This window comes from Phaseolus vulgaris, chromosome 6 (assembly GCF_000499845.2).
Source record: "Phaseolus vulgaris cultivar G19833 chromosome 6, P. vulgaris v2.0, whole genome shotgun sequence".
NCBI classification, from domain to species: Eukaryota; Viridiplantae; Streptophyta; class Magnoliopsida; order Fabales; family Fabaceae; genus Phaseolus; species Phaseolus vulgaris.
Window position 1 is genome coordinate 26,588,839 of NC_023754.2, and position 144,179 is coordinate 26,733,017.

Genomic DNA, 144,179 nt, shown 5'->3' on the forward strand with positions numbered 1-144,179 from the left:
GAATATATCCTTCTTTCCAAATGATAAAGACCCCAACATACTTACATAAATACATGGTTGCCACGTACACCCCAATAATTTTTTTTCATTTTTTTTAAATTATTCTTATGCATGGATGCTCATCATCATCATCATCCTCTACGTAAGTCAGAATCTCCTCAATTCCCACAATATTCATTGCAGTTAAAACCTGTTTTATTTTCTCCTGTTCATACCACTCCAAAAAAACATTAAAAAAACATTGAAAACTCTCAGACATGCTCAAACGTAAGAAGGAAGCAAACACACATACCTACAAGAAATTAAGATTTGATCTTTAAAACATTATCGCCACCTTATTTTATTATAACTTTTTAAAGTAGTTGTTTCCAACATATTAATCTCATCAATATACATCAATTTCAAAATATATCTGATATTCTTTTTTTATCAGCAAATATATCTGATATATGACTTTAAATTTGTTATGATTAATAAACTTAACATTCATCGTATAGAATAATTTATCATTGGAAGAACATACAAAAAAAATACTTGATATCAGTATATATTAGCAAAACAATGCACCCAAATTCAAGAAGAGTATATTGAAGCACTCTCTCTAGATATTACTGCAGTACCATGTAGATTTGAAAACCCTAAGTTCAAAAAAAAAGTTAGGTTATGAGATTATAATACAATTAAACCAGCGTTTGCGATAAGGCTGTGTTTGGCTAGGTGTCTGCAAATGGGTAGAATGTGAGGTGTATGAAGTTAGTCTTCTTCTAGAGCCATAGAGCACCAGCATCTCTGAGCATTTTCTTGAGTGAGCCATTGAGGTGAAGGGTCATGACAGTGTTGGCTGAGCCCACAAAGTTGCCACCAACGAAGACTGCAGGGACAGAAGGGTTGCACCCGAGTCTCATGAGAGCCCATTCCATTTCCTTCCCTCTTATGTCTTCATCAAGTTCATAGATTGCTGGCCCCACACCCTGCTCGTAGAACAGCCTCTTGATTGCATGGCTCATCCCACATGAACTCTTGCTGAAGATCACCACTGCTTTCTGTGATGCCAACTTCGTTATGCGTTCCATTATGTACTTGATTGTGAAGTATATACTATGAGAAAATGGAGGGAATTTGAAGAAGAAAGTAGGAGTTAGGGAGTGGTTTGGTTTGATTTTGTACATGTGAGAAGTGAGGGTGATATATAGTGATGAAAGGGCCATGCATTGAAAAGAGGTAGGGGTGAAAATGTTGAAGGTTCTTGCATGAGTTGATGCTGAAAATATCCTTGATTTGAGAGGGACTTGTGTGGTGTGTTAGTTGCTAATGTAGATGGCTAGCTACTTGTGTGACAAAGAATCTACTATGCCATCAAGATAAGCCAAACACTGTCGGAAATGGGACCACCATGGTTCATGTGGATCAAAACATTGTTCATTCATTACGTGGGTTTCGTGGTGCGTCAAGAATGTCAACTTTAATCCGGAGAAATTCTAAGAGATAATGATATGTTAATTACATTTGAAATGGAAATAGTTTTTGTTGAGACACGTGAACTCATAAAACGATTTTGTGAAATTACATTAGTTCTAAATTGATGCAATTTTAGTGTGCAATTGTCGAAGATCTTACGTTCTAAAATACTCTCACAGTAATTAAAAAAAAAGACTAAGGCATTAAAAGTAATAAACTTACTAACTAGATTCGGTTTTGAAGAAATTTTAGTGATTTGTGATCTCCAACGCACTCCTTCACACCGAGAGTGATAGTTCGTGCGTGATACAACATATTATGTGTAGTTCGATAATGATCTGATAAGCCCAACAAATACTTGTTATGATAGACTCAAAATGACTCTAATACCATATTATGAAGTGGACTTTAAGCATAACTCAAACCCATAAAATCGGCTCATGAAATATTATACTCACTTATATACAATGAAATGTATCTTATTAAACTTTATAATATTATTTTGAATTTAATATAACGTAAAAGTTATTAGGTGACATCATTTTGTTATGTCTTTAAAGTGAAGCAATATATATTGGAATACGTGAAGAATGTTTTTAATGGTAGGAGAATAGATAGCACGTGGGATGAGCATGGAGGTTGACACATGGCGGATACGGATGTAGTTGAGGTATATGCATACGTATATAGGTGATTGGAAGTATATGTGGAGATTCTGATATACCAAAACAAAATAAGAAACTCAGAAGAATTACCATACACACCTCACTTTGTTTTTGGTGTTACGTGTGTTGCAAATGTTTAAACCACAAAATACCATCTAGTGAAGTGAAAAATTTATTCACATAAAGTAAATATTTTTTTATCCACAAGAATGAATAAGTTAAATGTAACATTTATGAGATATTTCAACATGAATAAAAAAAATATTAAAGACATATTTAAAAAACAAATATTTTCAATTACAGATAAAAAAAATATAACATCTCTAATATATAGTCTAACTATTCTATTATTGTTATTCTCTTAAGATAAAAAGTATATTTATATCGGTCAAAACAATGAATCGTTGTATATTACATCTTTAACTATAAGAAAAATTAATAAAAAAAATAATTAGTCATTTTATTGATTAAATTTAATATTATTTTATAAATTAAAAAAATTATTCGTATTTAAAATAATTTTTACTATTAATATAAATTTATAAATTGTTATCATATCTACTAACATTTAACTAATAATTACTTTAGATTCTAAATTAGTCTTTAATTATAAATTAGTAATTAATTTAGAATCTCAAATACTTAATATTTATAAATTAGTATTTAACTTAGTTAGTATAGTAACTAATTATTTATTGTCTTTGAAATTAATTATTATTTAATAATTTTTTTTAGTGTTATTAGGTTTAATAAAATTTAAAGTTTAGAAAAATATTTAAGATGAGTATCTTCAAAAATCAACAATGGTAATTTTTTTTTTAGAATGAATAAAGGAGTAAGACTTTTGAAATTAAGGAGCAACTATGAGAATGGATTATTTGGATCAAGACAATTTTATATTTATTAATTTGATACGGGCATCTAATATTACATTTAAATTAACCTACGAGATTGACTAAACTGGAGTAATGATGTTTGAGAAGAAACTAAAAGGAAGAAAAAATAAAATAGGGAATGTTTAACATATAGTAAAACTTTGCATTAACTCGTTAATATAAAAAATGAATGCACCATACATATTCTCTATTCAATGAAAAACTCTCAAATTTATTATATAAGAATATATTTATATCTATAGAAATAAATGTCGTAAGTAATAGAGACGTGGAAGAGAGTACGAAGAGGAAACTTGAAGTTGTAGAAGGGAAATATTTGGAAAAAGTGGATCTTAAAATATTCTTTTAGAATTACTGCTTCATAATTTATTGTGTAGCTCTTTTGCATTAAAAAGTTGCAAGTTCGAAGGCTACACTTGTTTGACAGACTTGGTATAAATGTCACAGTTAATATCTGAAATGAGAAGTAAATGTATGAGATTTTTTTCAAAATTTGTCTGATAATGTGAAAATCTATTTTTACATGTACGCTCATGAAATACTAGATTTTTGTTGTAATGTATCTTGTTGAGTCATTGACACAAAATAAAATAGATGGTTGCTCAAAAAGAACTTTGAAATCTTGAAGAAGATAAGTTAGTCATTGAATTTCACATGTAATAGTGATCATTGCTTTGTATTCAACTTCATAGGAATTTTTTGATATTGTTTATTGTTTCTTTGATTTTCAGGATATGAAGGTATTTCCAATATACACACTAAAATCAGTTACTAATTGTCTCTATAGGTGTCCCAATCACTATCACAAAAGATACATTGCCAGATATTTTAATTGTCTCTATAGGTGTCTCAATCACTATCACTTCTTGCTATTTCAAGACAAATAAAATATCTTAAATTTTCAAGATCTTTAATCTGAAATGTTTGATTCAAGGCTTGTTTGATTCGTTCAATCTTCTCTTTATCATTTCTTGACAATATTATATCATCCACATACATCAATAATATTGTAAAAGATCCTTCAGAAGAATTAATAAACAAGAAATGATCAATCACTCATAGATTGAGTATATCCCACAGAAAGCAAAAATGATAACAGTTTGACAAACCACTCTCTGCTGACTTACTTAAGGCCATATAAAGCTTTTTTTAATTTACAAACCTGTATTGGTTGAATAAAAGTCAATCCAGGAGAAGCAACCATGTATACATATATTCTTTCAACTCTCCATGTAAAGAGGAATTGTTTATGTTTAATTCTTTCAATTCCTAATTACAGATAGAAGTTAGAGAAAGAAGCAACTTTATGGTAGTCATTTTTGCTACGGGAGAGAGAAAGTATCAAGGTAGTCAATGCCTTCTGTTTATGTGTATTCCTTTACTACTAGCATTGCGTTATACCTTTCAACTGTCTCATTAACCCTATATTTTATTTTGAATTTCTATATCAATTTAAAAATTACTTTATAATTTTTTTATTAATAATAGAAATTACTTTAAATACCAATATTTTGTTAGTTTATAAAATAGTATATAACTTAGTAAATATAATAATTAATTATTTTTATTTTTAAATTAATTGATATTTAATTATTTTTTTTAATGAATTCATGCAGTAAATGGAATGTTATTTAGAAAATAAATAAAAAAAACCATAGTGAAAAAAAAATTATTTAATAAAGTTAAAATTAATTTTGAAGAATAACACTTGATGAAATGTAAACAAATATTAATTTGTTAAGCAAATGTGAACAAATATTTGTTTGTGAGAGTTGTGAACAAATCGGTATTTTTAATTTGTCTTGGTCTTTCTTGGCATGACTAGAGTTGTTCTGGGCAGGTGAGGAATCATCTCTTCCCAGATCAATGAGAATATGTGTTCTTTCAAATTTTCATTTTCATTTCAATGTTGTTGTTTTATAGACGATTCAGGTCTTAAATAAAATCTGGAATCACTAGAAAAAACATCAATAATAGTATAATCGTTATAATCTGACGATCCTATTTTGAAGTCAGTTGTGGGTTTTTGTTAGGATTATTACATTATGAATATAATCGATATTGAGGAGATATTGAGGAGGTCTCCTAAAAGTCGATTCTTACTAATTATTGGATCTTTCAATAGCATCAATCACCAAATTTTCTAGGAACCGATTTACTTAATTTATTCATCGTCCATTTAAAATGGAGACATAATGAATATGGAATAATGATCATAATTCGTCAGATAAATCATATAAAGAACGATCTCAATCATATCACATCACTTGACCCAGTCACCCAATACTCAACACGATACAAAAGTCATGGATGATTTTACAAAATTATTATTTTAATTTTTATTCTTCTTGAGGTACAGTGACCAAAAGGTTAATTTAATTTAATATTATATATTCAAGTTACAAGTTACATATTTATAAATTTTCTTTATATCCACTAATTAATATTTATCTTAGGTGGTCCTGTGTGGTTCAAAGGATAAAAGATTTGTCCCCTTACCAAACTTACAGAAATATTACATAAGACATGTTCTTTATTATAATAACAATTTTTTTCCAGTTTATATGAATTCCTTATCGACAAAAGTAAAGTGAGAGTCTTGTTCTGTTCCAACCACCTTCATGGGCTGCTTAACAATCAGCCCAATGCTGTCATGTTCTTGCGGATCTCTTTCTCAAATAAAATCTTAAATCTTTCATCAAAGTATAAAACTACTCTTTACTAGTCATACTTTGAGATTCAATTTTTAACTTTAATATAAAACTCACAATTAAATATATTATTTTACGTAAAAGAAGGAGTTGAATCGTGAGACCATACTTCACGATATAGGAAGAAGTGATATTTTGACATTTTCAATAAAAAAAATCCCTTAACTACTAATATTAATATTTAATTATATATTATTTAACTCCAAATAAAATACTAACTTATTTATGGTATAATTTTTCAGGGTGTTAACTATTATTTTTTACATAAAAAAATTATTAAGTAAGGTCATCAGCATATAAGTGGGTTTTGTAAAAATAAATTAAACTTAATCTTATTTTTAATATTATTTATAAATTATTTTATTTCCTGCTTTTAAATATTGTTCAGAGATGCCTTCAACTTTCTCTTCTTCATATTGGCCTCTCATTCAGGGATTTTAAAAAGAAGGTAAGAAAAGTGATTTAAAATGAGAAACATCTTTGATTAGTTTCTCTATTTTTTTTTTCTTTTTTAGAAAAAAAAATCAGAACTAACATTTTAGGTGATAAATCAATTAAGCAATAGCATAAAAACGTCTATTAAAAAGTGGGTGGTCTGATAAGTGTTGACCTTGTTGACCTGCTCAACAAACACTTGTTAGAATAAGTTCGAAATAACTTTTATATCATATTAATAAATGAATTTAGGTTTAACTTAATCTCATAAAACTGACTTATAAGATCAGATTTGCATCCACGTATTATATACTATGAAATTTCTTAATTTCTAGTCAATGTGGAATCTCTAACACAATCTAAAACATATAGTCGATGGGATCTCTAACACATTCTAAAACATATTTTAAAACTAAAAAAGAGACGTGTTTAGAGTGTTTCATAGATTATCCAATAAATTTAGAGTGAAAAATATAGCATTTAGAAGAAAAAAACATATTTATTTATTTCTTATATAAAAAAATTGAAAAAGATGGTCAATCTTGTATAACACTGATGTTTGTGTAAATAAGAAAAAAAAAACAACTTATTTAAATAAAAAGTTAAAGTATTGTATTCTTCATGGAATTTCTGTTTAAAATTGTTCGAAAGCAGTACAAAATCCGAAAAAATATGTTGAGAAATAAAATAACAATGACAAAGAAATATGATAATTAAAGATTAAGAAATTACGCAAATATTCAGGTACGTGGTATGTGAATCGCTTATGTGCATGTGTTAAATGCTTACTATATACAAAGGTCAGCATTGGTTAATTATATAAAATAATTATTAGACAAACACTCTTTATATAAACACTTGAATATATAGTAAAAACCATCTTTGATATGATTTATAAAATATTTATAAAAAAATAACAATTTTAAGTAGTGACTGTGCAAATAATATTTATGAATAGTACATTTCTTTCATTTTCTATTTTGTATAAAAATTCAATTATTCCTTAAATGATCCTATTTATTTATTATTAAATATCCATATTTATTTATTATGTCTATCATGTCTCTCATTAGATAAGTTACACATTGGTTATTATGAACAAAACTTGATTATTTTCTAAGAGTAATTAAGAGAAAATTGGATCTAAATGGATATAGAATAATTAATCATGTAGTGTATAGTCCATGAAAAAATTATAAATAAATGAATGTTTTCAAGGTAAAAAGTAAAAGTAACGAATGTTTAGGGTTTAAGTATCAGAATATTTTTACATCTTTACCAATAATTCAAGAGAATGAAATAAAAAAAATAAAAAAATTGGAAAACCTGAAAAGATATTTATAAGATAAGTATATACTAATGAAATTGTAATTAAAAAATAATAAAATGAAAATATTTAGCTTTCCTCAATGAGAAGAAGACAAATTTTAATGCTTATGGGAATCATAGGCAAAAGAAGGATATCTTCATAAAATCTCACGAATATGTTTCTTTATAACAGTAGGGAATAACTATTAGTAATAAATGCAAAAAAACCTTGATCCATCATATTTATAGAATCGGTTTTTTATATATTAAGCATTAATATTATGTTCTTTTGACAATTATGTTATTATTTATTTAATGCCTTATATGGTACAGGGTCAATGGTAAAAGATTGATTTGAAAAGATAACGAATAGAAAATTAGTGATGTTGTTTAATGGACACACAATATTTAAAAAGAAAATTTATTGATATAAGTAATTTATTTGATTCAATTAATTAAGATTTATAGATTATTTTTTTATAAGCAATATTATTCTGGTGTATACTTTAAAATATAAAGATTTTTTAAAGAAGAACAATTGAGAAAAAAAAATAAAAATCATTAACATAAAAATATTATTTATTAATTGACCATAAATATTAAAAAATACAGGAAAGAATTATTTGAAAAACTAATGGACTAATCTTTTGTTTACAAATAATCCTCACAGATCTTCCTCTCTCTTCACATAATTTTTTGATTCACAATTTTCTACATAAATTAACTTAGATAATGTAACCAAATACCCAAAATCATTAGAAATGAAGTTAAACATTTTCTCTTAAACACTAAATCCCTGAACCAAACAGAAATTAAGAGATATTATGGTGTTTTGGAATTGATTGTGGTTGTGGATACTGCATGTGAAATTCTGTGTCTGGAATCTTAAAAGGCAATAGAAAAGGGAGAATTATTAAGGAGATAAGTTATTTATGGGTGTCATTTTCTTTGTTGAGAAGAAGAATAACATATTTAAAGGAGTGGCCATTTGTGTGTTTTTGTACAGTTATGTACTTCACTCAATTTAGACACATTACCCTAATTTGTGATGCCAGGATCCGCCATCCCATTTCTCTTTTTCTATTATTTCAACCTAACATTCTTCACCCACTCCTCCCTCAAATATATAACTTTAATCACCTGAATCACTTTCAAATTATTTAAACTAAAAACTAAAAGAAAATTATGAAATAAAAATTAATTTTAGAGACAAAAATAATTAGTTGTTATAGCGACTAAAATAGAGACCATTTTAAAGAGTACTTTTTTTTATTTCTAAATTAGTTTATGTTATTGTTAAGTGGTTTCTAAATTGATATCTAGTTAGCTACCAAGATTTTTGCTACCAAATTTAGAATTTAAATAATTGATAGTTGAAATCTTGATAACTAATTACATATCAATTTAGAAACTATCTAACAATAATCTAATAATAATAGAAATTAATTTAAAAATTAATTTTTTTAGTTTATAAAATAGTCTCTAATTTGGTTACTATAGCAACTAATTATTTGTTGTATCTAAAATTGGTTTCTATTTCGTGATTTTTTTTATCTGTAGTGATTTTTATGTTCAAATTTTTGCTTTCACTATTTAATTTATAGAATCCTTCCATTGAAACTAATACAATCATTATAAAAAATAATATTTACATTAAATTAATATTAAAAATAGCTAAATTAAATCTTACTATTCCTTATGAAGTCTTTCAATACAAAAACTACTCATTCTTATATTATGGTTTAACTAAGTAAGTGCTACTAGTATGCAATTTATATCTTTTGTTACGAAGTTTTTGTTTAGTTTTTTTTATCTTATAAGTGGAAAAATTATTGTCGCATATTAGTGATTAATAATGTGGTTAATATTGGAAAAGATTAAAAACAGTTGCCATTCACTTGAGACTTTCTAAAGGTTGTCTTAAACAAACACTAAATAATACCTCTTATGAATAAAATATTTGTCAGACAATCTCATTATTAAAAAAATTATGTGACAAATGATAAGTATGCTCACATGTAAAAAAAAAAAGTATATATGAACTTAGTTACACTAAATGATTACATATTTGCTGTAGTAAATTAAATACAATACTTGTATCTAAGAAGTCCCCTCTGGTTTATGAAAACAAGTTTTTTTTGGGGTCAGTTGTTGATGAGAATTTTCTTTTTTTCAGAAACATCTTAATTTAAAACATAAACAAACTCACTCAGTTTCTATAATTATTAATTATTATGTGATAGAAGTTTAACTATTGATGTTTTGTTAGAACTTGTTGTAGTCATAGGTCATTATAATCATATTTCCCTTTCTAGAATTGGATGCCAATCTGAATAGCAAGAAAGAGGTCCCAATGGGATAAATTCAACTTACCTTTCAAGCCAGCAGATGCTTCCAACATAGATAAGGAAAACCCCAACAAAGCAGATTACAAAAAGTTTTAATGGCAAAGATGATAATGTAAGAAACATTTACATTCTAACTACATTCAAATCAATTTTTTCAAAACTAATTTCTCTTATCTAACACTGTTCCTTATTCCCCAGTTGTTACATGATTTATGATGAGAGGGATGTGCATGCACAATTTTTTTTCTTCTTTCTGCCGTACCAAGCACAAGGATACTCCTTTTTTTTTTTCCGTATGCATGCATAGATATGGATTCGCTAGAATGAAAAGCAAAATGGATCAGTCACTTTCAAACAAATGATCAAAGAAAATTTAGAAACCGACCAAATATCTAATGGAACATTCTCTTCCTTTCTCCTCAGCCACTCTCTGTCTTTCTCTTTTCTTTACTGTGATTTTGCATAGAGCAATGTCTATCCACCAAAGCAACCGTACCATGTCCTCAAACCCCTATATAAGCAAACCCCATTTGGCTCCTAGATCATGCACACAACATACCAAAACCTCTTCTCCACATTTGCTACAGCACTTTCTGCATTCAAAACTTTTGGCATTGTTTCCATCCTTGGTTAACCTTTGAGACTACATTTGTGGACTTCACCTAGCAGCATAATGGATAGGGTGGTACAGATGGCATCAGAGAGGCCAGTGGTGATCTTCAGCAGGAGTTCCTGCTGCATGTGCCACACCATCAAAACCCTCTTCAATGACTTTGGAGTGAATCCAAATGTTCATGAACTTGATGAGATACCTAGAGGGAGGGACATTGAGCAAGCTCTTTCAAGGCTAGGGTGTAACCCCTCTGTGCCTGCTGTGTTCATTGGTGGTGAGCTTGTTGGTGGAGCCAGTGAAGTGATGAGCCTTCACCTAAACCGGACCTTAATCCCAAGGCTTATGAACGCAGGAGCTCTTTGGGTTTGAGAAATGAATTAACTATACTTGAGACCTTTCTCATCAGGCACTAAAAACCTGATTTGGTTACATGTATAATTATGGTGAGGTTATAGGATGCATGTATATTAGTATAGAGTTTATATATGTGCTGCTAATTTCTAATAAATAATAAGGCTAATTAACTTGACTGATAAAGGTGTCATTTAATTAGCCCTTTTTGTATTGAATGTAGCCTTGCATTTTAGCTAATTATAATAAAATGGACTTGCAGATCATATGAATTTCAATACCTTGTTCAATAATCATGCTATACTGAATAGTGTGGTTTATCAGCATTTTCACAAAACTAATTTCAAATAAGGCAAAGATTAAAAGTTAAAAAATAGAAGGGGAAGGCACATAAATGTGTTTTGACATGTTTCTACAATAATGATTGGATTTACAATTAAATAACAGAAGAAAGGGGAGAACACAAATGAAAAAAAAATATCTGTTCCCTATCTATGTTGGTGTGAACATTAAGCAAAATCCCTCTTTTTCATATCAAAAAAAGAAATCAAAAGAAATTCTCTTTAGCTTGGTCACCAACTGTAGCACATTTGGGAAGTGGCACATTGTAAGACTAGAATCATAGTCCATGTCACAAGTCATTAAGGCTACAAACGGTGTCTTGTTCTTTCACACAGTTGGTGAGGGACAAACAGAATGGAATAAATCTATTAGTACAAGAAGTGAGTGCGACATATCAGTAACATGGTTCCTCTGTCACATCAAATAGTTATATGCCGAAGTTAGGAGAAAGACAAGATAGAGAAAAACTAATTGAGCATATCATGAAGTTAAAGAGCCTCTTAAGTGTTTTGGATTAAGGAAAAGTGGATATATTCTGGAGATAAAATGTACTCTGGATATGGCCATTATAGCTTTGGACCCCCTCCAACACTATCTGTTTCCTGGAATTTTATTACATTATAAAACGATATCAAAGAATATGTAATCCACTATTATTCTCCGTGTGAGACAGATGAAAATGAAAAGCACTAGTTAGTGATAAAATTGGCATGCGAAAGTCATAATCATACTTTTAAAATGAATAGTTATATCACTTTTGTACAAATTTTACCTAATATTATTTTAAAACACATTCATCTCAAAAAGTCAAGGTTGACAAGTATTTTATATTCCAGCAGCTGAGCATAATATAGCCTGTGCAAGTGTCACAATTTGGTGTCATATAGGATCAACAATTCATACTCACTAGTTAGCAAATGACACATTAGCATTCCAATATTGATAATGTCAGAAAAATTCAAGTCTGAACTCAAGAATCACACATTAAGTGAAGACAGGCAAGATCAACTATAAGTAAAAAAATATACTTACAATTTAATGTTTATTATAGTTCGTGTCAGGTCTTTTAACTCTCCCCAGTATATTTGCTCAAGAAGTTTTAACTTTCTTCAATATATTCACTGGAGGAAAGTAACCTTTCTTAGTGAAAAGAGGATGTTAGTTGTATCCAGGAATCTTGATTTTACTTTCCTCCACACCAATTCTAAACCTCTTGGCATCATCCTATTTTCCACCAGCAGCATGTCAGCTACAGAAATCATCCTTTTTGTTGAAGAGTTAACGAGCAGATTCAACATCTCCACATTTTGAATGCTCAGTGCTATTACTAATTTTCCATTCAAGAAAGTAGTTTTCTGTTTCTAATATTAGAAATATGTTTTTATTAACAAATTCTTTAGCAGATATTGGGCTTCCATAATCAATGTAAGCATCAATCATGGTATTTCGCGGAGACAAGTTTCTTTAAGGGATTTGTGAAACAAAGAATATGGCTGATTCACATTTCCTACTATCTCAAACCCAGCAACTATAAAATCCAAGACCTTCATAAGAATCCAATTTCAAACAAGAAAAAAAGCCCATGAGCACCTGCAAAGTTACAAAAATTACACGGAAATCCAAAAATACACCACATTCTTATTCAGCTATTTCATCAAACATTTTCTGTGCATACTTCCTATTCAAAGGTTTAAGAAATAATTTTGAAGATTTGCTTGCAAGCGAATAACTTTGATGATGACCGATCACGCATCATAAAGAATGGATAAATGTAAGTGCATATGACTCCTTTTGATTTCATAAATTGATAGCAGAACCTATGTAGCACAGATACGGATACTGACACGATACAGATACAGATACGGAGATACGTATAATTTCTAAAATATAATTACAAAAATTACACGGAAATCCAAAAATACACCACATTCTTATTCAGCTATTTCATCAAACATTTTTTGTGCATACTTCCTATTCAAAGGTTTAAGAAATAATTTTGAAGATTTGCTTGCAAGCGAATAACTTTGATGAATGAACGATCACGCATCATAAAAAATGGATAAATGTAAGTGCATATGACTCCTTTTGATTTCATAAATTGATAGCAGAACCTATGTAGCACAGATACGGATACTGACACGATACAGATACGGACACGGAGATACGTATCATTTCTAAAATATAGTTACAAAAATTACACGGAAATCCAAAACTACACCACATTCTTATTCAGCTATTTCATCAAACATTTTCTGTGCATACTTCCTATTCAAAGGTTTAAGAAATAATTTTGAAGATTTGCTTGCAAGCGAATAACTTTGATGAATGACCGATCACGCATCATAAAGAATGGATAAATGTAAGTGCATATGACTCCTTTTGATTTCATAAATTGATAGCAGAACCTATGTAGCACAGATACGGATACTGACACGATACAGATACGGACACGGAGATACGTATCATTTCTAAAATATAGTTACAAAAATTACACGGAAATCCAAAAATACACCACATTCTTATTCAGCTATTTCATCAAACATTTTCTGTGCATACTTCCTATTCAAAGGTTTATGAAATAATTTTGAAGATTTGCTTGCAAGCGAATAACTTTGATGAATGACCGATCACGCATCATAAAGAATGGATAAATGTAAGTGCATATGACTCCTTTTGATTTCATAAATTGATAGCAGAACCTATGTAGCACAGATACGGATACTGACACGATACAGATACGGAGATACGTATAATTTCTAAAATATAGGACACGGGATACAGATCTATATATTATATAATTTTGAATTATATAAATTAAAATAAATATTTATGTGCAAAATATGTTTTAGATTCTTTAGGGAGCAGAAAGATATTTTTCATGACTGATTCAAAAGAATTTGTTCCTTATTTTTATAATCATAATAAAAATTTATATAATAAATTTGAGTTTTTAGAAAATTATTGTATTTATACATTTTAAAATTGTGTTAGAACTGTGTTAGAATTTTCAAAAATTCAACAAATATTTTTTAAATTGAACACTTCACGATTGTCGTACAAGTGTCGTATGAGTGTCGACACCGATACATGTGTCCGACACGGATACATCCATTTAAGAGAAGTGTCCGAGCCTAATGTGATAATTGATAATATTTTTACACACTTAAGATTCAATGTAAACATTTATATTAGTATAAAGTAAAATATAAATAACTACAATAAAAAATATAGTCCAACACAGGTGAAAGCAAAAGAAGTCATTTATTCTTTATAATAACAGCAAACTCTTCTCTCACACAAGTCACGAGGAACACACCTATGCATGCATTAAATCATCAATGAACCACACTGGACCCCACCCTCTTTTATTTATTTTTTATTTACTCAACATTTTCTTCTAATAACTTAAAATATAAATATCCCAAACATTTTATTTTCAATACAGCAAATAATTTATCTCTAATCACTACTCCATCCCACTTGAATTGAATATCTAATTTTGTTTGTACTGATCATCACCCCCATCCCAAACATTTTCTTCTAATTACTCCAAAATTAAGTATCTAATTATGGACTGATTAAAAATATTATTTTAATCTCATAAACATAAAGTTATATTTTTTAAATCAATCTTAGTCATATTTGAAAATGTTTTTTAACTTAAACCCTAAACCCTAAACCCTAAACCCTAAACCCTAAACCCTAAACCCACGTCAATTAAAGATTAAAATATTTCATTGTATATAAATGAGTGTAAATCGGTTTTATGAGGTTGAATTAGACTTAAAGTTCACTTCGTAATATGGTATCATAGCCATTTAAACTCTACTCTAACGAGTGTTTGTTGAGCCTATCGTGCCACCCGCTATCAAACTGTTATCGGACCACCCATAATATGTTATCCCATGTGGTCGAGAGCTGTGATACAAATTTTTTTTATAAAAATCATATGAGAAACCATTTTATAAACATTATTTTAACTAATATCCTCAAATATTGCTGATATTTTTTTGAAATAATATTGATAAATAATAAATATTTAAATTTATTTATATCTTAATCTATCAAACATCCATATTTATTTAACTAAGATGGAAGTAAAATTCACAATATGCATATTTTAACGGCACTGCGTACATTGAATGACAGCACAGAAAAAGACAACAAACAGCTATCATTGCCAAGTGCTGATGCTAACGTGCGCTGTCTCTCTCTCTCTCTTGTTTGTCTGTAATGAATATGTTAATCAGTTAATGTACACCCTCTCTTTCACCGCTGCCACCTCATCCCCATTGCTCAGCTTGATGTTGTTGTTGTCGGGATTTTCTTCATAGCACTAACACTAAATACGATGTGGTTTCGACTTTCTTTGCTTTTACACTAACTTCTTGGGAATCAAACATCCTGTCGGTGAGCTTTCCAGTCATGTCACTGAGGATTGTTGTTTTATTGCTTTCTTTGATTTACCATTGTGAGTGTTCTTTGATTTACCATTGTGAGTGTGGACTTTGAATTTTCCATGCTGGTTACGAGTTTTCTAATTGATGGGCAAGTGAAAAGGAGCGATCTTGATTTGCATTCTGTTTAGGGGAAGTCTTTGTTTGACTTTGAGGATAATGTGGTCACCATTTTTGGAGTTTTAGTGCTGTTTTCAACTTGTTTCTTGCTTCACTGATATTTCAGCACTGCTTTGAGCTTTGAAGAACAAAATGTTCGGCTTCTCTCGTAGGCATATGAAACTTGGCAGGTGAATTTTCTTTTACCTTTTCTTTTTTCTAATTTGGAATTTCTTTTCATGCACCCAGAGGTAGTGAGGTAGCACTAGTTCTTTAAGGGTAAGGGTGTGTTTGGGGAAACAAATTAATTATGTGCTGCTTCTTGAAGAAGTATTTATAATGTAAGTGTTTATCTACAGGTTGTTTTCTATAATCACAGAGAGAATAAAGTTAAACCATTTTCATATTTGTTTTCAGAAGTTATATTCAAGAGTTTATTGAAACGTATATACAAGTGTTTGTCCTAGAATGAGTCCAAAGAAATTGAAATAACTCTTTGAAATGCTCCCTTATTGATGTTGTTATTGTTGTGTTGTCTCAGTAGATTGAAGGTCCAGCTTTCTGACACTCCCCAGGGAACTAGAAGCCCCATCAGGCATCACCAGAAGCGAAATGTAAACTCCAATGTGATTTTTTCAGCTTCATTCCCTGTGTGGGGTTGAATTTGTAATAATGAGGGTTTTCCACTGATAAAGCTTCTTACAGGGTGATGGAGTTGCAAGGACAAGTGGTCATTCTGAGGAAATTGACAGACAGTTTTTGTCAGCTACGGCTGAGATGCATACTTGTACATCAGGAAGCTCAGAGAACTGGATGGTGTTATCAATTGCAGGGGAAAAGCCCACTCCTAGATCTTATGTATGTAATTTTGTTATGATTTGTGTGTAGTTTTGGCTAAGACTTGACTATTATTCTTTGTGAATAGCATGCTGCAGCTGTTGTTGAGAATAAGATGGTAGTGGTTGGTGGTGAATCAGGGAGTGGATTGTTGGACGATGTGCAGGTGAGGGTACATTTGTTGTTTTGGAATTGGAAGACTTATGATGGGGACTAGGGACATTGTTCCTATTATATAAGCATCAATATTAACATTAGATAATTATTTGGTTCTTGGCTCATCACACAAACTGAGATCTGGATACAATTCATTTTTATTCCAGGTGCTAAATTTTGACAGATTTTTGTGGACCAAGGCATCCTCTAAGCTTTACTTATCACCTAGCAGTCTTCCACTAAAGATTCCTGCTTGCAAGGGGCATTGTTTGGTACTTTAATCCATGGTTTTAGCAACATATTCTCAGCATGTTTACGTGTTGATGTCTATTCTATTTAAGTGACCTTGGTAATGCTCTCATGATAGGCTTGGAATAACATGTAAGTTAAAATGAGAAGTCCATGAACCTGAATTTATACAAAAAAATGGTCACCCTTGCATGTCAGGCACTGTCTTCATCAGTACATTGTGGCCATTATAAACGAGCTGCTTGATGATTGAATAAATCAATTTTCATTTGGAAATGTTAATTAATAACTTTCACATATTTAATAACACTTTGTTTATAATTTATATTTGATAATGATTTATTCCGGTCTCAATTTTTCTTGTGTTTGATGATACTTTGACCAGGTTTCTTGGGGGAAAAAAACACTTCTCATTGGAGGGAAAACGGACCCAGCAAGTGACAAAATTTCTGGTTCACTTTCTTCTTCGCATATGTAATAGCTTTGTCCTTGTTCATGCGGCAAAACTGTTCTAATTGCCATTCTGGTTTTTTTAGTATGGGTGTTTGATACAGAGACAGAGTGCTGGTCCCTCATGGAAGCAAAGGGAGACATACCGGTAGGAATTTTCATACGATTAAACTTCAATATTAGGAATTGCAATATTAGGGCATATGCTACTGGATTGCATTTTTCATCCCAATCATATTACTTAGTAAATCATAAATCATGGTAATCATTATCATATGTATTATTATCTCTAGGTTCAATGAATAATTTACATATAAATAAAATAATTAAGAAATTGTATCTTTGTATAAGTTACATTCATTTAAGTATATTTTGAATCTGTGGTGTAGTTGAATTACAGTTTTCAACATACATACCTACCTCTATTTTATCCCTCATTTAACCGAAGTAAGTCTTTATCAAATTGTCTGGAAGATATGAGCTGAAATAATTTCACACTAACAATCTAAGAAGTAGGAACTGATTCTAAATGAGAATATGACATATTGCCTTATCTAATATCATAATTTAGTTTCTTCTATTCAAATCTCTTTAGGCAGTACTGACCAATTTTTTGTTCTTGGCAGGTTGCTCGCAGTGGTCACACAGTTGTTATGGCTAACTCTGTTTTAATATTGTTTGGAGGAGAAGATGCCAAACGGAAGAAACTAAATGATCTACATATGTTTGATCTCAAGTCCTTGACATGGCTTCCACTTCACTACACGTAATTGTGTTTATGCTTTGTTATGATTGATTTTTGTTTTTTGCTAAGTTTAAAAGCGAAAGTTTTGAATTCCATGTGACTATCTGCTGGTAAGGACTTGATGTGAATGTTTAATGGCTTTTGATAAGTAATGCTGTTATCTTTTTCACCCCCAAACTACCTCCTAAAACATTATATCACTTACAGGGGAGCAGCACCTTGTCCAAGATTCAACCATGTGGCAGCTCTTTATGATGGTAAAATTCTATTTATATTTGGAGGAGCATCAAAATCCAGGACCTTGAATGACTTGTATTCACTTGACTTTGAAACAGTGAGCTCTCTCTATATTCTCTGAAACTTTTTTATTCCTCCAAGATGAAGACTAAATGCTCATTCATTTTGTGGTCAATGGAAATATACGTTCTTTCAGATGGCATGGTCAAGAATAAAAATACGTGGTTTCCATCCATCACCAAGAGCTGGTTGCTGTGGTGTATTATGTGACACTAAATGGTATATTACAGGGGGTGGAAGCAAGAAAAAACGTATGCTTTTTAATGGAGGAAGCATTTATTCGTAATACTAGAGTATACTATTTATTTATATCTTTTGAACTTAACCTTTTACACCGCAACTTCAAAACAAAAAAAAATTTGCATGAATTTTACTGATTTAGTTCTTGGTTACCTTATTGCATTTGTGTTATTCCTATTATTTTTCTTTCCAATCATCATTCCATCTGTTAACCATTACAATGCTTTTGATTGTATAGTTTTGTGATCACTCTTGCATTTTTTGTGTTTTGAACTTTCATTTAATCAAAGTTCCTTGGTAACTCTTGATCAATTCTCACATAGTACGAACATTAGATTACTGAAAGGGAGGTTAGTTCTAACTTAAAAGAAACAAAGGAAAAAATGTATATTAGTAATAAGAACACGAGAATTTGAGATTTGGTCTGTGCAAATATCTTGTTGTCTTCCTGTTTCACAAATAACTTGTCTCTTATTCTATTCTTTTTTAAATTTCTAATTTTCCTTTGCATTTTTCAGGACACGGGGAGACTTTGGTATATGATGTTGTAAAAAATGAATGGTCTGTGGCAATTGCGTCACCTCCATCATCTATTACGACCAACAAGGTTAGATTTTTTAGTTTTTCTGCCAGATTTACCTGTCATTCATCTGCTGCTAGCTCAGTGTGCATTTATTGACATTAATGTATATCATTTATCCTTGTCTGCTTATAATGTGTTGGGGATCATACATCGATTAGGATAATTTATAGTATATAAGTGTTTCACATGCAAAGCCAATTTTATAAGATTGAGTTAGACTTAAAGTCCACTTCTTAATATAGTATCAGAGTCATTTAGACCTATCCTAGTGAGTTTGTTAGGCTTATCGTACCATCCTCAGGCCACTATCAAACCATCCATACATATATAGTCTCATGCTTAAAGTCCACTTCTTAGGATGATGGAGACCGGGTTGCCTAAGAGTGTGTTTGGTAAAGAGAAAGAAAATATAGGAAAAGAAAGTAGATAGCTGAGAAAAGAGAAGATAAATAAATAGGTGAGAAAAAAGATGCAAACAAATTTGGTTGAAGAAAATAGTGAAAATTAACTTTTTGTGATTATTTTATTTTAAAAAAATATTTTTATTATTAATATTATAATATAGTAAAAGAGAATAACTTGTTTTTTTTAATTTCTTCTTGCTTCCACTCTATCAAACAGCCCACATTCTCTCATTTACTCTCTTCCTTTCTTCACCCCTTCTATTTCTGTTATACCACAAGAAAGTCTCACATGAGATATTTCCTATTTGGAGTAAATTTATGATGAAATCACTGACTATAATTTAGTTTTGTATGTTTTTTTATTAGATTTTTGCTCAACCTAGAAGTTGTAAATTGTATCTATCAATTAATTTACCATGTATCTTACAGACTATTAGCGAAAATGTTTGTAGATGTATTATATTTGGCACAAGGAGAACGGCTTATACATTTCTTGACTTGATTCTTCAATCTCCCTCTGTAGTAGATTTTTTTTGTATGCTTGACTTTCTACAGTATTTAACAAGCATGGTTTTTGTATCTGTTATGATAGCAGGGTTTTAGCCTTGTACTCGTGCAACACAGGGATAAAGACTTCCTTGTTGCATTTGGAGGATCCAAAAAAGAGCCATCAAATCAGGTTTCACATAAATGCATAATGTTGTTGTATGAGTTAATTTCTTATGGGTCTTTCAACCTTTTTCTTGATTGTATTAGGTAGAAGTGTTGATTACAGAAAAAAATGAATCAAGAAAGCGACCAAGTTCTACCAAAGGTCAAAGATCTGTATTACTTGAAAAACATTCATTATCTACTGGATTGGCTTCTCAACTTAAAAAGGACTCTTCCCATCATTTGATTGACTCTGTTGTGCGACAAAATCTTGCATCTGCAATTGAACACGGTTCTGAAAGAAAATCTCTGTCTGAAACCCTTCTTGAACAAGGTTCCAATTCCCTCCCGACCAAGATCTCCCTTCGCAGGCAATTTGATCATCATGAAGAATACAATACAAATGTCAGGATCGACAAGCATTCAGAAGATGAAAGTTCTTTCCCTCAGGTAAACACAAATTCCAATTAATTACAACTGTATGCTTTGATATACAAAAGTCGGATCTCGACCAATGATTTTGGGGAACCAAAATAATTTACTCATACTAAGTGTAGTTTTTTTTTGTTCTCTTCCTCTCACACGCATGTTGCATCACCCTCATATGACTGCACCCTCCTTAATCACCAACAACATTGACTCCTGTCTCTAATCTCGGAGGAAGTGATGGATCTGGTGATGGGGTTGAGGGGCAAGGCTCTCCACCCCTATTAAGATCATCCGCCACTGCCTAGAGTCTCCTATCCACCCTCTAAATATCTCTACATAGTTACACACAGTGTAATCAGCTTCTTTTCTGAATGTGCCTCCCTGCTTCATTGCTGGGTTAGACCATGCCACTATGACACTGTCCTAGTTACAGCCACTCATTCAGTTGTGTACAGAAAATTAATTTTTATTATCATTTTTGTTGGAAAGCCACTTAGTTCTGGTTACCGTTGACCCACTTTAATTGCAGCCTCTTTCGGTTGCCTGATAAGCTGCTTATGTTGTCATCTCTACATTGGGTTCACTTGATGGCATCCATCACTCCTTCCCAATCATCACATATAAGTGTATTATTTTCAATAGTCCATAATGTCAGAACCATTTATTCTGATGTTAAGAATATGGTTGTATTAAATATCAGTAGCAATCATTCCAATCCTGATGCTAACATTATGACAAAATATGATGAAACCTAATACTGTAATTTACTATACACTTCAGGCGGGTGATCATAGAACAAGTCAAAATGACCCTGGAAATCAAATGAGATCAAGTGGAGCCAAGACCAACATGGAGGAACAGGTGTCAGTATCTGGAAATTCAAATCAACAAAACCTCGGTTTTGGAAACCCTTTTCTAGAAAGTGATGATGTGTCATTCCCAGAAAACAGTAAATCAGGATCACTGTCCGCTGCTTCAAGCATCCATCATTATTATGAAACTAAAGTGGCTTCCCTAATGAGAAAATTTGGCATTTTGGAGGGACAATTGTCAGCTGCATTAGCAAGCAGAGAAGCTGCTGAGAAAAGCTTAGCATCTGCCTTTAAAAGCCGGCAGGAGATGGGGAAAAAATTGGCTGACACACTGAAGGAGATGGAGTTGCTGAGTGAGAAACTGGTGAGTGCAGAGTTAGCTCAAGAAGAAGCTAACAACCTATCCAACTTGGTCCATGCTGACAATGTAAGGCTTGAGCATGATGTGGCCTTCCTCAAGGCTGTTTTAGATGACACTCAAAAGGTATATAAACCCTTCGTTTGATGAAAGTACTTGCATATCTTTATAAAAGCTTTGTTAACTTATTAACATCTTTTAGTAGGAATTGCACTCAACCAGAGGGGTTCTTGCCGCAGAAAGAACCAGGGCATTCCAATTACAGGTATATCCTAGTTGATTACAAAGCAGAAAGTCTTTGTTTATTTTTTGATAAACCATATAATTTTTTGTTCTGTATGTCCAATTATGATGTTCGAATTGAGTTGCTGTTTGTGTTGGAGTTTCTGTGCCATAAAAGTCTTACATAAGTTTTCACTAATGATTTTTATGTTCTCACCATACTTGGGTTTCTCTAATACCATCTATATTGGATGCATAGGTTGAAGTTTTCCATCTCAAACAGAGACTTCAATCAATGGAAAACCGAGCCCCTACTCCTAGGAAACCTTTTCACGTATAATGCTTTTCAAGTTCAAATGGTGCCATGCCTATGAACTTAGCACAAATGATGAGAAAATCCTTCTATACATACTATGTGGACACAATCCATCAATGGAAGTGCAATTTGAAGATGGCTTTGAAGACCTCCAAAGAGAAAGAAGAACAGTTTAAAGAACATTTTGGCTGAGAAAATTGGATCTGTATTGATGTTTTAACCACTAAGCTTCACCTTAATAGAAAAACTAATCTTAAACATGGAATGGTGGCCCTTCCAGTGGTGAAGACAAGAGTTCATTAGTCCTAGTATAATTAAATCGTGGTCAAATAAATGATAATTAAATAAGATGTTAATTTTCTTGTAATGTTTTAAATAATAAACTAACGTAAATTTTTAACCAGTCAAGTTAAATAAAATTTTAAATTAGCATAAAATGTGACTAATAGTATTCTGATAAAATAGAGTACTACCAATAGTAAGAAGTTAAATAAAATGTTACAGTATTTAGGTTTTAGTTTTAACAGAAATAAATCTATTAGGATTGGTTCGGTAGTGAAGGTATGGTACATTGTAGAATATCAAGTTTTGTTCATTGTGAAAAGATTAAAACAAAAGAACAAATGACATTGTAAGAAAACAAATGTGAAACTCTATTTACTTGAACGATTCATTAATAATTAAAATTCAAAAGATGCTCAAGGAAAAAAGTGAAATAACTAATCCAGTGGTACCAAAGAGAAGCAATAAATGAAATATATAACCAACTTTTTATTTTGAATGAACTAATTGAAAATATATATTTATAAGTTAAAACATTTGAAACTAGAGTATATAGGTGAATAATGTCTAAAATTGCATCACAACCATAAATCTAAATGACGTCAAAAGAATGAAACTAAACATATTGGCCAGCATAAAAGTTAGTTCCAAGAGCAACTCTTGAACAAATTACATAAAAACAAACAATTGCAATCATTTGGGAAGTAACGAGTTGTAAATGTAGAAAAAATATTACATATATTAATATAAGTTGCTTCATGAAACAAGGGTTACAAATGATGAAAGAAGCCACATGCATATAAATTTAAGGTCAAAGAGATTTTACCAACCCCTAATTTGCAATGATAAAACCTAACTTTGTTACCACTCATTTGAATTGTAGCACATTTTATTCTTTCACCTAACTAGACAATAAAGAATAAAGAGAAAAGCTTACACGGAATGCCACCTTTTGACTTGTGATCTAAACAATTAAAATGGACAGTTGTTTTACAGGGTTACAGAAAGTGAAACTTGGCTGTCTACAGTTTTCACTTGACTAAATTTTTTAACAAATATATCATATCTTTTACAAACAGAGAAAAAAAGGAAAATAAATTTTACAGAGGACATAACGCAAGCTTCCAGCTGAGACATCTTTGGCCTTACAAAACGGAACTAAAGCACCTAGCCAATGTCCAATCATCCTGGACATGAAATTTCACCATCTAATCCATTCATTCCATATTTATACAGCCTTAGGGTTTGAGATGCAGCAGCATGAAATGTTTTGTTTTCTGATGTGAACTCTTGAAGTAGTCAAGGCAAACCAAACCGGAGCCAAGCTTGTAATTATAGGCCACCAAGGTAATTCTCACCCTACTGTTAATGTGGTCTCAAAACATTAAACTATTTCCAGGGTACTTTCCTCATCCTCATCATCAGAGACTTCCTTGGGACACTGATATTCAAAGAAGTTCGGTCTCGTCTTGATCTCCGTCGGCATCTTCAACATCATTGTCTTCATCTTCTTCAGGTGCATCAGGATCCATCCCCTATAAAGGATGCAAAATAATAAATTTATTCGCTCAACTTTTCAACTCTATCTAATATTTTATCCTCATCAACTAAATCATAATTTTGGACTAGACCATGCATCTATTTCAGACAACATAATCCAGAAGGAATGAAGAGTGACCAATGAGTTTAATCAGTTGAGACTTCAGAAATATATAATCAATCAAGCATCAGACTTATTTAGAAAAGCATACATGTTAAATAATAAATAATAAGAACAAACCTTCATTTGCTTCTCTAAACGCTCTAAACCCCGTTTCGCTGCTTCATTCTGGGTGTTTAACCTGTCATTTAGGAAATATGTTAGGAGCACAGTAAAATCATCAAAAACTGGCATGCAACACATGGAAATCCTCAGCAGTAAGGATAGGATCAATTGTTAACAGCAACGACTTAAAGTACGGCATGAAACAGTGGGGGAGAAAGGTTTATTATAATACCAAATTGTTACACCAAGAAAAATCATAGTTGATTGAAAATATTAACTAAAAACATAGCATATGCTCTCCTAGGGGTCCCTCGATTTTAGAATGTAGGGTCCAGATTCAGGAGTTTCGCTAATTTAGTCCAACGGATGCCAAATCAAATTCTTCAATAATAACACCATGAAAGATATTTTTGAAATACGTGATCAACCTTAATGCAGCCTGATAATGTGACAAAGCCTCCTGCAGCCTGTTAGTGGCGGCAAAAACTTGTGCAAGTTTTACATGAAGAGAATCATCAGCCCAGTCTTTAAGATATCGTTCAAGCAGAGAAATAGCATCTCCATTTCGGCCATCAATAACATGGAGTTCCGCCAAAGCCAGTGCAGCTCCAAGGTAACCAGGTTCTAGTCTTAGTGCAGACTCATAAAACTTTTTTGCCTGTATGAAGAATGCATTATATTTCCCACATAATAAATCAAAGTACAGATAGTAGTCAGTAGATACTAATTTTAAAAAGCTGACAAGTTACCTTTTCTCTGCCACCAGAAGTACTGGCATGCGCATCACCTACTAACTTTAAAGCCTTTGCTAACTGAGGCATTGCTTTCATTGCTTCTCTTGAAGCATGTAAAGCCTCTTTGATTTTAGAAAGTGCCAAATATGTATGAACCAAGCCTGAAATATTTAGATTCATGTCAAGAGCCCCTGTAAATTTCTAAATTTTCTACCATCAGCACTTCAAAGTAGATATTGACAGCAGAGTACATGAAGTGCGAGAAAGAGATGCAATTCACGCAGCAATATTTTTTCCAAGTACAAACTAGAACCTTGATATGAGCGAATATCCGGTCTCAATTCTTGAGCTGCTCTGAAGGCAGACACAGCTGCTTCTGCCCGTTTCATCGTTAACAATAAATTTCCCTGAATAATCTTTAGCATGTTAGGAAAGGCTTATCTCATCATCCTCCACAAACAATATACAGTAAATAGACCCCCATGTAGCATGGGCCATGCCTCATATGCAAAACCATATTATTACCTTCATTATATACCCTGGTATGTGCCTCTCATCAATCCGAATACTCTAGTTGCAAAATAATTAGTCAATTGTGAGAAATTTTATAATAGATAAAGTGCAGTCCAATTTGCATCAAATAAAAATACAGACCTGCTCAGCATATTGTAATGATTTTTTATCATCTTTCCTTTCCCATAGAACAGATAGGGCTACAAAAACCTCTGGTCTTGCAGGATCAACATTCAGTAAATCATGCACCAACTTATTCAGCTTTGGATAATCAGACTTGAGCTTTAGAAGCATTGCATACTCATCCATATACGTTACTATGTACGGATCAATTGACCGGGCCTGATCACCAAATTATCAATATAATTATAAGCCCAACAAGTGCATGAAAATAAATAATATAATTATAGATAAATGTATTAGCATAATAAGGTACAAATCTGTATTACCTTTTCAAAATTCATAATGGCCTCTTCATTCTTTCCAATGATAGCTTCAACCTTCATTCACAATATACGTTAATTTAAGATTAAGCCATCAATTCAAGAAAACTACATGCAAAGTACGGAAACGCTCCAATACTCTTAACAGGGGTATCACTTCTTAAACAAATTCAGGCAGTCAACTCAGAAATAGCATCAATTGTCAGTCACAAACTTGGCTCCTCTAAAGTTCTCACTTCAGAGGGAAAAGTACGAAATTTTAATCATCAATGAAAAACTTAATAGTTGATATTACATACACAAGTATAACAAATCATAGATTTGATAATCTACTCTCTTAATTTTCATTAAGGGTTTAGGCATTTTATTTTTCTCACAAAAGGAAACTACTTGCTTTAGAGGAACTACATCCATTGACAAAATACTAGCTACAGAAAGCAAACTTTTCCTGAGAGTCCAAAGGAAAAAAGTTAGATATAGGTGCAACATCAGCCTGGTTGAAAGTTTATATTGGACTAGTTATAAATCACTGCAGCAAGTCTAACCTTTGCCATCTCAAGTAGTAAGTGTGTATTGTTAGGGAAACGCTGTAAAAGATCAGCAAAGAGATCCAATCCACCTGTCAAAATTTGAAACAAAGTAAAGCTGGATGTGTCAGTGTTAAACACACATCAGAGACAACAAACTACAAGCAAATGAAAAATTAAATATCTTTTCTCGTTAAATTCCTGTAGGAGTTTGACAAAAAAAAAAAAAGAGGACAAGAAGCTAATGCACTGAGCCAGATAAATAATTTACAGTAGAATTTATCATTTTGTACATTTTGAGTACTAGATATTGGCCCCAGGGCTATGCCCATAAGACACATGACTAACGAAATTATTCAGCTCCAAGCATCCAACACAAGCATGCAATCAATAATTAGATGATTCCATATAAAATACAATATACCCTTGTAATCATTTGAAGCCATGCAACATTGAGCTTCAACATATCGCTGCAAATAGAATGAGGAAAAGTTAATCAGGAATTGCAAGTTCCCACAGTCTGCCTGGCCGTGTACAAAAACAATCCATGGGACAGATGATGCAAAACTTAAAAGAAATCAAGAACAAGCTAATTTTACAACTTTCACGTGCATATATTTATAGTCATTTTACTTTAGGAAATAAAATCATGTGACATAGAATACACCCTTTTTTTGACAGTCAGTATCTTAAAGGGCCAACAGAAAAGTACATGGACGACAAAATTTATTAAACAAAGTAGAAAAAGGTTGAACTTTATTAACTAATCCTCACGCCTAAGCAGATATTATTCTGAACCAGACATCGTGTAGGGAAATTAAATCAGAATTAACTATTGATAAAACTATTGATCACCAGGTTATACAGGATTTGCTACCATGTTAAGAGCCAACTTTCCCAAAAGAAGTTAGGTAGGGTTCACAATAACTTTCATCACTAAGAATAATTTAAGGAAGAAAGAAAAAATAGAACTTAAAAAGCATAATACTTCCTCCCAAATAATTCTCGTGCATAGAAAATCAAGAATATCATCCTGTAGCAAAAGAAACTCAGTATCTGGCAAGACAATTGATAAATATATGTTAAATCCATGTGAAATGACTGGAATTTATATTGCAACTGATCACTACATTGAGATATGGATATCAACAAGACAAGCTCAACATATTCTATATATACCACCAAACCATCAAAATAGTCTGTAAATACCAATCTTCGTTATTCATTCTTAATACTAGCAGTCCTCTTTTGTTGCTTCTCAAGGATTTGATGCAACATAGACATTGTGCAGGTTAAAAATGATGCGTCTATAGAGGCTTAACCTAAAATGAAAAATCTCTAAAGTGATAAATGGTAGCAAGTATCATGGCACGTAATCAAACAAGAATTTGAGTACTATGTATAACTTACTTGAAGCCAACGACTTGAGTCAGTGTGATCAAATGGAGCCCTACCACTTCTATTTGGAGTCTGAGAGTAAATTTTTGAACACCAATTAGATTCTTGGAGGATAAATTACAATTATACTGCAATTTTGCAAATTGATCTACTTAACTTCTAGAAACTCCATGCATGGAATAATCACAATATAAAGAAAGGTTATCATGCCACAAAACAGATTAACTATTCCAATGGGTCAAAGCACATGTTGAAATAACAGAAAAATAGATCACAGGACATGCACAAATTTAGGTTAACAGTTGTTTGTGCCACCTTCTCTCCACCTAATAAATCTAGTTAATAAAAGAAAGAAACCAAAACCCATTAAGGAGAGTGATTTTGTTAACCGAGAGGGCCGAGTCTTGTAAACACCCTAACCTCCTTACTCAACAATATAGAAAAACACATCAGCCTACTGGTAAAGTTTATTCTTTATTGCTGAGTACCCAGTTGCCTAAAGAAAAGGAAGAAATGACATAATTTAATGGATACCTAATTCCACTGCAAATCAAAGAATCATCTAGAAGATGATCAATGGCTGAATCTCTATTTAGCTTCAGTCAACAAAAAAAATTTCAGCTTTTTATCAACAAACCTGAGGAAACAATGAAATGATGTCCTTTGCAGTAGATCCCAGTTCTGCTAGAGCTGTGATGGCCTCAAGTATATAAGGACAATGCCTGGAAAAAAGACATAAACAAATAATTTCATCTTAAACTCAAGTAGCAAATTAATAAATAAAAATATAGATCATATGAAAGATGCAAATGCACAACGCTTCAAGTGCAAGTAGCCAATTACATAACTCCTTAACACACTCAATACTACCCAAAGAGAAAGCAAGCAGTTAAAATTAAAAAAATGGAAAAAGGAGCTCCACAATGAAATGAAAATGATATATAAGCTTTACGAAGATATGAAAGAACAGAGAAAGAGAAGTCAAACCACCAAGAAAAAGAACACACAAAAGAAAACTTAAATTGAGATTATTTATAAGGCTGTACAGGACTTCTGGAAGCAAGCTTTTTGCCTTCTCACCCTATATCAAAATCCAGTGCCAGACTACTTCAACAAGTTCATAAAAAATTTAATAACCATGTGTAAGACAACAAGAAACAAATATGTTGCGGATGAACAACACAATTCTGTTTGCCCAGAGCAAATGCTATCAGTTTAGACATAAGGATGCTAGTGGACATCAAGCCTGAAGGCTAAAGGTCAAAATGCAATGTAGTTGCAACAAATTAATAAAAACGGATAAATAGATCCATAAAAATCTTTATAAGAAAACCCTATCAGTGCCATATAAAAGGTTTAATCAATGTATGAGATATTTACAAACCTTATACATTCTTTGTAAATAGAAACAGCAGCACGGCTATGCTTAGAAACTCGATATAGTTTCCCTAATAACAAATTCATTGCCAAATTTCTTGCTTTGCTCGGAATTCCTTCCATCTGTAATGAGAAAGTGACACAGATAACTCATAAGGAATGAAAAAAATTGAAAACAAATCAAGAATGTAATACAAAATTTCATGACATTTGTTTCTCATTAAAAAAACTCCACATTGTTGACTGAGAAAATATGCACAAAAATAGCCTTTATAAAGGCTTGTTGTCTCCACTGTTAATCCCTCCATAAATAGAGATTGACATTCTTTCAATTTACACCAACACGAATTTTTTAATCAAAAAAGAAAACATCAATGGGCATGCCCTCTTATGAGTCTGTTCTGTGGAAAGGAGAGAATAGAACAAACAAACCTCAACTAGAGCTGCTTTATTCTCATTCAGAAAACAGTGAGATGATGCAATTCTGAACTTCACCTGTTAAAGTGATCAGAAAGAAAAAAACCTCATAAAAACCTGGACTTGCAAAACTTAAAAGTTAAAAGCACGTCAAATCAACCCTAGCCATCATGAACCAAAGAAAACTAACACCAGTTTACCTCATTCTCATTGATCACCGATCCATTGCAAGAATTTGGAGACGAAGATCTGTTCGACGACAATAAACTTCGAGAAGAAGTCATGTTCTGTTTTGGAATCATCTTGTAGTATTGCAAAGCTTGTTTGTAGGTGTGCTGTCCACCAACAAAAGAAGTAAAAATAATGAGACATCACCTCTCCCCCGAAAAAAACAACTTTTGAATTACCCATTTAACAAAAGTTTTGAAATAACATAATCACAAATAAACAGTTGTTTCCAACTGCATAAGCAAAAGGGAGAAAATGTTAGCACAGTCTCTTACAATGGCTCTACGATACTCCCTTTCACGAAAGAAAGAATCACCAAGAATCACCTGACCAAATCAATAAATAAAAAATTAAAAAACCAACATAAAAACTTCAACGAGCTCCTCAAAGATTAAAAATTGCAAAACATGATAAACAAAAAAATCTTCTAAAATGAAAATTTGCAGAGACCAAGCTCTCAGTTTTGAGGTGTGGGGCAGATTCAGCATTTGCAGCAGGTGAAGAAACGAGAAAACAACCCTGTTCAACACAGTGACTTCAGATTAGAGCTTCGACCCATAAAAAAAACAACCACTTTTTGTGCGGAATCAAAAATTTCAAATATGAATTGGAAGGAGAAGAACAAAAAAAAGCTTACGAGCATCTGAGCGGAGTTGTAGAGGCCATGTTCGAGAAGAGTGGCGATTTGATCTTTCGGAACTTCCATTGTTGGGCTCCTCCACGAGCACTAAGCTCTTCAATTTGAAATCTTCACTATCTCTCTCTCTTCTCTCTCTCTCCTCAGAGGGCTTCAACTTGATTCAGTGCAAACAGTAACAAACTAACGAGGTTTTGTATTTCTCTCTCTCTATATATATAAATCTATTTGAATTTTGATTTGATTAACATCTCCCTGAAATTTTGAAGACTTCTTTGAATTTTTTAATTAAGGGAAGTTTAGCCATAAAAACACATTTTTGAAATTTATATTTTTAAAATAATATTCAACTATAAATAAGGAAATGCTGTTAAAAAAAATTAAAGATTGTATAATCAATAACCTCCTTTTTTTAAAAAGGACAAGTCTTGATTGAGAATTGCTTTATTGAATATAAAAATTGTATAATCAATACTTTATAAATTTATGTGGTAGAAACAAGAAGTCACTTGCTTTTCTTCTTTATTATGGCCTAAATATCTGCATAAATTAAAAAATATTATTTTTTAATGTAATCCATGACAGTTTATTTGAGACTTGTTTACTCTTATTTTACTTCCTAATTTTTTTTTAATTTTTGAATTTGCAATTAAGGAGAATAAGAGCATATTTCGAAAAGGTGAAATAATAATAAACTTTAGTGTGTTTAAGGAAATTATGTCAATGGGCTATTTGTATTTATATTATTGATTTACTTTTGTATATTTTCAATGGACGTAAAATAAAAATAACATTCAAATATATGTGTTTATAACTTAAACCAAACACGCACTTTAATGTTCTAGATATTATTGAAAGTTTCTTATTAATCTTTTTTTCATTATTTATGTTTTGTCAGTTACACAATCAAGTATATTATAATAGATCCTAAAAAAACACACGAAAATATTATTGATTAGCAAAATTCATGTTATGAGTGTATAATTGTTGTAGTTCTTGATAATTTTGAAAGAAATACAAAGGTCTATAAATGGTTTCAAATCATGTTGCATATGTCATGCAAATTTAACATCATTTATTGTAACAATGTTTATTTAGGTTTCATGATGCCACACAAGTTATGTATTGAAAAGAGATACTTAAAAAATATTGTGATCATTAAATGATTATAGTAAAATTTCTCCTTATTATATTGGATGGTTGTTGAAATAGTAACTAGATGGAATGTCACACCTATTTAATAAGTTTATAATAGGCATAAATATCAATAATCTTAATGTAATTTTTCTAAGTTTTAAATATATTTTTAAACTCTTGTTATATATTAGTTTTTGTTCCTTGTTGTTTTTTTGTTTAAATTGTCCTTCAAAAACAGTTTTAAAAATAAAACATTTTTGGTAGGAAATAATTTGAATTGGTAGATATATTGAGTTTGTAACACGTGTGGGCTTATCCAGAATTGATATTTTTTGAGTTTTGCATTAGTTGATGAGTTGAGTTTCGTAAGGTTCTGCGAAAATGGCTTCTTCTATCTCTGCGTGCTTCACTCCCCAATCCTTCGCTCGTCGCAATGCCAATCGAAGCAAAATTCAAAACCCTAAATTTCAGAAATCAGTGGTTCCCGGCGGGGAAGCCACCACCTACACTCGTCTTCCGCTCAAGCACGACTATTCCTCTTCTTCCCCTCTCTCACCTCCCGAAATCAAGCTCTCCGAAGCGGCCCCACCCATCGACCATCTCCTCCGCAATCGCAAACGGCAAACTCAGCGGCAACAAGGCGTCGTTTTCGAAGGCAATGCCGATTCCGAATCTGAAAGCGACGGCGAGGACGAAGCCCTCGAGTTTTTGGGAGACGAGAATGTGGGGGAAGAGTCTCCGGATGGGAAGGAGAAGGGGGTGCCGGCGGTGATGCGATGTTTCGACCGGGCGAAGATATACGTGAGGGCGGGGGACGGCGGGAACGGCGTGGTGGCGTTCCGGCGGGAGAAGTACGTGCCGTTGGGGGGGCCGTCGGGGGGTGACGGCGGGAGGGGCGGCGAGGTGTACGTGGAGGTGGACGGGGCGATGAACTCGCTGCTGCCGTTTCGGAACAGCGTGCATTTCCGGGCAGGGAGAGGGTCCCATGGGCAGGGGAGCATGCAGAGTGGGGCAAAGGGGGAGGATGTGGTGGTGAAGGTGCCACCTGGAACGTTGATTCGGATGAGTGGAGAAGATGATGTGTTGTTGGAGATGGTGTATCCGGGACAGAAAGCTTTGGTATTGCCTGGTGGTAGAGGGGGTAGAGGAAATGCTTCTTTCAAGTCCGGGAATAATAAGGTCCCCAAGATTGCGGAGTATGGGGAAGAGGGTCATGAAATGTGAGTTCTTTTACCATGCATAGCTAGGACCGTTTAGTTTTCTGAAACAGACAACATATTCGTAATTAAAAATGAAAACAGAAACCACTGGTTCAAACCAAAGGATTATCTACATACATGTGAAGGGTGCAATTTGTTTTGTTGACATGAAAGCTACCATTTCTGTATTGCATCTAGAAAGAGAGAACAAGTTTGCTGGAATCGTATGAGAGTATGTTAGAATGATGGTTTCTTTTGATCAGGTGGTTGGAGTTAGAACTCAAGCTCGTTGCTGATGTTGGTATAGTTGGTGCTCCGAATGCGGGGAAAAGTACACTTTTGAGTGTTGTTAGTGCTGCAAAGCCGGCGGTGGCTAATTATCCCTTTACTACACTGCTTCCGAATCTCGGTGTTGTTTCCTTTGACTATGATTCAACCATGGTAGTTGCAGACCTTCCAGGTCTTCTTGAAGGGGCACACCGAGGTTTTGGTTTAGGCCACGAGTTTTTGCGCCACACTGAGAGGTGTTCTGCCCTGGTAGGCACTTTTGAGTCGAGATGCTCTTTTTTTTATTTATATAGGTAGACATAGCTACATTTCAGAATCTTTTTTCTGGTAGGGCTGAGTTCAATTTTAGAGTTATCACACTGCTTCTAGGGGTTCAGAAAACAAGAACAGGAGTAGATTATAAGTATTTTCTTTGCTTTACGTTATTTTTTCCTTCTAACAATTAATTCGAGACATCATTTTTTTTGTCTGCTTCTCATTTTCCTCACATTGAAAACTTCTGTTTAATTCAAGGCTATGTATAATTTGTTTCAGGTACATGTTGTTGATGGTTCGTCACTGCAGCCAGACCTTGAGTTTGATGCAGTTCGTCTAGAACTAAAGCTATTTAATCCTGAACTTGCTGAGAAGCCTTATGTAGTTGCTTTTAACAAAATGGATCTTCCAGAAGCATATGAAAAATGGGAATCCTTCAAAGAAAATTTGCAATCTCGTGGGATCACACCTTTTTGTATGAGTGCTGTTACAAGGGAAGGTACTCATGAAGTTATCTCTGCTGCGTATCAGCTTTTGCGTAAAAGTAAAGAAGAGAATGAGGAATATGAAGGTTATAATCAGTTTTAAACTTATTCTACGAAATATTGTCACATCACCTGAACACTTTCTCTAATAAATTCTTTGTATTTGGACAAATTTGACCTGTTTCAGATGGAAACGATATGATAAACTTGAATCATGTAGCCGATGCAGTACAGAGGCAGCGGAATGCATCTATCAACGATTTTGAGATTTTTCATGAGAGTGATTCAAATAGTTGGCACGTAGTTGGATCTGGATTGCAACGATTTATTCAGATGACAAATTGGAGGTAGGTTATAGAGTAAAAATGCGATCAGGACAGGAGTACGGTTCCTCAATATATTTTTTTTTATCACCAATTTGTTTTTTTCTTACATATTAAACATACATACATATGCATATATATACATACATATGCATATATATATATATATATATATATATATATATATATCGAGGTGTAACTTCTAATCACACTGAATAAATTGTGTTGAAATTATTACCCTGGATTCATGCTGTATTTGTTTGCAAAACCATTTACGATCACCGATTTGAAGCTTCTTGCATAAATTTTCAAGTTTTATGAGAATATGTCAGAACAAAAAACACTCTTGCAATAATCATAGGAACCATCATGGAAGAACCTTTTTTTGAATAGTGTGAGAAAATAAGATTTGAAATTCCATCCTTCTCTTAACTGATTTTTGATGTGTTAGTAAGCATTATGCTTGAAATTGTAACACCTTTTTATGTCTAGTTTCATTGAGATATGTGGATTTTTTTTTACAGGTACGTTGATTCAGAGAGAAGATTCCAACATGTTCTTGAGGCTTGTGGTGTGTACAAGTCTCTTATGAAACAAGGTGTAAAGGAAGGGGACACAGTAGTTGTTGGAGAGGTGTGTCTTTTGGTTCTCTTCGGCATTTCTATTTACTACAATCCTTGATAACACAAAGAACAATGATGTTAACGTATGGTTTAATAAATGAAATTTAGCTGTCCTTAAATGTTGAACATTACTGATCCCTACTTCCTATGACAAAAAACCTGGAAACTTATGGCAGCTGGAAAAAAATTCAATATATCCATACGAAGTTCTACACGAAGCTTTTTTACAATCTTTTGTGCCACATCCATAATATGCATACCCAATGACCATTTATTTTCTGCTACTTATCAGATGAAGATGATATGGCATAACTCCTCTGTCAATTCTGGTGCGGCTAGGATGAAGAAAATATCCTCAGATTCATTAAAATGGGCTGAATGGAAGTAATGCCACTCAATTTTGGTGATTCTATATTCATGTGTACTGCAATTATGCCATAGGTAAGGGGAAACAATGTTCTTGTAATGGTTTTATAAATTCATCCATGCTGTCCTTAGAATCTTGGCAACAATCTAATTTGATCCCATGTATAGTTTTTTTCCTGGATGGTGCGTATGGGCACCTATACGAGAGATGACTAGCTTCGATTCTTTAACCTGTCCTCGAAAAGGATATCATCACATTTTTTTATTTAGTGTATTTTTTATATAATCATCGACATTACTGTTCTTGTAGTTTAGTTGACAATATTTTCAAACTATGGTGTTTTATCTTTTTGTGATTTTGTGAAATCATCAATTTGGGCATCATCCATCTTGAAATTAATTTCACTGTTCGTTAATGATGAGCTGTTCATGTAGGAAGCAAATCCAATCATAACGAGGTAACGTTGAAGAGGATAGAAGTCATGAAAAGCTGCATCAAAAGCATAAACGTAATGCGAACCATTACATGCTTGTCCAGTGATGGCAATGATGCTGGGTGCAATCACGATTCAATTTTCTTATCTTTGACATGCGGGAGGTCTTCATCAACAGCTCCCGAGTCATGTATGAGGTAAAAAAAACTGTGGAGCTCAGTAAACATTGTTTTCTTAAATTGGTTTAGAACAGATAAATAACAAACTGGAGAGAACGTGATTGCTTATGTAATTCTATGATGGTGTGTTATAAATTATTTTGTACACGATCTAAAATGCCTAACATGATTATATCCTTCTTGACAGACAGCTTTCACGTGATTTGGATATTTCGATGAAATTAAAGTGAACAAAATTTCAAGTTTCACGTGAAGTCACATTAACGTGTTTGTATCTCAGTTTACTGGCTTGTTAACTATAATATGCTTGATATGGACGATCCTGTCTCTGTAAAGAATAAAGCTGTTAATGGATGTTGGGGCATGACAGGCTCTTCTTCCTTTCTTTACTGCATCAGAGTGTTAGCCAATTTCCTTCCCTTAATTATCAATGTCTACATGTGGCATCACAAGCTAATAGCCTAACATGGCTAAGACATGTTTGCATGGTTCGTGTAATATCATTTGTCAGAAACCTTACGTGTAATAAGTGTTTTTTTAATCAATAGCCACCTTACTTTTAAGAAACACTTACATTGGTATCTTGACGTTTCTGGTGTGTGATAGATAGTAGTGTTTTATTTTAATTTTGCTGTCTCATGCTGGTTTTGTATGGTTTGATTTTCCTGACTACTGTGGTTTGTAAACCCAAAGACCTACTGTTTATCCGGAACTATATTTGTGTTACCTGAACTTCCAAACAGAGATGTTTAAGGATTTATTTTATTCTATAAGGGTATATTTGGATTTTTTTATAAATATTTGGGAGAAAAAGAAAAAATAAAATAAAATATTCTAAAAATTAGAATGACTAATTTATTTATTTATTTAAGTTATGTGATAGAATTTTTGCCAATCAGATTATTATTCATTAATTTTATTCATAAAAAAAGCCATAATTTTTTTATGAATAGAGTTTTTTAAACATATTCTTGGTAAGACCTATGAATGAGTGACTTTTTTTATTCAAAAGTACTTAAAAATAGTTTCATTCATGAATGATTTTTAATTTTGCTCTCTTCCGTGAATAAGATTCAGATTCCGATTTACGTAAATGTTTCAATATATAAAATAATCCAATTATCATATAAGATATTTTAACTATAATTTATTTTAAAATGCTTAAATTCAAATTAGAGATAGAAATAAGAAAGAGAGTAAATTAAAAGAATTGGACCGTGAATGAAAATAATGATAATTTGATATTTTTGAAAGGTACAGGTTTTAAATATATTAATTTTAAAACTTTTATTTATTTGTTTGTTACGAAAGTGAAGGAAAAAAAAACTAAGTTATAGGGAAGTGCAACATTTACTTGCAATGACAAGGACTAAAATGTGGGTGACTTTTGAAGAAGAACCAAAGTTTTATTCTAAATCTTGGGCACAGTTAAAACTAATCATAATTTATAAACATTTATTTTTTCTCAGACGTGGATATTAACAAAGTTGTGGTAAAATTATTGAAAAACAAAAGCGACAAACACTAAATTTGAGTTGTTTCACGTTCTCTTGTCTTGTCCTTTAATTCTGTTTAATTAGCTTAGCATCAGCAAAGGTACATATTTAATATGATGTCATTTGAACGTATTTTGTGGTGGTCACGATTCACGAACGCGGAAGGAACAACACACCGCGGCACATAATTAACTAAATAAAGCTACAAAAAGCAAGAGTTTAAAAAGCAAAAAAGACCAGATTTTTGTCCTGAACTTTGGTTGCAAAGTGGGAAGGACGCAACACAAGTGTGTGTATGAACAGATAGAAACTGAAGCTGCAGCTGCTAAAGCAAACATGAGACAGGTTTGAACCAAAAGTTGCTTACTACAACATTTCTCACTTAAACTCCATTTCTCTATTTTTCGTCAAAGTCCAACTAAACATAGTTATCTTTATCCCTAAATGCCGGATCACCTTTAACAACAACAACAAAAAGTATGAGTAAATAGTTTTGGAGAATGTGCAAAATTCTCTTCTAACAGTGAACATCTATTTCTCTGCTTATAATATCAACACACTATAAAACACAAGAGACAACAGTAACCTAAGTAAGTGAAGTAACACACATTAAATTATCCTAAACGAGGAAAATATTGTAACTCCAAAACCTCTTGAAATACAATAGACAAACAAAAAAGTGATGAGAAAAATAGAGGGGGAAAGCTCTCTTTTGTGCTTACTTTTACTATTGTGAAAAAAACCAATCTATTTTAGGGATATGTAGAGTACCTTATTGAAACACATCTTTTGAGATGTGCCCTGACTAAACTTTCTTCTTACCAAATGGTAAGTTCCAACACTATTAATCCAATCATCATATTATTTATATATATATTGGGAAAAGAAAGGTGATGGTCATCTTGACTATTAATCTGTGATAATCATAGTTTATATGTTTATGCTCTTACCAAATTAACACCTCATATGTGTTGTGTCTGTGTGTAATAGTATGTATTGTGTAATCATGTCACTCATAATTAAACTCCTTTTTCTCTTCCCATGCATTGAATTATAAAACAGCTAAAGCTATGGCTATGGCTAAAAGAAACTTCATGCTTTTTCTTTATATTTGAGTTTATGTATGTCAATATTTTTGGTTTGTGTTGGTACAGGAAGAGCATTAATACCAATAATATCTTGCCTTCAACACTGGGGACCCAAATGAAGCTAACATATCTGTATCTTTCGGCTGTTTGAAATCTTTAGTGGAAGAGTCAAGGGTTCTTAGAGTCAAAACCCAAATGATTTCTTAATCAAACAACTGTAATTGAGCCGTTTGTGATCTCTTTCATATTGGTCTCCTGTTTGAATACTTTTCACTTGCACTGTTTACAAAAATTTAGTGGGATCACTGCAAGTTTAATCGAGCCAACATGGTGTTACTGATGACAAAGCATTGTGTGGCACTGGGAAAAATGTTAAAAACAACAAAACGGCTTGACCCTTTTGATATGATTAGTGGCATGCTATTTCCAATGCCACATACAATGATTTTGCAGGCTTAATTAATTAAAGAGAGTAAAATTATACTACAACAAGAGCTGTCTGTGAATCAATAAAATGGTGGCCCACTATAACTTTTGTCTTGTGGGGCGGTTTAGTCAACTTCAATTTGCAGGCTTCGTTTAAGCTTTTCGTTGCCCTTTTTGACTACTCTTTTTTCTATTGCCTTTTGGAGATCAGTACTCATGTCTCTCATTATCAGACTTTATTGAAAATTGATCAATGGAAATTTGCATAGTACATCTCTATGCAATGTTTTATCAGTATCTATTTTGTGCCATTGATAAGCCTTTCTTAAATTTATACACTAGCCCTTAAACACTCTGCTGGTACATTTATGCTGCTGTCAAATTATACATATCCAAAGTTAAAATTGTGGTTAATGTTTTGTCACAATTCTTGACATGTTGAAAAATTATAGACAAAAGAGACTGCAAAAGCCTTGACAGTGTGACTGAAATTGTGCTCACAGACATTTTTTAAAACCTTACACGTAAATTTGATTAAAATATTTATTATAAGAACACTATGAGTAAAATACCATTTTGCTATTTGAAAGTGTCAAACACTGTTAAACTAGTCCCTGAAACTAATAAAATTTGAGATAAGTCCACGAAAGTGCAACTTATTAATCACATTACTTACCATGTTGTAATATTGATATGTATTGAGAATCAGGACAGTAACTGGTGAAAATTAGGGACATAGATGAAACAACTTAAAATTTCATATATTTTTATTTGAAGTTTTCTTATTTTGAATGACTAATATGACATTACTATGTACTTTCACAAATCAAAATGGTGGGGTTTAAGCGAAAACTGATAATGAACATTCTAGAATTGTACTTGAAAGATCTAAGACACAAACACAGGAATAAAGTTTTGATTGAAAGGGAACTCTGCTAGAAACTACATATGTTTTTGGCATGAAAGAAGTATTTACAAGAAAATCTGATATTTTATATTGAGTGGTTTCGGTAATTTGACACTCATTCCTTTGCTAAACTTAACTTCATTATTGAGGCATGTGAACTACTACCATCACTTCTGCCTAATAAACCATTCATGACACATCAGTACTGAAAATTCTACCATTGAAAGACGAACTAACAAACACAATTAAGAATTCAATATGTGGGCCTTTCATAAGGCAACCTTTTATATTTGTGTATTCTAGTGTGGTGTTGGTTCATTGACACAGTACAGGGAAGACTTAACAAAATATCAAATTATTAAATAATGTTCATCCTGGTCAGATAATTTTAACTGCTCCTTTTTGAAAACTATGAAGCAAACAAGAGTTTAGTATGTAATTTTGATTATTTAGCATAAAAAGGTTTCATGTGTATATTGCCTGAAGCTGGTGAACAGTTTGCTAAGATATAGTGATTCCAAATTCAAAGATTGGAGACAGTCAAGGAGAATGCAGAAAAATAATGCAGTTGCTCTCATTTCCTGTTCTGCCCCGGAATATATCAGTCATCCAGTGAAGTTCTCTATAAATGGCACTAGCTGAAACATATAGTTTATGATCTTATGATAGATTTCTTTGTAATTTATACATACATATCAAATAACATAAAAGTTATAGGGTCAAGCCTTTTTCTTCTGAGATGTGTGAGTATTAGTTTTTCAATATTGTCTCTTCTGCTGAAAAGAACAAAATAGGAGTAAATCATCAATTTCATTCTTAAACTATTACATTTTCTCTTTAATGATCCTCCTAAAGTAAAAGGCACCACATAATTAGTTATCAAAGTAATAAAATTCATGTCAAGTAATCCTCTAAGTAATAAGAGTCCTCCACATGGGTCCTTGAACTGTACAGAAATACTTCAACTTAGGAACATAAAATGATGAATATTCCATACTTCAGAGATAGTTTCAATACTTTAAAGACTACTTAGGAGAGAATAATACCTTTGGGAGAAGTGGTGATTTATTCAACATAATAGATTTTAGCTGGAAGAGTTTCATGATTGGCCTGGCCTTTACACATGAACTGATACACATAAGGATTCAATTTTGCCAATGCTAATCAAATGCCAATACCTTGCATGGACCAAATGCAATAATTGGCTCACTAAACTTTACATTTTCACCGAGTTCAAAAACTAAGGTAGATCTATTTTTTAACTTACCACGGTAAATCAGTTATTATGCTTATTACTAAGATACAGCAAATCCATTTTAAATATCATTGGAACAATGAAGAAAATGATTGTTGCAAAGGGGAAAAAACCCAAATTGCAGTTTGTAGAGCCCCACTAAAAGTATTTGGCAAGTAAAGGGAATCTTTATTTTCACCATGAAGTATACTACTAGATGATGGGATGGAGAGAAACTAGCATCAGTCCCGTGCAAAACCACAGGAAAAGAGAAAGGCAACATTTATGATAAAAACCAAAATGTCATTGGTATAAAAGGAAAAAGGTTGATTAAAAATTGACATGTGACAGAAAATTGGACAGATTTATGATATACTGAGATAATAACAAGATTTTATAGGTAGGTGAAAAGGGGAAAACGGTTTGCATAAAAATGACATATGCAAAATCTCCTTTTCCTTCTCCCATGATGAAGTCACTGTCTTTAAAAGACTTGGCACTACTTCACCCTTTTCATTCACATTCTCTTGTTTGCTCCCTTGAGGTGACACTATTTAAATTCCCTTCCCCTAATCAAACACATATTTCTTTCCATTTTCCAAGCCATGTCCACCTCTAGAACCTCAGATGTTTCCCTCAAAGGATATGAGTCAAACCCAACCCAAATGAATTTGTCTCTTCTTCAACGTAACACCTCAACTTGTGGTGAGAGAAGAGGGCGAGGAAAGCAAGCAGAACCAGGAAGGTTTCTCGGGGTGAGAAGAAGGCCTTGGGGTAGATATGCTGCTGAAATCAGAAACCCTTTAACTAAAGAAAGACATTGGCTTGGAACATTTGACACTGCTGAAGAAGCAGCTCTTGCTTATGACAGAGCTGCTCTGTCCATGAAAGGATGCCAAGCAAGAACCAACTTTGTATACTCTAAAGATACCAACATTTTCCACAATGCTCTAACTCCTTTCAATGCTCAACCTCTCTTGCCACCTTCACATAACACTCACAACAACATACAACTAACCAATCAAAGTAGCCTATCTCACCTTGCTACTTTCACTTCCCACATTCAAAACCCTTCTGACTTATATGCTGACACTGCTCTTGGGTCACCTCAGGATGATAATTTCTTCTTCTCCAGTGACTCTAACTCTGGCTATCTTGAATGCATAGTTCCCGGTAACTGTTTCAAGAAGGGCAATGCCAGTGCTTCAGGTCACGTTAACTCAAACTCCATGCAGGTTCAGCCACATTTTGACACCTCTGAAGAAGCCTTGAACATGCAAGCAACAGTGGCCCTTAGCTATGCAGATACTTCTTGCCCAAGTGATCTTGGTAAAGGATTATGGGATAATCATCAATCATGGGATTGCAGTTCCAATGAACTAGCAGCTATGTTTAAAAATCCATCAAGGATTGTTGAGGAAGGGTGCATGGATGCATTGCATCCCTTCACTGATAGCTCAAACTACGGGCTAATGAGTCAGGTGGTTTCTTCAACAACATATTCTCCATCAGTTCCTCCCTTTGGCAATGTTGGCTCGGGATACTCACCCTTCTGAGCTCGATCAGTTGAGATAAGGGACCTTTATCAAAGGGTGTTTTATAAGAGATTATTATAGTGTTAGAACATCATGGTACGTGTTACATAACTAAATTTTATTGACTCTTCTTCCTAAACTTAAATATTCGATTCTGTGTTCTGTGAGAAGATTGACCAGCACATGGTCACGTGCTACTTGCATGCAGTCGCGGTACGTCTGTAAGGTAATTTTGGTTTTGAATTAGTTCTTTGATTTCTTCGAAGGTGGTTACTAAATTCACACACGGGTGAGCTCATTTTGGTTCCAAGATGTTGAAAAAATCTTTAGTACCTCTACCAGATCACTTCTTCTCTCTCTCTCGTTCCATGAAAACTCATTTATGTGATGTCTTTGATCATATTGTTATTATAATATAGTAATATTATTTATTGTTACTTAAGACCAATTCGTGACATGTAATTTTCAGTGTCTGATGAATACTACGCATTTTTTTCAACGTAGCATTGACGCAAGAATTGTTAAACGTGTTCAAGAAATATACTAGCTTTCAGGCTAGCTAGTTATTAAGATAAAACTAATTGATACACTTATATTATCACTCATAAACTATAAATTACTGAAAGAAACGCTTAGAGTGAGGCACTTTTACAGTGTCGTTGTTTTTTTTATTTCTATTTGACACTGATAGAATATGAGTTCAAAAATTGTTATTTTATTTGGATAAATTTTGGGCTGGTTGAAAATATGCTGATCGGAGTGATGATTTTAGTCATAGCATTATTACTAGTTTTTCCTTTTTAAAGATCAAACATGACAAATATTTATCACATTACACATTTTTCTTTTCTTTACTGTACTCAGACGTTTCTTTTCTGAGCTAGGTACGAGAAAATCTTTAAAACCGTGGCGTCTTTAATTCACGGCTATTGTAATTAATTATACGGACATTTTTAACTTTGGGAATTTGAAACGGTCATGTATTTAACTTGATCGCAGTCAGTATAATAATGTGGTATTTTTTAACTTGAAAATTTCAATGATATTTTTTACAATCATATGGTAGAAAGTATTCACTGATCTATGTCGAATAACTTAACTGCCACCTTTTAGACCATATTAAAAAAATGAAACAAAAAGCTTTATCAATTAGCCATAAATATCTGTAATTTGGTAGCCCTTAAAATTTTAGAAATACTTGTCTTCAGGAAATGAGATTATGTTTCTTTTCCAACCTTATCCATTTTCATCATAATTTTCTTTAATATTTATAGCAGTTTTTTTTTCTTTGTTCTAACCTAACTAAAATAATGATTAAAAGTAGTTTTAAAATATACATTTTTAAGCACAAATCAGTATCTGAATTAATTTTAAAAACTTAACAAGATGAAACCAAGCTTAATAAAAAATCTAGAGTACTTCTAGTACGAAATCTATCCTGAAAAACTAGATTTTCTTGTCTTCAGAGCATAATTTTGTATCATGCCAAAACAATTTTGAAAGCCCAGTGGGATATGAAACTGAAGAATTATTTTACGTGCATTATCATCCACCAACTTGGAATTTCACTTCAGAAGTCTAATGGCGCAATTGGACTTTCTTTTTTTTATGCCATCGTTTTTGTTGGCCGAGTGCACTACACACTGCATAGTGAGCATCACTGGATGTTCCGTGCCAAGTGCAAGCATCTTGCAACAAAACATACACTAATTCTTCCTGCACCAGATGATCAATTATGACCTACACCCAACACTAAAAAAAATATATATGTTTTATCCTTATCCTTATTTTTCCAATCCGCAATACAAAAAACAGACACAGTTCTTGATATACAAATTCAGAACTGAAATGTGCTTTCCAGATATAACAATATGTAACACAGTAATATCTTCCCGCTGCTAAAATCCAAAAGCTTTTTTTTCATTCCGAATATAAAAATCCAGAAAAGATGAGAAGGGTAATTTGGGATTTTTTGATCTGGTGGAGAGAATTGGCCCAAAACATATTCATCAGAGGGGAAGGTGAGATATATATAATTAAAGAAACACCTGAAAAATAAATGATCTCAGAATGAACCTTGATCAGGTATGAACTAACGAAAAAGGTAATAAAGGTTATTACGCATTCAAATGTGGTAATTTAGATTTGTTTCTTCATATATGTATTTTGTAATAAATTTAAGTAGCAAGTCAAGCTTTTCATTTCACAACATCACCGTGTATCTAAAACCATATAAGATAGCAATGTGAAGCCTCATTGTAGTCTCCTGGTTACTTCTCTTCACGATAAACCCTAAATACAAGTTGTTGGGAAACGTATTAAACAGCACTTACAAAACAGAAATGGAAAATTGTCCCAAATTAGAAAAGGGTTCAGGTGAAGAGACATAAAGACGTGGTATACGGAAGTCTGGACAGAATGTTCTAGTATAAAAAAGATTGGAGCACAGATAAGCATTACAAGCTCCGAAATGTGGAGATGTGAAAGGGCATGTGCACAATGGGCTTGCAGATTCTTTGAGAGTTATTCAAAAGCAAGGTGGTCGTATGGATTGCTAAAATTCTCAAGGATGGCCATGATTTATTCAAGATCAAAGAGATGGCCATAAAAAGATTATATAAACACAAAGATAATTTGGTGTGAAGTGTGCTAGACTTGAAAGTGGAACTGGGATAACTGAAAAGAAAACCTATTGGAGGACCTCCTTGAATAATTATGTCCAGTGGAAGAATTGAGATGGAAAAAAGGAGTAATGATGAGGTATGCATTCACATTGCTTAGCTTGAGGTGTGAGAGACATTGCTACTTGTGGTACTAGTGGCAGTGGCTGATGGATCCAAACTTGGAGCAGATGGCTGACTATTTGATTGAGAAATGGGTCCACCAGTTGACAAAGTCAATCCAATTGACCCGGTCAACATTCCTGATGATGAAGACATTCTGGATGGAACAGACTCCTTGCTGGATCCAGAGGAAAGTTCGAGCCGCAACTCTGACGATGAAGATGATGGAGCAAGAGTACCAATTGTTGAACCCACAGGATAGGGTGCAACAGGCATGTCAGCCAGGGAAGAAGCAGATGGACTATAACTCAGTGATCCCATAGAATGATCGAATTTGCATGCAGAACCAAACTTACATACTCCATGTTGTGCATAATGAGTGCAAGGTGATGCGCCCTGATTATCAGACACAATCATTAGATTGATGATTAACAAGGCCGTCAATAGATATTTTTCAATAGCAATTCAATTGATAGACAAACTTATCATTGTCATGCGGTACTTTTTAAACCTATCAGGAAACAAAATTATAAAATATTATGATACTTTTCTTGAGCAAAACTCCTTAGAGGAACACTGATGCAAGAAGAGGAGAGAACAATTACAGCTGAATGAAATATTAAAGACTAGTTTATCATATTTCAGAAGTCACATTGAAGAAAATCAAGTACTCCAAACATGTAGAAAAGTAGTCCTAATATAAAATCACATGACGGAAATTATCCATGAAACAAAGTTGAACAACTCAAGCTAGTACAGAACATAGATTGAGACCAAATAGATGACAGAGCACAGGCACCTACGTTCTACAAAGAAACATGCAGAACAAGATGTTCCTAGCATTCTCAAAGATTTCAAGCAAATGCAACTAATGGGGGCAATATATCAGCACAAACGCCAATATTATGTATAGTTCTTTCATAAAAAGGTTATACGTGACGTAAAAGGCATTCCATGACAGAAGTAATATTCAGGCATAAAAAGCAAAGTTCAAATAGCCAAAATCTTAATTTTAACACATAACAAATCAAAAGAAATAAAGATCTAATCTAACTAAACAAGGTTCTCCAATAAGTACTTTTAGGAAAGAAAATTGGAAATTAGTTTCTACATAACTTAAAATTATCTTATATACAAACTAATTTGTAGAAGTTTAGTCATATAGCTTTGCTAAAAATTTTATTTTTAACTCATACATAAGTTAATTTTAGCTTGAACAAGTCAATTTGAATTTTTTTTTCACCTAAAACTCCTTATGAAGACGTTTGTCTGAACAGATCCTACATGGAAATTAAGTTGGGGCCTAATAGTGTTCTGGGTATTACATATGGTGTCTAATTTTAGTATGGGATGTTCAGTGGAATATTTGAGCGTTTGGTTCGCCCCCTTGACAACTAGCTTTTAAAGGATAGGTTCTCCAAGTGTTTGGGTGCCTATCAAGACCAATTCTAGATAAAATAAGGAAAACACTGAAGTTGTGGAAGATGATGCATAAGGTGAAATAAATCAAGGAGCTATAAAAAATGACTAAAAAAATGTATCAAAACATACCAAAACAAACCACAAAAAACTATTACACAAAAATCAGGTAACTGGTTGTCCGAAATCCGTCAACCTGGAAACAAAGCTAAATGGTTTTACTGAAATTTTGGCTTTTGACATAGTCAAATAGTATTGATTGACAGGTCTTGCTTCCTTAAATGAAGTTTTGCTCTCACTGTGCTTTTGTGATTCAGGATGGTATGAACTAAAAATATATATAAATTCATAAAACATAATAATAAATATATAACTAGAATTCTACAAATCCAAATAAAAAACATATTTCTTAGACATTGCCAAAATAATAATAAAATTATAAACCATTGTCATCATAAATTTCTTCTTATAACTTACATATAGGAATAGAACTATCAATCTCATTCCTTACTTAGAAAAAAGAGGACAATTTACATCTTCGGTTTATGGAGAGAATTTTATATACTACACATACTATGTTTTCATGAAGTTTTATTGGATATAAATGTTTTGAGGACGTAGACACTTCATCAACACCAACACGTATTGGTGAAGTATCAAAAAAGTATTGATATTGCCAAACTAAAAATAAAATTATAAATCATTGTCATCATAAATTTCCTCCTATAATTTACATAATAGGAAGAGCACAATAAATCTCATTCCTTAATTAAAATAATTCATAAAGAGAGCAATTTACATCTTTGGTTTATGGAAAGACAATGTTTCTATACTACACATAATGTATGTTTTCATGTAGTTTTATTAGATATAAATGTTTTAAGGGCATAGACACTTCACCAACACCAACACGTAATGGTGAAAGTATCAAAAGTTATTGATATTGCCAAACTAAAAACAAAATTATAAATCATTGTCATCATAAATTCTTCCTATAACTTACATATCGGAATAGAACTATCAATCTCATTCCTTACTTAAAATAATTCATAAAGAGAGCAATTTGCATCTTTGGCTTATGGAGAGACAATGTTTCTATACTACACATACTCGTATGTTTTTATGTAGCTTTATTGGATATAAGTGTGCGCAGACACTTCACCAACACCAACACGTATTGGTCAAGTATCAAAAGGTATTCATATAAAAATAACATTATAAACCATTGTCATAATAAATTTAATTTACATATAGGAATAGAACTATCAATCTCATCCCTTACTTAAATTAATTCATAAAGAGAACAATTTACATCTTTGGTTTATGGAGAGACAATGTTTTTATGCTACACATTCTTTTAAGTTTTCATGCAGTTTTATTGGATATAAATGTGAGTAGATACTTCACCAACACCAAGATGTAGTGGTGAAGTACCAACAAGTAATAATATTGCCAAACTAAAAATATAACTATAAACCATTGTCATCAGAAATTTCTTCCTGTAATTTACATGAAGGAATAGCACCATATCTCATTCCTTAAAATAATTCATAAAGAGAACAAATTACATCTTTGGTTTATCAAGAGACAATGTTTTATACACTACATATGTTTGTTTTCATGTAGTTTTATTGGATATAAATGTTTTAAGGGCTTAGATACTTCACGAACACTGACACGCATTAGTGAAGTATCGAAAAGCATTGATATTAGGTACAAGAAATAAATAGAAGTATCGGTGCTTCATAAGTTTGGATATTTTATGTATATGAAACGAGGAAGTAGCCAAGAGTATCTATATCATATAAGTATCAAATACAAATACGAGAAACAAATTTATGAATTAATGCTTCCCAGATGAACACTCTTTCTTCTCTAAGAAAGTTTATCACTAGGGATTTCCACTCATAATATGCGAGTTTATCCTTTGAAAGTGAAAGAATAAGTTGTTAGAACAAAAGGCTACACTAGAATCCCTTGCTATTACTATTGAATCCAATGTCGATGCTCGAGATTAAAAGAAGCTAGGTTAATGATACTTCTTTTTTCACACTTGAACTCTGGGGCAGACTGGCATAATGGAAGTTACGTACATATAGGTCATGTGTATGTAAACCCTGTTGTCTTAGGTTTGTTATCAGGTCCCCTCCACACTTTTTTCGCAAGAACCAAGTATCTAAATGTCATAAAATTGTTAATCGGGAAAAGTGTTAAATGGTTTACTAAAATTTTGGCTTTGGACATAACCTAATAGTATTGATTGATTCATAATTATCTTGAATAAATTCATTAATTTTTTTCCTTTTAGATCCTCCTACAAAGAACAAGATGTTTCTTTTGTTCTTTTTTCAACAAACTTTTATCTTTATTAGACTTATCAATAGGATTTTAACCCAAATTAAGTTTTGACCATCTATCAGAGAAAAAAGAACAAGTGGATCTCATGCTCCATGAATAGTTGGCACATTAAGGAATATCCAAAAAGGATTTTAAGGAATCGCTATGACTCTATCTTTGTTTGTTTTGTACGAATAAAGGATTGATCCTAGCAAAGAACCAATTTTTCTTTCAATTGTTGAATCTCCCTTTGATTGATCAATATGTAATATATTGAATATTGGTTCGTGACGAAATCAAATATCCTTGGATTGATCAGAAGATCCTTTCAATTGGTTAGAACTAATTACTTGAATGAAAGATATCTCGTGGAATCATATTGAATATTTGATGATACATTTCATACTTTCCAAAACAATTACCCTTGTTTACCAACCATAAATTGTCTAACCAAATATAATTATCTCTTGACATGTTCCTCAAAAGATCTAATTCATGTGGACTTTTCCTCAACTAATAAGATCATAATGAAATTATCGCTTATGAAATTGAGCACAATTTTGTAGAGAAATAAGCACACCACGTGCTAGTAAACTTCACCCCATGAGATAAGACTTTTGTAGGGTTTTAACATGTAGAAAATATGGTAAAAACTTCCTCGAATTCAGATTGGCTAGTATGGGGATGGATGTTAACTTGCTGACCTGAGACTCTTCAACTAAATTCTTCGACTAAAGTTGGATCTTCGCCATCAACTCTCAATTATATTAGAAATTTACCACAATTCCGGGTGGCATAACTCGTAGGCCTTTGTTTATTCCCAATCCCAAGACCATAATAGGGATTTTGCTTAAAGGGCAAATGGTTGTGTTCAATATTTGATTAAATCATTCACATTCTCTTCTTATTTAAAACTTTGGGATACTTGATCCTTGTAGAGAATATAGGGATTATGGTAGAGAAGGAGGAAAAGAGAAATACTATAAATAATATTTCTTACCAGACCGAGTAGACACCATAATCCTAATTAAATAAGAAAAAAGGAAAGATAAAAACCATTTCAAAGAGATCATCTAAGATATTCTATAAAAAGTAGTTTGATTCAATCAAATGTTTTAAATTTCGAATAGTGGCGCATACGAGCCAAACCCAAAAACGTGCCACACCCAAAAACGGTATAGCAAGATTGTTGATAGTGGTATAGGTACCATTTTGGAATACTTTATATAGTCATATAATGCATATTATATGCATATAAACTCTAAAAAATGGTAAAAGTAACCCCAAATTAATCACATCCACAATTAACAATAAAAAGGTATAAGTGTCTTAGACGAAACATACAAGTAAATACCAACAAAAGCTAAATACAAGTTCCCTAGATAATATTCATCAAGCATCATCTTCTAAATCCAAGTCTTCTTTATCAGTTTTTGAAATTGAAATCTCAAAAATAACCCTCCGATAAAGCCCTAATGTTTCTGTTTGGAGGGTTTTTTGAATCAAGACACAATGTTGCTAAGGCTGCTATTCAGCCCACTATTTGGTCCAATACAGCCGCTCCACTATGGCAACCCCTGTAGTGGGAAGGGGTTGTCCCGCTGCTATACCGGCAATGCAGCATGCTATTTAAAACCCTGGATTCAATAATGATGTTATGAGATATTAGTGATTATTGAAATTGTTGTAACAGAACAACAAAAAGGGTAAAAGAGAAACTTTGATCCTTAGAATATTTTACTATCAGGGCTAAATTTAAAATCACAGCAATGAACAAGACAGTGTTGTTAAATAGCCTCTATAGGAGCACTATAGTGCTATGCCCACTATTGCATATTGCATTGCGAAATTCCTTGGATCCATGATTGCAACTCTGTTTACTATTGCAGCCAATATGGGTGGTGATTGCAGCATCCATCCTACATCCTCTTGTTATCTCCGTCAAGTCTCCAGCCAAACAAATTTGAGTAAATATTATGCCAATTTTTATTCATTTTACTTAATTTGCATGCAATTTAAAATTTTATACATAAATAATTTATATATCTCATATTTCAGCCATTACGCAAAAAACTATCTGATGTATGATATAGTATCAGCTTTCTGCAATCCACAATTGATAACACTGGAGCAAAAAGAAGAAAAATGCTCAAACTACTGACACCAAATTATCTTAAGACTCTACCAGTCTGCAAGGAAACTTGGAACGCCTAAAACCAGACATTCTAGCATATCTTCCATAGTGCTTATACCACATCCTATGCTAAAAATCAATAAATTCTTCAAATCATCAATCCAAGATGTTTTATGACAGATGAGCATTTACCAGAATCCCATATAGATCAAAATAAGTACACCCTGGTCACTGAACCTCAATAGTGAGCATCTAAACTTTCCTTCACAAGTGAGTGTATTAATTATTATTATTATTATTATTATTATTATTATTCTGCTCATTTATTTAGGAAACTTCATGACAAGATCCATATCCTTAAATCCTATAAATTTAAGACTATCAAGTATTGACAGTCCATAAATTTAAAAAGTTTTGATTATATTAAGCAAAACATCAATCTCAGAAGAACCTAAAAACTCATACTAATCCCTAGCATAAACCATGACAAGAGCAGCAATTTATAACAAAGATAAAAAAAAAAAAAATTTTGGACAAAAATGACCATCAAAATCAAAACAATGTTAGACACATTTCCTAAACTCAACAAGAATTGAATAGATCAATTTTCAAGTAAGAAATTTGCTAATATGCCAAGCTGATCTACATATAGGGATATGATTCCTAACCTGATGATGTTGGCTACTCGAGAAAATGTTAGGAGACAATGGCTGATTTATCCCTAATTTGATTCTTCCACGGACTTCAGTTTTAGTCCCTGCCATTCATGATAACCATTCTTAAGTCTATGAGCAACGATTTTCAAATGTGTATTTTAAGTAACATGTGCCAATTTCACCTATACAGCCATTAACAAACTTGCCCACTCTCACCCCACCCTCTCCCCAGTGGGGAGTGAAGATCTCAGAATACTGAGACAGATGTATGAAGGACTAATTATTGGCTTAAGAATCTTAAAGAGGTATATTCATTTACAAGATCTCTGAGTACCAAATGAACTTAGTTTTTGATAGTGAAATCTAAGGTATGAATATGGTCATGGACTGCAACAAGGCACAGATTCTCAACCTTGTTCCTATTATCCTATCAATTGCTAAAGCTTGACATTTGGAAAAAAGGGGTTAGTGACTTAGTAATGTTCTGATTCAACAGAGTACATCTTGATGATACCACCGTAACAGGTACAATAGGTATCACAAGATCATTACCCAGTAATCAATATAATGTTAACATACAGGAGTAAAAAAAATTAGAAACCACAAGCAAGCTACAAAAGAGCAATTATAAAACTTCCATATACCAATGACATGAAAAATTCCAAATATGTGGGAGTGGGAAAGATATACATGTGTGTGTATGCCCATAAAAGGATAAAAAATGAAACAAATAACTTCCATGTAACAAAAACATGCCATCCATATACAGCATTGGTAACATATGTAACTACAACATGCAGGACTCGGAAAATTGCCTCAAGGAATACATTAGAAACAAAAAAAACTTAATGATTGTTACATTAATGTGAGAATTCCCTGGTAACACCAATCAAATGCGACAGAAAACGATAAAACAAATCACAATAAGTTATGATATTTCAGTATTAGCTTAAAAACTTTAAAAGAAGTCATAATGAGTTTTAGATGTTTATGGTATAGTTCCTTGCTATGCAGAGAGAACATATCCACACTTAAAGATTTTAAATATCTTTTAGACTGAACTTACCCATGGTGCAGTTATAGTGATCACACAAAAGTTTTAACATAATACATCAAAAGAAAGGAACAGGATGTCCCACTAAGAAGAATGTATGACAAAGTGGGAATTCCACTCTCATAAAGGTCCAATCAAGCCCAAGGTGACAATATTAAACCAACAGTTTCAACTCCATACCCTCAAACAACCCCAGAAAAGTGCATCTTAAAAAAAATCAAAGCACAGGAACAAAGGAACGATGGCTGTTTTGTTCTAAATGATGATTTTCAAAGTAAGCTCGAGTTTCAGCATACATGTTTCAAATTTTCCAAAAAGCTATTGAAAACAAAATGATAAGAAATAAATTTGGTTATAGTTCACAAATAGCTATTTTGATCTCTAGAAGCTGTTGGAGAGGGATGATGGAACAACAACAATGCATATGTAATTCACAGCACAATAAGAGACACGACATGATAACAAAGTTGAGAAGCAACCATTACCGGGCGCAAAGGAAGACCTGCAGGACTAAGAGTCACATTTGCTTTTGGTGCAGTCATTTCTGTTGGAGGGTGATACCTATAGGATGGACCAACTTTAACCTCCCCTGTTTTTGGATAATACTGATAATCTGGTTGATTAGACCTTTCTGGAAATGCCTGCTCCTTCTGATTACTGCTTGATGGACCAACTAAGGAACCAGGAAGTTGATATAGTCCAGGATAGCCGGCCGCTGATGAAGGTAGTTGTGTAATCCCGTAAAGCTGTGCTGAACCAACATTAGGAGTACCGGAAGGAAGTATAGCACCTGTTCCAGAAGCCTGCACCAAGAGAGCTAATGTTAACGGCTTCACTAAATGCACATAACATATTGACTGAGCAATCAAAAATAAATTATTGACCTACTTGATAAGGACCCCAGCCAGAAATAGGTACCATGGCAGGTGAAAGTACCACAGGTCCATAGGGACTCTGGACTAATGAGCCAGGCAGCATAGGAGGCCTTGCAACCAGCACACCAATTTGCTGTGATGAAGGACCAGGTGGGGGCTGCATGGTTGAATATAACGGTGAAGGCACTGGTACAGGCAAAGGAGAAACTGGAGCAACTGGTGATGGTGCTGGAATTTGGACGCCAGCAGGAACTGGATGATGGAATTTACAAGTTGCACCAAACTTGCATTGTCCCGTTTTCACATAATACGAACACTCCTTCTCACCCTGTTAATTGTTATTATTTACAACAATCAAATTCACATAAATTTACACAATCAGAAAACTAAACTGAAAATTCACAAAATATGGTTAGTCTTATGCAGCAAACACAAAAATAACACACCGGACGCAATGGATATCCATAATAGTTTAGCGTCACAGGGGCAGCAGCACCTCCCGCTAGCCTCGGGTGGTGGTACTTGCATGACGAACCAAACTTGCACGTTCTTGTCCTCATGTAATACTGCATTATAACCATCAGCAGATACAAATCAGCTCAAAGTATGATCACAAACAACCAAAACAAAAAACATAACCACACTCCACCCATCATCATCAACATTTTATACAGAAACAATGAATTACAGAACAGTCAAATGCAATCGTTCAGTATAGCAATAAAAAGCACCTGGCAGACAGGCTGGCCAACTCGTTCCGGATACTCCCCAGCAGTCCTCTCAGCTCCAACAACCTAAACAACACACAAACATCATCAAATTACAAAGCACCAAAAGTCCAAATCACAGTGCACAATGCAAACACAGCATCTTAACCTCAGTGAAACAAATGCTATATTCAGCAAGATCAAACGAAATTGCAAACACAGAAGCACACGATCACACTAAGAAACCCTTCACAGGTGAAATGAAATTAAGCAACAACAAGAACAACAACAAAATTACCGTGCCACGGTCACGAGGGTGATTGAACCGACACCGCGAACCAAAGCCACAGAAGCCAGTCCTCAAGTAGTAAGTGCAATCAGTCTCATCGGGGCGTTGCGGATACGATTCCTCCGCAGCACCCATTCCCAATTGCCACATAGGCTCTGCATTTTCCACAATCAAGATCGAACCCGGTTCAGAAACCCCCACATTCCCCCAAAACCACAAATCACAATCCCCGAACCTAACAAAACGAACCGCAAATAACACAAAAGGCAAATATATATATATAGAGAAAGAGAAAGAGAGAGACCTTCGAGGCCGGTTTGGGCTCCGGGCCCGGCCCATTCCGGGGACGGATCAGACCGCGAACCTTCACTGGACCGGCCGTACTGCTCCATTGCACCGACCCGAACCGGAGAACGGAGCTGATTTGACGGTAATCGGAAAAGCACAATGAGAGGCTCCGATCAAATGGAAAGTAAAGAGAGAGAAAATGGGGTTGGATTTTCTGATTTTCTGGGTTTCTCTCTCTCTCTCTTACTCACAGACAACGTTTGTTTCTGTTTTCCTCTCTCTCTTTCTCTCTCTCAAACACACACTCTCACTCTCTCTTTCAGTTTCAAAGCGTGTTCTGATTTTTTATCTCTCTCTCTCTTACTGGGAGGGGCTTCTTTTATTGGTCTGTGTGAGTTTGTTGGTTGGTTTTATTTATATGCACCCGCCAGCACATCCCACAAAAAATTACCAAATATATAATCTTCTTTCATTCTTGTTTTTATTCGCCTTAATACTATTACTGTCTAAAGAAAAAAATAATAATAATAATAATATTTATTATTTATTTTATTTTATTTTATTTCTAGAGAGAGAATTGAGTGAAGCTGATTTGGAAGTGAGGTTGGAGCAGGTGGAGTTTTATTAGAGCGATGAATTGTAAGGTAGTGAGAGAAAAAGACATAAATGACCTTGAATTTCAGCATGTGGAATAGTAGGAGTCAATTGAATATGGGATATGACAGGGTTGTCCTTTCGTATTAGACTAATGCAGAAAGGTTAATTAAATAAATAATAATTAATTACTTAAATTAAATGAGTGTTGTGTTGTGTCTGTGGGCTATGGCTGACCGGTGATGACAACATATGCAGAAAAGAGCAGAAGATAGATGCTATTGGGCCCACGTGGCATAAAAGGAGGATCTTCCTTAAAAGGGTAAAAGGTTGCATGGTTTTACTATGTGACCACCAATAGGGGATACTTTCCCTTGCACAATTTTTTCCAACAGCTAATTCCTCCATACCTTCTTCCTTTCTCTCTTTCATGTCAAAGGGATTTTACTTTCTTTCACATTGCAATATCTTCATCATAAAGTTTCTTTTTTTTTGTTAAAAATATATATATTTGAATTAAATCTAAAATAAATTATGCGTGACTTCACTTTCATTCTAATATGAACAAATTCAATTAGACCAAATCAATTTTCCACTATTTGGTTTAGATATTATATTGTAATTGTGTAATTTGTCTTTTTTTATATGTATAACTAGTTTTTGTTTTTTTTCATAAGTATTTGTATGACATAAAGTTATTTATTCATTTTTATTTATGTATTAAATTTACACCGTTACTTTTATGTCACATGTTTATAGAAAAAATATGTATAATTTTTAATGAAGTTAAAGTTATTCTTTGCATTTTTTTAAAATAATTATTTGAGAAAAAAAAAACTACAAGTGCTTCATAATGTGAGAATAAATTAACAATACCGGATTGATTATCAAGGAAAAAAACTAAAAAAATAGTTCAGTTATCAATTTAATAACTTCTTATGAATTTAATAACTTCTTATGAATTTAATAATTTCTTTTATGAATTTAATAATTTTTTTCTTTTTAAATAATCAGTTACAATATTTTGTAAATAACGTATTTTAAAGTCCATGCTTTTTTTTTTATTCTCTTGTTTTTTCTTTTCTGAAAACATACACTTTTATCTCCGTTTTTTTTTCTCTTTTCATCATTAGCAAAAAAAATAAAAAATTGACTTATTATCATGGATACAGTCTACATGTAATAAAAAATAAATGACGGTGATATTTATGTAATAATCATAAAATTTATTACGTCAGTTAAAATTAGAAATAACATAATCATAATAATTTATTTACTATATCACTTTTAACTTGAACTAACATAATAAGTCTTTTCTTTTTATATGTTATTCATGTTCTCTCTTTTTAAATAACAAAATTTTGTATTCTTCAAACTTTAATTCTCCTTGTATTCCTGTTTAACACACTCTCATCTTCATTTATCTTTCTTTTTCTATATTTTAATTAATCTCTTCAAAAATTATTTCTTTACTTGAATCTAAGTTCAGTTTGTTTCCGAGTCTTATTCCAATTATTATATCTTCTTTACGTTTTTTAAACGGGTTATAATATTATAATATAATTTTATAATTAATATTTAAAAAATTCAGATGCCCTGTACTTTAAATAATTTGTTTCAGTTTCTTTGAATCATATTGAAGTGTGAAATCACAAACTCCAAATCAAACTAAACCGTTATATTTTGGGGAAGAAAATAAAATTGATTTCAAAAAAGTTAGCTTGAATGAATTATCAGTTATTGTCAATATATAATTACAAAGTCACACCTTCACATTTCAATCCATCATAGATTTTAAAACCATTTAAAATTTGGTTAAATAAATTATATTCTAATGTTTTACCAATTGAATCCACATATTGTTTAATTTTCAAAGCAAAATCTAAACAAACTAAAACTCCAGTTGTAATGTTCAATACAAGAGATTTCTCTAAATTCAAGGTATATTATGTTATTTATATTTATTATCATGCATTTTTTTCCAACTCACTCAATTTGAAAAATTTCCATACACGCTAAAAAATGTTACTTCTAACTCTCAGACTTTATATTATAAGTAGAAATTTAAAATCTAAAATTAAAATTTTGCTGTGGAATAAAAATACCATAATATAACATTATGAGAAAACATTTAATAATCTTACCCAAAGTGGTGAAATCCTTGGAATAAAATAATCATGAAGTAAAATTGGTCAAAATGTTATTAGTTTTTAATAAGCATAATTCTGGTCAATCCCCATAAACATGTAATTAGAGTAGAAGGTGACAAATTTTAGGGTTTATGAATCCACATATCGTGTAATTTTCAAAGCAAAATCTTAAATGTCATGCAATTATATATGCATAAAGAGTCCACACAAAAAAAGGTATTGCAATGAAAAATAGATCAAAATATATAAAAAAAGAAATTATATTGTGTTTTCATTTTATTTTTAAAATTTTCATAATATATTGTTTAATGATATGCAATTAGATGACAAATTTTCTTAACAGACACTATAAACTATATTTTTTTTAAAGATATTACAATGAGAAAATTCAAACGCAACTTCAAATATGATAAAAATAATATTTTGCAAAAGTCACTTTTTATATTAATCACAATTAAATAACATATAATTTGTAATTTAAGAAGATAAATGATAAAAAAAAGATTTATACTGTATTTATATATATATTGGTTCATCTGTTATAAATATTACATTCAGAATCAAATTGAGTTTTTTTCTAAAACTAATATTACGATGTAAAAATGAGTATTATTTCATTCTGAGACACACTTAGTTAAAACTAAAAGTAGTAGTATTGAAATAAATATTTTGAAAATTATATTTTTTTACTTAGTTAATAATTGTATTAAAATACTTTAGAACAATATAAAAAGCTTTTATTTATAAAATTAATACTGTTAATTTTTCTCAATATACAATGAATTTCAAGATAAAATATTAAAAATTTGTGATAATAATATATTTAAGAATTTGAAAATTATTAATATTAATAATCAATATTAATAATTTAAATACATCTAAATATTATTATCGGTTAGAGTTCCCGGGTTAAAAATAAAGACAAATTTTAGTAAATTTCATTTACATGTTATATAAGTTTCGTCAAATTAAACACTTAAAAGCCTACTCTTTAATATCATATATAAGTTTATCTTAATAATATTTATTGAGTTTATATGATTACATTAAAAAAATTATTAATAATAAATATAAATTAAAATATTTTTTGTATACATATTTTTATCAAAAAACTAAAATTTAAACTTATAAGTTTATATAATTGGCATAATTTGATGATACTTTTAATTTATCTAAGTTATGGAACACTTTCATTACAATATTCTTAAATTAAAGTTATTTATATTTATTAATTAATTTTATTTTTAATATAATAGTTTAGAATTTTTGTAGTATAAGTTATATTATATAGGGTGATTAACAAAGCCTATTTAATTTAATTTTAACGACATAGCGCAAAAAACTCTGGAACTTGTTTTTTCATAGCTTGTTTGCATGCATGTGGACCACACGCGGAGGCGAAGCGCGTGAGAAATTTTGTTGGCGTAGAAGTATAGAAAGTTAAGAATTCCAACGGCTAGATGAGATGTGTGAATTAACGGAGTGAAAGATCTCTGCGTCCGTACAATTGGTAGATGTGACTACACAACTTTTTGTTAAATATTTAATTTTTTATTTTATAATTAAACTTATTTTTCACCTCCTTTCTCGATGTGAGATGGTGGATACGGTGCAAAGACCACGGGATCAATGACCGGATGCTGCCGGTGGAGAAGCGTGGTTGACTGGGGTTGAAAACCGGGTGAAGTGGTGCCCAGGTAGAGAGTGGGTCCCATGCGAGTGTCTAAACTTTGTGATATTTTCACGCAGTGACGTCAGAGAGAAAAATGTCGGTGATTTTATCTGTTCATCGTTTGTTTCACACATAAGTAGAGACTGCACCCGGTTTCACGTATAATTGGGTATATATTCTTTCATATCATTGCCTCAAATTTAGGCATCGCATGAACTTTGAAACCAGTTTATCCTTAATCGTTCTCCACCTAGCATAATCATGTCTAGGTTTTTAACATTTTTTATTAATAATTATAAAATTGATTTAAGTTTAACTTCAGCCTATTCTAACGAATATATTATTGGACTTATTAGGTTATTTGTTATCAAATCATCCATAAATTAAAGAATTTTAATGCAAAAAGATGTGTTAGAGATCTTGTTTAAAGTTGAGTCTCGACCTAAAGAAATGTGTTAAAAATCTCACTTGAAGTTGTAACACCACCTTAAGATAAAAGTGATGTTAGTTTGATATGAATCTTTAAATGAAGTCGTTGTTGGAGATCTCACAATGCATTGTATATAAGTGAATGCAAACTTCACATCATGAACCGGTTTTATGGGATTGAGTTAAACTTCATTGTAATATTCGTCTCAACCCAACATCATTTATCCATTTTAATAATTTTTTAAAATTGTTTTTTTTTTAAATTGACTACCTGAAGGAAGAATGAGCATTTGTGTAAGCAGATAGAGAGAGCAATAGCACATGGGAAGAAAGGGAAAATGGGCTATAAAAGGTGGGGTTTGACCAAATATGAGAGTAAAGCTAGAACTTCACACCTTTGTTTTGCTGCTACTTACTAGACATCCATTATGATGCATATGATGCCGTTTCAGAGGATCACATTGAGACCTAAATGCCCCATTTTCTGTCCATTCAATGGCCTACGAAGCTTCCCCTTTTCCCACACTTCCACTGCAATTTTCTTCTTCTGTTTTTGCTTTATTATTGGAACACTAAACCATCCCCACCAACCTATTCCCTTGTCCTTTTACATTTTTTTTAAGGTGACATTCATCTTATGTCTGATTAAAATTGTCATTCGCAATGGAAGTAGGAAAGCCAAAACACCCAAAACAACAAAAAACATCACAAAAATCAAAAGTGAATTGCGGTGAGCGTGGATCGAACACGCGACCTTCAGATCTTCAGTCTGACGCTCTCCCAACTGAGCTATCCCCGCAACCTGATAACTCTTTTAAACAATAACTATCTTAACTATTTAAATGTAATACATTTAGAAAGTTACTCGAGGTTGAGGTACACCAATCAAACTTCATTTTTTTTTGGTTGAATACATTGTGTTACGTTTCATAAAATCCCTTTTTCATATGCAATGTGAAAAGGAAACAAAAGTTGAAAAGGACTGAATACTTGTAACGAAAGAAGAGCAGTAGTCCAAACAAAACTGAAGAGGGAGACACAAATTGGGCACACAATGCATGTGACTATTCTCTTTCCAATGAGGAAGTTAGGCTTCTGATTTTGTCACTGAAGAATATCTTGAATAGAGTGCCAAGTACACATTTGACTCACTTAACTCCTAGATTCAAATTTTCTTACAAAAGCTACACCGATGCAATGCAATGAAAGAAATTTGAATAAGAGAAAAGGGATTTCTAATTATAAAAGAAAATGATAGAAGTATATAAAAAAAAAGACAATTATAATACTCGGACACTTTTCTTAAATATTGTGTCCGAACACCGATACTCGTATGGCACTCATAAGATATACATTAGTGAAGTGTCCAATTTAAAAAATATTTGTTGGATTTTTGACAATTATAACACAATTTTAAAAAGAAAAAATATATTAATTTTCTTAAAACTCAAATTTATTGTAAATTTTTTTTTTAGTAAAATTATAAAAATAAGAAACAAATCTTTTTGAACCAGTCATGAAAAATATTTTTCTGCTAAAAAAAAACATATTTGTCCACATAAATCTTTATTGTTAATTTATATAATTCATAATTATATAAATATAGATTCGTGTGTCTGTATCCTATATTTTATAAATTATACATATCTTCGTGTTTGTATCCGTATTGAATCAGTGTCCATCTAAGTGTTCGTGCTACATAGTCCCTGAAATAAGTTTCTCCTCCAAATAATGGGTTGGGCATGGAGAAAGACTACTGGGCTGAGTTTAGTTATTGGGCTCAGTTATATGGTTATTAAGCCTTCTTTTGTTTTCTCTAACTTAGTTATATAATCAGTTATTTTTTTTTGTTTTCTGACCTCAATCCCCGAATATTAATTTTTTAAAACAGTATTGTAAATTATATTTATCTATATATGGATAAATTTAAAATTAATTTCATTAACACAATTTAAATTTTAAGGATTTTTTTTATTTTGGATTTAAACCCTTTTCAAAAAATGGACAAAACTGATCCAATATCATACTTCTAAGTGGCTAGCTAAGCATAACGAAGTCGTTTAAGTGCTCTGAAAAACTTATGGATGGCAACTATCTTCACTGGATAGAGATCTTTGTTGCAATTATCCGAGGCACCCAAAGCAAGATTATACTCCAATATTTCCACCCTTACAAATTCATGCAAATTAAAAGTCATATATACTTAATATATGCCTATGAAATAAATTTATATAACATTACTAAATGATTTTTTCGTCATTCATTACAGTGTATGAATGTCTTTGTATTCTTCATTCTGTAACTTAGAAAGTTGATCTATATTTTATTATCTTTAATTTGTTTAAGAATAGAAGACACCTAAATATGTGAAGTGGAATTTTCATTTTCTATTTTTTTATTTTTATCTGTCACCAGCAAAAAAAGGTATATGAAAATTTTCCTTATTTTTTTACCATTTATAATAGTGATATCATTATATTACTATACGTTTTGAAATGTATATTTTTAGCAAAAATACCATATCCAAAATTATAAAAATTATGCAAACTTTACATAAATTTAGAATATATATTTTGGAATATATTTTAGCACCATTCCAAAAAATATATGGTGGAAGATATTTGACCATATTTTGAAAATACTTTATTTCAAAAGTTATCACTAAATTGCTACTCGACTACTACCCATGTAAAATTAATAATGAACCATAAGATTAATATTTATTTGTTTATAGAGTATAAATAAAACAAAAATAAAAGAACAATGAAATTTTAAAAATTTAAATAAAACGTGAGAAAAGAAAAATGAAAAATTGTTCAAGAAGCTAACAACTTACCAGTAATAAACACCATGTACTGATTTCAAGAATCACCGTATGCTTGAAGTTCTCAATATTGAAACGCATAAAGATCATTACCTTGAGTACTAAATATATAGAGATTTCAGGTCCCATCCCACCAGTAAAATGTTGGGAAACATTAAGAGTACTCAAAATTCAAAAAGTTAAATAGAAACAAATTATCAATATTAACTACTGTACGTGATTTTGAAATTATTCGGTGAAAAACGGTGTATACTAATATCGGGTAACTATTAATAAGGATTTCTAGACTATATTTAGCAGTAATAATATTTGAATACAAAGACATAAATTTGTTTCATTCTACTCAAATATCAAAAAGCTCACCAAAAAACATCCAACATAAAGACAGATTAACCAAAAAAACATTAGTCCAAAATTCCTTAAAAACAATGTGGCAGTAAACAACTAACAGGTACATAACTCAATCATCAACCACATTACATGAACAAGTTGGGCTTCTTGGCCTTGTATGTGGTCTTCAGCTTCCTAGATGGTGGCCTAATTTTCTTGAAGACCAATGGGAACTTGATTTTGGAGTTGAGGAACTGTTTGGTGCTCTCCCTCTTGCAAAGTTTGGCTGGGATGGTGGCAGTCTTGATAATCTGGATGCAAGGGAACCTGACCCTGTGACGAGAAGCCATCTCATTGTACATATGCTCAACAGCACCATTTAGAGTGGTGTCACGGAACTCCTTATACATGTTGTGATATCCGGTCCTACTCTGATACCTCAACCATATCCCATAGTTGTTAATCTTGGTTGGGTTCTTCTCAAAAATCTGAAAAAAAAAATAGTCAGATTGTTAATAAAGACAAAAAATAGTATGCGAACAGAAAGCTAATGACAAACAGGAAACGTATGTCATCCAGAGTATAAGAAATAAAATGTAAATACAAAACACAAGGACGCCATAAAAAATCAAATGACAAAATGAATAAAAAAATTACACACTGTAAACATCAAGAAAATTCTGCATAAATATAACATTATTGACAAACTAATTTAATTTAAAAGATTACAAATATCAAAGCTAAACACCACACATTTCAATTGAAAATCACTTCCTGACCAGATACGTTGAAAAGCAATTCACGTACTAAAAACATAACGCAAACTAAACCGAAAGAAAAATTGAGTGCATAAGCAAACTTCTATCGATGCGGTATATGGACATCAAACATAGTATTTCACACAAAAAACTATAATCGCTGAAAATATTTCAAACAGTAAGATTTCATAACTAAAAAATTTCAGATTTATTTTGAAAGCTAATTTTAGGTTCTAAAAAATTAGTTATTCACAACAGAGAGAAAATTTGTACAAAAGAATACTTGAAACGAAGTTATGTATCATTAAAGAAATCTTGATCTAAAGCATTATCCACTCTGCCAGTGTATTTCACCAGTCAGTTTGGTTATAGGAGAAAATGTATCACACCAATCAAGGTCATAAATCTGAGTATAACCTTCAGCAAACAATTTAGATTTGAGGCAACCAATTTTACCATTTAGCCCAAATTTAATGGAATAAATCCATCGGCAACCAAAAACCATATTTCATAGTGGAAGAGGAACTAAGCATCATAATAAACTGCCTCTTTCACAATTTTAAGAATAGTAATGGAAGATGAAGAAGAGACACACGAACAATATGAGGGACATAAATATTTAAAACAACTATCAAAATTATGAACCCAATTAGATATATCAACATATTCCAGCAAACACACTGAACAATAACAAGTATAAAAACATTACTCACAAAACAAGTTAGCTTCATACCATTAACCACGACTCAAGCTACCAGATCATACCATCATTAACTAAGATGCAAAAACTAAAAACTAAAAGAACGAACGTCTAAAAGGTAGAGTACCTCATTGATAGCGAGCATTTGACCGTTGCTCTTCTTGACCTTCTTCAGCTTCCTCAAAAAATACCTAATCACAAGCAAAAACATTTAAACATTAAAAAGAAATAATCTACAAAATTCAGAAACCAATACATCTAAATCCGAATGCCATAATCTAACATAATCCGTACATTGAAAGAAAGATATCACAAATGATCTTACCAGAACTTCGATTTTGCGCGAACCTCGTTGGTGGCCCAAAGCTTCATGCGGTAAATCTTTGGGTGCTGATCTGCCTCTGTTGGGAGAGCCCTCCCAACGACCTGGTACTGGTGAAACTGCAAAACACAAACAAACATTACACAGTGAAAATCAATACCATAGATCAACGAAAATGGAACGCCAAAGAGTGTGGATTATACGCACCCTGAAGGTAACCATTTCTGAGAGAAGACAGCAAACGAAGCTCACACACACTCTCCTGCTCGGCCTGGCGCTACGATGAAGAGGAGCAAAGTAGGGTTTTTTTTGTATATAAAGAGGCTCGAAACCCTAACTTTTAATTTGGAACACTGGGCTCGGGTTCGGGCTAATCCATTTTGGGTTTACTACTATAAGGCCCAAATACTTTATCTTTTTCATGACAATATTTTTAGCATTACTGAATAAAAATTTGAGAAATGTAATTGAATTACTTAATTTACTTTAATTTTTTGATAAACTTAAAGCTTGAATTATCTGTGAATATAAATTAATATTAAAAATATAAGTTTACATGCTTGTTGTGTAAATTCTATTAATCTATATTTTATTTTATTTTAATTATAATAGTTACTCACCTTTTAATTATTTTTTGTATTTTAATATTATTTTTAATTGTAAAATTTATGTGTTTATTTTTTTAAGATGCTACTATTTTTTTTAATTATAATTTTGAAAAAAAAACTTGTTAAATTAGTTTTGTGTTCTATAACTTAAAAGATGAAAAAAAGCAAATGAATTATGATAAATATTTAAAATGAAATTGGTAAACATATTCTAAATAAGTTCAACAATTATGTATTTTACTTAAATGAATATCAAAATAAACAAAAAATATGTATTAACATTCTTGTGTTTCCACTTTTAATTTATATGAAAAAAATAAATATATACAAGTTTGAATCAATGTTAAATCAATATTTTAACTGAGTTATGTCAACAATTGTAGTCAATGCTAAACATTAGACCAGTACTAGTAAAACAATGACAACAGTTAAATAATATTAAGAATGTAATAGAATAACTTCATAAAAAACTAAAAACGTATGACTATATAATTTTTCAACCTTTTAAGTAGATGCACAGATTGAAAGAAAAATATTATAATACTTAAGTGGAAGTTTCAACAGTGTATATAACAAAACAAAATAAAATTACCATATTTATAATTCACTTTCTCAAAATTAAATAATTTTTTAGTGTTAATAATATTTTCACCGTCAATAATAACTTTTTTAGATAATTATTTACATAAAATATTAACACCAATGTCTGATTATAAGTTTTACAACTGTGATCAAGTAAATTGGGCTAGTATTTTTTAGTAAGTATATCATATATTATGTTGAACTAAAATTATTTCTTTGAAATACTAAAGAATCAAATACGTTATTATATTTTTACACGGTTTGCGCATTAAAAAACTATAAGAATAAAAAATTAATTGAAGCAAAAAATTTGGATGAGAAATATACTTTAACAATACTAAATTATATTGACCTATCAAATATTTCATCAAATTTATTTAGATGTACATCACTGTATTAGTTTTTTAAAATCTTTAAAAAAACGCAAATATTTGAAAATATTATACTGTTTCCACCTTCTAATTTTATTATATCTCATCTTAAAAAAACTTGGAGGAATATATTATTTATCTATAATATCCAAATCTAAAAAAGACTTTAAGATCAATCAATGATATATTATTTTAAAAATTAATTTTTAAATTATATAATCTAAAAATATTGAAAAATATATTATAGATCATATAATTTTTAAAACTAAATGATCGGAAAAGATTTTCAAATTATCCGAAAGTTACAAAAATAAGAAAAGAAACACTTCACACTTTTTAAACTTTTTCACATAGGGCTATATTGGGAATTACAAAATTTATAGGGTGCCGCGAGAACTTATGGGGTTACAGCAAGAAGCCGCCTAAACAGAGTCTGATAAACGGACCCTATTTTCTTAGCGGCATTATAGGCCCAAGATGCCCAAGTCCAAGAGCAAAATAAAACAGGTTGAAGGTTATCATCCAAAACCCTAGCGCTTCTATCTTTTTCGTTTGTGTAGAAGCACCTGCGAAACCTGCGAAGCTCTTCATCATGGTACGTAGATCGGAAAAGTCTCAAGTAGCTTAACCATAGAGTTTTCTTGAGAAAAATATTAAGTACTCTATGATTTGTTTGGGAATGCAAGATTGCAATTCTGATAGGGTTTTTTGCTTTTATTTTTGTTGCTGTGCAGTCGAGGAGAAAGGTCAGAGAGCCAAAGGAGGAAAACGTGACTCTGGGTCCAGCTGTCAGAGACGGTGAACACGTCTTTGGTGTGGCTCGCATATTTGCCTCATTCAATGACACCTTCATTGTCAGTGCATTCAGTTTTCTTTTGCTTCAAATTGTCAACTGCTGAACTCTGATTGTTAATTTCTTGAGATTTTGTAATTGCAGCATGTCACTGATCTGTCTGGGAGGGAAACCCTTGTCCGCATCACGGGTATCTATCTTTCTCTTCACATTCTTGATGAACTACTGAAATTGTTGGCCCTCATAAATCAATGTTTGATATGCCTTTGTTTCATTTTTTTAGTAAATTTTATCATTTTTATGATACTGAAGATGAATTATTGCGGAAATAGGTTCAGTATATTTTCCTAGACAGTGTAAACATGTGTGTTTTTTTTTATTCCTTTTAGCTTTTCGTTTCATCTTCGATATCCTCTTCGTGAGATCCATGGCACTTAGGTGGTATCCCCACACTCCAAGATTTGGAGTGAGGGTAGTGATAGGGCCTGCCCCTTCTCAAATTTTTTTGCTTTACATCACGCTTAATGGTTTTTTAGTTTTTTCTATTCTCGGAACTCTGGATACATTTGTATTTCAACAAGCTAACATTATTTGTCATTAATTGAATTTTATTTCAATCTTGACTCTTTTGGGCTATAGGAGAAGCTCGGTATCCATTTGTATCTCACAAAGAATAACAAAACAACATTCGTTGCCTATAATTAAATTTGGCTTAGTCTAAACCGCTTTGTGGATATTGAACATTCCTTATGTGTTTGTTTTTTATTTTAAGGTGGAATGAAGGTTAAAGCTGACAGAGATGAATCATCTCCCTATGCTGCCATGCTTGCAGCACAGGATGTTGCTGCCAGATGCAAGGTACGTGGGCGTCTGTTTTACCTATATTAACTGTCTTTGCTTACTTGATCATCTTAGTCATCCATTGTCATTAATATATTACATTATGGTCGTGAAAAATGAAATCTTTGTATTAAGAGTAGTATTATTTCTGTTAAGCCGTCAAGCTTGATGCCCTTGTTCATATTATTTTGGAACAGGAACTGGGCATAACTGCCCTTCATATCAGGCTCCGTGCAACTGGTGGAAACAAGACCAAAACACCTGGTCCTGGTGCTCAATCCGCTCTTAGGGCTCTTGCTCGTTCAGGAATGAAAATCGGTCGTATAGGTAATTTGCCTTTTTATGAACCCTTGATTTGCTTCTTACTTAAATGTAGTCTCTTATTTTGCGCAATGATTCTAATAGTGTGTTGATAATGGGACAACTTCACTTGGAAGAGCTGTTTTTTTTTTTAATTTTCATTGGTTTCATTTGATTAAATTAAATGGTAATTAATCTTCTTGGTTTTTTCAGAGGACGTGACACCCATTCCTTCGGATAGCACTCGTAGAAAGAGTGGTAGAAGAGGTAGAAGGCTCTAAATATTGGAGTTGCTATATTTTATTTTCCATCCGAAACTGAAATGTGGCATTTTTAAATTTTGCAATCAGAACTTCTAATGTTTATCTTTAGTTTGAACACTGTTTTAATGGTTAGCAGACATTTTTTTTTTTTTTCTTGAAAGTTCTGCTTGTTTCTGCTTAGCTTGCAATGGTGCCGAATCGTCTTCTTTTGCTAAAATATTTCTTACGTTTGATTGATTATTGTACGGAAATGGGTTATTCGTGATTGTACTATTTGCCCTGCAATTGTCTTCACTTTTAGAAGCTCTAGTATCTATTAAGTGCATTATTTGTCTTGAGTTCTATTTATAGTACATTCGCCTTATAAGGTTCAGTTGTTCCGTGATTCTCATTTATGTTCTTTGTAACCATATTTTTCCAATGAAAATTATTTTCTGGAAAGGGATAGTTAACATAATTGAATAGTCCAATTACGTAAACTAGAGATTTGGAAGTTAAAATCCAAATATTTGTAATCCTAAAAGTTTTAAAGTTTAGTATCTTTGTTTGTTTTGTGAACGTTTTCTATAAATCAATTATGATTTAAATAGTTTTATACCTAGGATATTGTTTTAATTATCAAACCCTAAACAAAAATCTAAATAAGCAGAAGTATTATTTGTTGAAATTAATTAGTAATTTTATTTTAGTGCAAGTTAGTAGGGTTGAATGTATAATGTATACACAGAATTTTTGGATGTATTTCATATTTTTAATATTTTTATTTTGTTTTATGATACTTAAATCCTTTTTACAGATAGTTTATAAAAAAACAAATTGAAATAAATTAGGAAGTTTAGATTTGAAATTTATTCTTATATCTCAAATTTATATCTTTCTCTTCCAAAATTCATATTTCTCCTCTTTGCATTATTTTCTCTTAATTCTCGCAATAACGACATTGGTACACTTCAACTTTTACTGGTATTCAGTTGCAGCAAGATATTTGCTTGTTTGGCTTTAATTCTAAAATTTTATAGTGTAGTATGGCATTTTTATTTATTAGTGTTGTTAATTAACCGTAAAGAGTTAATGTGGCTAAGAGAATATCAACATAATTTGTATCTTGGATAGAACTCACTTGTTCATATTCTTCACAATAGTTCTATTTTTAAAATTCCAGAAAATGAGGAAAGGATGTGATGCAGGGCAGGGAGATCCCTACTACCTCCCCCCTTTCAGTGTGTTTCACCATCACTCCAATAGAAATTGTCCATGACTCATCCAACATTTAACCACACTAAGTTCTAAACAATCAATTACGATCCGATTCCGACTCACTCACTAGTGTATACAACATTGGTTAGTGTATAAAACATTAAATACAACCATTTGAATATTGGACCACGGCCGTCCATAAAGTTTTCAAGCATTTTAAAAAAACTTACACCAAGAACTTAATTTTAGAGATTAGCTTCCTTTAAAGTGATTGAGCTTTTAATTTTATTTTTTCATTACAGTTTCAAAAATAATAAAATTATAAACTTCTATCATATTAGCACTAATGTAAGGTGTGTTTATCGCATCACCAATTCCAAACCGCATCCCTTTCCAGAAAAGAACTTTCTTTGAAAAACATTAACACCTAAAGACCTCTTCAAAAGGGTTAATGAAATTTATTCACTAAAAGGAATATTCTTATCATTTTAAAATTTAATAATTTACTTCACTACCAGCAAACTAGACTTCTAACATAATCGGTGAGACAATTGACAACTAGTTGGGATAATGCATTTTGCCAAAATACATAATGAATTAAGGAAATAAAGATAAATAATGCATACAAAAGATGCAATGCAAGTGATTTTAGAAGTCAGTTTAATTGCAGGGCAAATACTGCAATGATATATAACCCATTTCCGTACAATAAATTGTTTTTCAATCCTTTTTTATTTCCATGCTAAAGTATCGAAACAGAATGAAACAAACGTAGGATAGAGTTTATAAAAAGAGTAATGATTAGGCAGCACTGAAAGACAAAGCACCAAGCAGAACTTTCAACAAAAATGAAAATGTCTGTAATAAACTAAAACTCTTTTCAATATGCCTAAACAAATACATCCGATGTTCTGATAGCAAAATTTCAAAATGCCATAGTTCAGTTTGGCAGGGAAAGTAAAATATAGCATCCCCTGTATCTAGAGCCTCCTACCTCTTCTACCACTCTTTCTACGAGTGCTGTCCGAAGGAATGGGGGTAACATCCTCTGAAAAAAGCAAGAACAATAATTAGCAGAAAACAATAGAAGCCATTAGAAAATTAGAAAACAAAGGTAAGGATACAAAGAACATAGAAGCCATTCCAAGTGAAGCTGCCCCAGTTATCAGCAGACTATTGTGAACATAAACAACGAAAAATAGGAGATAATACATTTTGAGTAAGAAGCAAATCAATGGTTTTCCTAAAAACGCAAATTACCTATACGACCAATTTTCATTCCTGAACGAGCAAGGGCCCTAAGGGCTGATTGGGCACCAGGACCAGGTGTTTTGGTCTTGTTTCCACCAGTTGCACGGAGCCTGATATGGAGTGCAGTTATGCCCAGTTCCTGCTCCAAAAAATTTGAAAAGGCGCATCAAAATAATTTTATTTCACTTTCCATGACCAAAACAATAGACTGGAGATACGGGCTGCCTAACAAGATGATCATGTAAGCTAGGACAGTTAATAAAAGTAAAAGAGATGCCAACATACCTTGCATCTGGCAGCAACATCCTGTGCTGCAAGCATGGCAGCATATGGAGATGATTCATCTCTGTCAGCTTTAACCTTCATTCCACCTGAAATTAAAAATCAAACACATAAGGAAATCAAACAATTGTACAATATCCACAAAGCAGTTTTGACTAAGCCAAATTCAATTATAGGCAACGAATGTTGTTTTGTTATTCTTGTGAGATACAAATGCCATAGATGTAAGAAGAGGATAAATAAGATGAAACGAAAAGCTATAAAAATAACAAAAAAAAATGTTTACACTAGCATAGCAAAATATACTGAACCTATATATGGAAAATTCACTAAAAATATGGAAACAAAAAAAACAGCTAAATGGTAGCTAACATTTGATTTATGAAATAAGTGCCAATAATTTTAAGAAGAGGATAAATAAGATGAAACGAAAAGCTATAAAAATAACAAAAAAAAATGTTTACACTAGCATAGCAAAATATACTGAACCTATATATGGAAAATTCACTAAAAATATGGAAACAAAAAAAACAGCTAAATGGTAGCTAACATTTGATTTATGAAATAAGTGCCAATAATTTTAGTAGTTCATGAATGTGGAGAGAAAGATATATACCCGTGATGCGGACAAGGGTTTCCCTCCCAGACAAATCAGTGACATGCTGCAATTACAAAATCTCAAGAAATTAGCAATCATAGTTCAGCAGTTGAAAAATTGAAGCAAAAGAAAATTGAATGCACTGACAATGAAGGTGTCATTGAAAGAGGCAAATATGCGAGCGACACCAAAGACGTGTTCACCGTCTCTAACAGCTGGACCCAGAGTCACGTTTTCCTCCTTTGGCTCTCTAACTTTTCTCCTCGACTACACAACAATAAAAATAAAAGCAAAAACCCTATCAGAATTGCAACTTTACATTCCCAAAAAAATCACAGAGTCCTCAATTTATTGTTCAACTGCATGAGACTTTCCGATCTACGTACCATGATGAAGAGCTTCACAAGTTTTCGCAAGTTTCACGCTGCTTCTGCTAAAACGAAAATGGTGGCAGCGTTAGGGTTTGGGTGATAACCCTCAACCTGTTTTATTTTGCCCTTGGACTTGGGCTGCTTGGGCCTATAATGCCATTAAGAAAATTGGGCCCGTTTATTAGTAGACTCTGTTTATACCTATTTATCAAACTCTTCATTCACCCTTTTAATATTTTCAATGGTTAATTATTCTCACATTCCTCCAATTTTTTTTTAGACGAGGTATAATAAAATTAATAGGTGACAGTAAAATATTCTCAAATATTATTTGCGTAGTATTTTTTAAAGATTTAAAAAAACTATTGCATTGATAAAAAAAATATATCTAAATAAATTTGATGAAAAATTCGAGATGTCAATGCAATTTAGATTATATAAAATATATTTCTCATCCAAATTTTTTTACCTGAAATAATTTTTTATTCTTATATTCTTTTAATGTGTAGACCGTGTAAAAATACAATAACGCATTTGATTCTTTAGAATTTCAAAATTAAATAATTTTAGTTCAACAGAATATATAATCTACTTACTAACAAAAAAAAATACTAACATAATTTACATTTTCACAGTAGTAAAACTTATAATTAAACACTGATGTTAGCATTTTATGTAAGTACGTATCTAAAATTGTTATCATTAACGGAGAAAGCATTATTAACAGAAAAAAGATTATTTAATTTTTGAAAACGGAATTACAAAAATGTTAATATCTTTTTTACAAAAACCAAAACTTAATTTCTACAAAATTATGAGATCTGAATTTAGATTTAAGCATTTTAGTTTCATGGAACGTAATGCGTAATTTATCGAGATAAATTTCTTTATTTTTCAATTGTAGTTATTATTGTTTAATAAAGTGTCTACCTATCAATTTGTGTATTTCATACAACACTTCTAATTGGTTACAATCTAATGGTACTACAAAATTAGTTTATTTTAAAATATTATAAAAATACGCATATAATTAGGGTGAAATATTGAATTTAGAGAAATATTGACAAGAGAGAGGAAAGAAATGCAATAAAATTAAGCAAATAGTACTGGGATGAATTGTAATGTTTGTACAATGAATGAGAAGGGGGAAAATAGGGGAATTGTCACCGACAACCCTTATTACGGTACCTTTCAAGGCGTTACCAATTATTATTCTCCTCAAAATCATTTATACCCCTCTTCTCCTTCGTCTTATCCCTGCACTTATTACCAACAACAAGGTTGTCATGTTCTTCCAGGTATAATAATACAATTGCACCATATACATGCATTCTTATAAATTACTTGATGTTTGTGTTAGTTTAATAGTATGTGCAGCGATTCATAAGTTTTGATCTTTACATGTTACAATGTTAGGGTATTAAAAAATAGATGACATTTGTCAAATTGACACAAAGACACACTCACAATTTACAACTTTCTCGTCTTCTTTTGATGCAAAAGCATGTTTATGGAATTTGTCTGTACATTGTTTTTACAATTTATTTTTATGTTGTGCAAGTTTATGCGGTTGCTGAAAGAAGGCCTTTGAGAGAACATCGTCTTCCCTGTTGTGGACTTGGTTTAGGCTGGTTTTTGTGAGTTATTTTCCTTCTTGATATACTTTCGTGGTATTTGATTTTTCAATTAAATTATCTCTATTATGATTTTGTCATTAACTCTACTTAAATTAAGATCGTATGCAAAAGGAGAAGATTTTATTCATGCAAAGGATAATGCATTTTTTGTTGTCACAAAAATAAATCATGCATGTAGAATATTATTCATTTGCATAAAGAAGAAAGACAAAAACTACACACAAAAAGGATAAAAAACTTTTTTTGTTAAAAAAAAAAAAAAGAAGAAAATATGCCCTTTATATATAGGCATGCAAACACAAAAAAAAAAAAAAACTTCTAACAAAAATGAGAATCACAACAAGCTCCTGAAGCTCCACCATAAAGCTTCCTTATTCAAGCAGTTTAGTAAAGACATTAACAGTTTGATGAGCAACGGCTATGAGAAGCAAATAAAAAAGTTTGGCTTGAAGCTTCTCAAATATAATGTAGCAATCCAACTCAATGTATTTCATCCGTTCATGAAAACTAGTATTGGAAGTTATGTGTCTTGCAGATTGAAAAAACTCTAATCTTATAGTCATCCAATAGATTTTTTAATCATTAGATTTTACATGTAACAACATCTAGTGCTTGATATTACGTTTAAGTGGACACGAAACTATATATTTATTTATTTATTTTTAGTATATGAAAGAAGATCCAAGAAACACATCACAATTGATAGTGCATTGTCTTGTTTGTAGGCAAGGTGCCTAATCCGAATCACTAAAACCTTTTAGATGCATATTGTATTTGCTTGAAAAGTAAAGGCTTGTCTCAAAACATTTTTAATATATCATACAATCTATTGAGATGCACCATGATAATTCAAGGTAGGAGCACAAAGAAATCGACTCAATAATTGTACAGTATAATCGATATCCGATCTAGTATTCGTATGATATAACAATATTCTAATGAGATGTTGCAAAGAAAAAACATCTTCTAATGGTGTTCCTTATTTGAACAATACTTTGGTGTCTCTAGTCTTTAGCCACAAGAGTGGAGCATTGTTTGGTATCAAAAATATCCGTATCAATAAGACTATCAAACACATCATTCCCGATACACATGAATTCCTTCACTTGTTCAAGCGATTTCAAGACAAAAAAATACTTTAAACTACCCATATCTTTAACCTTGAAAGCTTTGTCCAAATACTAAGTAACATATTTAGTATCAGAAATGGACATCCAACAGATATAATATCGCCTAAATAAGAGACAGATTGCATGAAACCAATGTTATTAACAAAAGAATATGGTTTTGTAAACTCAAGAACAAAGTTTATGAGTCTGGTGTGGAAAGTTGAGGACCTTTCTTTTTTACAAGTATTTTCTTCTTTTTATCATGTTAGTGATATAACTTTTTTTATTTTTGTATTGCAAGGTTTATAATTGGTTGGTTTCTTGGTGGTGTTCCTTGGTACATTGGAACTTTCGTTTTAGTATTTGTGCAAATGGATTGTCGAGAGAAACCAGGACTTATTGCATGTGCAGTGGCGGTAAGTTTTATTGCACATTATTACATTTACAACTGCAATAGGTTTCTTTAATGCATCAATCATAACAAATTATAAGTTACGTTTAAATTATAGACGCTGGTGGTGGGCTAAAAAAACTTAGAATACAAATATGTTTCATACATTAGTAATTTTTTAGATATCTATCACATTTTCCTTTCATTGTCTATTTGTAATACGAAAAATTTATAAAATCTTTGCCTGCCAAAATTAAATCTGTTCATCTATTGGGTGTTTATGTGGTTGCATGGCAAGTTAAATTAAGTTAAAAGAGTCTTAGAATTTTATTCATTTATTATTAAAGGGACCTGGACAACATAGTTATGTATAGGTATATTTTGTTTTAATCTTTAGAATTGGATGCTTGAGACGTTCAACCAGGATTATATGCACATAGGTAACCATAAAAAAGAAAATAAATTGTACAAAGAGTTATGTTATATACATTGGATTGTTGTCTAAATTGGTGAAAACAATAACCTCATAATTTAAAAAAAAGTTAAGATTGTTTTATCAATATTAAGGTTGTTTTATCAATATTATAAATTCCTGGATAAGTAATTATCTCGCGAAAAAGGTTTGTATTTTTTTTCTCTTCGTTGTATTTATGGTTTGTTAAGGTGTTGTGTATTTTATAAAGAGAATTATAAAAAAATGTTCTTTATTTTTGAAGGTTAATGTTTGATGAGTTGATTATGTTTGTATATGTATGTTGAAACTTGATGTGATAATATACCTAGTTGCTAAGAACAAACATCTTTAGTTCAAGATTTGTAGGTAACTTTTGTTGAAAATTTGGATTAAAATGAGAACTCAAATCATATTTTTTTCTTATTTTCTGTATAAAAATTAGGTTATCCAGTGATAAAAAAATATTTATTTTTTATGTCTTGCTGATAATAAAAAAAATATAATAATAACATATTTGTTATAATTACGATGGACTATAATATATACAAAATAAATGTTTTTCTGCAAAAGATCAAATTAAGGGTTTTCTCATCAACCATCATTTTCATAAACAATTGATCTGTGTTTGTAGTTACAGTAATATTTTTTCTTCTTTTTCTGATAATTTGTTTATTCGTATATTCTTAATTAGTCACCTCACTTTTGAAAATATATATTTTAGACGTTCAAAATCTTTCAATATATATGTTGAATATGACATATATTATGAGTAATGATGAAAAACAAGAGAGGCAAATTTACACTCAATATATATAAGTATACACACTTTTTATCATTTATTGGTTGATTTTTTTAACAACAATGACAATAAGACATGTGACGTGTCTTTGTTGTTTTGTTTGATTTAATTAATAAATTAATGTTAATATATATTGTACCTGAGTGGAGAGATGGGGTCCAGGCACGGTCGGTTGACGTGGTGTAATTGCTGACGTGTTGATCTTCTTCTCCTCTGGTCGATTGTCCTTTCTTGCTGTCTCATTTGGTCGGTCGTCCCTTCGTGCTATCAACTTCGGTCGGGCGGGGGAGGGTACCTGCGAAGGCACTCCGACGCTCAAGTAAGTATGAGATTCTAAGCGCAGTTTCGTAAGTGAATGAAAACGTACCTTTCTCTGGCTTGAGCACAGTATTTATAGGATTGCCTAATGGGCTTTCTATCCCTTGGGCTCAGGGTGGTTATGGATATGTCTTGTCAGTCGTGCTCCGGAATACCCGGGGAACATATCTTCCCTAAACGCATATTCCTTATTCTTCGGAGGTGTATCTTAACCACCTTAACTTGTCACATAAATGCCCTTACATTTAGTGTGTATACGGCCGGTCGGCCACGTGCGTTCGTTTCCATTTAGTGTATAAGGCCGGTCGGCCGCGTGCGTTCGTTTTCATTTGGTGTATAAGGCCGGTCGGCCACGTGCGTTCGTTTCCATTTAGTGTATAAGGCCGGTCGGCCACGTGCGTGCGTTCGTCCGGTGCCTACCAGTACATATATTTTTGATGTAAGGATTATGATGCTAGACTTAGTTTATTTAATATAGAAAAAAACAAAAGAGAGAGAGAAAAAAAATGCTTTGTTTAAAAGGACTTTTTTTTTCTTTCTTTGAATCCTTCATTATGGAGAAAGAGAGAAACAAAAGAAATAAAGAAAAATATTAAAGTTGCTATATATTTACATTATTTAAGTTTCATATAAGTTATTTACATTATATATTTTATTTATTGGTAAATCCAACTATTCATTTTGTTGTCTTATAATGCTACTTGATTCATACATTGTAACAATATATATGAACAATGCATCTAACTTACAAGAGAAATTCAATTATATGTTTAGTAAAACTTGCTTAATATTCTTTATTATAAAAAAATACATGTCCAATATCTTACAAAGTAATGTTTGTTTTTGTGTGGCAAATGGGATGGGAAACTGAGAACATTACTCAAGGTAAGAAAAAAAAATGATAAAATTAATATTAGTTGTTTTGTCATTCTTTAGATGTAATGATAATTACGAAAAACCCTTAATAGTCTCCCAATTTTTTAAAAAAATTCACAAGAGGACGAATCTTGTGATGTTACTATTCGTTTGAAATATTAATTTAGTGAAAATGAATATGGGAAAAATTAGTATAATGACAAAATAGTATTTAGATGGTGAATTTAGGAGTTTTTAGAATATTACTTTATTTATATCAATTATTTAGATTTAGATGGTTTTATTTTTTATGTGCTCACTTAATTCATCTATTTGAATTTACAGTCGTTCGTTACTTTGGTAGTGGTTGCCCTTGGTTTCACAGACGGAGATCTTCAAAAGTTTATATGAAGCATAATTTTCACTCTATCTTTTAACATCACAAATTTGTAATTTACACCCATAAAACTTTTCTATTGTAATACACTTTTAACTCTGGTGTGAAAGTATATATAAATATACTATTGATTATAGTAAATGATTTAATTATATATTTATATTTTAGCTTTAATTGTATTTACTAGTCTTAAATATTCTTAATGACTAAATGTTTTTCCATACTCTTAATACTGTAATTTTGTTATATAAGAATGTTTAAGCCAATTATTAGTATGATCTTTCACATATTTGTAGGAAATTTAAGACTACGATGAATTCAACAAAACTCATAAGTTCAAAATGATTCTGATATCCGATATCGTATTAAGTGATAAACTTTAATTCTAATTCAATTTTATAAAATTAACTTAAAGTAAGGTTTGTATTTATTTCTATATTATGAAATATCTTGACGTGGGATCTCCAACAATATTATCTAGCACACACTAAAAAATTATTTCATAAAACAAAATATTATTAAAAAAACAAAATTATTAAAAAAATAACCAAACTCATACATAAAAAAAAATAACTAACTCACTTAAAACCTAACTTATTATTAATACGGAGAGAAATCAATTTGTAATGATCTCAAGATATAAGAAGCTTTCAAAGCTCCATATTCTAACAAATCTTCATACACTTTCTCTATCTCTCCCTCAGATTTCAAGGAAAAATATCAAGTAAATCAAAAGTTTGAGAAACTAGAGAAGGGTTACACTCAATCCAAATAAATCTAAAGTATCTACTCAAAGAATTATTAATGCATTTGATTATGTAAGATTTCAAAATTAAACAATTTTAGTTTAATATAATATATTGTTCAATTACTAACAATGCTACCATAATTTTGGTTATAGCAATGGTAAAACTTGTAGTCATATATTAATGTTAATATTCCGTGTAAATAAGGAGCTAATATAGTTATCATTGAAAAATACGCAAACATTTTCTGTTAAAAATTTAAAAAATGTTAATAATGAACTAAAGTTGATTAATTTTAGAAAATGAAATGGTTAATTATGTAATTATTTTTTTATAAAAATCGAAACTGCAAGCATCATAAAATTATAAGAATCAAATTAGATTTAAGTCTGTTCGTCTTTAGATAATATAATATACATATTAAATTTTTTAAATGAAATTTAAAAAAACGGAAAAATATATATCAACACTTCAAAACAAGTCCACAAAAAATGAGAAAATTAAAAGCAAAAGTAATTAAATGTGATAATGGGAGCAATAATAGAAGCATTACTAAAAGTCCAAATCCATTTTTTAATTTATCATCAACTTCGGCTGTTTATAAAAACCTGTGAATTGGTCAACGTCCATCCATGCCAGTTTATCTAAATAAAAATGTGAATCATATAATTATCTTTCTTATAAATAATTAAGTTCCAAATCAAGTATCAATTATTGTGTATTAAATATGAAATCTTTCATACCAATCACGTACGTTTATTACTAAGAGTAAATGTAGAGCATACTATTTATTATATAACAATCACACAAATCATGATATCCTAACACTTGTATTTTAAATTTGTTTGACCTAGCTTAATATCAACCCTCAACCTTATAGCCATTTGGAATATTTATTAGGGGAGAATGGTCTTAGATACACGGTATCTGATATTCATTCAGTATCTGATATTGATCAATCTCATAATTTTTTTATTAAAATTAAAGTATATTAATATAAATTAAATCCGTAAGAAAAACTAGATAATATAATTTTAATCACAAATGATAATCTCAACCAACAATGAAAAAGTTCATCAATATCATATAAATAGACACAACAATCAAAATAAATATATATTATTATTACATCACTTATTGCATAAGTATATCGAATACTTACTTGAATATTAGATAGACCGAAAGCTAAGATCTTAGCACTAAGAAAAGAATTTGAAGAAAGAAATGAGATCACAATTTGAAGTCAATTAAAAAGTAAGGATAAAGTCGGACGGTGCTGGTGGGAGGTCATTTTTGTGGGTCGATATGTAAGCACATATAACTATATTATCTCTTGTTCATGGTTTGGGTACTACTAACGTTGGTCTTTGGCCAACAAAGGGATTTGTTGTTGGTTCCGGGTTGTGAGTTAGCTTCTAGTGTATTGAAGGTAAGTTTCGATCTTTGTTTTATTTCTTATGGTGGGTTTTGAACAATTTTTTTGGCTATTGGGTAAGGGTCCTTTAGGTTTTGAAGAGAGCGGGTTCATTTTGACATGGTTTTATGAGTCTGATTGTGGGTGGGGGATTTTGATTTGTATTGTGATTTGTAACCGTGCTTGTAGACTTTTGGATGTAGTAAGATTTGTTTTGTGTGTATTGTTTAGACTAAAGATTGGTTTTAAGGACTCGATAGGGTAGTAGGGATTTTTATTTGATGTGGTTTGTCATTCCTTTTAATTGAGGTTTGGTTTGGTGGTTTGTAGAACCTGAAGAATGTAGGTTAGTCAGGTGCTGAGCAGGTTGGCTTTAACCAATTTTTTTATAATGATTGTGACACTTCTAAAATGTCTGTATAAGAATTGGGACACTCTAAAATATTTTATTTTATTTTATTTATTATTTACCGATAAAAAAAAATTGTTAAAAAAAACTCTCCCTTTATACTATAACCGTAAATGCAATTTTTTTATAAATATATTTTTTCTTTTCTCTTTTTATCACTCAATCAACCTCATATTTCCATTGTTTTGTGTACTGTAGAAAAAAATTATAATTAATTTTAAATTGATCAGAATACATTAATAACATAGTTTTTTTATACTATTTTAAATCATAGATTATACAATTAAGAATATATTTTATAATATTTATTTTAAAAGTTTGACTGTAAACTTCCTTGCGTAAGCTATCCTCTTTCCCTCGCGAAATTGTCTAAAGATTCATATAATAGGAAGAGACAAAGTTAGTTTAAAGTTTATCATTTTTAAAAAGTTTTCATTACAGCATTTAAACGTAAGCTAAAAGAATAGAGAAAAACTTTGACCACAAATTTGATCCATATATAAATTATATATAATGTACTAAGTCAATTAAGAACATCTTCTCCAATTCATCACGATTAATGAATTGTAATGGGTTTAATGAGTATGTATTATCAATATTTTTTTTAATATTTTCAACCAATTAAAAATCATATTTGATTTAATTTTTAATCTAGTTAGTCATTGAAGGTGTACTGTTACTGTTTTTGTCTCTGCAAAGCTTTGGAGATTTTTATTTTATTTTTCATTACAGAATTGCCATGTTGTGTTTCCATTTTTTAATTTTTAAATACTTGTATCAGAAAAAATAAATATTTTTTTAAAAAATATTAAAATAAAGTTATATTTTTAATTAAAAATTAAAAATAGAGAAACTAAGTATTCTCCATGCTTATATGTTAAAAAATTATAAAATCTATCAATAAGAGTTTTAAGCAAAATAAATCATGTTAAAGGAATTAGTTTTCTTATAACATAAAAAGAAATTGTGTGAATTTTATTTTCATTTTAAAATAAAATAATAGGCTCAAGTTTATGAAAAACTTTACGAGATCAAAGTGTGTATCTTATTCATTACACGTGAAAGGAAATTGATTATGTAATAAAAAATAAAAAAATAAAATAATTCAAGGGTTGAATTGGCTAATTTTATATTTTGCACAGAATTATTAAACAATCTAAGTGTAAAATGTGCCCATCCAACATTAACTAACCATGTCGCTTAAAAAATAAAACTTTATTTTTTTATATACTTTTATTATAAAAAAATATATAATCAACCAATGAGATAACATTCACAGATCGGTTTTGAAAATAATTATTATAAAAATGTTTTATTTTTTTGTGTAATTCTGGAGTTTGTTCACACTATGATAAGTTTTATAATGTAAAAGAAAATTTTAAATGATTTTTTTTTTCAGACAAGAGGCAGATGTGGTTCTACATTTCCAAGACGTTAACTTTTAAAATAAATCTCAATAATTTAAAAATTAATTATTACTTTATTTTTTCAGATAAAATTAAGGATTGCTTATCGTAGCTCTTAAAAAAACTGCATGCACATTATTTGAGCCTCGTGACTGAGTAGTAAAGAGTTTGGTTTATGACTAATGATCTCTGTTATACCAAATTCCTTCATTTTCAACAGCATTATTAAAAGAAGAATAAGTTAGTGAGAAATGGTGGTGACTACTCGAAGACAATCTAGCAACTAGTCAAGTTACCAAACATGTTTGTTTTTTTTTTCCTATTTTAATTTTAAATTACTCATTTATCTCAACCCAAACACTTCTATTAAGTATTAATTATTGGTCACTTTTTTATTTAATTAAATTTTAAATATATTATAAATTTAATCATTTTCAATTAAATTCTTATTAATATTTTTTTTATAGAGTATGCAAAATATATTTTATTTTAATCTAGTATAATATTATTTAATTTTATAATCAATAAAAATATATACTTAATTATTGTTATTTTCATTTACAATTAATTACTTATTTTCTCTTCAATAGTTAGTTGAAGAAGAATGGAGAGTAAAAAAATTAATTGATAACTGACTTAGAAATGAGAAGACAAAAATAATAATCAGATCGTCCCATTAACTAAAATTAGACTAAACATGGATCAATTAGACTAGATTAGATCAAACCGAGCAGAACCAGATCAGATCTAACCACTGGATTAGACTGAACCAAATTGGACCAGACAAAATCGAATTGGAACAGATTAAAGCGAATTGAATAAGAATGGATTAAACCAAATTAGATCAAATCGAATCGAACCAGACCAGACAAGATCGAACTGAATCAAATCAGACCAAACCAGACTAGATTAAATTGAACCAAACCGAGCTAGACCATATATGATCGAATCGAACCAAACCAAACTGGACCAGGGCAAACCAAACTGAATCGAACCAGATCAAACCGAACTAGACCACACCGAACCAGACTAGACCATACCAAATCGGACTAGTTTGAACCAAACCGAATCGAACCGAACAAGACCAAATCGAATTGGACCAACCCAAATTAAATCGAACCGGACCAAACCACACCAGATCAAATCAAATCAAACCAAACTGAACTAGACAAAATCGAACCAAACCAAACTGAACCGCACCAAACCAAATCGAACCAGACAAAACTAAATCGGACCAGACCAAACAAGACTAAACCAAACCAATCTGACCCTAACCAAATTAAATCGAACTATACCAAACCGAACCAAACTGGACCAGACCATATCAAACTAAACTGGACTGGACTGGACCAAATTGAACCGAACCAAATAAAACCAGACTAGACAAAACCAAACTGAACCAGATCGAACTGAACCAGACCAAACCAAATTAAAACAAACTGGATTAAACTAGATTGAAGCATACCAAAACTAAACCAAACTAGAGCAAATCAAATCAAACCATACCATATCAGACCAAACCAGACCCGACCAAACTGAATCGAACCAAACTGAATCGGACCAAAACGAATCAGAATGGATCAAACCGAACCTAACCAAACCAAACCGATTTGAACTAGATCGAATCGAACTGGAATGAATTGAACCAAACCAAATTAAACCAAATCGGACCAAGATAGACCGAACCAAGCTAAACCAAACCAAACCAAATCATATTAGACTGAACCAGAGCAAATCATACCAAACTGAATCATATCAAATTGGACCAGACTAAACCAAGTTGGACCGAGTTGAACCAAACCAGATCAAACCAAACCAAATCAAACCGAAACACACCAAACTAGATCGAACCAGATCAAAACGAACAGAATCAAATCAGACCGAATCAAACTGAACCAGCATATCAAAATAAATTGATCTGGACCAAACTGAACTGAACCGAACCCGATGAAACTGAACCCGTAGTTTGCCTCGACAGACTACATTCTTCATGATTATATTTTTTTGTGTTGTTGTTTTTGTTCGTGATAAGTGCGCGTTGCTCTCATATTTTTATTTTTTCTTTTCTGTTTTATGATGAGGCATTTGTGTTCTGATGTACATGTCTGGCGGGCTTGTTCTGATAACGATATTTGTTTTTGTTGGAATCCATTTTTCCCCAATCCTACTTTTCTTAAATTTAGTAGAATATCATATAACGTCTGACAAACAGCGAGAGTGACCCCCACGATGAGGTCCAGCTTCTTCACTGTTTAATCAATACTTTCAAGTTTTGAAGAAAAAAAATAAAACTACTTGCAACTATTTCCATTAGGCTTTAACGTTTCATCAACTTCACCGTGTAACTTGAATTGTAAAAATGATGGTGGCAAATTAAATGACCAACTCTTTTCCTAAATTCCTCTAAAAACGAAAAATAGAAAAAAATAAAAATAAAAGAACTTTTTCTACGTATATATATTTGGACGAACTTTTGCATAATGATTTTTAAAATAAAAAATGAAGAAAATTTTCTTAAAAATCAAAATTAACTCATGTATAAATTAAAAAATAATAATTTAAAAAATTTATATAAATATAATTTATTAAAAATAAATAAACTTTAAAATTAACTTAACTTTATAAAATGACTAACGTTACCCTAACTTAACTTTAAAACGTATATATATTTCATATTATTAAATTTCTTAATCTCTAATCGAGATAACATAATTTTACAAATTATTGTAAGTTTATACAGTAAACTTTTATTAAAGAGATAAGTTGTCGTATATTAACTTCTTTGAAAGATGTGACTTTGTTTATGAATGAGTTGATTTAGTTTTAAAAATATTAAGAGTACTTATTATCACGTTTTTTTTAAAGAAAACTTTTGATTTTTCTCTAAATATTGGTTAAAGGATTAAATAAGACTTTATTATTATTGTTTAATTTTGTTAGAAATCAATCGAAAAGTTATCTCACACCTCACTTAATTAAGAACCACAACAATTATGAACTCAATTAAAAATCATCACAATTATTAACAAGTCATATGGTTAGTATATTCTGTCATCTCTATACAGATAGATAACATTGTGCTTTAACCAAAATAAATGGACAATATCATCAAGTAAATGATAACAAGTGTTAAAATTTAATCATCTCTAAGCCTGTTTGACATCTTAAGAATAAAAAATCAATGGTTTTCACGAAATTTCAATTTTGTGCTTAATTATATTAACTATTTTCCCATTAATTTTGTTAAAAAATAGTCATAAAGTCAAGTAAATTTTGGATATCACGTCTCACCCATTTAAGATTTATTTCAATTTTATATTTAATTGAAAATAAAATTAAGTATTTCCACATTAATTATAGTTACACTCATTTAATATCCTTGTTTTCATACAATAACACCATTGATAAATTACCTTAAATTATATTTATTAAAAATGATGATTGATAATGATGTTTTTTAAATGGTCGAATTGAACACGAGTTAGAAAATTAAATTTTAAGTTCACCAAACACGTTATTATATATATTTGTTTCTTTGCTTGTTTGAATGTATGCACTATCATATTGCTTACTCATTCGGTTTCTCTATAGTAATCGTTTTTCAACATTTTTTTTTATTTCTTATTTTTAAATTTCAAGATAACACAATTTTTATTTCAATTACACTTTTACTTCCATTTGTATCATACATGGAATACTGTTTGTTTTGAGAAAAATAGCTTATAGAAGAATTTGGTAAAGTTTTTTTTATTAATACTAGTAGTGATAAAGTTCTATCTCATTTTTAAAGTTTTTTTTCTTCATATTAGGTTAAAATAAACACTGATGGTGTTGTTAGGGGTTCTCATGAGCTTACTACTTATGGTAGTATTTTTCGTGGGAGTATGAGGGAGTTTATTGGTGATTTTTCTGTTTTCCTTAGTATTCAGAATGTTCTGATTGCTGAGTTTGATGGAGTTATATATGCAATCAAACAATCCTAAACCACAAATCACAAACCCTAAATCCTATACCTTAAATCCTAAATCATAATCCCTAAACTACTTTCATTAATAGGCTTCCATCTAGTATTTTCTTAAATTTTTTATTAATAGGTATAAATTACCTATGTATCGTTTTTGTTAATATATGAATTTTGGTTTAGTTTCTTCTTATATTTTTTTTTATATATATATTTTTTTAATAATACTTTTTTTATGAGATGACAGATGATTATTATTATTTAAAGTGTTAGCCGAGATGTCAAGTTTCGTGATGTTTAACATGAGAGTTTTTATAAATAAAAAAAACTTTTAATCTCAATTGTACTATTTTAACCTTTCAAATTATTCTTATAATCTAAGATCTTTACTCCAAGTCTTGTTATTTATGGAATAATATCTACGTTAATCCATGATATTTGATAAATAATTGAACAGATAGTTATGAATTGATTATATAACTATTGATTATGAACATGTTAAGAATAGGGAAAAAAACCTTATATATGTTGGCATTTAAGTAATTGAATTCTTGTTTTGTGTGAATAGGATGTCATGCCACACAATTCCAGTCTGTATACACGACCGGCCCATAAATGGTCTTACTAATTCCACATGTGCAAAACCTCTACCCAATGATTCTAATAAAAATACAATTTCCCTTCATTTTTAGTAGTCACATTGGTATTGTGGTGTTGGACAACCTTTATCTGAAATTAGAGTTTAGATTTTTTTCAAATAAAACATACTAATTTTAATATGTTACAAAATTAATATATTTAAAATATCACAATCAGTGTATTTGAATATATAATAAAATTAAAAATTGTATATATTTAAAATAATCATTAATTTACTTAATTTCACATTAAAAATATTTTATAAAATATTATTAACATTTATAAGATATATTTATTTAAAACACACTTAAATACTGAGCAGCTTTACAAAGCAAAATACTCTATCATGATCAATAAACTTTTCAGGCAATCAAAACTTGGGCTTTGGAATTACACAATATAGTTTTTACCTTGAAGAAAATAACTTTTAATATTAGTTTTTTTTAGCAAAATTGGTGTATTTTTTCCCTAAAAATTACTAATTAAATTAAAGTCACAGAACCCCAGTTTTTCTTTATCTTCTCTCTCCATATTCTTCCTTCTCTTTTAATTTTCTCCCAATTTTTATCTATTTTAGAATTTGATCGGACCATGACGAGTTAAGGAACATTTTTACCCGATCATATTTTCAAAGAGAGTAAGTTCATTTTTGCTCTAAAAATATTTTGTTATCTGTTTTTCCTTAGAATTTAGTCATCAATCTTGGTGGGATCAATTGAGAAGATTAATCCTCTCAACTTATTGCTCAGTTGCATTAGACTCGTAAATCTTAAAGCTTATCCGGACGGTGGGAATAAAATTCTAGAAGTTGTTTGGAAAGCAAACAATTAAAGTAAGAGAAGCTAAATTTATTTTTTTAATAGCATCATAGGTTAGAAGATCTGGATGTGGAGGGGACGTGATCCCCATATTCAATTTCTATTGTAGGGATATTGTGTGTTTATATATTGTGTTATTTGTTTATATATTATTTAAACTTGTAGAAATATTAAATTTTGATGATTTAATATTTAGGTTTTTTTTTTATGTTAAATAGGATTTTGAATATTGTGGATTAATTTTTTAATGATATTGTATTATAAAAATGGAATGAATTTGAAAAATATTGTACGATAAAAATGGAATGAATTTGAATTCACACTATTGGAATAATGTGTCGACTGTTTGGATGTGTAAAATTCTTCAATAATTATTTATTTTATTCATATAAAAAACTTTAAGCATTAGCTGTTTTGGGATAGATGAGGTATAGCTTATATCATTAATATTGCAGGAAAAAAATTTCTCCGATGCTTTTTAACTTGGCATTAAAACTTGTGGAACATGAAACGGTGTTTCAATTTGGAAATTTCAGACATGGGAATCGATCATGGTGGGCTGAAGCAATATTAAAAGAGCATTCCACTATCAGAGATAAAAATATTTTATATAATTTTTAAATAAATATAAACTATTTTTTTATAAATCGATCTTATAAGTAATACACTATATAAAAAGATCGAATAATCTTTATCATTTAGGGTTCACAATTACAACCGTTCTAAAACTGTGTTTTATGTAAAATTCAAGAGTAAACGTAGTTGAGTAGGAGAGAAATACATAGGATAAAGAACCATGAACTCGATTATTTGAATAATTATTTGAAGTTGTGGATGTAATTACCAAAACACACCCCATAACTGTTTATAATGAGATTCAACCAATTAATGCGTACAAGATAAATAAATGCACGTCATAAGCATACTTAAAATTTTAAACTTTCACACATTCAAACCTAATTCATAGTTATAAAACATCAACGACAATTTTTTATTTACAAGTAAAGTTATAATAAATTAAATGCTGCTGCATCTATTAATTATTGTCCTCTTTTATTGGGATAGAGTATAATTTATTTATATATTTTTAAAATACAAGTAAAATACGCTTTTCTTTTCTGTGATCTTATATGATCTCCTTTTTATATTGATATATATATATATATATATATTCAATTAATTAAAAAATATTAAGTTTAATTATTTTAAATACATGCTTTTAATTGAAATTAGTGTATATGGAAATACGTTAAATTAAATAAGTTATTTTTCAATCTCTTAAATTGCTTTAGCAGGATGTTGACCTTCTCTTGTCTTTTTTTTTTATCACCTTGTCATGATTTTGATGTCTAGCTTTATTGAGTTTTTTTTATCATTCTTTATTCTTGTCAAACTACCAATCTAACTAAAAGTTTGACTTGAAAGTTATGAAAATTTGAATAAATGTAGCTTGAAAACTAAGACATGCTTAACAGGCTTTGCTCATTATTAATAGTAGAGAGACTTTAAAATGACATTTGATTGAAAAAAAAATTAATGAAGAAGATGAAGTTACAAGAATCGGACAATTGAATAAGATATTGGAGCACTTGTTTTAAACAATCGTTAATTGCGTGCATTCTTTTAAAATAAAAAAGAAATATATGATATTCAATTATTTGATTTTTATTTTCATATACTCTTGTTTATTAAATTTCATGTTGAGTTTTTTATTCACTTGGCCAAACGACTTATATATGTATATATATATAATTAAAATGTTTTATAAACATTTTTTTTAATTAACAATTTTTTCTAGAAATAAAGTGTTAAAATTTGTTATTTTAGATGAAATGTGAATTGCATATCATTTATACTCCTTTCTATAAATACGTTATTAATACGTGTTCCTAATGAAAATGAGTTTGGGAGTGTAACTCAATTAAAATCGAATATTATTTGGGAGTGAGCTCTAGGCTGGTCTCTAATGTAAAAGGAGGATCCACCCAAAAAAGACTATTTGATGCTTAAGTTAGTAGGAGCACGAAAATAGCACGTTCTTAGTAGTATGAGAGTTGAGAGTATGAGATTAGATAGATTGTACTTATTCCTAGATAATTAATATTTATAGATTGATCAGGTGGTATTCTTTGAGAGAACGGGATTACGAGTCATTTGGGTTAATCATATAACTCTTATTCATTGTTTCATAAATAGTCACTCATTATTTAAAAAACTCGTTGATTAAACCATCTGGATCATTAAATGAAGAGTAACAATCCGATAAAAGTCAAATAATCACCTGTTTTATTGGCCATTTTCAATTTATAGGCGGCAGGCAAGTACAATTTGTTTTTTTTAAAAGATTTTTTGCAACAATTATTTTTTTAACATTGTATTACGTTGACAAATATATTATTTTGTTAAAATCATATTCATTTTCTTGATTAGATTTCATATCAACACATATTATAGTTTTTGGTGACAGATTTAAAAGTTAAAACGAATGAAGTTGCCCTTTTTAATGTGATTCTTAGCATTGTTACTTCTGCAACGTTAAAACATACATTTTATTTTAATTAATTTTCTTTTTATTTCTATGTTACAACGTATTAAACACTGTTTTACAGAGAGTGTTTTTTTATAGTCAGGGTTGATTTAACGTTTATCTAGATTTAAAATGAATTTTAGGACAATTTTTTTTTAAAAACATTTAGAAAATTTAAATATATCTTTAAAAGTGTTTCATACGGTAACAACATTAACTCAACTAAGTAACATCCAAAAAAATGTACCATTTACTATAATTAAATGACTTATAATTCAACACAAACTAAACATTAACACATTCACTTATATGACAAGACGTTAAACAAGTTTCAAAAGAAAACAAATTTCTATCTAATAATTTCAATCCAATCTAATCAAATCAAACTTATCTACATTGAAACTTATTATACGTTTCAAATCAACATATATCAGAAATTAAACTAAATTTCAAAATAGTTTTCAAATCAAATAAAACCAATTTTATCAATAATTTAATAGTTATTCTATTTATAACAAATTTACAATACAAATAGCTAATAAATCAAAACCAACAAAGTCAAATGTTTTTACAATTTCAACAATTCCCATCAAAATAACATTTCTATTTCAAAAATATCAAAGGGACCAGGTTATATCTAAACAATAAAAATATTTTATTATAATATTCTATCATAATTAAACTAACTTTCCTTATTTTTTAAACGTTGTTTAATTAAATTTAACTTCTAAACTTTACTTCTCTCACAAAAAAAATTAAAACTTCTGTATAAAATATTATGATATTGGATAGATTAAGAGAAATTCATCTTATACAAAAAATCATAAATGCAAAAAACCTACCTTAAACATGCAACCCTTCCCCTTAAAATTAACAATAGAAAAAAAATAAAGAAAAACTTAATAAAAACGACTTTTGATATATAAGTGATATACTTCCTCACTTAAATATTTAAGTTGAATTAAAATACGTGTAAGAATAAATTATTATTTAAAAAATTAAAAAAATATTATTAAAATAAGTTAATTTTTGTAAAATAAAGTTTAAATAATTAAAATTTTATATTTATAAATTAAAAAATTAAAAAATTAAAAAATTAAAAAATAAAATATTTATATATTATTTTATTGAAAATAATTTAAGTTTAAATTTTACTTTTGACAATTGATCTCCAGTATAAAGAAATCTATTTTTGAAAAGTTCGAAAATAAAAAAAAATAGAAATTATATGAGTGATGAGTACAATAAAGTTTGTGTAAGTCGTTTGTTGTATTGTATATTTGAATAGGGGTAGTTACAAAAGAATGGTCCAACGACAATTAAAAACAAGAAGAACCGAAAGTTTTACAACAAAAGACACGTGTACATACAGTGACTAACCTCTACAGACTCAATAATTAAATTACATCATATATTACATAATAAGTTAAAATGTTTAGATTAGAACTGCATCACATTGCTGCAGTACTTTTCAATCTCTATGTAGGAGATGCTGGTTCAGAGACAGACAGAAACACCAGGAAAAGATGTTAAAAAAATTAGTTTCCATTTTTATGTTAAACAATTTATTTATTTCGTCTATATACTTTTAGATAATTATAAGATTTTTTTTATGAAGATGTTGTTATTTGTTTATGATATTCTATTTTCAACATGTGTATGTATAGGTCTAGAGTGAAACGTGTTAATCGTGTAAACCAAATACTAACAGATCTATCAGTAAAAACTACTATCTAAAATATTTGAAAGTATACAAATTAAATAGACAAATTGTTTAATAGAGAGATTAAAATCACTTTTTTGATAAAACCAGAATTCTATATAGAATGACAGAATTTTTTTATGAACAATTATGAAAAAATATACTATTAACCATATATAATTTTTATTTTTATTTAAATATGTGAGAACTAGTTTTCCAAACTTAAAAAAAAATGAAAGTTAATTTACGGTAAGGAGTGAACTTTTAATACTTTTTTCATGTGATGACAGATGATTGTTGTTACTTGAAGTGTCAGCCTAGTTGAGATGTCAAGTTGCATAGTCATGCTTAACATTAAAACTTTTATAAAAAAAAGAGTGAACTTTTAACATGAAAAAATGTTTTATTTTTGTAGGGTTAGTTACTTATGTTGTTTTTTTTCCGATCTAGTACTCTTCATATGTAAAAGAAAAAATAGAGTATTTGTTGTTGTTTATTTAAATTATTCTGCAATGATTTGAGAGTGTGAATTTAATAATGGATTGCCTAGAAAGTTAATTGGCATTTTTTTTATCAGTAAAGAAAGTCAATTGGACATATGTTCAATTACATAAGTGTTCCTCTTTTTTTCATTATGCATGATAAAGATTCGTGTCCATGCAAAGATTCTTGGACATGTACGCTACATAGTATGTATTCCTTTACTTTATTGACTATGGTAGTTTGATACATTGAATATGCCATTAAACACATGAATAAAGTAGTTTCTTTTGTATTTATCTTCTATGTTTATGGTGCTTGTGCATTTGTGTGAGTTATCTTTAATTAGAGTTGAGTTTAGTGGTGTTGTCTTTGAAAAAAGTTGGTGGTGGATGTCCACTCACGTTAACAAAGCTTTTCGGTGGAGCTGGTGTGAAGACGAAGATGCAAGTTCAACAACTAATGATGCACATTAAAAGATAGGCTCACACTTAAACAAGTAATCGATTATGGAAGACACACATATTCGATTATTCACCCATAAGAAACACATAATCGATCATGTGTTTCTTATGAGTACAAAATCAAATATGTGTGTCTTCCATAATTTACAAGAGTGTGTGTGTTTGTTTATTTTTTCTTTGTATTAGTTGGATTTGGCTATTGTGGTGTGTTGTTTAAAGTTAATTATTATGATCTAATGAAGGTTGTGTATTGATGTTGGTTTTTTTGGCATATAAGGTGGCTATTGTGGTACTCTGAAATGCTAGTGGAGGTGCATGGTGTATTTTAAAGGTGATAAAGTATATTGTTTGCTTTGAGCAAGGCAACAACAATATTGAATAATTCCTCTCTAAACAATTATTCATGTCCATGATTGATTATGAAGCTTTTTTTTTTTAATTTACATTTATGTTTGCATAGTTTTAGGTTAGATTGGAGCGACTTCATCAATACATATGCATCTAACCATGTAATCTATTACAGGTGCTTGTTTGATTGTTGTTGATCTTCTTGCTTTTTTTTTAAATTTCATTATTAACCTGGTTACCATAATCGATTTTGGTGTATTCCATTTTTGCATTACTATGATCATTATCAAGTAAAAATCCATTATTTTTTAGTTATTTGCATGTTATTATAATTATATATATATATATATAAATAAATAAATTAGGTTAACATGAAATTTTGAAAGCTAAAAATACACATTACTAATTTATCTCCATCACATAATAAATTATTATATAAAAAGCACGAGTTTACGTTTTTTAGTAATTTTTTCATATTTTTAATTAATAAATATCTTAGACATAATTATTTAACTAGTTATTGTGAAATTTAATAATTTTATTACGTATAAAAATATATGATTGCTGTAAAAATATATATTATTAGTACAGTCTTTTTAAATTCAAAAAAACTCTGTTAGGGTGTGTTTGCTTCGGAGGAGGGAAGGAGTGTTTTTTGTGTTTGTTTCCATGGTTTTGAGAGTGTGGGAGAGGATGGGGAGAGGGTGGATGATTTTTTTCACTATTCACAAAATGAAGAGATTTGGAGGGATTGATGTGGATTATTGTATTTTTACCAAAACATCCTTTTGCATTCATTTTATTACAATATATAAAATTAAATATTATATAAATTTATTTATTATTTATAATTTCAAAAATATTTAATTATACTATTAATAACAACATATAATTCTAAATAATAATAATAAAAAATTATAATATATATCAACAATATATATAATATATAGTTATATAGAGTAACAAATGAATATAATAATAAATATTATTTTCATAAATTTAATATATTTAATAAATTTATTTCAATTTAACACAAAAATATTTTCATTATATTTTTTATTTTTTATTAAAAAATATAAATAATTATAAATATTATATATTAAAAATATTTAATTAATTCAAACCTAAAAAAAATTATAATTTATTATTCAAATATTTTCCAATAACAAGGATAAATTTGTAAATTTACAATAAACCATTATTACAAATCTACTCTATCATCCTTCAATCCAAACAACCTTACATATCCTCTCTAATCCTCACAAATCCACTCTCTCCCCTGCTCGCAAATTTTCTCCTCGATCCAAACAGAGCCTTAATCTTAAAACTTTGATATTTAATTAGGTTGTTAAGTTTTGGAATGATGACAATTACTATTAATTTACATTAATGTTTAGGATGATATCTAAATTTTGTAGTAAAGATTAAATAATTTCAACATGAATGTCAATAAATATTTTGAGAATCTTCATAAAAGAATTGATGAGTTCCAACTAAGATTTGATGGTTATTTTGAAGTTGTATTTTTATTTTCCTTGTTTAATTGTTGTAGTTTAATTATATTTTTCTATCATATTATATTGTACAATTTTATGTTGAATTTAATTAGACAATGAATTTTTATGTCAATTTTAATTTATTTTATTAAATTTTACAAAATTTATAATTCTATTTAATTTTATTCACAATGTAAAAATGATTTATATTTTCTAAAATATGCCACAAATCATGGGTAAATTCCCTATCTAGCACCATTTACATTTTTATTTCCCTATCTAGCACCCTTTTGTTTTTATTTCCCTATTTAGCACCATTTCAAAAATAAATAAAAATAATAATAAATTATTATTTTTTGATAATTTTAATTTTGAATATATTAAAAAAATAAGTATTTTAATGTTTAAAATAGTTAGAAATATAATTAATGAATAAAGAAATGAGTTTTTACAAAATAAAAATAAAAAGTAATAAATAAAAATGTTTAGTTTAAAATTATTTTTTTAAGAATGAAAAAAATAAGAAATTAAACCCTACAATAACATAAAAGTTGAATCTATAAACATAAATTAGTATTTATTTTTATTATTATTGATAAAATAAATAAACTAAACATTTTTAATTTATTAATTTTTTTATTTTTAATTTATAAAAACTCATTTCTTTATTCATTAATTATATTTCTAACTATTTTAAACATTAAAAATACTTATTTTTTTAATATATTCAAAATTAAAATTATCAAAAAAATAATAATTTATTATTTATTTATTTATTTTTGAAATGGTGCTAAATAGGAAAATAAAAAATAAAAGGGTGCTAGATAGAAAAATAAAAACAAAAGGATGCTAGATAGAAAAATAAAAACAAAAGAATGTTAAATAGAGAAATAAAAGTGTAAATGGTGTAGAAAAATAAATGAAACACAAATCATAATAGAAATAATATTTTAATCACAAAATTACATAAACAAAAAGTACTCTTACAATTTTATCAATAAAAAAAAAACTATCAACTAAACAAACTCATCATATTCCTCATCAATTTTCATAAAGTTTTCACTTTATTTTTTGAAGTCCAAAAAAACGAGTCTGAAAATCATCAGTTCCCACTGTGTTTTCCTTGAATCCATGCTTTTCTTTTTCATGGAATCTATTTTGATTCTGTCCATGGCATCTATTCCCTTGAAAGAATTTGAAAGAGAGAGATGAAAATGGAGATGAAATTTGAAAGCATTGGGGAAAAATGTGTGCTCCGTTGTCGTAAACGATGTTTCCCACGTCATAGCCTGGCCTTACTTAGCTGGATTTCAACCCTACCATTGACCCACCACCTCTTCTTCTCCCCAATCCTCCTCTTCTTCTTTATTTCTCTTTTCTCTCTTCTTCTCTTCTCTTCTCTTCTCTTTCACCTCAAATTAACTCTCACCATTTTTGACTTCTCTCCCTCTTCACCCTTTTCCCACATTCTCACCTTTAACACCTACTTTATTCCTCTAAATAAATCTCCTCACTCTGCATTGCACGCACACACCACCATCAACATGACCCCTCTCTTATCCTCTTTCTCCCTCACCACCATAGCCTCCTACCTCGTATGCTTCATCCTCCTCCTCATTCTCCTCGAACAGATCTCCTACCTTCTCAAGAAGGCTTCCATTCCAGGACCCTCCTTCGTCTTCCCCTTCCTAGGAAACGCTGTCCCATTGGTTCGCAATCCAACCAGCTTCTGGGACCTTCAGTCCTCTTTGGCTAAGTCCACCCCTTTAGGCTTCTCCGCCAACTACATCATCGGCAACTTCATCGTTTTCATCAGAGACACCGAACTCTCCCACAAGGTCTTCGCCAATGTCCGCCCCAACGCTTTCCACCTTGTGGGCCACCCCTTCGGCAAGAAGCTATTCGGCGAGCACAACCTCATCTACATGATGGGCCAGGAGCACAAGAATCTCCGCCGTCGCATCGCCCCCAACTTCACTCCCAAAGCCCTTTCCACCTACACCGCGCTTCAGCAGATTATCATCCTCGATCACCTCAAGTCATGGGTTGCCAAGTCCCAGGCCCAAACCAATTCCATTCCGCTCCGTATCCTGGCCCGTGACATGAATCTAGACACCTCCCAGACCGTCTTCGTGGGCCCCTACTTGGGCCTCAAAGCCCGGGAGCGCTTCGAGAGGGATTACTTTCTATTCAACGTAGGCCTCATGAAGCTTCCGATTGATTTTCCCGGCACCGCGTTTCGAAACGCGAGGCTCGCTGTAGACCGGCTCATCGAAACACTGGCCACCTGCACCGAGATGAGCAAGACCAGGATGCAGAAAGGGGAAGAGCCTTCGTGCCTAATTGATTACTGGATGCAGGAAACGCTGAGGGAAATCGAGGAGGCCAAGCTCACCGGAGAGCCGGCGGCACCGTTCTCCACCGACGCCGAAATCGGTGGCTACCTCTTTGATTTTCTCTTTGCGGCGCAGGACGCGTCCACGTCGTCGTTGCTGTGGGCGGTGGGGCTGCTGGACTCGCACCCGGAGGTGCTGGCGAAGGTTAGGGCAGAGGTGGCAGCAGCCTGGTCGCCGGAGTCGAACGAGCTGATTACCGCGGATATGCTCCGGGAGATGAAGTACACACAAGCGGTAGCTCGTGAGGTAGTGAGGTTCCGGCCGCCGGCGACGCTGGTGCCGCACATCGCGGCGGAGAAGTTCGCGCTGACGGAGTCGTACACGATACCGAAGGGGTCAATCGTGTTCCCGTCGGCGTTGGAGTCGTCGTTTCAGGGGTTTACTGAACCGGAGCGGTTCGACCCGGAACGGTTCTCGGAGGAGAGACAGGAGGACCAAATATTTAAAAGAAACTTTCTGGCCTTTGGTGCTGGGCCCCACCAGTGTGTGGGTCAAAGGTACGCATTGAATCATCTTGTTCTCTTCATCGCGTTGTTCGCCACGTTGCTAGATTTCAAGAGGGACAGAACGGACGGCTGTGATGACATCGCCTACGTGCCCACCATATGCCCTAAAGACGATTGCAGGGTCTTTCTCTCACAACGCTGCACACGATATCCCTCCTTCCCTGCGCTCCAGGACCTCGTCAAATGACCTTAATACCCTTTACTTTTCCTTCTCACTTCTCGCATGCAGGTTTTTTTTTTTACCATTTTTTTAAATTTAATTCCATTTGGACCCAAAATTAGGAGATCTTGAATATATTTTATCATAAAAAAATTGTTTGTGTTTGCTGTTTAGCCGCAACAAAAAAATTGTGTTGACTTTTGTTTTTTACTTTTGTATTTGTTGGGTTGGGTTTTTGAAATGTTGGAATTATTATTATTATTGCAAGAGTTTGTGTATGTGAATGTAAGAGGTGATTGGTTGGTGGATGATTGGGTGGTTATTAGCAGTGAATAAAATTATGTAAAATTTATTGAGCTGGTGTTCTGTGCAGTTTATGTTTTGTAAAGAATATCTAAAAGCTGTTCTTCTTTTGGAAAACAAATCTACTTTGGTTAGTGTAGTGTGTAATCGATTTTAGGTTGCTTAATCAATTTTGGGGAGTGGATTATTATGTTAAGTAATCGTTTATTGAAAAGTACACATGTTTGAATAGATTTTTCAACTACTTTTTTTTTACACAAAAACTTCTCTCACCTTTATAGCCTATTTTATATGTATTTTTTTTAGTATTTCTGTTTTTTTCTTAAGAAACAGACTATTAGTTTTTATTATTTTTGAATTATCTATTAAAAATTAAAATTTTGTTTATAAGGATTTCTTTTTCTATGAGATAAATAAATGTGTGAAATTAATAAGCAAAAGATAAATTTAATTAATAGATAAATTTAAGGAAGGTATGATGTATATGGGTTAGTTAGAAAGTTCTTTAAAAAGATAGTTAAGTGAGGGTTTAGAATTTAAAATTTTTATTTGTAAGAAGTAAGCAGTTTTGGACTCGTGGTGAGTAGCTGAACTAAAATTGAAATAAGAAAGTAGGTGTAAGGTTAGTAAATTTGAGGTGTCGATAACAATCTTATGACTTCTCTCTTTGTCTTATTATAAAATACAAAATCATCTCCATTCATCGTTTTTTTCTTTTCTTTTCTTAATTATAACTAATGTGTTAGTTTAAGATAAAAATATTTAATACCATTTTTCAAAATTTATTCAATTATGGGTGATTTTGTTTGATATTTTTACATTTTTACGAGACAATAATATAATTCATATATTTATTTACAGAATCGTTATTTATTTATGACCTTACTTGGAACTTTACAAAATTGTTAATACTTTATATCTTAATTTTATTTATTTATTTACTCTATTTGTTTTGTAGCTATAATGATTATTTTTTTCAATTATTGAAATTATATGTATATATTTATATTAATTAATTTTGTTAATCCATGTATTTGGATCACGGTGAAGGAGGATATTAATATATGTGGATGTTTACTTAAGTAACGATAGTGAGAATATTATAATATCTACTTTTCTTCTTTTACTCATAGTGTTTTTTTTTCTTATATAAGACATTTTTACTTTTTATTACATAAAATATTCATAATAATATAGATAATAAACATTTTTTATACCTTAATTTAAATTTATTTTATTTTAGCTATTAAACTACTTATTTTATCATTTTAACTATAAAATTCAAGTTATTGATGTTAATAAATGATAGTTTTTTATAACACATTATTTTAATTAATATATATATATATATTTAAAAGTGTGTTATTTTACTTTATTTCAAATTTTAAATTTGATCGAAAGTATTTGAAAAATAGCATAAGATGAGTATCATAATACATAACATAAAAATATATAATTTTATTTGTAAATAAATATTAAAATAATTTATTTCTAAATAAAAATTACAAAAAATTTAAAATGAACATGTCTATAAAAAATTTAAATTTACCAAAGATGTACTCTTCTTTTTATGAGTCTTTAGGTTCTTTTAGAGAATAAGAAATCCAATAGTACTTTTTATTCTTTTAAAATAACTGAATCTTCTTATTTTACACTTTACTCTCTCCATACCACAATAAATGCAAAAGTGAAAATTATTTAAATATTAAAAGATACATAAATGTATAATTGGTAAAAAAAAGTATCATTATAAACATTAAGAGATAAATTATTATACATGTTTCTTAATTTATTCATATTACACTATTATATTTCTAAATTTTATAATTTAAAATATGTTTATAATAAACTAATTCTTTTAATCAATAATAAAAATGATAGTTTTTATTGTATTTTAATATATAAACATTAACTTAAGTATTGTTTTTACTCTAGTTTTATTTTATTTGAATTCATGTTGAATACATATAATAGTAATACATTATAATAATTTTGGCTAATCAACAATATTAAATATTACATTATTAAACAATATCCGCTCAGATTATTAATGAAAATTTTTATATTATTAGTATATATTTCAGTTTTATATTCTAAAATAATAATTCAAACATTAAAAGCACCAACAATTTAAATAAATTTTATATATCACATTAAAAATTGTTGTTAAATTTGACTGCTAATATCATTAAATATTTTATTGTAATATGTTATACAATTATAATGGACAGAATAAATTATTATATATTTTAGTGTTTATATGTAAATGACATTATAAGTGTGATTGAATTTTAAATTTTGAAAATATAAATTAAGATTAAAATAAATTTGAAATTTAAATAATTATTATAAGATCTTAATAAATAAATAAAAATTTAAAATAAAAATATATTAAAATAAATTATCAAACATATAAAAAAAAAAGTAGAAAATATAAACATTAAATGTTAGACTCGAGGCACCACCCATACATTCACACAATTAAACAATAAAAGATTCTCTACCTACCTTTTAGTGAACATTCTATTACATTGGACTAGAGTAGAACATTCTGTACTTTCTATATGAAATACTTTTTCTGTACATTTTAAATTTTATTCTATTTTTCACTTTTTTTTTCTTTCAATTATGTGGAAGGAGTGAATAAAATAGGATTTGGAAAGTGTAAAGCTGGAGGAAATGTGGTCTGAGTCAGATGGGCATGCACATGCACATGCACATGTTGTTATGTGATGCCATTGCCATGTTAATTGCACCGACACCATTGTTAGCCTCTTGGAATTGGGATTATTATGTTCTTTGCATTCTTGTCTTCTGTGGTGTCGTGTCTTTTTCAAAGTCACACCTTTTAAAGTTTCAACTTTTAATTGGGTAGTGATACAATAATAATTCACAATTTTATATAATCAAGTTCTTAATATTATTAATAATATTTTTGTATCATTTAATCATAAATTTACTTTTTATTATATATCTATTTTTAGATCTTTCACATAAAAATTATATACAACTTCAAAAATAATCAAGAGCATCATTTTCCCTTTTAATTACAATTTTGATTCTTTTAATTCCTACACACTATTTTAAAAAGATTACAACTTGAAACGAAGTTAAAAGTGAATAATCTTTTGTAAGAAAATGGCAAGTGGGTTTTGAAAACTTTAAAGACATAAAACCTATTTTATGCTAAAACAGAGAAAGAGTGATAAGAGCATTTAAATGTTGGGAGAAGAACAAAGATTGAAGTGGTGCAGAGTGCAGAGTGCAGAGTGTTATGAAATGTCCCATCATGTACAGTTTTCCCTTTTCAGTATTGTTTGACTTCTTCCCTACAACACTCTACAGATATGGAACCAAGAGCCAAGCCAGACACCATATTCAGGTTAAGGGTATATCTTATTTTGTTTTTATTATACTATTTACAACATTCAATATGCTCATCCATCAAATTATATATTTCAGATTTTTTTTGCTTCATTTCTATGTGTGTGATTTGTTCAACTACAAGTGGCAGTGATAATATCACAAGAGTGTATTTTAGTTATAATCAATTTTTAAAAAATAAAGTCAAATAAAAGTGTTTGATTTTTTTAAAACATAAATAAAAATCTTTTTGAATCCTTGTAATCACTATTATACAAGTTTCAAGGTTAATCGTGAATGATAATCAATTATTAACCACAGTGTGTGGTCATTAATGTCTTTTAAAAGAAGTAGATATATTTAAGATACTATGATTTAATTAATTACATGTTGATATATATATATATATATATATATATATATATTATATTATATTAGTTGTTATGATGTTGGTGAATATGTTTAACTTATTTTATTTATTTCCATTTTATACAGTAATTCATGTACATGGATATTTCCTCTCTATATAAATAATTTATCTTGTTTAAATTATATGTAATATTGACTGTGGGATAAATATTATTGTTTTTCACAATCGTCATAACTTCTTTCTCTTGTCTATTGTGTCTCTAGTATTTGTAACATTATAATCTTTCGTTTGTTTTGATGACCAAAGTGACAAGATAATTTCATATAATAGTTAGTAGTTTTGCGTCAGTTAAACAGATCAAAATTCAGCACGCTCTCACAAAAATAGGCAGGAATATGAAGATTGGTTGACACACATTAGTAACAGATAGATATATCACCTTGAAATGAAATAAACTATATTGATAGGTCAACTCCTTATAATGTGCCTAGACTCTCCAGCAGAGTTACTATCATGGTAAAAAAAAAGACACCAATAGAAGGAAGAATTATCTACTAAATAAGTCAATATATTGTTTATTATTTTAAATAGTAGGACACAAATTATATATAACAATTATTATTCAATATACCATATCAATAAATTGTTTTAATGTGTAATTTTTAAAACATAATGTATAACGTAAGTCCCAGGCTTACAAACTTATAAACAACGAATTTCGTAACTTAATTAAATTAGATTTAAGTCTATTTAAATTATTCTTTTTATTACAAGCACTGAAAATACACTATGTTTTATAATAAATTAATATGAAATAATATTTAACAGGTAGGTAATTAATTCATGTAATACATGCTTTGATTCCGTTAAGTACTCGTTTTCATCTTGTGTGTGAAGAAACATGATCAGACAACAAATTCTATAACACTAATAACAGTAAATAACACCCAAATGACGCATATATCTATCTATATACAGAGAGAGATGGAGAATATAAATTTTATAATTATTACGATGTAATAGAAAGAGAGATAGAGAAAAAAAATGTTGATGAGGTATTTAAAAATAATGGGCATCATATATCATTACTCAGATAGAAAAATGATTGCTGCCCATGTGAAGGATGTCCCTTGTCTATTTGTCATCAAAGAAAAAATATAAAATATTTTTGGTAAACTTAACTGCAGATAACGTGTGAAAAAATGAACACAGAATCATATGCTATACCGAAAGAAACTCTGAACACAGAATCATATGCTACCGAAAGAAACTCTGAACACAGAAATTCCTGTTGCACAGATATCCTAAGACGAGCATTTTGTCAAATGGTGAGTATGAAGATATGTACTGTAATAGACTATTTAAAGCCTATTCGTTGTAGTGTAGCAGGACAACGCGTTCACATCAGTTGCATATGGCTCTGGAAGTTTCGTCTATTTAGCAAATATTCTTGCTTCGATGGAAAATGGCATGTTAGCATGACACTAACACAGAACAAAGACACTTCTGATGATAAATACTGGATGAAGAAAATGAGAAAATAGTATTGTCATGTTAGATTGGTAATTTTCACATTGTATTTTGAAAACCCGGGGGCCTCAATTAAGAACACCATTCTGCTGAGAAAGAGAAAACTGAACGAGGGAGCCCATAGACCGGCCCACATGGGATATATGTAGATCTAAGGATTGGGACCTTTATGCTCATGGTTAGAAAAGAAAATTGACATGACATGTGAGTAATGCTGTAACAGTGATGATAGGTGTAAATGTGTTAGGAATATTGTTTATGCAAAGCAGCAGTGAGCATTCGTAGGAACAGTAATGATAACAAGTAATAATAATTTTTTAAGACTGACATCAAGCAATGGTTAAAATGGCGTGATGTATGACCAAAGGTATGGATTGCCACTTTATCACTTTTATATTTCCCCCTTTTGCCAAGGCCAGTCATCTAAACTCGAAATTGTTCAACTGTGTCATTTGTTTAACAATCCGCATGAAAATGTTATGCTGAAACTAGACCTACATAGCCGCCGAGCAGAGCCAAAATAGATGATATAAGATAAGCACCTAATACAATATTTGGTTCTCTGAACCCACGTAATTGGAGGCGGTAATGAAAGGGAGGAATCCTCAAAAACCTCCAACCTGCTCCCCGGAAGCTCTTAGTTATCTTCCAGTACAATACCTGGTATAAAGAAAATAAAACAATTAAGATATTAAAATAAGCACTTTTACTTGTGAAATAACGAATGATACCAGCTAGTAATTTCTAATTGTAGGACCAAGTTACTCAGTAGTAGCACAGGCATGAACAGGTACAATTTGTAGAGATGTTGGATATGTCTTAATCCAAAATAAAGTACTCAATTATAAAGATTTTAACTTTGTCTACATGGAACACTATTTTTTTTTCCTAGTTTAGATGTGTTACCCACAAGTCAAGCCACCCAATCATCAACCACCCCTTCTATGACTATGGAGCATCTTTTGCACGTGCAATATTCATTCCTTCCATTTTGTTTAATTTTGATCAAACCAATATCTCAATGTCAAAGCAACCAGTGAAACATGGAACACGCCCAGAGAAAAGGGAAAACAAATTGGTCATTGCAGTCCAACTTCGTGCATAAAAGAAAGGGAATCCCTGCAGATGCAATACAATTTTTTTTGGAGGGGAGGCAAGAGGAGAGACATGCTGGAATGCTGGAATGCAGTAACTACTTCTAATTATGGTGTAACAGATTAATGTATACAAAACGTAGGTATGACATACATTGAGGTAACAAAGACAGGGAAACTGAACAAGCTTAATATGGTGTGGGAAGGTGTGCGCCAAGGGTATTCCTTAGCAAACAGCCAAACCAAATATCAAATTATTGTGGCGGGCTTTGTTGGTTTGGAAAGATGATATATAAATTTTACATATATAGACAAATACAAAGAAGAAACACATGGCGTGCAAGAATAAGCAACACGATGGTGATCAACTAATAAATGGACAAAATGTAATAATTAATGGTTGAGCTAACTAGCTTACAATCCATGCCCAAAATGAATAAAAGAAGCAATTTTAAACTATGATATGTCCGTTCAAAAGCCACCCTTTTAAATGGCATTTATTAACAGACAATAGTTGAGTTAAATCATATACAATTCGACAGAAAATAATTTCAATGTGAACTTCTATAAGACATACAAAACAACCGAAATATAATTTTACAAATTTGTAATGGCCCTCAGCACCCTAAAGTTAATAAATGTGTTTTCTTCCTTCTCACATCCTTTTTACCAATAACCCATGCAAATTACAACAATAAGTAAATTTGAACTTAATGTGGTGACAAATCCATTTATTGTGGATATTGAAATACCCATTGCCTGTCCATCTTAATTGTGGTAATCTCAGAGCATAGTAAGCGTCACATGCACTTGAAATGATGGGCATAAATTCATTTGGAAACAAGCAATAGGAAGCATTTCAAGCATGGGACAGACCTGGATGATAACTGATAATGACTCAACAACGAAAATTCCGGATGAAATGAGTAGAGGGAAGAACATTCCAGTACACGAAGCCATTGCAGCTAACCCACCACCAAGTGCCAAAGATCCTATATGACCCATAAATATAGAAGCTTTGTATCTGTTGTGCAGAAGAAATCCAACACAAGATCCAGCCATTGAAGCCCCAAATATAGCAAGATCTGGTTTGGCATGTTCAGGAAAAGAGAAGAGAAAAAGATATATATCAAGCAAGTCTCCGTTGTACGGAAATATTCATACTACATACATATACATTGTACTAAAAATGACCATTTTTTGTATCATGATACAAATAGGAAAAAGTTGGTATGGCAACATCGCTAAGTCTTAAGAGAAATAACTGACTGAGATTTTCCTTTCTGACCAGTGAGAGCAGGAATTTGTATCATACCGTTAAAAATAACCAAACCAGATTTAGATCTACATGGTGATTGGAAATAATGATCAATGAGCATTAAGAACAGAAGGACGATCAAGGCATCTTTAATTGACCATAGAAGACACTTAAAGAGAACTGAGATTTGCCCTTCTGACCAGTGAAAGCAGCAACGGGTATCATGATGTTAAAAATAAGTAAAATGAAACTAGATATAGATCGTGATAGTTAATAGTGATCAAGGTGCATTGAAACAGAAGAAAAAATTTAACTCATTAATTGGCCATTAAAGACATTATCGTCATTAGAAAACTGAAGATGTATGGAGAAACTGCGGGCAAAATAATGTCAAACAAGGATATGGCTCCTCTAGAGTTTTAAAAGAATTGCAATCTTCTGGTAAAATTTTTAACCTAATTCAACATTTAATATAAAAATATATTTTTTAGGGGATAAAATTCACACAGTTTACAAAAGAACTGCCAGGGATGCTGATCTACGAATTAAGATCTCAAATGGACTATAACTTAATCAAGTCATATAATCTTCTTTGTTGTATCAGCTCTATGTTCAAGTGCAAGGCTGCAAGGCACAGTAAGATAGCCAAAATTATATTGTTCATAGCATATGTCCATAATTATCGTACGTATATTAAATCTGTGTACAATTTTATAGCCTAGCCACTCCCAAGCCTGTGTAAAGGGAGAGGAGAGTGTTAGTAGCCAACTTAAAATTAGTTAATGTCAAAACCGTGCTGCTCATTATGTTTTTAGGAAGTTTTATATTTTATCCTTGCTATAATTTTATTCTTTATTAGTGCTGTATCTTGCTATCAATACTAGGATTATGTATTTAGAAACAATACCATAATTACGGGGTTTGTTTCCTAAGAATTAGCCATTAGCCCTCTATAATTCTTAAAATAACTAGTAGACTCATGTATTTATAGGTTTAATGGGCTCATACTTGATATATGGAAAAAATATTATGCCAAAACAAAGTAATAGATTTACATATAGTTTTTATTGATTTGGAAAAAAGTTTTTAATCAAGTGCTAAGGAGGTGTTGCAAAAGACTTTGGAAGAGAAAGGTGTTCGCAATGCTAACATCCAGGCTATAAAAGACATGTATGATAGGGTGACGACTAATATTAGAACTCTAAGCGGAAAGGCAAAGGAGGACTTTCCAATATGGAATCAGGGATAGGATTGCAACGCTCAGTCTCGAGTCTTTACTAGTTTAATCTACGCTTTAATATGCTTACCAAAGACATACACAAAATTGTCCCTAATTAATATTTTTTACGGGTGATATAGTTTTCATTGAAGAATCAAGGAAAGCAATTAACTTCAAACTTGATCTTTGAAAACATAAGTTTTCGCTTAAATACGAATAAGATAGTATGTTTGTATATGCATTGCCTTTTTAGTAAAAGACAAAATAAATATGACTTGCGAGTAAAGATGAGAGGGAGGTGTCATACCATTTTTTTTTTAAGTTTAAAAATCTAAGATCAATAATGCAGAAATATGACAATTAATGAGAGGATGACATGCACAAGACAAGTGAGATGCCGAAAATAGAGAAAGATATTGAGAGTTATTTGTGATCATAAAGTACCTACCACCAGGCTCAAGTAAGTTTGGTCAAATGCTATATGTAGTGTGTGTACACATATAAAGGTCACAGGAAAGAACTGTGACAGTAGATTGCATGGTTTTTCGAAATGTGAAAAGGGGAAAAAGGGACCAAGACAGACGTTGGCGAAAGTTGTTAAACAAGATCCCATAGTAAATAATATCCTTGAAGATCTGCTCATTAAACCAAGTGGCATCATATGATCCCCATAACCTGCCTAACTTAGTGAAATAGGTTTTTGCTATTGTAGTTGCTATAATCTATATAGTCCTTTTTTAATTCTTTTTATTGATTACAGAACTGCAATGATTTTTAAAAAATCTGGCTTAAAGATATTTTGAAAGTCCAAATTTGATTAACAAAAACGCTACTAACCAGAACATACTGGAAGAACAGCTATTGACATTCCAGTAAACGCCAATGCAGCAGTACCTCCAGCTAATCCATCAAGAGCATCTGCTAATTTAACACCATTTCCCATGGAAACAAAACTAAATGATGTTAAGAGTTGGTAACATCTTCCCAAGTACACAAGGCCCAATGGCAGAGGAACCAGCATCTTCCTGCATTTAAGTAAAGGAAATGAGAAGGAGGAGGATTGTGTGATTTGTTACCAGTCAATAAAACAGATAAACAAACAAACTCACTTATGAGCATCGTCATCTGCACTTTGCAGTTTATACAATGTACACATTATCTTGAGACTTCAAATTTTTAGCTTTCCAAGAATGATTTTAAGACCCTTATGTAGTTTAATGTCAAGCACGGATGAACATATGTGTAAAAATGGACATGCAATCAAAGAAGATCTTATAAACAGTTCCTTAGATCTGCACCCCGTAAAATTAATTTTTCTCATCCCTCTCCCTCTTTTAAAATTTTAAAGCAAGCTACCTCTACAATTTTTCTAGTTCCAGTTTTAATGGGAAGTAACATTTTCAAAACAACCAATGGCTTGCCCGTAGCCCAACAAAAAATAGAAAACAGAAAAATCACGAAGCATTAACATGATAAAAGACGTTCCCTTCTCACTTTTGGGTATCTGTAAGCACATTATCTTAATCAGTATCATGCGAAAAGGTCAAAATACAAATACATTAGAAATAAGTATATTAGTAGTAAAAAAAATGACAATTCTTTTGATCGGAATAGATTACTCAACAAGGGAAAATATTTGTACTGGTGTAATCTAGAAATTGTGAAGACATTTCATCAAAAGATAAAATACTAAAAAAAGTAACATTAAACTACAGAAATCAATTCATTATTTGTTTTTACTTGAGATCACCCAAAAATTTCTGTAACACTAAGTTATAAATAAATATATCAGTAGTAAGCAAAAGGCAAAAAAAAAAGAAGATCAGAATAAAAAATTGAGCAAGGGAAAAATCTACGAATTGATGTAATCTATGAAGTGTGAAGACAGTTCATCTAAAGATAAAATACTAAAAAAAGTGACATTAAACGTTCATTTTTTTTTATTTTTCTTGAGATCACTCAACAATTTCCATAACACCCACGTAGTAAATAATAGAGCTCGGATATAGGGTGTGTTTGATAAAAACTACTTTATAAGTTACCTGGTAGCTAATAAATTAGTGTTTAGTTAAGCTATCTAGCTAATAAACTAGCTGCTAATTGATAAATTCCTAATGTAATTACAATTTTAGATTTTTTTAAAAACAATTAAATTCTAATTAAAAAATTTAGTGCTTCTATTTACTTTTTTAAAGTTACATAATGTTTTTATTTGGACATGTCATTTTATTTAAATTGACTGATTTAATGACTATACTATACGCCAAATTTAATTTATTTATTTATTTACAGGTATTTAAATGATTTTATCTCTCAATTTAAACTTCTGTTGCATTAAGTTTCCTTTATTTTGTAATTTTTTATAGCATCATGTAAAAAATATTAGTTACTTTAATTTGTATGCTAAGTGTTTTTGAATTTGACTACATAAAAAATAAAAACTAACCCAACAAACACTAAAAATAATGCAATAACTAAACTAAATATTTGATATTTGTAATTGAAAATAGACAATAATAGACAAAAAGAAATTAAAAAAAATAGATATTAAAATGACATAACAAACTCCAACTTGTGCAGAACTAGTTTATAGTTTATAGGTTAGAAACTCCTAAAACAAGTCACTTTGAGGTAACTTACCAAATAGTTTACAAAGATTAAACTAGCTTATGATCTAGTCAAACAAGCTAGAAACTAACTTATTGACCTTACCAAACACGCTAATAGTAATTATGACTTAACAAGTGTATTCTCAAAGTTTTGTCACATTTGATTTCAACTTAAACATTTCAGATAATGTTAAATTTTGTTTATGTAATTTTACTATAAGCAAAAAGAAAAATATTCACATTTTTAATTAGTTTTTAACTCAAGCACATAAGGGGCAAAAAATCATGTTCGCAACTGTTTGTGAAATGCATTTTATGAGAACAGATATGTGAGTTACCATCAGAAAAATGCTGATCAGATTAGTTACAAGAAAGTATACATGCCATAGGGTGAAGATAAACTGGTGATGTCCAACCAAAACGAAAACCACGTTCCAACGGCTACCTGTGTGGGATAGAAAATGCAGATTTAATAAGAAATAACTTTTAATTTTTCATTTTAAATCTAGTCCCTCTCACATCACTTTTTGCAAAATATAGTGTCTACTCATAAGGCAGATTTTGATTGCAAAAGAACAAAATTGAGGCATATCTGTACTAGTGAGGAATTTAATTGCAGAAATTGATCTGTGAGCACTAAATGGTGAGAAAAATATCATTCAAAGATCATATTGGGATTTTTTCAGGGGTGGGAGAGGAGGAAGTCAAAGCAATGCTTCTAATACAAAGATAAACCAATCACCTGCAAAAGCACTTCTGTCAATACAGGCAAAACTCTCCAATGATTGGTGAGGCTTAATATATCACTAAGTAAACCAACTGCAGCAAATGCAATAGTTGCGCCAGCTGCCCCAGAAACTTCTGTTGACGAGGAACTAGCAAAGACATGAGCAACAATTATACCAATAGGTACAAAAAGCAAACCACCCAATGTCGGTGTGCACTTTTTCGTTCGATGGCTAGGAGGCCCTTGTTGCTTGATTACATGGATAAATTTAAAAAGACGAAAAATTGGGACACAAACATAGCCAGCAAAAGAAACCAAAAAGGCTGATATAAGAAATGGACGGGTCAAGTAAAAAGGTGATAAGGGAAGCCTAACAATTCTCCATGCACACCAATCTACATACAAAAGCAGTAATGTCAAGACAATTATAAGCCCCATAGTGATGAAAATTCCTAGTTTGGTCCTGCAAACATTAAAATCTGAACTGGATTACCACAGCACCACATAAATGGAAGGATAATTTATCAAGAATTAAGTAATAGATGACAGGAAAGGCTATCAAGCATTAAGTTACCAACTATACTTAAATGCATTTCCTATGAAAATGAGTCTAAAAAGCGCAGAGACATCACTATACTATTGAACAATATCTTTCACCTTCAAACCATCCATCTCTCACCATACACAACATGCTTGTGACTTTGTGTATGCGGGAAGCTTTTGTGAATTTTCTCTGCCTGCCTTAATCTATTTTTTAAAAATTGAAAATTTTGTTGTCAGTGGTGTTCCCTTTCATATCCCTCCAAATGCAAGTGTTGGTTAGGTTTTGGAGCCATATGCAAGCTGTGTCCCCAAAATGTCAAAGCCAGAAAAAAAATCCCGACACTAAAATTATATTGTTTGACATGTGTAGTATGAGTGTCAATGACTCAATATCCAACATGAGTTGGACACAGCTTCAACAAGCAGTGCCAGTGCTACATAGATCATGCCTAATTTCTAGAAATCATGTCATGCTATAGAAATATATGTTCAATATATGAAATATTTACATTGACAAATAAGGGTATCCAAATCAACCATTTACATAAGTTTCTACATAATTACCTAGGTTTCTTCTGTCCCCTCCCAAGGGTTGCAAACCTATGAGCAGCCAATGTCATAGCATCATTATTTGATGCAGAAACAGAAGGCAAATCAATGTCATTCACTGGAGTGAGAAAAACTTCACCATCACTGTCTTCCCCATCACTGGAAGAGAACACATACGCAGAACTTTCATCAGCAGCACTCCAATCATCAAACATTGGAATGTCAAACGTATCCTGTAAAAGATAATAAATGTCATGAAACTGAATCAGAATAGTTAAATCACAATTATTGGCAAAACAAATGACCTGCTAGAGCCTCAAAGGGGGCTCCCTAAGTTAAATTCCAGATATAAACCCTTGTAACTGTAAGCATGTGAGAAAATACGCACATTATATCACATCAGTTTCACAGCAATCATTACTGAAAGAATCAAGAGCACTTGTTTGTCAAAAGACAAAATTCAGGTGCAATTCTTTAGGTGCTTTTTTTTTTCCGATCAGAATTAGAATGTCACCTTGATGATTAGCATGATAATGACTTGCATTAGCACATCAAAAGCACCTAATTCTCATCATCGTTAAAGTTAGCATTTATATCTGGTGCAAATGAATCTTTAGATTATCAAAAGCTATTATCTCTCACTCAAAATTACAGACTAAGAGACAATGGTTTCAGACTGTTAGAACAGCCAAGCACCTCCACTGAATATATTATTAGCAATAGTAAGAGTAAAGCAATGGTAATAATATAGAAAAAGAAAACAAGATTGAAATCTCAAACTCAAAATTAGAGACTAAGAAACTACGGTTTCAGACTTTCAGAACAGCAAGCACCTCGACTGATACTACAATTAAGAATAGTAAGAGCAAAGCATCGGTAAAACTACAGAAAAATAAAACAAAATTGAAATGGACGAAGTAATTATCTCTCGAACTAAAGATTGCAGACCACGGTATCAGACTTTCTGAACGACAAGAACTGAGCATATTATTAAGTCCGAGAATATTTTAAAGCGTTGGAAGAGTAAAACTGCAGGAATAAAATAAAATTGATTTCGGAGAAGCGAAAACGAACATCGTCGAAGGCTCTCGTAGGAACGACATTACGCAGAGCGCCGCATTCATACTGCTGAATGATGAAGGGATGTAGCTGCATAGAAGGAATTGAACGATAAACAAAATAATTAAATCAAACTATTCGGCAATCGGATTTCGAAAAGACAGAGATAAAGAGAAGAGTACCTGGAGAGTGGCGCAAGCGAAGCGGGAGTGGAAAGAACATGCGAGGGAAATTGTTGGAGAGAGAGGGAGGTGTTTGTTGCGAGAGAGACGGAGAGGGAGAGATAAAGATTGGCGATGGTTGAAAATTCCAGAATGAAAAGACATGGATGCGATGCGAGAGAGGGAGCGTTGAAGAGGAAGCAGATCTGAAGGAAATGGTCATGGAAAGAAAATGTGGAGAGGAATGGAAAGGAGGCAGGCATATTCCATATTAGGAGCATTTTATATGGCCAGGGAGGGAAAGTGTGAAATGGCGGTACTTCGAGATCATCGCGTCGCCGAAACCGTTCGGCTTATTTCTGTTTTGTTTACTGTACGTCAAAATTAAGTAAGCCTTTGGGAGAGACAAATAGAAACAGAGAGAGGTAGTCTTATAAAAAAAATGTTTAATTAAAGAGAGAAATTATTATTATTATCATTTTTTTAAAATAACAGAATTATGTATTTTATTAAATAAAAATATTATTTTGTAAAATTATCTAACTAAAAAATGGTATAAATATAATTATAAAATATTATGGTATAAATAATAAAATGATATAAAAAAGGAGGGAAAAGTGTTAACTTCGACTTTACCGATGATGAATGATTAATCTATAGCTATATATAGAGGGAATTTATCTCTTTAACTGATCTTTTGGTGTTTATTAATTTTATTTTTATATTAATATTTATTTTATTGTTTTATTTTGGACATTTTAGTTATTTTATTATTTTTTTAAGTATTTAATAAATAGATAATTATTCTTATAATTAATTTATATTTATATATCTATATATAAATTTATATATAAAAGGGATTTCTCTCTTTAATCGCTTTTTTGGTATTTATCAATTATATCTTTATATTAATATTTATTTTATTATTTTATTTTAAACATTTCAGTCATTTCATTATTTTTTAAGTATTTAATAAATAACTAATTATTTTTATAATTGATTAGAAATTGTTTTTTATTTTTATTTTTAAAACATATTCTATCATTTTGTAGAAAACATTAATCAATTTTAAATTTGAAGCAATTTATTAAAAGTTTTGTATGTAGGTAGATTTTTTTCTCATTATCTTCATCTCTCTTAAAATTCATACTTGAAAAATGCGTAACCCTACTTCCCACTTTCTTTTATGTACCTTACTTTCTATTTTATTTTATCTTTTCTTCCCTCTTTTATGTAAAAACATACTTTTATTCTCACTTTTTCTATGTTTTAATTAATCTTTGTGAAAGTCTAATTTGACCTTTAACTTATAAAATTGTAATTGAAGTTTGTGACTAGATGGAGGGAAGGACCTAATAAAAGGAGTTGCGGCATCATCACAACAATCAATAATTTTCTTTATGTGCATTTCAATTTGTGGAACACTAATTTTGACATTTTTCTTATGAAATTGTGATTGAAACATGTGACTAGAGGAATAAGAAAAACTCAAAAAAGGTACGTGATCATAAGAAGTTTTTTGGGAACAATGTTATGGATTTAAATAAAATCATACATATACATATGTAAAACAACAAGTGTAGGTTATTTTTGTAGGAAGGAAATTTGTGTATATAGTGGAAATGAGCCAAGACACATGAGTCAATTTTTGTCATTTGGGTTGTAGGGAGTAAGTAGAGGTGATTGTACCCAATATATTCCAACAACAACAACACTTCTCATTTCCTCATGTTTTAAGAAAAAGTTACTTTATATTTCTTCTTTTAGGTTCTGCTTTTTAATAGTACATAAAAAAATTTCAGATCTAAGAGACCGCCTTTAAAATAGAATATGTAGGTTTACACCAGATAATTATGTAAGAAAAATATGTCATCGTGTTTTAACTTATTTTTTATATTTTATATGCTATAATAATGTTTTGTTTGATCTTTATTTATTAACTGTAGATGATTAAATTTCATAGCAAAATAAAGGAATAAGAGAAAAAAAACTTCAAAAGAAGCAACCAAAGTTCGTCTTCTTCCCACGATTGTCTTCTTCCTATTTTTTTTATTTTTTCTTCACAACCTTCGTCAAACCAGGCAAATAGATGAGTGTTAGATTGACAACGTTTGGGAATAAATGCTGAGATGAACAGGAACATGGAAAATAAGCCGCCTCAATATTGGAATTTTGATGCTGCAAATAAAATCTAGAAAACAGAGATTCGGAAAGGCAATGAGTTTGATTTTAATGTTGACATGTTTTTAAGATAATTATTATAAAAGTTAATAAATGTATTATCTACAAAAGCATGTCGTTAAATGACAATAAAATATACGCTAACTAAGTTTAAAAACATATAAAACTATATAGTGTAATGTAACTGCACTCTCCCATTTCAATTTTTATTTTAGAAATTAATGTTCTTATTCTTAATATTGAGAAAATAAGATAAATGTGTGGATACAGTTAACTAACAAATTTCATGCAATTTTGCAGTTAGTCCCACTGTTTGAAGTAGAAAATTTCATTTAGTAAACACATGGATTAACAAATTTGTGGATATGATTGGTATATAGATTCCTCGTAAGGTGAGGATTACCACGGATATAAACACTTCCATCTTTCCCAGCCTAATAATCTTAAAATGTGTTATTATGTACTTCACCACCTCCACTCGCTTCCAAAGATTGAGATGCAGAATTCAAGAGTTCAACAAATCCACATCGACTCAAGCATAGGGACCCAAGTCAAACGTAGTATCATGGCTAAAACACTGGAACACATAAATACTGCTAAATACAATCCCTCATGTGTGGCGTCAAATCTTGCAGCTAATTCGAAGCAGGGACAGGAGGCCGACCTCGTCCAATTGCGAAGCCCCTTGTTCCATCTGGCATTCTTGGTCCAGGAGGTGGCTTGGATGCTTCGGCAGCGTGAGTTGATGGTGAACTTCCATGACCTACAACAATGAAACAGGTTACGAATACCACAAGGATTCTAATAATAATATTATAACATCAACTGTTAAAATAAAAAGGTACCCATTCCATTTCCAGCACCAGCACGGTATTTAAGTTTTCTTGTTCTTCCTTGATTTTTATATCTCTGCCCACCTTTATCCTTTGACAGATGCTCCCCATCCTGAGATGAAAGGGAAGCAACAGAAGCATTAACAACAATAACGGCAGCAACAAAAGGGTTCTGAAATCATATGAGAGAATAGTAGCAGCCAATGGATATGGATCTTCTATAGTAAAGGATGTACAGTTGCAAATCTAACCATTAAAATTAAAATATTTCAAAATATCAATTTGAAAATAGAATGGGTGGGGATTCAAGCAGTTCCAGCATGTTTCTTATATTTGAAAATAGAAACAAGATAAAAAAGAGGACGGTAGGTTAATAGTAAAAAATGATTTATCAAGCCAAAAAACCTATCATTTCCACACACACAAATATAAAATAACAGTTATGATTTTATCCTTGAAAGACAAGGAACCAACACTAATATGGTTTCAAAAGATTACTAACAGATAAGATAACTATAGCAGACTGCTAATAGTGAAAAACAAATGCAACACATACCTCTTCCTCATGTGTATCTTCATGATGCTCACTTGAGCCATGATTTTCCTCATCTCCTATTTGTTCATATACATGGCTTGAGCTATTCTTCTCAGAATTAGATCCTTTCCAAGCTTGTTTTTTGTGACCATACTTCCCCTAGATAAACACAAGTCATCGTCAAAACCTCTTACAGTCAATTAACCAAATGGGGGGAGACACTGCAACTAACCATTCGCTTGAGAAGTTTAACCTGCATCCCATTTCTCCAGTCTTTTTCATTATTTAACATAGCCACCTGACACAGGATTGGGGTTGCAAAGACTAGTTAATCATCCAGGCAATTAAAGTCTCAATCATAATGTGAAAGTACATAGACCGAAACTCACAGCTTTCTCAGCAGCCTCAATAGTCTCATATTCCACAAGAGCATGTAACTACAATACGAAAGTGACATTGTGTTAAATAAGGAACAAATGGCAAAGAATAAAGAACCTACGAGTTATTACTCAAGGCTGATATCTTCTTATAGGTAGTTCAAGAAAGAATACAAAATAGTTATCTTATATCTATTCTCAAGAGAATAAAAAGTACAAATTGAAAGTTTCAATAGTCTGCTCTGAATAGTCCTGCCCATGTGTCAGCAGGGTTAATGATGTTAAAATTAATAGACAAGATTAATTTTATATAACCAAATCATGGTGGATGATGAATGACATTGTGAGAACAGAGATCACGCTCCAGCAAGATTTTATTTTTGGTCAAATCCAAACAAGCACCAAAACTGATATCCAACTGAACAGGGAAAAAGTAAATACATTAATAAGCTATGACCTTGGCTATTTTGGAGAACTGCTAACAAGGAGGACATTTACTTAGTTTAATGGTATATGCGTAAACTTCATTGTTTAAGAAATAAGAATCATGGCTACAGGAATTTTCAAAACAATCACCAAAGTGACTCTGAAGATTGACAATAGTGACAAGTACAATGAATGAATTAATTATTATGTCCATCATGACCAACAAGATGTTTCTTTTTTCTATTTTAAGGTGGAGTTGAAGCCAGACATGCACCATTCAATCATACGTTTTTTTTCACTAGATAGCTGGACTTCAGAGACAAAAACCACTAAACCACAAAAGGACTTTTAAAAGGAAAAAAATAAAATAAAATGCAGCAATATTGTAATTCATTAACGAGACAGCTGAAATCTTCAGTAAAATGGAAATTCTGGTAAAAGGAATAATACAATGAAAAATGTAAGAGCACTACAAAATTAGGGTCAGCTGTTAACATTAGATTGTTTCATACCTTATTACTGATTAGCATTTCTTGCTTGATATGTTTTGTGGACTCTGAAGTAGAACATGGGTCATTAATTGTTATCCTCTTTATACTGTACATTAAAAGAAATGTTAACATCATTGCATGCTGGAAAGAATGGATACACCAACACAACTTAAGGAAGAAATCATACTTTCCAGCTTCATGGAATATTCGTTGAATGTTCTTCTTTGAATGATCATCTGGCAAATTCTCTACCAAAACAGTAGATAACTAGAGCCCAAGAATAAGATGCGGATAGCAAAGTACAAACCAAAAAATAGTAACAATCTCCTTGAAATAAATACCTTATGATCTCTAGACTCATTGAAACGAAGTGGATGAAGCCGCTTGACCCTTTTCCCATCACTGCTAACAACCTGCAGCCCCCATGAGATTTTTTTTTTCTTAGGACTTTAAGTATAGATTGTAATGCAGTTCATGTTGAAAAAACAAAGGAAGGAAGAATCATACAAGCAGTGAAGACTCCTTTAGAGCAGCAACAATAAATGTCTGGTCTCGGGTGAGCTTCTTCATTTTTCTGAAAGAAGCAATCACGGATACAGGAACTGCATGAACATGAAGTAAGATTAAATGATAGGATATATAAACACAAGGTTGTAGGCAATGGACAAATGATAATGATAACTATTTATAGCACTAGGATTATCTAACTTAATACAAAAATGAATAAATGCTACATTTCTTATCAGAATAAATTACCAAATAAAAAATTTAATGCATCTAAAACTACATGTATATGTGCATCACTTGGATAACGCTTTTCAGATTAATACATGCAAAACAACAACTCATTCTGCCAGGATTTCAGCAATGTTTCAAATATACTGAAATACTTTATTAATATCAGTTTATTACTAGGGCATCATCATTGATTATATCATGTTCAGTTTAGTGTGCTTGTGTGTGTATATGCTGAAGGTGGGCTGCTACAATTGCTACACCTTTCCATCTACACCACTTATCATCACCTTTTGAAGAAAATGTTTAAAAAACCACAAAAATTGAAATAAGCCCATTCAACTTATGATCATCTATAGAAGAGAGGAAAATTGTCTTATGATCATTGTCAAATACATCTATTCTCCCCTATCATCTTTAGAAAAGTGAAAATATGATCATCCCTATTCGTCAAGTGATATAACTGAAAAGCCCGTACATAAAAGTAGTACTTAATACCGAGTCACTAAATATAAAGGTTAACAAAATCGTCACACTGTCAATTCAACTTAATAATCCTTAATAATTTCATGTATATAAGCAAATTAAAAAGCCAGGGCACTTTAGAAACAATAAAATTCAATACTTAACTTCCCTTGGTATCTCTCAAAACATATATATACATATATATGTGTGTGTGTGTTTGTTATAACCCAGATCATTCCACACTTCATACTAACACATTCAACTTAGCAGCAAAATACTGTAATATTCAAACTTCAGAAAAACTCGAAATAGTTAGATAAAGGGAATACACACTACGTGAGAATCAATTAAAGATCAAATTGTGAAAACTACACCAGTTAAAATCAAATTGGTCCAAGACACTTAAAAGACGTATCCCTTACCAAACCCTTCCTTGTTCTTCTTGACAAAACCCAACATATACTTGTCATTGGGCAGGTTTTCATCGCTGAAATAGTACTCCACCTGCAAATCAACAAAAACAAGTCACTAAACAGAAGCACACACCGAAACAGAAAAATCTAGTAAACACGATATTTCTAGGTTTTCAAGTAAACACTTCAAATTCTATTCTCCGTACACGATACAGCAGCAACTCCCACTCTTCGATTCAATAAGTAAATATCGGAGAACGCCATAAACAACACAGTTTATCGTTTGAGAATAGCAAAATGAAGAAGAGGCTTTACCTGCTTAATGATCTTGGGTTTGAGATCCTCCAACGAGACAACGGGCACAGCGGCGTGATCGCGGTCCTCGAGGTGTTGGTCATGCTCATGCTCGTCATCGTGCTCGTGGTCAAGGTCATGTTCAAGCTCGTGACCGTGCTCTTCATCTGAAACCAGCGCGTGATTTTCAGTTTCCGCGACGGTGAGATCGGGAACAGCAAAGGGATCGACGAGCGGATGAGGCGAGGCGGTGGGATTAACGGCGGTTGTAACGGCGGCGGTGGCCGAAGGGGGAACCTGTTCGCCGCCTTCCATTGAGGAGAGAAGAAACTCTCCCCCGCCTTATATTTCAGTCTTTGTGTCTCCGCAGTGTTTCGATTTCTCAGATCAGAACATTTTATAGGCTGAGATACTTCTTTGACATTTTGCTTTGGTCACCACTATCACCATGTTCAAATCATAGCTTTATTTTTCTTTTTATGGGTAAATTAACGGTTTTATTTTTCCTTTTTGGTAATTGTTTTCCCTGACTATAGTTATCTATGATTTAATAAATTATAATTTACCTTTTTTTTACTTCATTATTTTCATATTCTTGTATTCATTAACCAAATTTTTAATTTTCAATACTCAAAACAATTATTTAAAAATATTAAAAATAATTTCAGTATATAATTATAATAACTAAGAAAAAATTAAATATTTTATAACAATTTTATGCATATTTTATTATATTTTTTAACATAAATTACAAATACTATTATTATATAGTTATGATATTGTAAAACTTAATAAAACTATGTTACTTTTATAACTGTCTTTTATTTACATAATTTTAATAACATAATTTTAATATTTTTATTATAATAGTTGACTTTTTAATATCATGAAAAAGGTGAAAAAACAACACATAAGAACCTATATAATAAAAATTATACAATTCTTTTTCAAATGTTAAATATAAATAATTTTCCTATATATAAGATACATTATTTTTAATTTTCTGCTATTGTTTCATTAATTTTTATTGGAAACTAATTTTTATAATTTTTTAATTATTCAATAATTATTTGATTTTTTTTAATTTAAGAAATATAAATAATGGTAATATTGTTTCACAGTGAAGTTATTATTACAAGAAAAGATGGACAGAGTTGTTAAATATGGCATAAAAAAATTAAATATGTAGAAAGTAATTTAAACTTATGAATGAGTTTTTTCAGTAAAAAATGTTGTAAGGGGTGTTTGGGTAAGGATTCTGTACAGAAAATGTGTCTAAGATATGTGCTCGTTTCTAATTTTTTTTTTTTACAAATATGTAAAATTAATAAATTATACTTTATATTACACAATGAATGAATTGGGTTTAGTTTATAGGTTCAACAGCAACATTCAATACAAAATATAATAAATAACAAGATCGATTTTGATTGGATTGAGTTAATGCTTTGTTACATTTTGAAATGACAGAACCAGGAAAAAGGGAGAGGGTAGTTGAGCTGGGTATGGCTAAAGAATAACATATATTAAAATAAAAATTATATGGTTATTAAAAGTGTAAGTCAATTTGATCCTGATCCCTTAATAATCAGGTAAAAGATTTAATGAGAGATGAAATGTGTTACCAAATCTAATAGTTATCATTGATCCACCCAATAGGAATCAATAAACCAAATGAGATAAAGAATTAAACCCACTAGCTCACCAAACCAACAGGTTAGTGGTGGGTTAAGACAAGTAATTCTAACCTTTTTTTTTTAATACTTGTTAAAAAATATGTTTAAAGTTTCTACATTTTTTTAAGTTTAATATTTAAAAAATAAAAATATGTTTGTTAGTATTATTAGTTTATTTTAAAAAAATTATAAAATGAATAACGTACTTTTTTTTTTCTCTTTTCTCTAAACGAACCATACTAAGTCATTTGATCATCTTGAACTACCTTGAGAGATGAATCATATCTTCATTGCCTTTTTATTATTATTATTCACGTGTCAAACTTTAGTGACACCCCAAAAAATAATATGGATGAAAAGTGTATATAAAAGCGTGAAAGACATTTTAATTTCTGATGGCATGAAGTATATAAATTATATAAACTTAAGGGCAGTTCACATAAAACACTGTTGAGATGGAGAATGTGACATTACCTACACCCTCAACCCAAAGTAACCTACTAATAAATAAAGCAAGGGCAAAAGAAAAGGTTTTACACAAGAAGCAAAGCAAGAGCCAAAAGGGCAAGCCCAAGCCTGAACAAGGATAGCCCAGGAAGGGCGTTGGAGTTAGAAAACCAGACCCTGACATCATCGACGACAGGCCCACAGAGAGAACTCATGTCATCACTTCTGGTGTTGTAGTATATGCTGTAGAAGGCAATTCTTGTCCTCTCAGCCTTGGCAGTGAAATTGAGGTTGGCAGTTTGGAAGGTGGAGTTGGAATTGGGAGTGTAATGAATGTTCTGGGCCTGGTCACCAGCAAAGGCCATGACAGCAAGAGGCTCCTTGCATTTGTCATTAGCATGTCCCAGTGAGAAGGTCAAGCTGTAGAGTTTGTCGGGAGTGGTCTGAACCATTTGGGAGATTATGCCTTCCTTTCCGGAGAGCAACTCAACGGCTCTTCTGCCTTGTGGAACGGAGTAATGATCAGAATCAATGTAGCGGACGGCACGGTTGGATTCCACTATCCAACCGGGGAGAGAGGAGGTTTCTTCATCCAAATTTGTGGGAAGCAACACACCCAGTGAAGTATTGGTAAACATCCATGGCCCCTCTTCGAAGTCCCCATTGATCACCGCGTTGTCTGCAAAAGTCAACACAACAGCGCCGACATTAGGATGATGGGATAGGAAAATCGGTGATTGATGTAAGATTTGCATAGAAGAATACCTTTGGGGGTAGGAGGGGTGAAAAGCTTTTTGATGGCGATGTTGTCGATGATGGGGCCACAAGTGGGGTCATCCTCCATGCCGGGATTCTTAAACACCAACCTAAAAGTCTCCTCCTCCGCGTTGAAAGAAACGGCGTAAGGGTTCCAACCCTGGACGTTGTACAGTGTCTGGAGGTCTATGGTTTGCGATGCAGGCGGAACCGACACGTTCAGGGACTCCAACTGGGCGCACGTGCGAGCCGCACAGAAGGTGACCGAGTAAATCGAACCTTTCTCCACCGTTAGCTCCTGGCTGATCTCAGCGTCATTGCCCAGCCTCACCGCGTGTCTACCCTGCGGTACGATGAGGATCATCCCACCCTGTTTTTGCCCCGACTCCACTAGCTCAACGGTGCCGTTTGACTTCCAGTTAGGTACTTCGCTGGGGCCCTCCACTATCGCCTCGTTCGGAAACCCATTTGATGGGGTAGCCTCGAAATCCCCATTCGCCACTAGCCCTGCATCATCATGCATTTCACTTTATTTTTCCTCATTGCACCACTTTTTTCCATTTTTAATTACATTCATTTCAAATAACAAATTATCTTTCGATCCACATTTTCTGTTCAAACACTCTTTGATTTTCACAACTATTGGTCCATTGATTCCATGTTTTGTACTGCTTTCAATAGGCTTACTGACTGTAGTTTGAAAAAGATGTTCCCCTCAGATTCAACTCTTCTTTAGTTAAATAGTTTTATATGAGGAGAAATGATTAAAATCTTACAATGGGTGTGTATATCATTCTTAATTCTAATAAAACTAACATAAAAAAAGTTTACAAAGTTCAACCATGGGACCCAAACAGATTAGACCTCAACAAGATTACATTTCAATTTCAAATAATTCGAGGTTCCTCCAAAATCAATACCAGCATCATAATTCGTTTCCTTGACAACTTTATCAAAAGATTAAAGTATGAAGTTTGCAATTTGAAAAATCTATCCCGTCCCCCCTCTTATAACTTTCTAAGACATGGCAAGGTAGACAAAAAGTAGCGTTATTATTAAGTACGTTTAGGTGGTAAAGTGAAAAAAATATTTAAATCAAGAACATCCAAACAATGGCATAAGCCATGGGCCATTAGGCTTTGAAGCAAGCAAAGCATAAATATAATTTATTTTAAGGTGATAAAAAGCAATTGGGATTGGTATGGGACCACATTTTGCTCTGAAGGAATTTTGAACAGGTAAGAGCCGGCAGAATCAGAATCATTGTGAAAGTGTATCCAGAAGCACATGTTACCACCCCATCCCATAGGTAATTCCAAGTTCCAACCAAATGCAATGCAATGCAAATCAACATCTATGCTGAGCTAGAATGTAACAAACAAGTATCTGCGTCGTTTTGCAGTGATTGCACCTTACCCATACCATACTTTCCAATTTATATCTGGTCCCGTCCCTGCATTTATGTTTTTCACAACAATAGCACCAACTCAAATAGAAAAATACAATAGACTTTCACTATAATAAGGATTGCCATGGACCTCAAGAATGTGAAAGCCCACACCGGGACAACAAAAGAAGGCGCAAACTTTCAAAAATGCCAACTTGCTTAGACGCACACAATGACTTAAAAAGTAACAAAATAAAGATCAAAATAAGCTACCAATCTAAAGGGTCTCGAAACGAATATGACAACTAGCCATGGGGGCGAGGAGGATGTGAAGGCACAGCAAAAAAGACAAAGAAACGATGTTGATCCGGAACAAATTTGAGGTATGGTCCCATCGAAAACTAATATAATGTAATCGATAGGATCATTTCTTGGTGACCCTCATCAAATTCTATAAGAAACATGTTCAATCTTTGTAATTTACAAAAATTTCAATGTGTCACATTTGGTATCCATGTGAACGGTTAAAGTCCTAGAGTTGGTGATTGAATCCACTTGAAACCTGAAGCAGCTGGGAGCGTGTGGGTCCAAACGCATGCTGCCACTCACTACTAGGGTTCGTAATCCTTTCACTCTGACCAAAGGAGAACAAAAAAACCACTTTTTTTCCTTACTGTGTCTTTTATTATTTAACTCAGCATATGGAAACAGAGAACGATAGCGACCTACGCAACAATAATAGAAGTAAAAGTAATTTTGGTGGTAGCGTCCTTTACGGAAAGGTCCTTGCACTTTGGTCAAGATTGGAGGAAAAAAGCGTGTATTGGGGGATGGGAACACTGTGTGAATTCGGTCATTTCGCATCCCTAGGCCAACACCAACCAATCGCAAAAGCTCTTTCGCTTCGGACCCATCTTCTCCTTTCGTCTATCTCTAGGCTACTTATCAATTTCCTCATCCTACTATAACAAACCACTACCTAGTTTCATCTATATTTTTAAGGTACCTTGTGGGTGCTTCCTTTTTTATTTACATTGCTACTTTTCAGTCTTACATGCTACTATGCGTCCATAATTGCACGATGTTGATGTTTTGCGGTGCATTTCCATATCTAAATGTCACAATACCATCTTCTACCCCTCTGCCCCCAAAAAATATCATACACGATCAACATTTTTTTATTTGGTAACTATACATTCAATTCTTGTAATTTAATAAAGCTTCGATGCTACCTAATCTTCACTTTATTACTATATTCATCAAATTCCTATTACCAATCATACAATGCTCTCGTAAAAAGTATATACTTTTTTCAGTAAAAATATTCAGTACTTACTTGCAGAGTCACACTCGATTAAGTATCATCAAAAACAGTTTATAGAGTAGCAACTAAAAAAATAGCTAGATTAAGACGCTTTTAATTAAAGTGTCAAGTTTATATCTGAAAAATACTTTACAGATTATGGATTAGAAGCGTATAACGCGTTAAATTTCAAATCACTCCAATGCTATTTTTTCAATTTTTTGCCGTCAAAGCTTTTTTTTTTTGTTACATTCCTTTATTGGGTGTAACTTTAACTAACATTCCTGTTCGCATGGACTGTGGAGAAAGATTAATAGGGGTATGACACAAAAGTAGAAGCTCCCTTCAGTAAATGAAAAGTGAAATTCAAATGAGAAGACTGGTCACAGAAGTGATGATAGCAAGTAAGAAAAACAAAATTATCATAAAAAAAGGGGAAGGTGGGCCTTTCGTGTTGAAAATCATGACCATGGTAATCCGAACATGAAGTTCACTTCACTTAGATGCAAAACGCCTTGAAAACAGTATATAGCTATATTAAGTTTTTGAAGTTGCAAACAAGTTAAACAGAAGGGAACATGTTCCTAAGTTTGAACCCAGTAGATTATTCACTATCTTCTTTCTATAACTGGAACATCCTTAATGTTGAACTCCAGAACTTAAAAATAGTAGCAGAATTACTGACGAAAACAACACCCAGAAGTTGCCCCACCCGCACCCAGAAAGCATCAGACACCAATTAAAAGCATTTCATCTTTGCAGCACGCATTGGGAAGAAACTAAAAACCCACCAAAACCACAGAGAAATTTGCACTAAATGAAGAACATCTATACCAAACAACAATTGCAAAAGCAGGTACCGAAATAACAGATCTCAGGTCATGAGAAAGTGGAAAACTTGAAAAGTAGCAGAAGTGAATGAAAGAGAGAAAGAAGAGGGACATTACCATCTTCTGCGAAAGTTGTGAGAGCTGAGTGGGAAAGGATTAAAAGTGTGAAGATGGAGACCCATTTCATTCTTGTGGAGCTCCGAGCCATGTATCTGCACGCCCAGAAATATTCTCTCTTTCTCTCTCTCTCAGTGATACGTGTAGGGTACTACTCTGTTTTTTTAGGGGTGCAAGGCAAAGGCAAAGAGAGTAGAGGAGTGAGTGTCCTTTTATCCAAGATTCTCAACAGTGCCAAGCTCCTCTTTTTTCCCCTTTGGCTTAGGTTAAAACTACTACTTTATTAAAATAAAGTTTGTGTTTAATAATTATTGGTGCTGTATTTGACAAAAGTTTCTTCTGATCTGCAGTGTGAACGAGAATTTCATTTTTTTTTCTTCCTCTCTAATTTTAGGGGATAGTGTTGTTATTGCATGTTATTTATTATGTTGTGTGGGAAAAAATATTTTTATATGATGTAGGGTACACAGTGTGTTTTTACGGGTTCTGAGACCCCTGTCTCCCCGGTGGGGCCCTTAATTTCCACCGCCGTATAACGCCACTCGACAGTATTCATATGTAAAATATATGTTTGGTAGATGCAGTGTTCAGTGTTCATACTACCGTATATCCCGTGAGTTTATTATAATTATAACAATGACAAATATTCTAAACAATACGATTTTAGGTGAAAAAGTTTCTTTTGACAAAGAGCAAAATAAAAAAGAAACGAACATAATAAAAAGATATATATTGTTTGCATAAATATAATAGAAACAATGTAAAATAAATGAAAAAAATCTCTCTTCAGTGTTTATCCAAATGGAAAACAGTGAAAAAAATGAATTTTATAAAGACAAGAAACAAATATGTTTTTTTATTCATGTCGTGAATGCGGCTTTTGATGGAGAGCGTGGTTGTGGATTTATAATGGAGCTATTTCAACATTTTGAGACTTTTCATAAATTATAATTTCGAGAAGAGGATAAAACCATACACTACGTAAATATGAAACACTATTTCGTTTATCTGCTACAAAGATCACCTTGATCTTTATAAATACAAATTATTACTTTGTTCTAATGTATTGTTGTAATAACAATGAACAAATATGGTTTTTTATTCATACAGGTAAATTATTCATATAATTCAAATTATTTTTTATATTAAAACTGCAATCATTTACATTGAGTAATAAAATTAAATATGATTTTATTATCAAATATGGTCATTGGTTGAATTTGATGAAATTAAGGGAAGCATTTCGTAAAATTTTCAAAGTGATCGTTCTTTTAGTAATAATGATAACTTAGAAGTCCAGATTAAAAATAATTTGTAAATATTTTTTCCTTTAATTTTCCAATAATTAAAAAAGATCAAAATTAGAATTTAACTATTAACCTATAAAAAGTGAATCCAGAGCTTGTGATAATAGATTTTGGGCTTCAAAAGTTTGGTGTTGCAAGCAGTATGGGCTATATTTGCAGTCCTATTTATTAGGCTCCATCTTACTTTCCAACTGTACCCTCTGCAAGGTGCTATGGGAAAGCCCGAACATCAAGGGATAACCATTATTCAGCTAATTCAGAAACCCATATCTTTATCAAATAAGTCTATAACAGTAATATATAAAAAAAAATAAAGTATTTTTTAAATATTTTTATTTATTTTGTAAAGGTAAAATTTTATCATTAAAAAAAATAATGGTAACATCCTTTTATTTAAAATTTTAATTAATAATTTTTTTATATTTCATATTTTTTTCTACTCAAATATTTTATTAATGTCTTTCCTTTTCATTTGTCATTTTCTCTGAAAGAAAAGTGGTTCAACGGAAAAATTTAAAGAGAAAAGAAAATTTTTGATATTTTAGACTACATATTTTTCCTTTAAAGGTATACCAAAAAATACAAATAAGTTTTACATTCCATACAATTATATATTTTTTAATTTGCATATATTTATATATAAATTATTGATGAAAGGTAGATTGATGAAATTAAGAAAATAATCTTCCCCTAGAATAAGAGATTAGTTTAGAATTAGTAATTATCAATGTTATTTTCTTTATTTATTACTATTTGATTTCATTATTGAAAATGTTTTATTATTTTGAAAATATTATCAAAGGAAATATTTCCTTTTTAAATAAAAAATTAATATATAAAATTAAAAAATATATAAAGTAATAATATTCTAATGAATTAAAGTCCATTATACAAATTCAACTTTATTAACCAATTAGACTTAGAAAACAAATCAAAACTAATTACCCATTCATCGGGAATCTCTTTTAAGAAAAGATTAGATCAATTTGGTTAATTAAAAAAGAGAACGTCCTTAAACAGAAAATAATTTTTATTATTATTATGAGTTTTTTAACTTGCAAACCAACAAAAGAATAAATAATACTGCTATATAATAAATTATGGTACGAGCCGAATAATTTATAATGTTATAATTAAGTATAAAAAATAGTTTTAGGAAAAAGTACTACTGTTATACAAGTGATAAAAGTTTTAGAAGACTTGTAACCTAAAGAAGAAAAACAGGAAATATGAGAAGTACAGTATCAAAACTTAAAACTAGACTCAACTTTTAGATAAGTTAATATTAGAAATTACAAAATATTAGGTGATAAGAAAATTCCTAAAATAAAAAACAACATAAATATATTGGTTAAAAACAAGAAAAATTAAAATAATAAAATAAATAGTTTTTTGTTTTTGTTTTTTATACCAACTTGGTGGACGCAATTTCTTTCAATTTCTCAAATAAAACTAGAAGTCATGTATTGACAAATATAAAAACTGCTAACAATTCAAACGGATAACTAAAATTGAAAAACTGGTATTCTCATTACTCAATAACCTTTACATTGCGTGCCAAACTACTACCAATACTGAAATATAAAAAAAAAAATGTAACTACTACCAATACTGAAAAAAAAAAAAATGTAACAATGGTTCTTCTTAACACTCATCACTATTGGTCCTAAGTTCAGCTGGTTTAACAAAAATTTTCCAATAAGGATGAGTCTGCCATACAATATGCATTTCTTCAATGGGAACTCCCTTGGTTTCTGGGAGAAACTTGTAAATGAATGTGCTCATCACAATCACAAAACATGCAAAGAAAATGAACAATTCGAACTTCATGTGACAAAGCATTGTCGTAAAAATTTGCGCAATAGCAAAGGTGAAGATCATGTTCACTGAGACATTGATACTTTGTGCAGCCGAACGTACTTCTAGTGGGAAAATTTCACTTGGAACCAACCACCCTAGAGGACCCCATGACCATGCAAATCCTGCCACATACACACATATTCCACATACAACCACTATAGCAAACCATTTTGGCAACATTCCTGGATTTCCATCAACTCCAAATTTGCATGCAATTGCCACAGTTATCACTATCTGACAAATAAACATTTGTATCCCTCCTTCTAAAAAGAGAGTTCGTCTCCCAAACTTGTCGACGGTGAATATGGAGACCAGAGTAGCAATTGCATTGCAACCCCCAGTGATCATGGCTGACATTAGAGAAGCATTGGCTCCAAAACCAATGGTTTTGAACAAAACAGGAGCATAAAACACTATCACGTTCATGCCAGTAAGTTGCTGGAAGAAGGGAATGGCCATGGCAAATGTGAGTTGAGGTCTATATTGTCTCTTTAATAAAGATACCCAAGGATGTTTCACTGCTTTGGAGGATTCACTTGCCGCCAACAAATCCTCAAACTCCTGCTCGATATCTGTAGTTCCTCGAATCTTGATAAGTTCCTTCTTAGCTTTCTCACCAAGACCACGTTCAATCAAAGAGCTTGGTGAATCGGGAAGAAAGATTGCACCAATGATTATCATGATGGCAGGGACTGCTGCAAAACCTAAGCTGTAACGCCACCCTTCTCCATTCTCCATTTTGGCTAAAATGTAGTTGAGAACATTGGCCACAAAGATGCCAATAGTAATCGCCAATTGGAACATCATGTTAAGGACTCCTCTATATTTGTACGGAGCAACCTCAGATACGTATATCGGCACAGACTATAAACAAAATAACACGATATAAAATCATTATATATAGAATACATAATATTTTTTAAGAAAACAAAGTATGAATATACGTATATTACCTGATTGGCGCACCCAATTCCAAAACCAAGTAACATGCGACCAACGATGAGCATCCAAACATGTTGAGCAAAAGCGTTTAATCCAGCACTTGCAAGAAAGAGCACACCCCCGGAGATCATGGTGAAGCGCCTTCCGAATAGTCGAGTGACAGTGGATGCTAGCACTGATGCAACGAGAGCAGCCAAATACAGAGATGATGTGAACAACATTAATATTTGGCTGTCGAATTTAGTACTCGTTGTCAGAGGACTTTATATTGCTTTGCTTTTCATACACTTATGGGAAGAACTTCTTCAGAAAAGAATCCATAGAAGTCACACCACCTACAAATTTGTTGATACTGGTGTCATTAATAAACAAAACAAAACAAAATTATGCATAAATAGATGAATAGATATCTTACTTACCCGATATGCCAAGATCATAACCAAATATTAAACCTCGAAATGCAGCTACCAAACATGTTATGAAAACTCTGAATGTCAACTTTCCAGGATAATTCTTCGATGGACGAGTTGTGATGAAACCTCCTGCCATTCTTGAATTACTCTCCAAGAACTCTCCAAGAATGTGAAGAAAGAAGAAACCGAAAGTGGTGAATTGCTGAAGTGATGACCTTAATTTATAACCCAAAGGTACATATGTTTTTGTTGGATTTCTATATTTTAGTTTTATCTTTTTTTAATCATTATATCTATAATATTATCTTATGAGAATATATATCTTTCTCCTTATTCTCTCAACTGATTATCCAAAACTGTTGGTTTGCTTATTTTTCTTTTACTATTATAAATTTAAGGATGACATAATGCATATTTCATTTCAAATTTCAAATAGTATTATTCATTTAATTTGAAGTTAAAAAATAATTTCAAAATAATATTACCAAATTAGTTATTCATATTTATTAGTTTGGATTACGATATTGAGTATATTTTACAAGCAAATATCTTTTTGATTTATTTATTTTATCTTTATAAAAAAATCTCTTTTTATATTTTTTTCATGAAGGTAGTCTGATTCATAAATATAAAATATAAATCATATGTTTAATAATTTTTTATGGATTTTCTACATTTTTTGTTTGTTTTCATCTGTCTTTCTAATCTTTAATTTTTGTTTTATACCGTCTTAATTATATATATTTGAGTTGTACTGTTTTAGGGTAATAAAATTAAAATATGTATTTATTAATCTTTTTTATTATTGTAATTTTTATGTGATCTTAATCTTTTATATCCAAATAATATAAATAAATCTCATATATCTTTTAATTTTATCTTTCATCTCTTTATCTACTGAAAAAAGAAAATTAACTACTTGATTGTTCTTTGTTATATTTTTTATGTTTCAATTCTTTGAAATATGACAATTTTTGTTCCGGGTACCAAATAATTTTTTCTACAGATTAAGTATTTAATAAATTAAAATTTTGATTACATTTTTTCTCTTATTTCTATCATTTTTATTGTCTATCTTTATGTTAAGCTGTTATATATACAATCTGAAATATTAAATAATATATTATATATATTAAGTCTTTGATGTTCACATGATAAGTTGTTGTGATATGAGAACAACTTCTTCACATAAATTGTTAGTTTTTATCGATAAAAATAAAGAATAAAAAAATTAAAGTATATTTCAATGAATTAAACGGAATAAAAATATAAATAAATATTTCTTTCAAGTACTTAATTAAAAAGAATAGTTTATTAATTACTTAATTAAAAAAAGTATTGACTCGTCAAAACTAAAGTATTGGAAACCTGAAATACGTTTAATTCTATATCTACCGTTTCAACCATTCATATAATTTCCCGAAACTTTGAAAATTATTGATTCATATTAAATTAGATATGAGAAAAAAAAAATTATTGATTTCTAAATTAGTTTTTATTATTAATAAATAGTTTTTAAATTGGGGTTTTCTTTCACTAAAACAAAAAATGAAATCACGTTTTTTTCTATTTACAGCTCACCTTCCTTCTCTCTCAACTAGAAGGTACAAAAATCGAGCCCACACCTCAAGCCATATAGAACTTCTACTATACACACCCCTTTAAGCTCGTCAATTTTCACATACCAAACAATCTACACATGCAATAAAATAATCAAATTTAATCAGTCACTGAGTCAAACAAAGAGTATTTATTAATGGAATTAAGAATCATTGTAGAGTGAGACAAAAAAGCTTAGGAAAATTACGAAAAGGAATCTATACAACATTTTCTTAGTTAAAATTAAAAAAAATTAAATTAGATCAATCTAAATTTGATCAAGATGTTGACTATTTTTTTTAATATATTCTTAATTATTTTCTCAATAGTGTAATTTAATCATGAAAATGATGAACAAGCAATCTAACATTTTAGAGAAAGTATAGAAAACTTAAATTTATAAAAAGAAAAACTTTAAATAAGAAAATGTTTTAGACCTTTTTTAAAAATAAATTATTATTCATTTATAATTTTAAACTTTTATTCACTTTTTTAAATATACCGGGTCTTATATAAATTATTTGTTTTTATTGACTAATTTTTATTTAAAAGCATGCTGATAGATGGAATTTAATTTAATAATAAACACTAAATCTTAATTCAATTATATTTTTTATCACCTCTAACTCAATACACTTCTGATGTAATAAACATTCAATTATAATTTTTTTCTTTATCTCCTTTTCCAATTATTGTATTCTTTGATTTATAATTATTTTATTTATTTATATTATTTGATTTATCTTTAGCTACACATTTTTTTTTTCATTTTATTCGTTTAGATTATTTACGTCCATTTGATTTATTTATATTATTTTATTTATTTTTAGTTATATACTAATTTATTTATATTGTTTAATCAAATTTATTTATTTATGTTATTCGATTTATCTTATTGCTTCATTTGATTTATTTATATTATTAAATTTATTTTCATACTGTTTCATTTTGTTTATTTATATTAGTTAACTTATTTTTAAATGAGTATTGATCCACTTTTGTTTAATTATATCTATATTACTTCTGTTATTTCAATAATATTTAGTATTTGTTTTAAAAATATATTAATTAATAATACCCTTTTATTAAACATATAGAGTACGGCATTAAATAAAATGATATTAAAATTAAGATTTTTTTTATCCGAGCATATGTTGCTTTAAATAATGTTAAGAATATTAAAACTAATAATAATTTGTTTATTCTTCATGCAACAAAAGTGAGGTGATGCCTGTGCTAAATTATAAGTTAAAAAAAAAAATTTCAAAATATCTAACATTAAAAAAATTATTAAATAATAATAATTAGAGATAAAAAATAATTAGTCATATCAATTAAATTAAATATTATTTTAAAAACTAAAAATTTATTAATATTTAAAATAATTTATATTATTAATAAAATATTATGAAATAATTTTTATATTAATATCTAAATTAACTATCAATATACTAATTATTAATATTTTAAATTTTAAATTAATTTTTAAAAATTTAATAAAAATTAATTTAAAATTTAAATAGTTAATAACTAAAATAGTTAATGGTTATTAGTAAAAATAATTTTAGATATCAATAATTTTTTAATTTATACAATAATTTTTAACTTAAAATCAATATATTAATTAATTATTTTAGTCTTTAAAATTAATTTTATTTAATAAAAAATTTATAGTGTAAACTTAAGTATTAATTTTATTGTAACGTGTTTACGTATTGTTGATTTTTATGTGTTTACTTAATTATTTACTAAAAATCCTTTTTAAAAATAATGTTTTTAATCTTTTCAAATATATTAGTTTTAGTTACGTGATATTGTTAAAAAAATTAATTAGTTATTCTTATTACGATACAATCAATACTCTCTATCTAGTGTAATAAAATTCGTGATATTGTTAAAGTATTTAATTGGTTGTTCATCATTTTCATGTTATTCCTAGGTAATTTTGAAAATAATATATATTAAAATTTCAAGTTACATTGAATTTATAAATGATTTTTTTTTTATTTTTAGTTATTTATTTGCAAAATTTATATTTCTCTAATTTTTCATTTTCTTTATTTTCTTGATTTTAAAAAATAATTTTTCATCTTATGTTAGGATTAAATAATATTGATGAGAAGGTTATGAACCGGTGATTAATTCTAAAAAGAAAATCATAATTTCATTTTAAATAAGTTTATTTATACTCTAAAATTCCTTTATGTAGTATATTTTTTAGGTTTTCTATCCTCTAAAAACTCCTTTTCTTCAATAATTTGATTTAATATTTTTTATTAAAACTAAAATTAAAGCTACAATAAAACCATTAAATAAAAACTAATTTTAGAGATAAATAATAATTAGTTATTATATTAACTAAATTAAATATTATTTTAGAAACTAAAAAAATTATTAATATATACAAAGTTGTTTAAAATTATTAATAAATAATTTCTAAACTAGTATCTTATTAGTTAGAAAGGTTTTATCTTGATAGTTTTGAAACTCAAAGTTTTGTCTTTTGATATCTAAAAGAATTGAGATCTATAAGGTTTGAGAGAATAAATGTGTATTTAAATTAACCTAAACTCCTATCAATTTATAAAAAAAAACATATATTTTAAAATTTCGTTAAAAGACAAACTTCCACAACAAATATTTTTCATTCTAAAAATATACATATATTTTAAATAACTAATTTAAAAAATAGAAATGAGAGGAGAAAAATAAATATAATACTAAATATTACTATTTGTATCTATATGTTTATAAAATACTTAAGATTTGAATAAAATCAAATATTAGAATTTAAATATTTTTTGTTTGAAAATAATTACTTTTTAGAATCCCTAATAATAACATATAGTTGATGTTGTTGCTTTCGTTATTATTATATAAATGAATATTATTTTAAAATTATTATTTTTATTAATTAATAATAGAAATATTTATAATTAATTAAATATTAATTTAGAATTGTATTAATAATATGAAGTATTTTATATAACATTAATATTTTAGTTTTTAAAATAATATATAATTTAGTTAATATAATAGTTAATTGTTTTTTTAAAGAAATATTTTATATGTAATAATTTTTTTTTTAATGAATTATTTACAGTCCTATGATTTTTTTTAAAATAAAATTTAAATCTAAATAATTAAAAATATATGAAATGTAAGTATATAATATCAAAGTATCATCTCCCAATACAAGAAAGCAAATTCCGGAAGAAGCGCCCTTAAGCAACTTATTTTTTTTCTGTGCTCTAAGCACTTCACAAGGTACCTTCAAATAATAGAAGTTAGATTTTTTTTTATTAACAATAAATATATATAAATAAATAAAAGATTTAAAGTGCTATAACCAGTATAAAAAAAATATAAAATGTGTATATCTATAATCCATCTAGAAGTTGGATTTGTATTTATCTGCAATGCATCATTTTGTGGACACTGATGGCTAAGTTCCGTACATGAATGAATGCATACCAAAATGTAAGGTACAGATAACATGCTGAACTTGCCCTCCAAATTGCCTCACATGGTGGGTTGCTCACTTCCGTCAAATAAGGTTTGTGTTCTTCGTTTTTCTAATTTTTTTTCAGAGAACAATGCTGAAAACCACGATACTAAGATTAACGTCCAATAAGGTTGTCTCTTTCAAAAACCCTTCCTTTTACTATGTTTAAGGAATTGTGTTACCTATAATACCTCACTTTAATTTTGTTATATTGCTTGCGAGGGGGACATATGTTGAACGAAGAGTTCCAATAAATGCGTTTTCATAAAGTATTAAATTAATTAAAAAAAAATATTTCATAATATATAAATTAAATGTAAATGTTGTATTTGATGGAAAAAAACTATATGGAAGTAACACATAATCACAAATCAACGGTAGAAAATAAACAACACATGATTTAACGTGATTCGGTCGTCAACTGCAACTTACATCCATATAGACAACTATTATTTTATCTTGTTGCGTACCAATTACAAGTATAATGATATCTTTAAATAAAGATTATAAAAAAGACATAATGATTAAGTTTACTCATTAAACATGGTATCTACTCAACCCAACCTCATTAGTTCTGACTTGATACCTAACATTATTAAGTTTTAAGTATCTGAATTAGATTTTTTTTTTTTTAAGTTTCTTAATACGGTGTATTTACATACATGTTGGAGTGACTATAGTTCCTAAACAAGAAACATGTGACTAAGGAGGATCGATAATGGGATGCATGATGAAATTAAGAATTCACTGGAAGATGTCACATCCTTTGCAGTGTACATATTCAAGTATCTTTCCATATGAATGCTGCCGCTACCATACCCCATTATGAGGACATGTCCACTTTTGTTTGAGTGAAATTTGAATCTTAGTCTTTAGGATGAATTCTACTCTATAGTGAAATTTGAATTTGTTGAGTAGGTTTTATTTGAACCAGGTTAACTAGTAAATGTTATTGTGACTTTTTAATAACATCTCTATAGGATAATGTTTTATATCTACTAATCTCATAAGTAAAACAAGATAGTCTCCCAATTAATAAGTGACATAGATAAATTTAATTTATGTTTTTGGAACAGAATTTTTTAGTTAAAAAACGTTGACACCTTCTTGAACTAAGACAGCTTCCCTCTCCATAAATTTTGATGAGAAAAAGGAACATTAATTATTCAATATATATGCTTTGCATAAAAATGAAAAGAAGTGGGTGGTACGTGATGTTAGTGGGTTTTCATATCTTAGCATTTTGTGATGCACTATTAGTCATCTGCCACTTCTAAATTCTATGCACCAAGATCCTCTCATCAGTTCCTATATCTGATCTTTCTGGGAGGAGAGACGTAGGATATTTAAAAATCTACTTTTTGGTCGCTTAATGATTCAGGTACTTAATAATTAATCACCAAAATAACTTAATAAACATCAAATAAAAGAAAGAACGAAACAAAACCCTGGTTTCATAAGCTGAAACATTTCATACTAAGAACAAATGCTAAATATGTTGATTACCATGCTTTCAGGTATTCCATGGAGATTTTGAACTTCAAACATCATCACAACGCTGATGCATTACATAACATTTAACACAACATATACAATATTTAATTTAATTTATTAAATATTAAATGTGAAAAAAAGAAAATTATTCAAAACAAAAATTTAATTGATTTAAATTATTCTAAAACTTTGCTATCTTATAGGTAACGTGCTTAAACAAAGAAAGAATAATCACATCAAAATGAAATAAGATGTTTCTCAAATTTACAAATACAATTAAAAAATCATTAAATAAAAATTAAATTTAGAGATAAAAATAATTAGTCACTATATTAATTAAATTAGAGATTAAAAATTAATGGTTTGATACCAACTTATAAACTATTTTATAATTTTTTTATTAATAATAGAAACTAATTTAGATATCATTTATTTTTTTTAGTTTATGAAATTATCTCTAATTTAGTCAAATAAAAACTAATTATTTTGGTCTCTAAAATTAGTTTATATTCAATGATTTTCTTGTAGTGGATAAAATGTTTTATAAAAATAAGAAATAAATTTGTTCTTATAAGGTCAGGTTCTTCTTGGAGTGACTTCTTTATCTTATGCTTCCGGTCTTCTCGGCTTCCAGTTTTTGTGGTCTTCCAGTCAATCTTTTTGCTCCCACCAAATGATTGTGGAGAACCTACAAAGATATTTTGACATTCAAGTGTGATATTACTATTTATATCTTTTGGTAGATCTTGTTGTCATGGACCCGCTTGTAGGATCCAAAAAGGAATCCAATTATGTCTTAAGCATGTTTTTGCAGATAAACTGACTTAACATTGATTAAATAACATTTGAAGGATTCTGTTTGAATTAAGTGGATTGGGAGGCCATTGGCCATTTGACCAACTAGTAGTACAAAATTCATCTTTTATATATATATATATATATATATATATATATATATATATATATATATATATATAACTTTTGTAACTTAAAAAAAATATTGAATTTTCCTTAATCTTCAAAAAGCACATTTGCATATGACTCGTCAATATTTATACCTACAATATTACATTCTAGTCCCTTTATGAAATTAAATGAAAAATTAAAATTATTTTACTCATGTATATTTTTTCATTCAATTTACTTATATCTATCTCTAAATTAGTATTAAAATAATACTATATCATAATTAATATGATTTATTTAATTTTTTTAAAGTTAAATAAATATTAAAATATTTATTTCTAATATTTTCTAATTAAAGTATACTTTTATATTAAAAGATAATGATATATTATTAATTTATAATTATAAAATAAACATATATTCAATAATAATAGTTTAGGAATGCAAGCATATATTATGAAGAAAAAAATTAAAGGGTGATAGTGTTTAGTCGTCCAATATTAGAAAAGGCTAGTAAATAGGTCATAAAAGCTAGTATGAAAAAACATTTAAAGCTTTTATCAGTCTTCATTTTCATGAGAAGACATACATCGCGTTCCTAGTAGATTTCCCTCTTTGAACTGTCGCCATTGATAACTTTTTAGACTAATTAAAGTTTAATTTTAAACTTTATATCAATCCACCTGCATTGGCATTACATCCACGCAATTCACATATCTTGTCAAAACAACATTTACCATATGAAAAATTATAATTTCACATTCATATAAAATAAAGTACACTCCTACCTTCAAATTTATTCTAACAATATAATAATATATATTAAAATGATAATGTTGGAGATACATTGTATATAAGTTAGTGTAAACCTCAATCCTATCAGCCGGTTTTGTAGAGTTGAGTTAAGTTTAAAGTCTACTTTGTAATATGGTATCAAAGTCATTTAAAAGCTCATCCTAGAGTGTTTGTTGGAAATCTCACATTGATTAGAAATGAGGACAATTCATTGTATATAAGTTGATGCAAACCTTAATTTTATGAGTGAGTTTTATGATATGGTTGAATTAGACTTAAAGTTTGTAATAGATAATATATTAAATTGCAAATTAGAAATAATAATTTTAATAATCTTAATTTTTTCTTTTTCAATAAGGAGTTTACAGATAAACATCCAACCCTGTTCATTACTTTTTCTTTTAATATCTTCGTCAATGGCAGACGTGGGAAACGTGGCATTTTAGCTTGAATAGATATCCCATAGATTAATAAGCAATAAATATATATTTTTAACGCTAAATTCGCTTAACACGTGAATTGAGATTTCTTTTGAGATTTTAGTTTATTTTTATTTATATACATTTTTATTAAAAAGAATTAATGTAGATTCTTCTTTGTTAATTTTAGTTTATGTTTATAATATATATATATGTATGTATATATATATATATATGTATGTATATATATATATATATAATGTATATATATATATATATATATAAAGAAGAGGTGAGCACAAAATGATTTGTATGGAAACATCTGCGTGATGAATCTGAGTATGAATAGATGGTTGGAGAAGATGAAAGTTTGAGTTGGTAGATGAACGATGACATGCATGACGATGAATGAAAGTGCAAATATATAAGAAAATTTTGAAAATTGTATGGAAGAAGATTGAAAGAAGAAATAATATGTTTTTTTTTATTTTCTTTGTGTGTATTTAGGTGACTTCATGTACGTGAAATATGTACGGAGACTTACTTCTTCAAATTATAATATAATTTAATTAGTCAAATATTTCCTAATCATAAAATTTTATTATTAAATTAATTACATATAATTAAATATAACATCATATAATATCGTTTATAATTTAATAATTATTATTTTCTGTATTTAAATTTGATGAGATAATGAATAGATAGGATGTGGTGGGGTTATGAGAAAGCACGCATGGTTGACAAGAATTTATCGAGAGAATTGTACTGGCATGGTAATAGCCACTTCTTACCACCAAAGCAACAAACAAGTGGGTTTCATGCTTTCACTTGTCGTCTTTAGCACGAGGACAAACGAGTGCCTCCTCACTGGCTATTATCTCATCAAGTTTACAAATCATCATTTTTCTTTTGAAAATCTCATCATCAGATCCATTCACTCACTTCTTGTAAGGAGATGTAGTCACCACCTAAATCAAAGAAAGATCGCACTTATGCATTCCCCTCTAAAATTAAACAAAAATCACGCATTAACTTCTATATTCAGTTGCTTTTATCTCTAGGTGCGAGTCTTGGTGCTGGGAGATATTAAAGCTCTGGGACTGTAAAACATGATAATAACATTGGTTAAAAAATAGGAATACTATTTTGACTAGGATAATAAATTTTTACCTATTATTTTCTTAATTTTTTTTATTAATAAGTATAATTTTTTTAATATATAAATTTTATTTATATTTTTATAGTAATATTTTTTATTTGACGACAGATGATTATTATTTTAGATGATAGTGTAACTAAAATGTGAAGTATTTACGAGAAATTTTATAAGAAAAAAGAAAAAAATTACGATATAATCTTTTAGAGTTGCTAAGAAAAGAAACGAGACATGAAAAAACAAACAATAAAAATAGTTTAGATTGTGAAGAAGATAAGACAACAACTTTTGAATAATAACAAGAGAGAAAGTGCAAAAACATGTTTAAACATATATTGTATCAATTATTGATTAACGAAAATGACTTATGAACAAGGTAAAGTATATTATACATGTGGTACAATTTTGTTACGTTTAAAATAATAATCAACAAATTATATAATATTTTATATCGATTACTTTTGTAGTAATTATAAAACGTGATACAAAAGTTAGAAAATTGCCGCTCAATTTTTGTATACGTTAATGACGTTTTACTATTACACTTCAAAATTATTAAATAATAAAATTTTCAACATTATATATATAATATTTATTTTAAATTTTATTTTTTGGATTTGATGCGTTGTCTACGTTTTAATTATTCTGACTTAGCCTTAATTTGTGTTGGTCCACACCTTATCTACACCTGTGTTATATACTTAATTTGGAAAGCTGTGATTCCACATCAGTTGATGTAACTAAGGTGTTATCCTCACTGGACTATATAAGATATTTATATTTATTTTAGAAAGAGCAAGTGAGAAAGTGCTATATCCATTTCTCTAACACTTTATCAAAAACTGAAGTAGGAACACATGTACAAAGTGGAAGTGTAACAGTTCGTATTGACTTTTTTAAAATATGTTATTGGTAAGATATCCACTAATTTTATTAATAATTCTTTTTAATTAAATAATAACTTTTTTCGTAATTATAATATTTACATAAATTATTCATCGTCAGAACGATAACCGTCGAAGATATATAACTCCCATTACCTCCTAACTTCTAATTATTATTTTTTAAAGTATTTGAATTAAAGATTTTACATTTAACAATTATATTTAATTCTGATATTTTTTTTTATCAGCAATAAACAATGAATAGATGTGAGTCACTTTAGGGATAACCCAACCCTTATACAAAACACACGACCTTTAACCTTTTCCACAACACATATCCCACCAACTCCTAAATACTTAAATAAATCTGGAGAGAACCGCCTACAACCCTCACTCTTATACCCAAACAAAACATCAAAACATCGTCTTCATACAGACCAAATGATCAACACACCAATCAGAGAAGGAAAAGATTGCATCCTGCGACTTGGAAGTAACCCAAACTCATGCCTTTAGTTGCACCAAAGCGAATACTTTCAATACATCTATTACATCCCCTCTAAATATTACTCTGTTTTTATGTTTCCAAATTTCATTGACGACCGCGATCTAAATCACTTTCCAAACCTCATCTACCGAAACAGATTCGTTGCTCAACCAAAACAAATATTTAATTATGATATAATAAACTAACAAAATCATTTTTTTTTTTTTTATAAATATGACTTATCTAACTCATCAAATATTTATTAATTATTATATTATGGAGAATATATATATAAGGTATAAAGTATTATTTTGTATATATCTAAAATTTAGATAAATATAAGTAGGGTTGTATCGTTCAAGCCAAAATATAAAATAACCAATCTCTACAATATAATAAAATACAATTTGTAAGATTTTTTGAAAAACATTTCAATGTAACTTTTAAACAGTTCAACACTTGTGTATATGTAAAACTGGAGTTCATCTGAAACACAGTACCAAGTGAGACGTTATCCATATAACCGCGGCATGATTATTAGCAGAAAACATTGGAAGCCTAACATGTGATGCCTACTATCCACATTCTAGGATATGCAATGTACCACGTTTATACCAAAACATTCAAGCATATTCAGCTAACAAACCCTTTCTGCTGAACCAAAATATTATTATATGTAAGGTGTGACTTTAGAGGATTGATGGAGGGTACTGTATACCAAAGTTGTTGCTGTTCTCTTACCTAAATAAATGCCACACTACCCTACTCAATCATTATTCATTTTTTATGCTTTGAATCATTATTCATTTTGCTGTAATATATATTTATATATACCTACCGTTTCTACTGCTGTGGGAATGGTATTCTTTGGTCATACACCATCTAATGACTCATAATGAAATTATTATGGTTAAGATGTGCTTTTCTCTTCTTTCTTCTTTTTCAAGATTATAATATTTGTATGTTAAATACAAAGATATATAGTCCTTATCCAGCATCATAAAGTGGTTGATTTGGATTTAGAGACCATTAGTGTTTGAAAAATCACGGAGACATGAATTTGCTTTGTGAACATGTGTGGATAAAACTGTGGATACCTCAGTCTAATAAAATTTTAAAAGATTGTTCAATTTTTTCACTGTTAGGAAGGTTGTGTTGTGAGATTTGAGCAGAATAAAGAAATGGGAAAGAGTGGGTAAACAGTCACATCATGAAGCAATTATTGTGTTTGGAAACGAAATTTATCTTCGGCTAGTACTAGCTAGTGAATCAAGCAGTTATATTTTTTTTCTCTTCTTCACTGCGATGATAGTGACTTATGCTTTGTTTGGTTGCTTAGATGATTGAATGGTGAAGAAAGGGGAAAAACTGGGAGAAGAAAATGAGGTTTGGTTGAGTTAAACTAGGTAGAAAGTGCAGAAAAGATATTAATGTCTGTACTAAATTTTTTCCGTGGGGAGAAAGATCGTGAAACTGCTAAATTTGTATACTTGTCACCCTTGTTTTGTTTTCAAAGGTTGCAAGTTAAGGAATAACTGAATTGTTTTATTTAGTTATTGTGTTCTCTACAACACTTTTTTGTGATCCTGCAATACTATTGTGTTTAATGTATCTTTACATAATTTTGGTTCAATTGTAAGATATATCAAGAAAATATATGAAACTCGTTGTAAACTTTACACTCAACAGTTGAAATTTTTATTATATTTGTTAATTTGTCTGTAAATTTTTGTTTTAATAAATTTTTAATGACTATCCTACCATCTTAAAAAGTAAATTTAAAATCTAATTGATTCATAAAATATTTGTATACACTTATATATTATAAAATATTTTTATATCTTATAATCTTGTCGGCGTACGTTTCTTCATTAAAAAAATATTTCTACTAAAATTTAGGATTTTGGATTTAAGGTTAATGTTCTTCCTTTAAACCAGGATCAACATGAGTGGACTAAAATTAGCATTGAAACCACAATCAATACCAACACCACTATCGGCACAACTGAACTAGAATTATACTACCGACAACTGTTGTTAGGCTCGATACCAAAATCTTCTACACGTCCACATTTCCTTAATTAGATTTGCGACAATTTTAGAGACTGATTTTTAAAAGGATTCGTGACGGCTTTGTGCACTTCAAGATTTTCTTTCCAGCTAAAACTAAATTCATTCATATATAAGTTAAGAATCAAACCTTGTTCATGATACTAAGTAATAGGAATTGTGTAAACAATGGAAATATAATTGGAAGATCGTGATTATTGAATTCAATCTCCTCTTTATTAAAAGTAAGGGAAAAATCTATGTTTAAACTTTGAATAATGGATTTAAGAAAATAAAAATATAGTATAAACCTATAAATAAAATAACATATTATGAACACGTAGTTGTCGAGAATTAAAAGAACCAAAGGAA

General features: G+C 30.6%; 15 protein-coding genes, 1 non-coding gene and 1 pseudogene across 34 annotated transcripts; 7 read left to right on the forward strand and 10 right to left on the reverse strand.

The window, feature by feature from the left end:
* Positions 1 to 608: 608 nt before the first annotated feature.
* On the reverse strand, positions 609 to 1,527 carry LOC137833162 (monothiol glutaredoxin-S10-like). The gene has a single exon (XM_068641521.1). The coding sequence runs from the start codon at positions 1,206 to 1,208 to the stop codon at positions 765 to 767; it is 444 nt and encodes a 147-aa protein (XP_068497622.1). The 5' UTR covers positions 1,209 to 1,527; the 3' UTR covers positions 609 to 764.
* Positions 1,528 to 10,351: 8,824 nt separating this feature from the next.
* Positions 10,352 to 11,066, forward strand: LOC137832363 (monothiol glutaredoxin-S2-like). Its single transcript, XM_068640499.1, has one exon. It carries the CDS (start codon positions 10,495 to 10,497, stop codon positions 10,801 to 10,803), a length of 309 nt encoding a protein of 102 aa, XP_068496600.1. The 5' UTR covers positions 10,352 to 10,494; the 3' UTR covers positions 10,804 to 11,066.
* Positions 11,067 to 15,258: 4,192 nt separating this feature from the next.
* Positions 15,259 to 22,692, forward strand: LOC137832357 (acyl-CoA-binding domain-containing protein 6-like). 13 transcript variants are annotated; one of them, XM_068640486.1, is made up of 17 exons: positions 15,259 to 15,537; positions 15,811 to 15,874; positions 16,225 to 16,297; positions 16,389 to 16,541; positions 16,609 to 16,686; positions 16,844 to 16,948; positions 17,311 to 17,377; positions 17,462 to 17,523; positions 18,002 to 18,141; positions 18,328 to 18,454; positions 18,554 to 18,668; positions 19,176 to 19,264; positions 20,240 to 20,323; positions 20,401 to 20,745; positions 21,505 to 22,020; positions 22,100 to 22,159; positions 22,376 to 22,692. In XM_068640486.1, the coding sequence occupies exons 2-17, from the start codon at positions 15,837 to 15,839 to the stop codon at positions 22,454 to 22,456; spliced, it is 2,133 nt and encodes a 710-aa protein (XP_068496587.1). In that variant the 5' UTR covers positions 15,259 to 15,537; positions 15,811 to 15,836; the 3' UTR covers positions 22,457 to 22,692. The 13 variants fall into 13 exon arrangements, 9 of the variants coding, with proteins under 9 accessions (XP_068496587.1, XP_068496592.1, XP_068496589.1 ...); XM_068640491.1 differs by having other exon boundaries at positions 15,278 to 15,537; positions 16,228 to 16,297; XR_011084563.1 differs by having other exon boundaries at positions 15,350 to 15,537; positions 22,097 to 22,159.
* Positions 22,693 to 23,647: 955 nt separating this feature from the next.
* Positions 23,648 to 31,010, reverse strand: LOC137832364 (anaphase-promoting complex subunit 7). Of its 2 annotated transcripts, XM_068640500.1 has the most exons (18): positions 30,754 to 31,010; positions 30,567 to 30,635; positions 30,392 to 30,442; positions 30,089 to 30,223; positions 29,904 to 29,966; positions 29,479 to 29,594; positions 28,732 to 28,816; positions 28,107 to 28,166; positions 27,121 to 27,166; positions 26,715 to 26,788; positions 26,176 to 26,226; positions 25,868 to 26,068; positions 25,739 to 25,783; positions 25,527 to 25,620; positions 25,229 to 25,374; positions 24,908 to 25,137; positions 24,495 to 24,555; positions 23,648 to 24,249 (listed from the first exon to the last, which is right to left on the reverse strand). In XM_068640500.1, the coding sequence occupies exons 1-18, from the start codon at positions 30,820 to 30,822 to the stop codon at positions 24,163 to 24,165; spliced, it is 1,683 nt and encodes a 560-aa protein (XP_068496601.1). In that variant the 5' UTR covers positions 30,823 to 31,010; the 3' UTR covers positions 23,648 to 24,162. The 2 variants fall into 2 exon arrangements, with proteins under 2 accessions (XP_068496601.1, XP_068496602.1); XM_068640501.1 differs by lacking the exon at positions 25,739 to 25,783 and having other exon boundaries at positions 30,754 to 30,944.
* Positions 31,011 to 32,199: 1,189 nt separating this feature from the next.
* Positions 32,200 to 36,611, forward strand: LOC137832358 (GTP-binding protein OBGC, chloroplastic). Of its 5 annotated transcripts, none has more exons than XR_011084568.1 (8): positions 32,204 to 33,110; positions 33,353 to 33,626; positions 33,912 to 34,203; positions 34,305 to 34,464; positions 34,965 to 35,073; positions 35,356 to 35,504; positions 35,853 to 36,060; positions 36,230 to 36,611. XR_011084568.1 is itself a non-coding variant. In XM_068640496.1 (6 exons), exons 1-6 carry the CDS (start codon positions 32,272 to 32,274, stop codon positions 35,449 to 35,451), a joined length of 1,770 nt encoding a protein of 589 aa, XP_068496597.1. In that variant the 5' UTR covers positions 32,204 to 32,271; the 3' UTR covers positions 35,452 to 35,505. The 5 variants fall into 5 exon arrangements, 1 of the variants encoding a protein (XP_068496597.1); XR_011084569.1 differs by having other exon boundaries at positions 36,234 to 36,611; XR_011084566.1 differs by having other exon boundaries at positions 35,865 to 36,060.
* Positions 36,612 to 41,728: 5,117 nt separating this feature from the next.
* On the forward strand, positions 41,729 to 43,076 carry LOC137833163 (ethylene-responsive transcription factor ERF086-like). The gene has a single exon (XM_068641522.1). The coding sequence runs from the start codon at positions 41,799 to 41,801 to the stop codon at positions 42,747 to 42,749; it is 951 nt and encodes a 316-aa protein (XP_068497623.1). The 5' UTR covers positions 41,729 to 41,798; the 3' UTR covers positions 42,750 to 43,076.
* A 1,782-nt stretch (positions 43,077 to 44,858) lies between these two features.
* LOC137832359 (zinc finger CCCH domain-containing protein 34-like) lies at positions 44,859 to 55,702 on the reverse strand. The gene is made up of 7 exons (XM_068640497.1): positions 55,287 to 55,702; positions 54,992 to 55,137; positions 54,718 to 54,780; positions 54,433 to 54,552; positions 54,000 to 54,314; positions 53,597 to 53,914; positions 44,859 to 45,907 (listed from the first exon to the last, which is right to left on the reverse strand). The coding sequence occupies exons 1-7, from the start codon at positions 55,372 to 55,374 to the stop codon at positions 45,506 to 45,508; spliced, it is 1,452 nt and encodes a 483-aa protein (XP_068496598.1). The 5' UTR covers positions 55,375 to 55,702; the 3' UTR covers positions 44,859 to 45,505.
* Positions 55,703 to 60,841: 5,139 nt separating this feature from the next.
* Positions 60,842 to 60,914, reverse strand: TRNAF-GAA (transfer RNA phenylalanine (anticodon GAA)). The gene has a single exon. It is a non-coding gene; the product is annotated as a tRNA-Phe (tRNA).
* A 2,333-nt stretch (positions 60,915 to 63,247) lies between these two features.
* Positions 63,248 to 65,416, reverse strand: LOC137832365 (large ribosomal subunit protein eL20-like). Its single transcript, XM_068640502.1, has 4 exons — positions 65,257 to 65,416; positions 65,053 to 65,168; positions 64,855 to 64,918; positions 63,248 to 63,757 (listed from the first exon to the last, which is right to left on the reverse strand). The coding sequence occupies exons 1-4, from the start codon at positions 65,269 to 65,271 to the stop codon at positions 63,416 to 63,418; spliced, it is 537 nt and encodes a 178-aa protein (XP_068496603.1). The 5' UTR covers positions 65,272 to 65,416; the 3' UTR covers positions 63,248 to 63,415.
* Positions 65,417 to 67,001: 1,585 nt separating this feature from the next.
* On the forward strand, positions 67,002 to 69,115 carry LOC137832366 (small ribosomal subunit protein uS11). Its single transcript, XM_068640503.1, has 6 exons — positions 67,002 to 67,205; positions 67,345 to 67,464; positions 67,548 to 67,593; positions 68,176 to 68,261; positions 68,441 to 68,570; positions 68,757 to 69,115. The coding sequence occupies exons 1-6, from the start codon at positions 67,203 to 67,205 to the stop codon at positions 68,822 to 68,824; spliced, it is 453 nt and encodes a 150-aa protein (XP_068496604.1). The 5' UTR covers positions 67,002 to 67,202; the 3' UTR covers positions 68,825 to 69,115.
* A 1,670-nt stretch (positions 69,116 to 70,785) lies between these two features.
* LOC137832367 (small ribosomal subunit protein uS11) lies at positions 70,786 to 72,656 on the reverse strand. Its single transcript, XM_068640504.1, has 6 exons — positions 72,521 to 72,656; positions 72,282 to 72,401; positions 72,153 to 72,198; positions 71,540 to 71,625; positions 71,264 to 71,393; positions 70,786 to 71,051 (listed from the first exon to the last, which is right to left on the reverse strand). The coding sequence occupies exons 1-6, from the start codon at positions 72,521 to 72,523 to the stop codon at positions 70,984 to 70,986; spliced, it is 453 nt and encodes a 150-aa protein (XP_068496605.1). The 5' UTR covers positions 72,524 to 72,656; the 3' UTR covers positions 70,786 to 70,983.
* Positions 72,657 to 73,637: 981 nt separating this feature from the next.
* Positions 73,638 to 78,560, forward strand: LOC137832368 (large ribosomal subunit protein eL20z-like). The gene is made up of 4 exons (XM_068640505.1): positions 73,638 to 73,803; positions 74,067 to 74,142; positions 75,553 to 75,667; positions 78,414 to 78,560. Exons 1-4 carry the CDS (start codon positions 73,638 to 73,640, stop codon positions 78,477 to 78,479), a joined length of 423 nt encoding a protein of 140 aa, XP_068496606.1. The 3' UTR covers positions 78,480 to 78,560.
* Positions 78,561 to 95,797: 17,237 nt separating this feature from the next.
* Positions 95,798 to 98,293, forward strand: LOC137832360 (cytochrome P450 710A11-like). Its single transcript, XM_068640498.1, has one exon. It carries the CDS (start codon positions 96,084 to 96,086, stop codon positions 97,962 to 97,964), a length of 1,881 nt encoding a protein of 626 aa, XP_068496599.1. The 5' UTR covers positions 95,798 to 96,083; the 3' UTR covers positions 97,965 to 98,293.
* Positions 98,294 to 103,840: 5,547 nt separating this feature from the next.
* On the reverse strand, positions 103,841 to 113,129 carry LOC137832369 (phospho-N-acetylmuramoyl-pentapeptide-transferase homolog). Its single transcript, XM_068640506.1, has 8 exons — positions 112,744 to 113,129; positions 112,577 to 112,651; positions 111,518 to 111,735; positions 110,426 to 110,873; positions 110,064 to 110,128; positions 107,912 to 108,099; positions 105,474 to 105,682; positions 103,841 to 104,163 (listed from the first exon to the last, which is right to left on the reverse strand). Exons 1-8 carry the CDS (start codon positions 112,885 to 112,887, stop codon positions 103,981 to 103,983), a joined length of 1,530 nt encoding a protein of 509 aa, XP_068496607.1. The 5' UTR covers positions 112,888 to 113,129; the 3' UTR covers positions 103,841 to 103,980.
* Positions 113,130 to 115,215: 2,086 nt separating this feature from the next.
* LOC137832370 (la-related protein 6A) lies at positions 115,216 to 119,941 on the reverse strand. 2 transcript variants are annotated; one of them, XM_068640508.1, is made up of 11 exons: positions 119,494 to 119,941; positions 119,188 to 119,269; positions 118,073 to 118,167; positions 117,907 to 117,978; positions 117,753 to 117,832; positions 117,587 to 117,671; positions 116,661 to 116,708; positions 116,504 to 116,569; positions 116,293 to 116,430; positions 115,749 to 115,848; positions 115,216 to 115,666 (listed from the first exon to the last, which is right to left on the reverse strand). In XM_068640508.1, exons 1-11 carry the CDS (start codon positions 119,785 to 119,787, stop codon positions 115,539 to 115,541), a joined length of 1,188 nt encoding a protein of 395 aa, XP_068496609.1. In that variant the 5' UTR covers positions 119,788 to 119,941; the 3' UTR covers positions 115,216 to 115,538. The 2 variants fall into 2 exon arrangements, with proteins under 2 accessions (XP_068496609.1, XP_068496608.1); XM_068640507.1 differs by having other exon boundaries at positions 117,587 to 117,832; positions 119,494 to 119,917.
* A 1,573-nt stretch (positions 119,942 to 121,514) lies between these two features.
* LOC137832371 (protein BIIDXI) lies at positions 121,515 to 126,404 on the reverse strand. The gene is made up of 3 exons (XM_068640509.1): positions 125,989 to 126,404; positions 122,361 to 122,858; positions 121,515 to 122,274 (listed from the first exon to the last, which is right to left on the reverse strand). The coding sequence occupies exons 1-3, from the start codon at positions 126,077 to 126,079 to the stop codon at positions 121,682 to 121,684; spliced, it is 1,182 nt and encodes a 393-aa protein (XP_068496610.1). The 5' UTR covers positions 126,080 to 126,404; the 3' UTR covers positions 121,515 to 121,681.
* A 2,535-nt stretch (positions 126,405 to 128,939) lies between these two features.
* LOC137833568 (sugar transport protein 1-like) lies at positions 128,940 to 130,646 on the reverse strand (annotated as a pseudogene).
* Positions 130,647 to 144,179: the final 13,533 nt, after the last annotated feature.

Excerpts from the sequence above, each read along its gene's own strand:
- LOC137833162 (XM_068641521.1), bottom strand. The coding sequence starts at position 1,208 with ATGGCCCTTTCATCACTATATATCACCCTCACTTCTCACATGTACAAA.
- LOC137832363 (XM_068640499.1), top strand. The coding sequence starts at position 10,495 with ATGGATAGGGTGGTACAGATGGCATCAGAGAGGCCAGTGGTGATCTTC.
- LOC137832357 (XM_068640486.1), top strand. The coding sequence starts at position 15,837 with ATGTTCGGCTTCTCTCGTAGGCATATGAAACTTGGCAG. Across the intron at positions 22,021-22,099 it reads TTTTAGATGACACTCAAAAG|GAATTGCACTCAACCAGAGG; the intron begins GTATATAAACCC and ends ATCTTTTAGTAG. Across the intron at positions 22,160-22,375 it reads CCAGGGCATTCCAATTACAG|GTTGAAGTTTTCCATCTCAA; the intron begins GTATATCCTAGT and ends TTGGATGCATAG.
- LOC137832364 (XM_068640500.1), bottom strand. The coding sequence starts at position 30,822 with ATGGAAGTTCCGAAAGATCAAATCGCCACTCTTCTCGAACATGGCCTC. Across the intron at positions 26,789-27,120 it reads GGCTTCAAATGATTACAAGG|GTGGATTGGATCTCTTTGCT; the intron begins GTATATTGTATT and ends AAATTTTGACAG. Across the intron at positions 25,375-25,526 it reads GGATATTCGCTCATATCAAG|GCTTGGTTCATACATATTTG; the intron begins GTTCTAGTTTGT and ends TAAATATTTCAG.
- LOC137832358 (XM_068640496.1), top strand. The coding sequence starts at position 32,272 with ATGGCTTCTTCTATCTCTGCGTGCTTCACTCCCCAATCCTTCGCTCGT. Across the intron at positions 33,627-33,911 it reads CTGAGAGGTGTTCTGCCCTG|GTACATGTTGTTGATGGTTC; the intron begins GTAGGCACTTTT and ends AATTTGTTTCAG. Across the intron at positions 35,074-35,355 it reads ACACAGTAGTTGTTGGAGAG|ATGAAGATGATATGGCATAA; the intron begins GTGTGTCTTTTG and ends GCTACTTATCAG.
- LOC137833163 (XM_068641522.1), top strand. The coding sequence starts at position 41,799 with ATGTCCACCTCTAGAACCTCAGATGTTTCCCTCAAAGGATATGAGTCA.
- LOC137832359 (XM_068640497.1), bottom strand. The coding sequence starts at position 55,374 with ATGGAGCAGTACGGCCGGTCCAGTGAAGGTTCGCGGTCTGATCCGTCC. Across the intron at positions 55,138-55,286 it reads AGCCCAAACCGGCCTCGAAG|AGCCTATGTGGCAATTGGGA; the intron begins GTCTCTCTCTTT and ends TGGAAAATGCAG. Across the intron at positions 45,908-53,596 it reads CAGGTCTTCCTTTGCGCCCG|GGCGCATCACCTTGCACTCA; the intron begins GTAATGGTTGCT and ends TCTGATAATCAG.
- LOC137832365 (XM_068640502.1), bottom strand. Across the intron at positions 64,919-65,052 it reads CGCGCAAAATCGAAGTTCTG|GTATTTTTTGAGGAAGCTGA; the intron begins GTAAGATCATTT and ends GCTTGTGATTAG. Across the intron at positions 63,758-64,854 it reads AAATGCTCGCTATCAATGAG|ATTTTTGAGAAGAACCCAAC; the intron begins GTACTCTACCTT and ends TTTTTTTTTCAG.
- LOC137832366 (XM_068640503.1), top strand. Across the intron at positions 67,594-68,175 it reads AACCCTTGTCCGCATCACGG|GTGGAATGAAGGTTAAAGCT; the intron begins GTATCTATCTTT and ends TTTTATTTTAAG. Across the intron at positions 68,262-68,440 it reads ATGTTGCTGCCAGATGCAAG|GAACTGGGCATAACTGCCCT; the intron begins GTACGTGGGCGT and ends ATTTTGGAACAG.
- LOC137832367 (XM_068640504.1), bottom strand. Across the intron at positions 72,199-72,281 it reads CTTTCAATGACACCTTCATT|CATGTCACTGATTTGTCTGG; the intron begins GTCAGTGCATTC and ends TTGTAATTGCAG. Across the intron at positions 71,626-72,152 it reads AACCCTTGTCCGCATCACGG|GTGGAATGAAGGTTAAAGCT; the intron begins GTATATATCTTT and ends TTTTAATTTCAG.
- LOC137832368 (XM_068640505.1), top strand. The coding sequence starts at position 73,638 with ATGAATGAGAAGGGGGAAAATAGGGGAATTGTCACCGACAACCCTTAT. Across the intron at positions 73,804-74,066 it reads AGGTTGTCATGTTCTTCCAG|TTTATGCGGTTGCTGAAAGA; the intron begins GTATAATAATAC and ends ATGTTGTGCAAG. Across the intron at positions 75,668-78,413 it reads TTATTGCATGTGCAGTGGCG|TCGTTCGTTACTTTGGTAGT; the intron begins GTAAGTTTTATT and ends TTGAATTTACAG.
- LOC137832360 (XM_068640498.1), top strand. The coding sequence starts at position 96,084 with ATGAAAATGGAGATGAAATTTGAAAGCATTGGGGAAAAATGTGTGCTC.
- LOC137832369 (XM_068640506.1), bottom strand. The coding sequence starts at position 112,887 with ATGTCTTTTCATTCTGGAATTTTCAACCATCGCCAATCTTTATCTCTC. Across the intron at positions 110,129-110,425 it reads TGACAGAAGTGCTTTTGCAG|GTAGCCGTTGGAACGTGGTT; the intron begins GTGATTGGTTTA and ends TATCCCACACAG. Across the intron at positions 108,100-110,063 it reads TTATCTTCACCCTATGGCAT|GAAGATGCTGGTTCCTCTGC; the intron begins GTATACTTTCTT and ends ACTTAAATGCAG.
- LOC137832370 (XM_068640507.1), bottom strand. The coding sequence starts at position 119,787 with ATGGAAGGCGGCGAACAGGTTCCCCCTTCGGCCACCGCCGCCGTTACA. Across the intron at positions 116,709-117,586 it reads AAATGCTAATCAGTAATAAG|TTACATGCTCTTGTGGAATA; the intron begins GTATGAAACAAT and ends TTCGTATTGTAG. Across the intron at positions 115,667-115,748 it reads TGGTGCTGGAAATGGAATGG|GTCATGGAAGTTCACCATCA; the intron begins GTACCTTTTTAT and ends TCATTGTTGTAG.
- LOC137832371 (XM_068640509.1), bottom strand. The coding sequence starts at position 126,079 with ATGGCTCGGAGCTCCACAAGAATGAAATGGGTCTCCATCTTCACACTT. Across the intron at positions 122,859-125,988 it reads CACAACTTTCGCAGAAGATG|GGCTAGTGGCGAATGGGGAT; the intron begins GTAATGTCCCTC and ends ATGATGATGCAG. Across the intron at positions 122,275-122,360 it reads CACCCCTCCTACCCCCAAAG|ACAACGCGGTGATCAATGGG; the intron begins GTATTCTTCTAT and ends TGACTTTTGCAG.